Source organism: Brachyistius frenatus, unplaced genomic scaffold, assembly GCF_029030835.1.
Source record: "Brachyistius frenatus isolate BFR_SWC_R1_liver_20210118 unplaced genomic scaffold, ASM2903083v1 Contig_33, whole genome shotgun sequence".
Taxonomy (NCBI): Eukaryota; Metazoa; Chordata; class Actinopteri; family Embiotocidae; genus Brachyistius; species Brachyistius frenatus.
In genome coordinates, this window is record NW_027210632.1 from 585,350 (window position 1) to 728,519 (window position 143,170).

The 143,170-nt window shown below is 44.4% G+C and overlaps 5 protein-coding genes across 13 annotated transcripts; 3 read left to right on the forward strand and 2 right to left on the reverse strand.

The window, feature by feature from the left end:
- The first annotated feature begins 18,129 nt into the window (after positions 1 to 18,129).
- On the forward strand, positions 18,130 to 21,943 carry pim3 (Pim-3 proto-oncogene, serine/threonine kinase). Its single transcript, XM_069700257.1, has 6 exons — positions 18,130 to 18,661; positions 18,953 to 19,062; positions 19,188 to 19,238; positions 19,430 to 19,793; positions 20,608 to 20,784; positions 21,245 to 21,943. Exons 1-6 carry the CDS (start codon positions 18,565 to 18,567, stop codon positions 21,445 to 21,447), a joined length of 1,002 nt encoding a protein of 333 aa, XP_069556358.1. The 5' UTR covers positions 18,130 to 18,564; the 3' UTR covers positions 21,448 to 21,943.
- A 30,925-nt stretch (positions 21,944 to 52,868) lies between these two features.
- On the reverse strand, positions 52,869 to 57,949 carry creld2 (cysteine-rich with EGF-like domains 2). 3 transcript variants are annotated; one of them, XM_069700278.1, is made up of 10 exons: positions 57,527 to 57,945; positions 57,184 to 57,266; positions 56,793 to 56,903; positions 55,972 to 56,063; positions 55,604 to 55,780; positions 55,364 to 55,462; positions 55,161 to 55,244; positions 54,642 to 54,737; positions 53,541 to 53,681; positions 52,869 to 53,254 (listed from the first exon to the last, which is right to left on the reverse strand). In XM_069700278.1, exons 1-10 carry the CDS (start codon positions 57,677 to 57,679, stop codon positions 53,196 to 53,198), a joined length of 1,095 nt encoding a protein of 364 aa, XP_069556379.1. In that variant the 5' UTR covers positions 57,680 to 57,945; the 3' UTR covers positions 52,869 to 53,195. The 3 variants fall into 3 exon arrangements, with proteins under 3 accessions (XP_069556379.1, XP_069556378.1, XP_069556380.1); XM_069700277.1 differs by having other exon boundaries at positions 55,364 to 55,780; positions 57,527 to 57,949; XM_069700279.1 differs by lacking the exon at positions 55,161 to 55,244.
- A 269-nt stretch (positions 57,950 to 58,218) lies between these two features.
- alg12 (ALG12 alpha-1,6-mannosyltransferase) lies at positions 58,219 to 61,995 on the forward strand. Its single transcript, XM_069700281.1, has 9 exons — positions 58,219 to 58,415; positions 59,209 to 59,341; positions 59,519 to 59,692; positions 59,828 to 60,022; positions 60,163 to 60,268; positions 60,409 to 60,630; positions 60,910 to 61,079; positions 61,329 to 61,404; positions 61,501 to 61,995. Exons 1-9 carry the CDS (start codon positions 58,257 to 58,259, stop codon positions 61,733 to 61,735), a joined length of 1,470 nt encoding a protein of 489 aa, XP_069556382.1. The 5' UTR covers positions 58,219 to 58,256; the 3' UTR covers positions 61,736 to 61,995.
- Positions 61,996 to 62,328: 333 nt separating this feature from the next.
- Positions 62,329 to 70,534, reverse strand: zbed4 (zinc finger, BED-type containing 4). Of its 3 annotated transcripts, none has more exons than XM_069700267.1 (2): positions 70,459 to 70,534; positions 62,329 to 66,975 (listed from the first exon to the last, which is right to left on the reverse strand). In XM_069700267.1, the coding sequence occupies exon 2, from the start codon at positions 66,780 to 66,782 to the stop codon at positions 63,009 to 63,011; it is 3,774 nt and encodes a 1,257-aa protein (XP_069556368.1). In that variant the 5' UTR covers positions 66,783 to 66,975; positions 70,459 to 70,534; the 3' UTR covers positions 62,329 to 63,008. The 3 variants fall into 3 exon arrangements, with proteins under 3 accessions (XP_069556368.1, XP_069556366.1, XP_069556367.1); XM_069700265.1 differs by lacking the exon at positions 70,459 to 70,534 and adding an exon at positions 68,865 to 69,213; XM_069700266.1 differs by lacking the exon at positions 70,459 to 70,534 and adding an exon at positions 68,716 to 68,834.
- A 324-nt stretch (positions 70,535 to 70,858) lies between these two features.
- Positions 70,859 to 86,681, forward strand: brd1a (bromodomain containing 1a). Of its 5 annotated transcripts, none has more exons than XM_069700259.1 (13): positions 70,859 to 70,947; positions 72,334 to 73,735; positions 74,074 to 74,242; positions 74,625 to 74,756; positions 74,895 to 75,023; positions 76,507 to 76,819; positions 76,921 to 77,235; positions 79,265 to 79,885; positions 80,414 to 80,555; positions 80,818 to 80,951; positions 82,379 to 82,488; positions 82,914 to 83,068; positions 84,598 to 86,681. In XM_069700259.1, the coding sequence occupies exons 2-13, from the start codon at positions 72,345 to 72,347 to the stop codon at positions 84,779 to 84,781; spliced, it is 3,795 nt and encodes a 1,264-aa protein (XP_069556360.1). In that variant the 5' UTR covers positions 70,859 to 70,947; positions 72,334 to 72,344; the 3' UTR covers positions 84,782 to 86,681. The 5 variants fall into 5 exon arrangements, with proteins under 5 accessions (XP_069556360.1, XP_069556362.1, XP_069556364.1 ...); XM_069700261.1 differs by having other exon boundaries at positions 74,074 to 74,230; XM_069700263.1 differs by lacking the exon at positions 82,379 to 82,488 and having other exon boundaries at positions 84,598 to 84,708.
- The last annotated feature ends 56,489 nt before the right edge of the window (positions 86,682 to 143,170 follow it).

Consider the following 143,170-nt stretch of genomic DNA (forward strand, 5'->3'; position numbering starts at 1 on the left):
TTTAGCAAGCTAAAAGGTGGGTAACGTAATGCAGGAAATGCAAAAGCATGGAGGGAAAAGATGAGGCCACTGGGAAGATCAACATTTTCCTCAGACGTAGGCTTTTATCTAAATTATGAAGAGAAGCTCTACTATTAAAATTACAATATATTAGTTTAATATTAAATTAACTTCCATGGCCTCTGTAACCTCCATAAACGTGAGCAAACACGTCACAACTCGTGAACTCTGGGCTTATAGAAAATCTCGAGTTCTGACGTTGTGAATACAACATGAGGGTTAGGGTTAGGGTTAGGTTAGGTTCATATAAACTCTTCTTGTGTACACGGTAAATATGATCCCATTTGAATGCAGCAGGAGAATTCGGTTTCCCTGAAATGTAGTCATCTTTGTTCAAGGCAAGTCATGAAACCTATACAACAAAACTGCAATGTTACAGTTATACATTTAGATAGTTACATTAAGACATATTTTTACGTGTATCTAATTATCAACCTGTCAATGAAACAATTATGTTCTATATTATCCTCTGCAAAGTGTGAAAAAATATTGTCTCATCATTTCACTGTCAATCATTTCAAAACGACTCTCTACATATACCTAATTAGTTTTGTGTTCGCTTACATGCGTGAGACATCTGTTTGAATAAAAAAAAAAAAAACAGATAAAAGAAAGGTCATTTGATCACTTTCCTGTCATCTAAAGAAAAGCATTTTGCTCATGTCTCTCCATCATTACATCATCACATTATCAGCTGTCAGAAATACCCAAAAGAGATGTGATTTATATGAAGGAAGAAGTGGGTCTTTATATTATTAAAATGCTTCGCTCCGGTTATATGACATTGATGTATTCAGTCAGTAATTTCGGTGAACATTAATTGAATCACGATGAGGAATGAAGGCGCAGTGGAACAGAACAAAGCATATGAATAATATTTCAAGAGCTAATTATGTTCGAGGGGTATTATCTAACTGGACTTTCCAGTTGCCATTCAACCAAGTCAAATGGATTCTGCATGCAAATATGATTCTTTCTAATCAAGAGTTCAAAACATATATCATAAATGAGCTAGTCAACTCGTTGGCTCTTCACTTTCTTCATCTAGTTTTCATTTCAGGTTGCATTGGCCTCAGATTGATGTTTGAGAGCCTTCCTTCGGAAAGGGAATATCCTTTATGCATGAGAAAATTCAGTACAGGTGTCCTTGTTTGATTTTTTTATTTGTCTGCACACAATTTTCATCCCAAGTCAGCAGTAACTAATACCTACCGCGTTTCAATCGCGCAAGTGGTCATGCAATGTGTCTGGATGGTGAAATATGATACCTTGCCACTGATGTGGCAACAAAAAGTGCAACAGTGTAATATGTTACACTATCCGAACTTTACATTCTTTCAGCTTAATGCGCGAGAAGTGGCTTTAAACGGCAGTTTTCGTTGTGACGATGCTGAATTTCAGCTGCTGTGTTTAACGACTGCTGATGTAGCATTTTCTCTTTGAGCTGAAAGCTAAAAAAAAAAAATTCAGGAGGTGTTCAATATTGCTTTACATAATTTTATTTTGGACCAGATCAAATTTAAAAAGATAGTTTTGCAACACATTGTGAAGATGGCAACTGTCTAAATTGGGAAAAAAAAAAAAAAAAAAAAAAGGAACTCTATGTATTAGTTTGACATTTTCGCAGTTGTGAAACGTCCCTGTTTAGATTAGCACAAACAGGGACATGCTAGCCTGGCTCTCTCCATTTTTCATGTCATTTTTATGCTTCTATTTTGAAATGCACAGAACAAACAAGATATTGTGAGCTTTAGAAGTGCTGATAGACAGAATTCACGTCAGGCTAGCTGTTTTGCTAAAACTAAGCTAAATAGCTGCCGGCTCTAACTTCATAGTTGAGCCAAGCATTAATCTTCTCATCTAATTAAATGGATTTCCCAAAATATCAAACTATTACTTACAGTATATGTTTACTTTGTCTTAAAGAAATTATTTTACAATGGTTGTAAAATAAATCACAATTTCCCTTTTTTGAAGCTGCCTCCGTGGATTTGAGAGTCATGGAGTCTACGTCCTCCATTCTCAATATGTCATTTTCTTGACTCTATGTCGTTATGTATGTGCGAGAGGAAGGTGCTCATTCCTTTTGCTTATGCAATGAACATTTTCATGAGTTGAGAACTTGTGACGTTTGAGAAACTCTTGCTCACATGTATTCTGTCTTTCTGCCCATACAGGTTTTCTGTTGGAGGATTTGAACTCCCTGGCCTTACTAATGTAATGTACGAATGTACTTTCCCCTTAAAGTTTCTTTGTGGGTGATATTGTTTGCTGATCTCGTATTGTTGTTATTAGTCATTTCCAGAGAGGGGAATATTTACTTGAGTGACATTTTCAAATTTTGATTGTGCCTCTTTAGTAGGTAAATTTAATTAATATTCTTGTAAAAGTGCAACAGAGTACCACACAACACTGGATTGCGACAGACGGATTCCACCTGTGTCTGAGTGGCACTAATTCCAGAGAACCTCCCTGATTGGCTGCAGACAGGAAGTGACGGGATATAAAAGTATTTTGTTTTTTTGGTTGTGTATGAAAATGCAAGTGCATCCCATTATGTGCTTTGTTTGTTTGTTTGTTTGTTGGCTGTTCTAAATAAATGTAATGTATTTTTATTTGGGGGAAGGGGATCACAGCCTGCATGCTGGTCCATTGTTCCCACTCACATAATCAACCATCACACCACCATGGGATAATTAATGAATGCATGAATTAATGAAGTCAAGGACAGACAATGGGGTTGCAGTGTATGTCGTTCTTTGACCTGTAAAACTAACATTGTCATGAAGGAAGGGTGTGTTTCTCGAAAACTGAAAGTGACATAAGAGATATTCAAAGTATAAGTAGGCCCGTTAAGCCTGTTTTACACACTTTGTTCAGTTTCAGTTTACTTTCAGCTTGACTGCAAATGTGTCACAACTGTGCAGAATTTTTTTTTTTTTTTAATGTTTTCTGTGTAGCTTTAAATTACCGAGACTGCCATGACGGCAGTAGACTTCCAGGGTCTTGCTAGGGTCTGTCCCTCCCCTTCCCACCAGTCTGGTGAAGGGAGGGGTTGGCCTGGCCTTTATGAAACTGAATGGATGAAGAAATCAAAACCTCAACAGGCCCTATTGTGCCACAGCATCAAAAGGAGCAGTGGCACGGCAGGGGCTTTGATCATGAGGCTAACACAGGAGGGGAAAGGGGGCTGGTTTTGGGAGCAGGGTGGGAGGACACCCCTGGTCATGAACTCATAAAACAGCACTAACACACAGGCGCAAGGACACGCAGCATAAATGTGTGGACATAACCGTGCACACACAGCCATGTCAGCATTGTCACATGAAGAACATGCACCGCTGTTCTCTTTGATGCCCATCTGTGTTTGTACCTGAGGCAAAGTCACACGGTTACTCTGCATTCTGGTCGCAGTGTAATGTTTCACCTTGAATGCCTCTGAAGGCTGAATGGGATTTATCACGGCTGGTTTTTCGTAGAATTTGACACTGCGTTTGCCAAATTGAGCACCACTCCCAATCGTGAAGTCCCTCTGAAAGTGCACCTGAGCAATCCAGGTTCTCACCAGACACTACCAAAACAGTGACTTGTTCATTGTGATACACACTGCAAGTTTTATGTTTAGCTGTAAAAATGTAGATGTCTCAGTTGATTTTTTTTATTTTTATTTTTTTTTAATTAAAAAATCTGTAAACTATGCTCAATAAGGACAAGCCTTAGCCCTAACATTGAAAGGAGGCTAAATCCATGTCTACAGATGCAGTGTAAGCAGCAGGCTAGTTGTAGTATTTGGTTAGGTCACCTGTTTTGGAAGCAGTACAATGCACAATCAAATTAGTTACACAAAACACTGGAAATAGACATGAGGGTAAAAAGTCAGGGCATTAAGCATAAGAAATATGCATGGCAATATGGCGCCTGTTTTGACAGCTGGATTAGTTATTAAGTGTCATTCTCCCATGACCTGTCAGATGGAAGATGGAAATGTAGCCAGAGTGGTGTTTTGAGATAAACATTAGCGTGCTCCCATTGGTGAAACCTACTGATGAATGGCTGGTATAATATCAGCCTGTCCAGGATAACATGTTAGCATGTTAACAGCACAAAATGCAAAAGGGGTTGATGAAGTCATTATTTTGACGTATTTAACCAACAAGTATTGGACATGGTGGAACTACAGGACAAGTCGAGAGGCCAAAGTCCTGAGAGATGATCCTCTGAGATATAAAGATGTGCCTTAATCCATACTGTACATTGAAATTTACTGTATAAGCAATGTTGAATTGTAAAAGAGTGATGTTACCTGTTTAAAAAAAATAAAAAAAATTGCATTATAAAATTATTGCCCTTGTTCAAAGAGACCTCACACAGCCCTCGTCTAGCGATGGGCAATTTCTTGATGTTTCAGTCGGCCAGCAGCTCTGAGCTGCAGCTTATTTCAAACCACTTTGATTTCAATTACTTTCTGATGCATGAAACCTTGTCAATCAGTTGCCTGCACAAATCCAGCCTCTCCTGCCCTTTTTCATCTGTGACCAGATATAGGCCAGCACTGTTGTTAGTCTGTACCAAGTTACTGGGCTGAAGCGTTTGACGAGCACAGCGACACACATTTCCAGGTCTCGTTTCAGGGTGTGTGCAAATACTCAGCAAGAGATCAAGATAGTTTTCTCTGTAGTTTTCCACAGACTTTAAGAATGGAGAAAAAAAAATCCAAGAACTTCCTGAAACTCACCAGGTGACCCAGGATCAAAGGAATTATTCTGTTAATGATTTCACCTCTGAAACAAAGGACACAATAACGAGACGTTCTGTACTGCCGAGAGACTGTGACCTGGTTCAGTTTGAGGTTAAGTACTTTTCAGCGAGTGTCCTGTTCTGCCGTTACTTCTCCTGCCCAGGTCGCATGTGGCGGAGTTCCCAATGGAAAAAGAAAAAGATCAGAGGGGGAGTTCGACGTCCATCGACAAGCTGGTGGCCATCTTACAACAGGGTGGTCAAACAGCGGAAAGTCACAGCCTGTCTAAATCGGGGTTCATTCTGTGCACTGATAAGAGATTCAGTAAACCTGCAGTACAAAAAACACTGTGACAAACCACTACCACTTTGTCCGTTAGGATTATTTGACCGAAAGAAACCTCACTGTAATCAAAATTGCAAATTCGTTGACCTGTGGAGAGAGACTTGTGTTTTGCAATCTTTATTTTTTCCTTTTAGAAAAAAACCTTCCACCAAAAATCTCAAATTAAAAACGCAAAGAAATCTAGTTGGTGAATCCCTCTTTAAACATTTGATAAAGTAAAAAAACAAAGATGCAATTTACCAATGTTTTAGCAGAAATTAGAAATTGATCATCCTGTCATGTCAAATCAGATTTAAATAAATAAATAGTTTATATGTACGAGATTGTTTCTTTTTTAGTATTACTGATCCAGTCTTTCATTTAAATACCACAAAGTTACATCTGTTTATCTATTACAGTTTTAACTCCTGGATGAAAAAAATACAAAGAAACAGCAGCCTGTCTTGACATTACTGTGTTTTTCCATATATATCAAAGGCGAGGACCAGACTCACTGTCTCTGCTCCAGTTCATGGTAGTGGGTGGACTGTTTTTCTGTTGCATATCTGAAATGGAAAATTCAACAGGAAAATATTGAGTTGGGGACTATTTGAAGACCAACACACATCTGATGAAGGACAAACACAGCTCAGGAAAATCAAGGTGTTTCTCCCCGTCGTGGAAAGTTTACGATAACCTTAATCATAGTTTCCTAATCAGCTGAGAGGCCCCTGGAAATAGTCGGCCCCGGTCAGTGTGGTCACACACCCCTATTGGTTGTTTGCGTGAGTGTGTGTCTGTGTGTGTGTGTCTATGTTCATGTTTGCGTGCGAATGTGGATGTGTGCAGGCATGTGTGTGTGTGTGTAGAGGGTCTTGGACAAACAAAGGCAGGGGTCCAAAGGCGGGGGTGACGAACCAATTAAAAAGCAGGAAGAATGGGGGAGGACACACCGACCCAGCATGCTTTGACCATCACTCAAATTAGAGATGGCAAGTGGAGTAACTCCAGAGAAAATCTTTTAACTTGGAAAAACACTTCCTTCTAGTGCTGCAACTGAAGGTGTTTGTAGCACTTTTTTTGATGCTTAAATGCTTGTTTTTGTTCCATTAAAAAGTCTTTCAAAGTTCTTTTTATTGATTTAGAAACTTGTCAGTCTTCAAATTGGACCTAATGAAAGCTATGTCTCTCAGTCAATCTGATCTTTTCACGTCAAATGTTTGTGGATTCCTTCAGGATGTATCAACTTAAAGACTTGTTTACCCGTTCTGACCAGCCCTGTAACCGATTGTCAATTTGGCCCTTTTAACCTTTGACCTTTCTATCAGTGTCAGCACTACAATTCATTCATACATAATAGTGCACAAGCTGTACTACTTTCTAATCCAGTCATTGCATGCAGGAAATGGAAGGGGCTGTTAAAAACTGGTTGGTTTGTTGTTGAAACTCTTTTTGGATTTTCCAAAACATCTCTGAACAACATGAATGGGGAATTAAGGGTACTTCCAGAAGGGCAGCTGCAAAACCATGTGTGCATGAATTCTATCTGTACAAACCCCCCAAAAACAGTATTGCTGTTATAGGAGTAATACCTTCAACATAACAGCTTCATCCCCATTGCAGGGACTTTCCCAGGAACCCTGGAGCCTTCTTAGCCACATAGATGAATCACCTGCATTTCAGAAACAAGAACTCATTTTAGTTTGTGATCTGCCTACTGGTGAAGTGCTAAACTTGTGTGGCAATTATTCTTTTAGCAACCAAGCAGTGATTTTCAAAGATGCCAACGTTACGACAATAACAGGTCCAATGCTTGATAAGCGTCATTGATAATCAATTTACTTCCTTCTTGATGTTTTTTCTGGAGATACTTATTTCTTTAATTTACTTCTTTTACTTCAACGGTGCCGCGCACCTTCTAAGTTTTGCGGCACTTGTGAAAAGATCACAAACAAAACAAGACTCACAGACACACGGAATAGAGTAAACAAAGGTTTAGAGGAAAGGAGAAGAGCAGGGGAGGGAAGGAAATATTTTAAAATACAGGGTGCGGTAGAAGAAGAAGAAGAAGAAGAAGAAGAAGAAGAAGAAAGAGCGAAATAAAAAAAAGAAGGAGGGAAGGGGGGGCTTCTACTCACAGGTGTTTTTTTCCTTTGAAGAGGGGATTCCTTCCTCACATTTAAGGATGAACATAATTAACACCTTCGCGGTTGCCATGCCAACACACAGTCTCTCACTCTGCTCTCAGCTGTGAGCATTCCTGGCCATAATTACCCACAGTTCAAGGGCCCTCCATAATTACCCACAATCCATCTGCACTTCCATCTGAGTAAAAGTGACTGAGGAATGAGAAACGGAGAGGCTCAGGTATTTCTCTGCATATTCTTTCTTGTAAGATGGCGCATGCCATTTGTTGCATGTATTCAAGAGCAGGTGTGGCGGACGCTCACCGAGAACCTTAACATAACATTTCTTGTGAGGAATACATACCTGTTACTTCACTCAAAGTCTTTATATCCCTCCCACCTCTTGCTTTCTCACCTGCCATTCAAAATTACACAAAACTTTTTCCCGTTTTAAATATGTTACCAATATATATACATACATATGGGAAACTTCTAGGGAGCAAACATGTCAATCATGTCCTGCTGTTTCCTGGATATTATAGAAAGAAACCAGCTATGTTTATTGGCAGCTGGTACTTATCTATATGCAGTATCATGATAAAGGCATTACTTTTTCATAGTAATCTATAGGAATTCCTGTGCCTTTGCATTCAGCACAAAAGGCAATGAGGACGAAACAGTAATTATTTCTCTCTGTAGATACGGAATGGGATTTGTTAATTAGCTCGTGCATTTGCAGGTGTAATTGGCATTCAACAAATATACATTTGGTAATTTTTCTTTAATCATCAAACAGTGCTGCCATATTGTTTTCACTAATCATCGAGAGTGATGAATATTTGAAGACTTTCCAGCAGCATCATCTGCCTCGCATAACAATGAAATTAAACATGCCAATATTGAAGCCTGCACATAACTGGACATGTTGTGTATAATTATTCAATAAGCGCATCATTTTCGATAGAAACAGCTCCGGTTTGGGAAGTTGTGATTACTACGCAAAAGCTGACCAATTACTGCAGAGCACGGGAGTCTTGTATTTCAAACTGCTGAGCGTGCCGATCCTATTGACATGTAATTAGTCGGACCATCGTTAGGAGGCATTTCATCGCTGACGCTTCTCGATTAATTCTCATTACCCCGCAATTTGTGTGTCTGTGTGTGTGGCTTGGAAAGAATAAGACAAAGTGGAGTGAGACTTTTCAATGCAGAAGGTCATTTATGCTAATCTGTATCATTACAGAAGGCCAAACAACCCAAATGGAGAATTTTCATGGCCAAAGACCTCCCTCTGCTCCTTCTGAGATTTCTCAGATGCTGTTTGTTCCTTAAAGAAACGCTAAACTGATTTTACACATGTAGATTCATTTTACACGTGAGTCTGTAAACATTTTTATAAAAATCCTCTTGCTTCTGATGGAAGGGTCCAATATTTTAATATATACTGATGAAGAGCCCTTGATCATGTCATCAGGTCCTTGTATTTCAATTCTTTAACAGGGGGTGCGTTTTACAAACTGGAGGTGTAGGTTTTCAGAGACGTTTAGACTTAGACTTGGACTTTATTAATCCCACAGTGGGGAAATTTAGTAAAAGGCCAGGGGGTTTTGCATTGTGGTAAATACAGGATTATGGAAAGAAAGGATAGTTTAAGCCATCGAAGAGTGCAAGATTTTGCCCTTTTTTAAAGTTTGTTTGTTGTAAATCCGTCAACAATATATCTATCGAGAATCCCTTTAAACCAAAGAAAAGAAAACAGAAATGACATTTTCATATAAAGAACCTGTAGGGAATACTCCTTTAAGATGCTAAACTGCTTCGTTTACCTCGGAAGGTAGTGGTGGTGATGAGCTGCCAATCACAAACCCACCTTTTAATTATCCTCATCATGTCAACCTAAGCAGAGCCAATTTGAGTTTGAAGACCTGATAATGCAGACTCCCGTCTCCATTCTCCACTCGCCATTTAGTTCATTTCAGAGTGATCGCCCAGGTGTGAAGGATTTGAGCGTCGGGGGCCGGCTTTTCATTGTGCTGGTGTTATAGGTGTCGTGGCGAGGGGGTCTGCAGCTGCTTTGCTTGTTATTGTCACTGTGTCATATCATCAGGACCTATGGATTAGAGCCTCTGAGGGTTCAATTTCTGCACAATGTGACAGAGCTCCGCAGTGACATGGGGCTTTTAGCCACGCTGGTGAATAAGTAATGATGTGACCACAGCAAAGATAGGAAATTAAACATAAACACACTGCGGCCTGTATGGCTGTATATAGCTTGTGTGTATGGATGAGCAGCTCAATTGTGTGTGGGCTCGTGTGTCTGTGTGTGTGTGTGTGTGTGTGTGTGTGTGTGTGTGTGTGTGTGTGTGTGTGTGTGTGTGTGTGTGTGTGTGTGTGTGTGTGTGTGTGTGTGTAGTGTGTCTATAAAGCCTTTTGCACATGCATCTTTGCACACACTTTCTTCTAACCACTGTGTGTTATTGTAAGTGTGTGTGTGTGTGTGTGTGTGTGTGTGTGTGTGTGTGTGTGTGTGTGTGTGTGTGCGTGTGTGTGTGTGTGTGGGTGGGCAGGCGGGCACAAACTGCTGATCAGGCAGCATATGCCAGAGCTCGGGCCCTCAAAGACACACAGTCAGCACAATGCCTGTCACGGCAACCAGCCAATCAGATCACTTGAAGCGTGGGCCAAAGGGCAGGCAGGAACCAATTGTCGTGACTGTGCACTGGTGTTAACTGATGGCTCAGATCAACACCTGCAAATAGCTCTTATTCATGCTGACGGCTTCTGATAGATAGTCAATGCTAGAAAATAAAAATCACTTTTCTTTCTCTTAAACATGTTTAACAACCATTAGGTTCTTTATCAATGCTCAAATTGCTGTAGTCGGACTTTAAAACATTTACTGTATAGCTGTAACCAGGATGTAGAAATACTGAGGTCTACTGGTGAAAATCAACTAATGTTCGAGAACTTAATTACATTTCCATGTCTCAAAACACAATTTTTTTTTCCATATAATCAATATCAAATCTTACTTCTTAAAACCTTACTAGAACATTTTGGAGCTGTAAAACAAAGCATAAACATTTTACTACCCTCCTCAAAGGTCTAAATGCTAATTCAAAGCCCTCTCCTCATTCTGCTATATGAATTGAATTCTTGATTAATTAATTGTTTTGGCCTCCAGCCTAAAAAATGTCAACCATGTTAGTAACAGCCCCACAAAATACATCTTTAGTGTCCCCATTGGTTACTGTGGACACAGTAGTGGTAAATTTCAAAAGGGAAATGCACATGTTTTCAACAGATCACAATCACAATAAACAGATTTCTCAAAGAAAATAACCCTTGTTTGTGTTTGAATTTCAGACAAAAAATACATACACAATTACTACAGTATGTCTTCCGCAGCCTGTAATATGGCTTTGGTACACAACATTCAGGTGTACTTCTACATGCAGTGATTGGAAAGTCTTCTTCCAAAGTACAAAATGTTCACTGTTCATAATATTGCATTCTTCTCTCGAATTTTGGTTCTGCAGTGACCTTGAGTATTTCCCTCATTGTCAGACAGGGGATGAACCTCCTCTTCGCTCTGTATCAAAATATTTTAAACTGAATGTACGAAAACATCAATATCAATGTGATTTTGAACTGCAGCACTTCTGCACAATGTGTGTTTCTCAAACCATAAAATAAATGCTCATCTGTTTCTTTTCATCCACATCCCCACTTTTGAAATTGGTACATATTTAAAATGAGAAATCAGTCATAGGATACCTGAATTCCTCTCATTAAAAATGAGAAACTAGCTATATTTAAAAAAAAAAAAAGGCAGGGTACAATTAGAGCTCTGTGGACCATCTCTAGCCCTGTGGCCTGCCCCTCCCAAGGTCATGGGCCTGGGGGATTTAAAGCTTTGGTCTCAGTATCCTCTTAAGACAGGGACGAGCAGTTAAATGGATCAAGTCACTGGAGGGAAGTGAAGTACTTAGCTAAAAACTTTCATATATACAGCGTGAGGACGGTATATGCACCGGCTCTGTAGCCAAGGATTAACTACCAACGCAGCTGCTCGGGGAGAGGATTTCTAAAACAGTTTGAGCAATAGACTTTGAATGTGATTATTGACTGGTAAATAACAATCGCTTAACAAGGATAAGAGGTGAAAACTCCATTTGGAATGTAAAGTGTTTATGTCAACTGTTAAGCAAAACTTGGGATTTCACTTTGATAGCTAAAATTGTGTCCATATGGTCGCCTAAGGAGACCCCATTAGAGGGAAAGCAGTGAAAACAAAGCACCTGTTTTGAATTTTGCCATCAAAAACTGTGCTAATCTTTCCTACTGCAAAATGTTTTACTGCCTTAGCTCCGACTTGGGCAGCGCGCCAGCCTTTTTACATGGTCTGCTCAGAGGCCAACCCGAACTCAAAACCTGAACTAACGCAATAAAAGCCTGTTCCTATCCAAAATGATCAAATGGGATTTGTTTTTATGAAATCTCCTACACAAGCCTGCGGCCTGTTCTGTCCCCTCCTGCAGTATGTCTGTAAACACACATACAGACCGACCATGTGCACACAAAAGATGGAGAGCTCAGATATGATGGAGCGAGGCTAACGTGGACGTTTTTTTATGATGAAAAGTGTCAGTGTAAAAGAGCTTCGCCAGTAGGAAAGAGTGTCCAGTCTTATTTGTGCATCTGTGTAGGTGTGTTTGTGTCTGTGTGTCCAGCAGCTTATTAACTACTCGTAGTTACTCTGAAGTCAGTGAGCCGGCACACATGTTGTCTATGTCACATTAAGAAGAATAAACACCGGAGCATGTTCAATTTATCGCTCATCAAAATAAAGTTATATAAAAATAAAAGAAATGCTAAAATAGCTGTAAACAAATGTTTCATAATGACAAATGAAGAAATATCACCTAATGCTATTTAAATCCAACCATGTTTCACTACTCTTTGCTTTGTCCTCCACTGACTTCCTTCCCGGCTACACTGGTTGAACACACAAATCCACACACGCATCCACACTTGCATACAAGTACGAGCCTGGGATATCAGTCCCTGTGTTAACAGCGGTCTGCATCTGGGAGCAATGTATCCTGTATACATGATCAGGTAAAAACATAAATATATTTCGGAATATACTGCACGAACAAGCGTGAGAGTGAAGGTGTAAAGGAATGTGTAGAAAGAGCTAATGAACAGTTATGCAATGTGGCTGCCAGATTACCAGGCTAACTAGGGACCTAACGTTGTTACATAATGCTGAGTCCAGACAGTAATCCATACGGTGACCTGGTGGACGAGTTGCACGCATATGACTACTAGCCTTAATCTGGCCATGACAGCGAGTGCTGTCACTCAGAGGACTATTAAAAACGTGTTTTGTATTTTGAGACATGTATTCTTACTGCCGAGAAAGTTCTGATCATATCAGCAGGACAGAGAAATTAATTAACCCTACTGTAGCAGCTCATAAAATACACGTCATTTAAAAGATTAGTGTTTGTTCTATCCACTCTTATCTCATAACTGTCTGTAAACCATTCCTCTTACATAGCCGTTTTATTGCACCAGAGGAGGGTGAAATAAAAGAGGATGGCGCAACACAATAAGCTATACTAGCTTTGTGATATAGTTCCAAAAATATTGCCATTTTAAATGTGACTGGGCCTTCAGAAGTAGTAAATGTAATTCTTGTATGAAATTCCTAAAGATCTAAGAGGTCTTTTATCACACAAAGGCAATTTTCCAGGCAGTCCACTCTTACATGTGGACACTGCTATGGTAAACATGCTTGCAGAGAGCATAATGCAAGTATATCCTGCACACATGTTAAGGAATCTAACCCCAGCACGAGGCGTGACAAATTCAGTCCCTCAGATTTCCCTGGCAGAGAGCATCAGCTCAACCAAGCAAGATCAATTTCAATCGGCGGCTTACCAAAACGATGCGGCTGCCACCGAGCTGGCGTGATGGGGCTAAAAATAACCTCGGCCGACCCCGGGGCTCTGATGTGGGCACGTACCCTCTGGTGTGTCTGTTTTTACTTGTCCCCAATGAAACCATCAAATTACAGATGCAAATGCAGCTGGACCCCTTATCAAAACTATTTCCCCGCGCTGACAGAGCATACGAAGGCAGAAATAAGAGCAATGGAAAATGGGAGGCATCCCAGGCATGCAGGGAACGAGAAGGGACGGCAAAAATGAAGAGAGGCGAGAGGAAAAGGAGGCGGAGGGTGGACAGCGTCGGCTCATCAGAAGGCCACCAGCCATTTTTTTTCTCTCTCTGCACCCCTCCCTTCTACGTGTTCTCCACATCCACAGACCAAATGATTGGTGAACATAAATACAAGCCCTGATGATGATTTCCCATGAGAGCTGGGAACAACTGCATAGCACGCGTTCATGTCAAGCTACAGCAAAACAGCTGTCTGTGCTACCGCTGTCAGCACGCCTGGTTGGCCAATTGCCTGACTGCTTCACTTGCTCCTCAACTGGTTCACACCGCCAGGTGTGATAAAAATGATTGCGGTCATGAATACTTCATAACAGAACCGGTCCTTCACCGAGGCACAGCGTGGACTTATCGATACAGCACGCTTTTGATAATAGGATTGAGGGATCCATACTGTGGGTTAAATGCATTAGGCTATTTGCCTGAGAGGGGCTTGTAAAGTGAAAAGAATTTAAAAAAACAAAAACAAAAAAAACAAAAACATATCTTTCTTCACATGTTGCCTGTTGAGCTTTATTTCAACACATAACCCAGAACTGTTCTGTTCCAATTAGACATAGTAAGGCCCTGAAAATACCCAGCCCAGTATCACACCAAAGCCTGTAATCCACCCGTCAGTTCACTTGAGGATACTGTGTCATAGTCGCATGTTGTGTCCCGGGGGTGTGAAAAAGTACCCGCACGTATGACCAGGGTTGAAAAAGAAGGTCGAGTACGGAGTCCAGAGAAAGAAGTGCAGAGAGTGGTGAAGCCTAATAAGGTAGGTAGGTCGGGGGAGGCTGGATGGATCAAACACAGGACTCTTACCCAAGAGACGAGGGTTCAGATCCGTGAGAAAGTGACATGGATTGCTTTAAAAAAAAAAAAAAAAAAATGTTTTAAAACGACTTCCAAACCGTGTGGTTGCTAAGCATAAGGCATCTAATTGAGACTGCTATAGGCGAGGCAAAACGCCACGGTTTCCTGTGGTGGACTGAAGGGTGTATTACAGGCTTTGACGTGATACCGGTTGAAATACCCCCTGACAGACGCATACATAGCAGATGAAGCGCCGGGGATACAAAGTTCTGTTCATGCTACTTTCTGCAGTAGAGGAGGCGTTCCACACACGTGCAGTAGATCGGTGCCTGTGGAAAGATGTATTCCCAATTTCCTTCCATGAGCTAAAACATTACAAAAACAGCACATCTGATTGTTTTTGTAACGTTTTAGCGTTAAATTCTAGAAATGGAGGTCGCCCCAGATTTGATTTAGTGCCCGTGTAGTGTAGTGTAGTGGCTGTGCTAACAAGTTTGAGGTACGTGGCGTCCGCACGGAGCTGACGCATGCAGAATTTACGACGACGAAGTTTTGGACCCGAGCGACGTTAAACATATGAAACTGGTGCAGCAGTTGCGCAGCTGTTTTGTGTAGCAGAATGTCATCAGCGACAGACGAAGTGAAAGAGGAGAGATGATGATGATTATTTTGTACGGGTTCATGATGTCTTTTTCGTACCTAGGATGGCGTGAGTGCCGGAGCCCGTCTCAGCGCACACTGGGCGCAGGGCAGTAGACACCTTGGACAGGACACCGATCCATCACAAGACTCGCGCTCAATTCCATTCCAGCTGCTGCACCTTTTGTCCGATTCCTTCCCTCTCCATTTGCACACTTGCACGGTGGTGATGCCATGTTGAGGCCATCGTTACTTTGGTCCACCTGTTTCAACGGCTTATGGAGGGAAATGGTACATACCGCTTTTCGTACCTTTCTCCTCCTCAGCTCTCCGAGCGACTGCACGTGTAACGACACTCCTACAATTGAGGACAGATCAGTTTAGAAACAACCACAGACAATAAAAACTCAGTTACGCTCATAACTGCAGATGATTTAATTGTTCCAAGTTCTCGTGTGCCGATCTGTTTGAACGGTTTGGGAACGTGCTTGTAAAACATGACATGTGCAAGATATTTTGAAAGACTTCAAGAGTAAAAGAAACAGTACAAGATCGACAGTGCTGAAAGCAAGTGCATGGGTCAGAGCTACTCTAAAAATATATCCATGACGATGGAAAAAATAATGAACTCATCATACTTGTCAAATATTGGTCTGTCTGTTGCACAACATGGTTCTATAGTCTCAGTTACAACGTCTCTGTGCCTTTATCTTGTGACCTACGACCTCACTCAGTACTATATACAAAATCAGATACACAGAGGAAGCGGGGGTGACTGTCAACTGTTTGTCACACCTGCACATAAGCTGAACTACGGAGGAGAGACTTCGAGCGACGCCGGACATCCTTTCTTTGAGTGTGCATGTATTTGCTCCTTCTTGCAAGAATAAATGTCCGATATGTTTGATTCTGAATTCAGCCTCTGAGTCATTTTTCTAACATATGACCACAGAGTGATCATGCAGGAGAAGTGGAAGGTGTTTCTGCAGGGAATTGCTAACACTGGTGCAGGGATGAGTGCATTTTCTTTGAAGTATAATCCAATGAACCATTGAACTCTTTTATGCAAATGTTTTATAAGATAAAAGCAAATCAACCCTTGGGGTTCTTCCATATGCCTGCACACAATCTGCATGTACATGGTAGTATGTCCTTTAAAATGCAAAAGCCCGTTTCGTTGATGTCGCCTCTTGACACGTTTTCTTTGGGGAAACACAAAGCTTGATTACTTTTTTTTTTTAGTGTATAGGCAACCTGTCCATCTACTGTAGAGTTGTTCTGCTGCACAGAAAACATACAAGTGGGCTCACGGCTTGCGTTTATGAGTTATTTCACATTAAGCGGTGTTCGATATCACATGTTGAATGAAGAGCATCACTGCAGGTTAGGCCGCAGGCGGTTACTCTGTCTCAGCTGTGTGCGTGTGTGTGTGTGTGTGTGTGTGTGTGTGTGTGTGTGTGTGTGTGTGTGTGTGTGTGTGTGTGTGTGTGTGTGTGTGTGTGTGTGTGTGTGTGCATTTACATAACTTTGCAGTTGGCGAGCCTAAAGCAAGATAACGTTCCCTGGAACTCTCTGATGCTTCTATTTGGCTAGTGGTCACACACACACACACACACACACACACACACACACACACACACACACACACACACACACACACACACACACACACACACACACACACACACACACACACACACACACGCATACACAGAAGGTATTAGAGGCAGCACGAGATAAAGTTCACTGAGAGCCAAGGTCAGGTCACGTTAGATGTGTGACAGTAGAATTGGAAAGTTTACCCTCTGAAATGGAACAAATGGCTCCACAAACCTTGACCATCTGATTATGTTTTCATGTGCTATTATCGTTGTTGTAATGTGATACTGTTTTGTTTTCATACTTATGTCAATGCATGACATGGCGTTCTCATGTATCATCCTTCAAAATACTTGCTGTGGATGCAAAGTGTCATCCGTGACACTCATTTTTTTAAAATTTTTTTTTTTAACAACTAATGCTTAATGTCTTACTTATGCTGCTTTGGCAATACTGTGTTTCGTTTTTATAAAATTGTAATGGTAATGTAATTTTATTGATTTAAACTGCCATTTCTTTGTAATGCTGATTTTGACTTATTATTTGTCTGACATTAATGATAATAATAAATTATATTTGTGTGGCACCTTTCACACATGAAATGCAGCTCAAAGGTTTTTACAGCCTGAAAATAGCACGCAGTGTTTCACATAAAAACGGATATAAATCAACAAAAACGTGTTGAAATGCAATTTAAAAATGCAACAAGAAATGAAATGTGAGAACAGATCAAATCAAACACAAGACAAGACATTAAAATAAAGTTAAATTATAGATCAGACATTGCTTAAATTGTTGTAAATGTTTGGAATCCTTCCAAACAAATGTTTTTTTTTAAAAAAATTTTTCTCAAGATTTAATAATATCTTTCTGGTTAAAGTAAGGTTAAACAAAAATAGAATTAGCCACACTAAAAGTTTTAGATCAATAAATCATTATTGGTCTCCACTATTACAATAACAAAAGTCAAACTATGCAGGGGTGTAAAAACAAAAGTAAACAAACAACACAACTGAGTTTTGGTAGTAGTCCCTACATAACAGCATGTAAGGGAGTAGTCAGTAGGCCGAGTTGTTGGATAACACTTTAAACTGAACTTTCGCCTCCAACCACAGTTTGTGCGCGTCTCTCGCTGCAGAGCCGCAGAAAGGAAAGGGAGGGGAGAGGGCCTATCAGGATTGCCGCCACGTGCGCTCAAATGCCTGCTTTATTATAATGACTTCGTCTGGATTGGTCCAAAAAGGAAACACGGTATTTATAGATGACATCTAATTGGTCGTCGCCTCCGAGTCGATAGTGAACACAGCGCAAAGCTCCCAGACAAGGGATTCTTGGGCGTCTCGTACTATGAGAAAATAGTGCCGCCGTGAAAACGATTATTTCACAGGTATTTTCGAATAAAATTCGGATGAAATCGCCGACGGGGTGCCTGTCGGTAACGTACAAACGCATACCTAGTCCAAAAAAAAAAAAAAACAGTTTTACGGTGTAATTAAACGAAAGAGTCGACTTTGTATTGGTGGCGGAGGGATACCATAATAGTACTGCGCGTCAAAATATTGGCTTGGGAAGACCGCGCCAAAGCTCAGACAGCGGCCACTCTTCAGGACAACAACACTGCAGAAGCCCTTTAAACGCACTCCTCTGTCGCTACTCTACACATCGGAGTGTTCGGCTCTTTTTTTTTTTTTTTTTAAATATATATATACATATACATATATATATATATATATATAACTTAAGAGGATTTTTTTTTTTTTTTTTTTTTTGGTCGGAAATACTCGAGTCAAGACACAGAAGTCAGATTTGATGCCGGTTTTTCGGGAAACGGTGGCCGACTTCGTGGTCGTGACACGACTCTGACGGGCGCGGTGCGGCGGAGTCGGTGCGCGCTACCGGACTGGATATATTTTACCGAGACGGTCCGCGCCGGGCATTTATAACACCGCGCTTTGAATCCGCTTCTCCTTTTCGCCGTATTTGTTTGTTCTGGCTCTCAGCGGTTGAACCGGGATCGTCTTACACGGGATTTTCATGTCGAATATGTTGCTGTCAAAGTTTGGTTCATTTTCGCATATTTGCAATCCCTCAAGTATGGACCACCTACCAGTGAAAATACAGCTCCAGCCGGGTAGGTCACCGCTACGTAACCTTTCTTTTTTTTTTTCTTTTTAACCTCCGTTAAGTTGGGTTTGTAATTTAACAACAAAGAAACGGGGGGGGAAACGCGTTTTACTCCGAGCTGGTTGAAGTGATAGTGAGCTGGCACGGCTCGTAAAGCTCGTAAACCACAAGCTGGAGGAAGTTGACCCCGCAACTAAGCGGCTGTTTGCTGTGTGAGGGTACAAAAAAAAACAACACAACCAACGCTTTACTACGCTTTTTAACATTTTTTTTTAATTTATTTCACTTTTGCTTGCAGTCAAAGTGGAGAAGGAGCCCTTCGAGAAGGTTTACCAGGTGGGCTCGGTGCTGGGCAGCGGCGGTTTCGGCACGGTCTACGCCGGCAGCCGGATCTCTGATGGCGCACCGGTGAGGATGTGGACGGAGAGATCGGAGCGGTCTCTTGTTTTGATCTTACCATGTGCCTCTGTAACGTCATCTACTATATTTCCTTACCGGGTTTTCTTTATTTTGTGTGTGTGTTTTTTAATCAGGTTGCTGTCAAACATGTTGCAAAGGAGAGGGTGACGGAGTGGGGCACAATTGTAAGTATGGGTTTGTTTTGGTCCCCCTCCCCTCCCCTCCTTCCCCTCCCTTCCCCCCCTCCAGCCTCCTCCACCACCACCACCACCACCACCACCTCGGCTGTTGCTATTAATTTGATACGGGCCGTTGTAGTTATTAAATCCCCCTTTCTTCTTCTTCTTCTTCTTTTTTTTTTTGTGGGGGGGTGCAGAACGGAGCTATGGTGCCTTTGGAGATCTTGCTGCTGAAGAAGGTCAGCTCGTCTTTTCGCGGAGTTATCAAATTGCTGGACTATTACGAGCGGGCGGACGGCTGGCTGATCGTCATGGAGAGGCCGGAGCTCGTCAAGGACCTGTTCGACTTCATCACCGAAAAGGGCGCCCTGGACGAGGACACGGCCCGGGGCTTTTTCCGCCAGGTTTTGGAGGCGGTCAGACACTGCTACAGCTGCGGTGTCGTGCACAGAGACATCAAAGATGAAAACCTGCTTGTGGACCTGCGCACCGGGGAGCTCAAGCTTATTGACTTTGGCTCAGGGGCGATTCTCAAGGACACGGTCTACACCGATTTTGATGGTAAGCAAGCCGACCCCCCACCCCACCCCACCCATCCACCCATCCTGTTAAATTAATCGCCATTACGCGATGTTAAGAGTGCTTGGATTTGCCATTTGTTTTTCGCGCATACGTCTTCCGTTTTTGTTATTTTTGCCCTTGATACTCCCCGCTGTGCTATATTCGGAGATGGAGGCGTTCACGGGCTGTGACGCAGCGGGTCTGTTTTTGGGTTGGAGGGTTTTCCCTCCGTGCCAAAGTCTCGCTGGCTCATCAATCGGGGCCGTAAAACCGATGCTTGCTAATTCACAGATATGACTCAGGAGCCGTATTAATCCGATCGGTGGTGTCCTCCCCGTGTTTCCCGGTGGTGTTTTTGTCGGTGCAGCCCTGAGTCACCAGTCGCAGTTTGTGGGTATTAGGTCAGTGCCACGTAACATCTGTTTGTTGTGAAACCTGAGTCGGCGCTTCACGTGATGGGCTCACGTTGCCTTTTTTTTTTTTTTTTTTTTTTTTTTTGGTATCCAAGTTCCTCCTTCCAGGAGGGAGGGGGGGGGGGAGGAAAAGGAGACAGGGAGGGAGGGAGGGAGGGAGGGAGGGGAAGGAGGTTACCCAGTTTGTGTTTTGTGGCTGGTGGAAGATGGAAAGCATTTCTACTATGACTCAGCTATTTCAGACAAGTTCTTCTGAATCTCTCCATTGTGTGCGGATGCTGTTCTCCACGTTGGTGTTGAATTAAACGCGACCCGCCCCACCACCCGGATCCTGCCCGTATCTCGCAGCTCGTCACTCACCTCCCACCTTTTCTCTCTCTCTCTCACTGTCTCTCTAACAGGTACGAGAGTCTACAGCCCACCGGAGTGGATCCGCTTCCACAGATACCACGGTCGCTCGGCGACGGTGTGGTCGCTAGGCGTGCTGCTGTACGACATGGTGTGCGGAGACATCCCGTTCGAGCAGGACGAGGAGATCCTCAGAGGGAGGCTGTATTTCAGGAGGAGGATCTCAGCCGGTGAGTCGACCACAGCCGCACACAAAACGCAGGAGTTGACTCTGTTGCCCTCTAGCCACCGCTACCGGTACAGCCCAAAGTCCACTGCCCCATTATGAATCGATTGACATTCGACCTCACAATCAGAACGGATGACCTGCTGAAATGGCTGTTAGACGGATTTGGTTTTTTTTTTTAATCTCGAATTAAGATTGAGATTTTTATTTTTTTTTTTTTTTTCTGTTTTGATTTCCCTCGATCAACGCGATAAAAGGACGTGTGCTCTCGCGCCGCGGGCTTCGTGCGTAGCTTACACATCGGGGGGAGGGGGGGGGAGGGGTGTCGTAGCGCCACACGAAACGGAGTCACGTGCGGCACCGTCAAAACCGGCGCGGCGATTTGTTTCCCGGGAGTTCGTCGCCTCTTATCTCCCGTCTTGCTCTTCTCTCTCCCTCCCTCCCTCCCTCCCTCCCGTGTCCAGAGTGCCAGCAGCTGATCAAATGGTGCCTGGCCCTACGGCCCTCGGACCGGCCCACCCTGGAGCAAATTTGCGACCACCCCTGGATTAGGGCGACGGCAGAATCCCCCAAGTCGCCGGAGGAGCCGGTGGCTGGTGAAATCCGCCTCAGGACCATCGACACAGACTCTTCGTCAAGCACGAGCTCGAGCAAGGAGAGCCTCTGAGCCGCGGCTCCGACGGACTGAACAGACTTTCTGAGGAAAGATGGGGGTGGGGACGGAGGGAGCGATATGGACTTAGGACCAGCAGCCTGTAGCCCAACTGGCCCGTCAGCGGCCGGGTGCTTTGACTCAGCTGGCCCGGCAAGAAAAAAAAAAGTCCTTTAATTTTCCTCTTTTGTAGGGAATTTCTAATTTATTACTATTTGTTCTTCTTTACCTTATTTCCCCCATCCCCTCGATTTCCTCTCTGTTGATTATACTTGTTTCCTAATGGGGAACACTTTGCTGTTTGGGCGGTCTTACCAGCGTTATTTATTCCCCCCTCCCCCTTTTTTCAACTTTATTTTACTTGTTTTGTTATTAGGCTGGTATACTCAGCTGGCAAGGCCCTCCTACTCAGACATGGCTGCTCTCATAGAGCTTGGAGAAAACCGTTTTATTTAAATGTTTTAATTTTGATTTTGGAGTGCCTTTTTTTTGGAAAGCTGCTTTTCGGGGGGGGGGGGGGGGGGGGGGGGCTTTCGTCAACAACTCTTTGTTTTTTTGGGGGGGGGGATTTGCCCGCGGCATGGAGGTTTAGGTTGTCTGTGCTGTGATGGAAGGGGAGTTTCGGCTTTAAAAAAAAAAAAAATATATTATTATTATTTTTTTTTATAACCTCTCTCTCTCTCTCCATCACAAGTCAACCAGCCACCAGCCAAGAGGCTGAGTTAGAGTTAGGTAGGAGAGAAGGAGGTGGGGGGGCTCTTCCTGACAACGAAATACTTGAAACACACTCGACTCGACTCTGTGTCGCGCTCTTTAACGCTGCTCACTCACTCTATAGCCTGAACAGGTGTTTGGAAACTGGATCCTGTCTTTTCTGAATGTCTACAAAATGTCAACACACACACACACACACACACACACACACACACACACACACACACACACACACACACACACACACACACACACACCCCTCTCTCTCCCCCACCCCACCACCTTGTTCTCCCTCTCCTCCCCCCTGATGCCTGTTGCAGGGTGTTTGGCCCTCTTCTTCTTTTTGTTTTTTTCTTTTTTTTTCTTTGTGCCTCCCGCCATCTCACTGCTTGACACTACATGGCCCCCACCCCCTGGCCTCCCTCAGGGTTTGGGGTGTGAAATGCACAATCAATGCAATATTCATGGACGCAATTATGTTTTTTTTTTTCCAACAAATATTGTACAGCATGTTTTTTTTTTCTCTCTCTTTTTGTGTGTAATTTTTTTTTTTTTCTCCCCCGTTTGCATTTAATTTATTCGTAAACATGTAGACATTCCACACTCTGTGGCTATTTATTTATTTATTGTCTATGCTTAAAATCTCCCAGAAAATTTTGCATATCCTACTTGGCCTTTGGTTTGCATTCCTATAACTTATTTTTACATTTCGACTTTTTTTTTTTTTTTTTTTTTTGAGATGTGGAGGATGCACTGAAGATCGATGTAAAGCAGAATAAAACGTTTACTTAAATTTGAAAAGAGCATTTGAATGTTATTTAACTACTTTAAAAAAAAAAAAAAAAAAAAGTCTGTCGGTAATGTTGAATGGCTAAGTATCAGAGACATCCATCTGTACTGTCGAGATTAATTTTAGTTCTATGGGAAGCTAAACAACAGGTGGAATGGCTGTCATAGTTGTCACATAGCCTCATATTGAAGACCTTTCAGTTTAGCTGCGTGACCTGTGAAGGATGGATATTGCTATTTTTTGATACAAAACATTTCAATTAAACACCAATTTTATGTACAGAAATAAGTCTGGTGTCTTGATCCTTTTCAAACTCAACGGTCACACAAGCACCCGCCGGGGGGAGGTGTGGGGGGCGGGGGGGGGAATGACACATTTACATCGTATTTAAGAGGTATTGTGTGATGCAGTACATCCCAGCATGAAATCCCTATAAACCAATACAGTTCATCTGCTGGACAGCAGTCCCTCGGGAGGTGAGGTGAGGCTAATACACATGTCCTGACAGAGCGCTGCCTATGGTAATAATAATAACAACAACACGGCTGACGCGCGGTGGGACTGTCGGACGTGGCTGAACACAAACATCACAGGAGCCACCGACTGGAGGACAACCAACCGGCCAGCGGTGGCTAATAAAGAGACAGATGTGCTTTCTAGAGCTTTAGGGGAGGGGAAGGAGTGACGCTGGCGTGACGGGGGAGAAGAGAGCGAGACTAGGGGTGACACGCGCATCGTCAACACGCGCGCACACACGCGGCCTCTAAAATGTAATGAATTGCTTTTCCATTTTCTGCCTCCCGCTCGCTCGTCTGCCGTACGAAAACGCCAAGTCATTCCGTTATTGGGCTCGGGGAGGCCGTGAGCAACACAGGCTTCTTGGCGTGCACGTGTATGCTGTGTTTTGTGTGTGAAGGGTTTCCAGGAGGCAGCAGTGAGTGGGGACGGGAGTTATTTTTATTTTTTTTATTATGTTGTTTTTTTCTTCTGGGGAGGTGCTGCCCCCTCTGGTGAGTCGGTGCCGTTGGGTTTCACCTGTAATCACACAACGCATTTGCTCCATCGTCTTGTCAAGCTTATGTCGTTATAATATGTTGATTTCTTCGGAAATAAAACGGTTTATACTACCGAGGTTGACAGAAAAACAAACATTTTACGCCCCCCCCCCAAAAAAAAAAAAAAAATCCTCTGCCTCTTACAACGACCTCGCACCTAAAATCGCCATCGCTGCTTTAAAAAGTCACCCGAAGCGCTCGCACGGACGCCTACACACGTCCAAGTTTTACTTGACTGGCTGCTTCCAATTCGACTGGAGTGGAGACATATGGGTACTTGAGGACTTCATAAGACAGCTGGTCCTTAAATCTTCTCGGGGATATAATTCATGATGCAGGGATTGATTTGTATGCTTGGGAAAAGGAGTAGGCTTTCGAGTTTTTTTTATTTTTTTAAATTACCACTTGGAGTATGCTTCTTGATATGTGCAGCGGATAAGTTGAAGAATTTAAAGCAGCCGTCCCTCATTTACAAAACCAGCATCTGTGGTCTTTTATTTGAGAGAAAACATGCACGTCAAAGAGTTCAAATGGATTGAACAAGCATATTTCTAGTCGTTATGCTGCACTAGGTTGCGTCGAGCTGCATGTCAACCACGCAAATATGAGAGTGATATTAATCTTCTAATCTAACCCTTGGCCAAACAATACATCATGTTAAAACAATTCCTTTAATGTTACTAATCGAGACGCAAAACTTGAACCAGGATCATGTTCAAGCTGGAGACGCCTTTTTTTAATCAGTCTGAAATGTCATTACGTATGAGCGCCCCTGACATAAAACACAACGGAGCCATAAACGCTCGCTGGTGTCAGACTCAATACGTTGACATCTGTGTTTCTGTATGAATCCCCGCCAGTCTTCTATTGTCTTTGTGTCGCTGGGCTTTTTAAAAAAAAAAAATTATATGCAAATGACCGGCAAATTGTCTTCATCAGAATCCCGTCTGCTCCGAATTGAAGGCTATAGCGAGGCCCTCATTGTCTCTCACCGTGAAATCCTCATTAAATGTAGCGGGGCATATGCCACACTGTTGTACTCCCTCAGTTGAAAGTCTGATCCCACAGGCTGGTTAATATCATCCGTCACTGCCACTTAGTCGTGGCAGCTAGGGAATATTTGAATAGTTTGTGTCCAAGATAAAAAAAAAAAAAAAAAAAAAATTTTTTTTTGTACCTGAAGATGTGTGTTGGGTCTGGTGTTGTCAGGGTATCAGAAGAAGAGCTATCAGTTGTTTTCACTTGGCAATTTTGCAGAACTTTCTTCTCTTTCACTTGATTGCATTAAACCATATGGCAGCGAGGATTTAGACGTGATTTCTTTCATCTTTGCTTTCGCTGTTTTCGATTTGCGTAGTTGCATTTTAAAACACAATTTACCTTAAGCACCAAAAATACTTTAATATCAGTGAAGAGCTCCTCAGGGTCTGTATGCTAAATGTGACCCTTCGTCTTGATGCGTTGTCAAGTAACCCAGGTCAAAATTCACAGAAAGTAGAATCAGTTCACCGGGACCCAAAGTTTACTGGGAGAAACGTTTCATGACTCATCCAAGTGATCTCGTAAGTCTCGGCTGACTGAAAGTACTCCCGATCTAGCAGACGGCACAGTTACATAACGACCGAAACCAACATGGTTGAATAGCCGGTTTCTTATGCAAATTGGTGACCATTGATTGCAATGGCCTCGTGTGCTATTCACAGAGGATTTGGGAATGGCTGCAATCGCATTGTAAGATATACATGAAGCTAGAGATAGCAAGCAATTAGCCTTGAGTAGGTGAGTTGGCAGCCTAGCTTTGTCCAAAGTTGAATCGCTGATTAACACACTATATGCTTCCTTTCATTAATGCCAAAAACAGAACTCCCGGAATTAGTTGTGTTTTTTGGGGGAATTATGTGCCGTGACTGTTTATTCGCTAAGAGCAGTGGCTTCCTGGAGTCTTCGCTGGTTGCTTGTCAACCTTAAAGGGAACAACCACTTCAAAAAGACGTACTGCCTTCAAATGGGCTAGAGGTCACCACATGGAAAGTCCCGTTCACTGTATACTTGGCGTTCAAGTGTTGGAAACACTATTGATAAGCGAGGACAACGTTGGCGGCGTCTAGAAGCCACAGAGGCTAACAAATTAGCAACCTAGCGTCCGGGTAACGTAATACAGGAAATGCAAAGACATAAAGATGGAGGGAAACGATTAAGCTGAAGAATTACGAAGAAAACCTTTTTTATGACTACATTTCCAATGTAAAAGCTCAACATCCAGCGAAAATGAACTTCCACGGCTTTCGCTGTCTCTGAACACGTCAGTAAACGCGTCACTACTCGTGAACTCTGAGCCCTCGATTAATTCTGAGGTCTGACATCGTGACTATACCACAAAAGAGGGTCGTTTCTATCGAATCGTGAACATGGTAAACATGACCGTATTTGAACGCAGCACTCGTTTGGAGACGTGACAGTAATATAAAACTTCTCAGCAAATAAGTGCACGTCCCAAAATGTTGAACAATTCCTTTGAACAAGTGTTTAATTATGCAACATTTTTAATCTGTGAAACAAGCATCAGTGGTGCTAGACAGTTATGGTGAGTTTAGAGAGTTGGAAGGGGAAACAAGAGGGCTCTTTGTGCAAAGTTTAAAAAGGAATAGCGTCGTACATATTTGCTGTTTAGAAACTTTTTTTTAAATTATTTTTTTACTTTTGCCTTTACTTTGATACTTTCAGAAACGTTTAAATCCATTTTGAAGCCTTAAAAAGTTGCGGTCCAGCATCCTAAAACTCAGCTCAGTTACGAAACCATTCTGTCTTTTTTTTTGTCCTTTTTTTTTTTGTGTGAACATATTTTTACTATATAAATTTGCATGGCACATAAACCCTCCAGTTTAAAGCTTAGGTCACCGTGTTTACAGCCTGTGCAGTTTGCGTTAAGTCTGCGGTCTCCGAACAAAAGTGCACATTGGCGGGCTAAAAGTCTGTCGGTGGTGGCCGGCGCAGGTGACAACTCGACAGACACGGAGGAAGATATGCCAGATGGACTCCGGGGCCCGAGGGGCCCCCGACGGGCACAGATGGGCGGGTGGGTGGCACCCACACAGGCAGCGCAAGGCGGCAGCGCCAGCAACCAAGACGGGGAGGAGAAAAGAGAGACATCGCACTGACGCCAGTGATACTACACTTCACCCTACTTTCTCTTTTAAGTGTCCTTGCGTGCGCGAATCTGACCCTCGGGGTGAGGACGCGGGGTCGTTTAGAAATCTTTAGAAATACATTTCAGCCTGTCTGCTGCTCCGCATCGGTGTCCAAGCAGACCAAAACATGAAACCTGTACATCCCCCCCCCGGCTTTGTCCCGAACTCACCTGGTCAGTCAACTGGACTTTTAAAGGCTCCGGCCCAGCTTATTTAACGGCGTGTTCCCGCTCACCGCGTTGGAGGTTCGACTTTCTCTTTTTCTACTTAAAAAGGGTGGCGGCTGAAAACACCGAGTAATCTCCGGTGTGAAGTAATGGAACCCTTTGCGTCTGTCAGTGTAGAAATAATATACACATATTCTCAGTCGAAACAGAAGTGCGCGGACCAAAGCAAAATTCAGCATATGGCTGGGCTGTGTATAAAACGCCGGAGGGCTTTTCATTTGAAATGAGCGCTCTTAACTGTGAACGGCTGGTGCAATATTGGATCACGAGCTGCAAGTAACTAGCGAGCTTTTGGATGGAGACTCAGACATTTGTGTCCGGAGGGCTGGTTCTACGGCAAAACATTACTAAAAGCAGAGTTCGCTGGCTTCTCATCGCCGCAAAAGAACGGTGCAGCGTATTTTAGTCCAGGTCCGGTCATGGCAGCCCCGTGTTGTGGACTCAGATGTTTTAGTAATTCTTTGAGCTGTATTTACAGTGGACATTTTTTAAAATTTTTTTTTTTACATCTGTCGTTCACGGTCGGCGGACAGCTGGAAATCTTGCACGCGGGAAAGTGTGTTTCGTTCGCGACTGCCGTTTTAGCTGTTTCACACCTTCTGTAATGTGGTGATTTCAAAATTTAAGGCTCACCTCTTCCATTTTGATAAGTTTCAAAATGTAACGTCAAACAGTTGTCGGGTGTGGCGAAATGGTCAAAAATGACGATATTGTTTTGCCCTGTGCTGAACGCGTCCTTTTACCCCGACGTGTTTGTGTACTTGTGTTGCGTGTACGTCTTTGTCGTCGGCCCTCGGGGCGGCAGGATGCCCCGACTGCCTTCTCTGGAGGCCTCTGTTACCCGGAGCCGAGCCTCCACAGGGACTTTCCACTGGTCTGGCTCAGCGTTCATTAAAAGCTGCGCCCCTGCCAGAGAGGAGAACCTGGCTGTAAGACTGGTGGGAACCTGCTGCCGTCACCGCACACCGTGAAGGAACACATTGTTCTGGGTCAACAGGACTCGCTATAAACACGAGGGTAGAGTGTTGTTTTTTTGGTTTTTTTTAGGGGAAAGAAACAGGGAGACCCATGCAGAGACTTACACGCGCACATGAAAACACACACCCATTTGTATCGGGACGTTCGAGCACATTAACAGATTCCTGAGATGAAACGGAGAGAGCTGCAAAGCAAAGGTTCTGTTGCCGAGCTCCCGAACAACAACAACAACAACAACAACAACAACAACAACAACAACAACAACTGTAGAGCTCAGCAGGTGAACCGAGGTGACTGCAACAGCTTAGAGTCAGAACAGTTTGTCCTCTGTGTAATTCTGAGCGCTGCCGGAGAAACAGAGAGGCGGTCGAGAAGGCGATAACGGGCACAAAAACTGAGAGGGAAAGCGGAAAGTAACAGGAAAGGAGGGATTAGAGGGCATGAAAGTGTGTGTGTGTGTGTGTGTGTGTGTGTGTGTAAAGAGAGGAAGAGATAGAGATCTTAATCGTTTCAGTCTTTTTACAAGCTTGTAATGTGATCAAAGGAATCGTTGACCTGGTGCTCATTTTGGCCGGCGGCTATCCGTTTCTGCAGCATGATGAGAAGAGTCTATTCTGCTGATGAAACGTGACACTGTCTTTGGAAATATTGGTACAAAAACAACATATCGTGTTGTTTCAGGTTGTACTGTAACAAGAATCAAGTCAACGCCCCCGGTAAATAGGAGCGTGTTTTAAGTTGGGGTAGGCAGGTTTTGAGTCATTGGGCAAAAAAAAAAAAAAAATAAATAAATTCTACACCTCTTCTTAGCTCTGTGTTTAGACTTAGGAAACTCTAAATCGTGACAGGTGGCCAATCTCTGGCTAGTTCAGGGAGAGGGCGTTCCCCGTTGGCTGTTCTGTACTTGCAGATGCGCGTTTGAAATATTTAGCTTCATTCAAACGGCGCGACGTCCCGAAGGAAAAACCGCTGTTCCAGCAGTCGCAGAATCTGTCGCCACTGCCAACGCAGTCCCGAAAAACAGAGGAAGACGGGACTCTCGACGGTCAACGCAATGAAACAACGCGTCAACATCAGCGTTAACATGAGCAGCGTGTCTGAAACGTGTCGTTTCAGAGCCGGCGAGAACTTTGCAATTGTATCTGGACTCAAAAGTCGGATTCCCGAGCTTTTCATTCTTCTCCCGGACGTATCTGGCAGGAGAAGTTTAGGGCGTCGGGGAGAGCTGCAGGAGAAGAGCTGTATTTTGAAATTTTTTTTTTGTGCCTTTTCCTGCTTTTACATGCAAAAAAAAATGCTGAGGTGGTGAACAGTGTGTTAACTTGATACTATTTAGTTGTAACCAATGAAGTGCTAATCATGCATTTAAGCAGCTGGGGGTTGGGAAGGTTCCCATTTGGGAACGTCTCATGCTCTAGTCGAGACCGTTCGCAAAAAGGTAACACAGCTTCCCCTAGAAAATCTGCCCCACCGTGCTTTATTTTTTCATTTTTATCGCACAAACGCGTTTTTTTTTTTTTTTTTTTTACAAATTTAGGAATGGGCAAGTTTGATTAACTAACACATACGCCTTAAACAGAAGCGAAACCATGAAATTCACTGGCGAGTCAGCGGTTAAGTCCTCGGCTTTGTCCCTTCTGTGAAAAGTTTTCAACCCCTCACTTGGTGCTCAGGTTTCTATCACACCATTCAAAGACATTCAGGTCAAGTGTAGCAGAATGAAGAGTGAGCCCCATGATGGACGGCGCCCGGAACGGCGTGTTTCCTTTTGGCACAATGCATGGTGGGAAAGGCCCCAGCACCCCTGCGGACCCACAATAAACAGGTGAGGAGAGTGAACGAGTGGTATTCTCATGGTTGAGCGTGCTGTAGGTCTTCACGTCACTCAGGTTTACAAAGTGACAGACAAAACATTGCCCCTGCAGCTGTCGAAAATGAATTGGAAAGAGCGACGACCTTGCACACAGGTGTAAAAAAATGATATTAATTCCTGCTCCTTTGTTGCCGGTGAAAGCTGCGCCCGCTTTCTCAGCCAAAAAGCTTCGATGAACTCAATAAATCCAGGTTTAAGTGTCCAAATCTTCTTAAATTCTTTTACTCACTATCTTGCCACTCCCACCTGCCCTGCAGTAACCCCAGCTTTCCCCACCATTCCCAGTCACCTGATTCCCCACACCTGTCTACTCACCTGTTCCCCATTCCCTCGTCAGCTCCTTCCCTCACTATTCATACCGACCCAGTTTCACTCATTCCCTTCCAGGCTGTTCATTGTGCTGTACCTGCTGAAGCTTTCCAGTCGGTCCAGCAGCTCAGTCTTTGCTTCCTTGTTGGTATTTTAGCCTTTAGTTTTTTTTTACTTCCCTTTTTACTCTTTGATTTCTGCCACCCAGTTGTCAAACCTAAGGTCAAACTTCTCCCCTTGCCTAGTCCACTTTGCTTGTTTGTTTGCCTGCAAGCTTCCAGTATAGGGGAATTGTTAAAACATTTTTTTAAGAGTCATGCATTTGAGTCTTGCCTGACATATCCGTAGAGCTGGTACCTTCCAAACTGACTCTGGGCACACCCAGGTCATTCAAATGTCCACTAAGGTCCATGACCAATTGAATCCAAAACAACTTTACACCTAGTGTCCTTTCTACATCTTTTTTTTTTTTTTTTTTTTTTTAAACTCCAAACTGTTCCAATAAAAGAAATGGCCGTCAAATCTTTCCAAATGTAAAAAAATGTTTGAGCTTTTGCAGAAATCCCAAGTCCATTTGTGTTCGTATTTGTACCCACTGATATGGAGTTCAATTGAGTAAAGGCTGAATGTGTCTGCCTACAAAAGTGGACCAGTTTCAAAACTTATCCCTATCAGTCCCTTTGACCCAAAATGATTGGAAAATATGGTCCTCGTTGAATAATACCCAAGTTTCACATTTTAGTGTAAAAATACACGGAAGAATTTGAACCTCCGCATTATGTACGCTCGACCTTAAGAAATGAGTAACTTGTCCTCATGGGTTGCAGTAAGAGAAGACTCATTGCTGCAGAGAAGTCCAGCGTGTGGAGACCTACATTTCAAGGAGTATTTTTGTTATGACTCACAGCTCCCTTGTATATAGCAATCAAGCTAAATTGATCACTTTGCAGGGTCACCAGCTTTCCGTTTTCTTCCTCGCACTGAATTCTAAAGCTTCGGCAAGACGCAACAGGCATTTTAGATCTCCAGTTCTTTCAGACTAATTTCAAGACCTTCATCTTTAATCCTCTTCTGGGCCCAGACTGTCTCTCTTCAAGAAAAACAAAGACCAAAGGATTACAACGCAGCAGTGAAAACAAATCTACTTCCCTCTTATTTCAACCGAGTAAATACTCCGACATGGTAGACGGGACGCGGTTTATACAAGCAGAGGCTTCGATAAAAAAAAAAAAAAAAAAATGTAAAAAAAAGCTGTGAGAATGGCGGGACGTTCATCCCCTTATTCGGTACTTGTCACAAAAGCTGGCGCGTCTCCTCGATGACTATGATTAAAGGGCACGTGTTCGCCACAGGTATGTAACAGCCACTTCTGGCTGTGCTTAGCGTCCCCTCACGCTACCAGGAATGTATGGGAGCTGCGCGGAGAGGGGAGAAAAGTACCACTGTGTGGGGAAACTGCTCCTTCATTTCTGCCCCTCCGGGCTTCGCGCTCAACCGCACGCAGTAGGTGCACCATCGGGCTGCACTTTCACCGCCCGCTCGGCCTGGAAGGACCCTGGGAATCGGTGGGAACAAGAGACGATAGAAACATGGGCGGCGTTTTGTTTTTGAAAAAGCAAACGTGCTGAGAAATGAAATGGAGAGCTTTTGATGACGCCCGCAATAACCAAGAACAGATTGTTGTAGTGGGTTTTGAAGAAACGGCCGCCATTTTAAGAAGGCGATTCCTTCAATGTGATTGATAGCGCGTACACGTTTTTTTTTTTTTTTTTTTTTAAAGAGGAACGCCACATTGAATCATTTTTCACGCAGATTTTTGTGGGAGTATCTTTCGAACGAGGATTCATCCAGCTTCAATGCCTTCGTATGACCCTTGGAGGTCTGTTATCTGCAAGCCACTAAACTGTTTTTACTTTACTTTGCCCCAATCCGCACGTGAAGTGGACTTGTTTTTTTTTTTTTTTTTTGGGGGGGGGGGTCATTATTAACCCTAAATCCTCCCAACGTGACCCACACTCAACATTCAGGACCAATAGATCGGTTGCCTTTTTTTAATTTATTTTAAAGCTCACTGGCCTGAAATGTTCAGCATGCGCGTAGTGAAGTAACTCGTGCGAATGTTCGTTGATAATAACGTCTTTACAGAAACCTGTTTTTGTAGCTTGAATGGCCACATTCTAGTCAATGCTCAGATTGAAAGCTGACCTTGAGAGAGCAGTTTAAATGTTGAAACTTTCTCACCTTCACACGTCTTGGCGAATCGTGGGTCTGAAGTGAGCGGGGCTGTCGGTTTTGGGAAAATGTGTCAGATGCAGCCTGCGCAATTAAAACACCACACCTGGAATTACCGCTTCATGGTTGTATGCCTCCACCAAACAGGCAAGACCAAAATGTGAAATATGGTCACAAAACAAAGAAAAGGAAAAGCGTTTTTGCAGAACACTGTGTCATGGTGTAGTTGACCTTTTCATATATATGAAATGTTGTCATCAAAATTGTTAAAAACATAATGGCTCCAGCCATGGCTTAAAGATATGGAGGTGTGGGGTGACACGGTGTACACGCAACCATACAAACTGGAACCTATTGGGGTTTGACCTTCTTGGTGAGGACTTGCCAAAAAGGGCCCCCCGGCTAGATTCAAATACATAAACGGGCAAGATGTACCGTATTGTGTCACAACGAAGTCACTCAATTCGGCTTCGATGGCCCGGCCAACAGCACACAAAGCCCATGGGGTTTAATGGCAAACTAACTCTTTACGTGGTTGCTTTCGCTAATATCTAGATGAGTGCAGCAAAATATGTATTTTGGATTAAAAAAAAAAAAATGGGAAGATCTTCAAAAATCACAAGCCGGAGGAGGAATAAGTCCGGAAAGGAGTACGGCAATAAAGTGTGTGTTTGTGTTAGATTGTGACCCATTTAGCCAAGGCCCATGTTTCCAGATGGTTGCGTCAATGCTGCACTACCGGCCTGTGCTTCGGAGAGCTCTGTCTCTGACCTTAAACAATATTGCTGACATAACGCGCTGTGATGCATTAACCTTAAACCTCAGACATCACTTAAACCTGTCTCGAGTTGTCTCTAATCTTTTTGACAGGGAAATATTTGTATCCGCTTCACGACTGCATGCGTTGCATGTAAAAAAAAAAAAACCCAACCGATCAAACTTGGGACAAATTATTAGTGTTTTAATCAGAACGCTTATAGAATCACGCGTATTTTAATTATTCAAAAAGCAGTTAATTAAATGAGTCAAATTTGGGATTCAGAAAAAAAAGGGCCATGTTGCGCGACATGTTCCTGTCGTCTCAGTTACAACGTCTCTGTGCCTTTTATCTTGTGACCTACGACCTCACTCAGTACTATATACAAAATCAGATACACAGAGGAAGCGGGGGTGACTGTCAACTGTTTGTCCACACCGCACATAAGCTGAACTACGGAGGAGAGACTTCGAGCGACGCCGGACATCCTTTCTTTGGGTGCGCGTGTATTTGCTCCTTCTTGCAAGAATAAATGTCCGATTATGTTTGATTCTGAATCCAGCCTCTCGAGTCATTTTTCTAACAAAGTGCGCACTCAAATTGCACGTTTCCAACCACAAGCAACAGCGTCTTCATATTTCAAAGCGTTGAATCAAATGCGTTTGTGCCGTCGTGCGGTAATTATTGAAAGGGCTGCGCTTAATCTCAGCCGCCGTCAACACGCCGTCGCGATCTGTCCCTTCCGCTCTGCTCAACGTCGACTGTGTTCACCTGAGCGTCGGAGGCTCCGAGCGTGACTCAGCGTTGCTGCGTGTCAACATCGGCCCCGCTTCCTCTCATTAAAAAACAAAAAAACAAACCAGTCCATCATGGAACAACTCTGGGACAGCGTGACCCTGATGCAGTGCCAGCGCGTCACAGATAAAAGCCCCAAGGAGCTGGATCAGTGACGAACACAGCTGCTTCCTCTGGCCCCTCACCAGGGTCCATTCATTCGCTTTGCCTCATTTTGAACTCAATTCAGCTTACTCTAAACTTGCTCCATGTCCTCTAAGGGTTAAAATAATAATAATAAAAAAAAAATACACTGAACACCGCACACAGAAACAAGAGAAATGCTTTTCGCGGTGCGATACCGACCGCGTGTGCTCGGTGCAGAAAAAAAAAAAAAAAAAAAAAAAGGGCTTAAGAGTGTTTCCAAATTCTTTTGTTGGAAAGAAATATGAGCGCGTTCTCGACCTCGGGTTATTTTATCAAAGCGATCAATTTTATTTTTTTTATTCTTTTTCCTTCAGAGGTTTCCCAGTAATGCCAGCCCCGGTTTACATAAGAGGGCTAGCCCTATCATGAGAACATTTCCACCCCAAACAACACATGGAACATGAGAGCCAACAGGTTTCGGGAGATGAAATTCATAAACAAAGGTTCTTTTCTTCTTTTCCCACCACTTTTCTTTTCTTTTTTTTTTTTTTTTTTGCTGTGCGGGGTGAAACAACGGTTCATTTAACGTGAAAAGTTTACCGCTCTTGGGTGACGGCTCGAACATTTACCCGCATTTATAGCTCGTTTACCCGACGCCTCTTATTTTCCTCATTTTGCGCGCACAGCTACCTTTTTCCTGCCTTATTTCCTTCCCTTCCTTTAACCCCCGTCCTCCTCTTCCTCACCACTACCTTGCTCTTCCCTCAACCCGGCCCCCCCCCCTCCACCTCCACCTCCACCTCCCTTCTCCTCCCCCTTGTTTACCTGTAACTCTGTAGCGACGGTGACGGCTACGGTTGTCGCGGTGATCGCGTTACAACTAGGACAGCGAGTTCGGAGAAAGGGGAAGCAAGGGATTCCCAATAATAAGCCTCTATTGTTCCCCGAAGGCCCTCTCAGTGCCACTCTACTCCCAAAACGCACACCCACGCACACACACACACACACACACACGGTTACACCGGGGAAAGGACATCAGACACACACTTTGAACGTGAAAGGCCCAAAGATGTGCACACAAATGCAAGAAAATGCACAAACAAACACAACAAAGAACGGTGGCGAAAGGTCAAATGGGTGGCAATCTGCTGGATTGTTTATTATTTATTATTGTTTTAATTTTTTTTTTTTTTTATTGTTTATTCACGATCCCTAACTTTTACCGTCGAGTTTTTGGACACTTTCGAGTTGCCACGGACGCCCCCCCCCCCCCTACAAACAAACAAACAAACACGCCGGAGTAACGCGCCGGAAAACTCTGGAAGACGACCAGAGAAAGATACAGACGCGGGCGTCACCGTGGACGACGAAAGGGCGATGATGCCGCCGAGGCCGCGGACACTTCCACACTTCTTCTTTTTACTTTTTTTTTTTTTGTACTTTTTTTTTAAAGAAATGGAGGAAGCAAACGGGCCGTAAACATTTTATAAACGTATTTAGAGGATCGGCTTCGGCGTCGCCGTTCGGAAGAGAATAGTTCAGCGAGTGTACATATTTATCCACTTTCATGGTCGTCATTACTGCGGTAAAACCGACCCGGAGGCCCGTCCCGATGTTTGTTTGAGCGACGCCGAAAACCTTTTTTTTTTTTTTCCCCCCGAACTTATCTCCCTTCCTTTTTGTGTGTGTGTCTATTCCATTTTTTTTAAGTCGGCGTTTTTGTCTGCGCGATCAACAGGAGGCTGCGAGCAAATTCAAAACGTCGACGTTTAGAGACACGGGTGAAACGTTTACCGCGACCGCGGGTGTCGTTTCAGATTTTTTTTTTTTGGGGGGGGACTCTAAAGTGGAAAAAGTGTTGTTGTTGTTGTTGTTGTGGCTAAAATAAAATAAATAAACACGCGCTCGGACGACCGAGTCTCGCTACCTCAAAACAGGCTTTTGGTCCCTTTTTTTTGGTTGTTTTTTTTTTGTTTTGATTTGCCTCGTGGTTCGGCTCCGAGCGGAGCGACGTCACCCGCCGGTCAACCGTCGGTGACTTTGGTATGCAAAAGACCCACCTGTCGGAGGCCGGGGTCACGCGGCGAGCTGGTGACGTCGCGGAGAGGCAAATTTTGTGTGCTGTGTGTTTCTAAGACGCCGGAGTGTGTCAACATTCCCTATCGCATTTCCCTAGATTCCCTTGTCGACCTCGAGCGCGCGCTCTCCCTCTTTTATTCAGACTCGTGTTTGATATTCCGCATGAACCCGCGGAAAAAAAAACAACAACCTCCGAAGCAGGAGTTTGATAAGACGCGATATGGCAGCATGGATCACGATGATTACTGAAGCACAGAGGATAAACGGGAGGCACAGTTGAATAGACACAAAAAAAAAAAAAAATGATGAAGAAATTGCACGATCAGCAACTTTTGTCACAGAGCTGGGACTTGATAAGAGATTTCTATATGTATAGAACATATATACATATATATATATGTATATATATCATCTCATGCTGGGATTCTTACCCAGCAGGCTTTTGGGGTTCAGCAGGAGGCGAGAGTTACACATGCAGGTCGCAAGAAGCTCGAAAGGAAAAGGATATCTACATGAACCATGTAAGCAAAAGTCCCACGTGGATGCATATCGTCCTCAGTGATTCATAGCCTGTTACGGTTTCACGCACCCCTCTGAACCTTACGCACCCGAGCAACCGTTTTTAGTTTTAGGTCGAGTTCAAACGGGTCTTAAAAGAGACAGACGACGCGACGACCGCCGCGAGCGGCCCGGCTTCCATTCAGGACATATCGTGTTACCGGTCGGTTTGTTGACTGGAGAGAGGCCTGCGAATCGTGACCTTTTGACCTCTGGCGGTTCACCGGATCTCAACCCGGAAGACTGTCGCCGGTGCTCCCCATCCGCTGTCATTGAAACATCGAGTGGGGGAGGGGGGGGTTGTCCAATAATGTAACAGAGATATGTAAGCGATCGTGGCTTTGTCTTTACCTGCGCGTTTTTGTGTTACCGAAACATACAAGAGGCTTTATTCGACCTCCTCCGTGTTTACCCCCCCGACTAATCGCAGCACCCTCGGCATAGCTGCCTCCGCGTACAGCAGACGGGGTGGGGAGGGGGGGGGGGGGGGCAGAAAATCAGGCGGAGGTCACTCGGGGCCGTTCACCGGCAGCGTCCGCGCAGCACGTTTGCCCCCCCCCCCCAGTCCCACCCACACACACCCACACACACAAACAAACGCGTGAACCCCCCTGAACCCTCTGCCATATAAACAGGCAGGCATGCAAGGAATGCCCACGTGCATTTACAGACATGTTTTGTGCCACCGGTGGCATTTGTTCGGTTAATCGGTCGGAGCAGGCAGCGGGGTCTTTTGTTATTGGGCGCGGGGCGGGGCCCGATGGCTGAAAGAACCTATGAGCATCAGCAACATCCTGCTTCTTTCATGGGGAGGGTGGAGGTAAGGGTGGGGGGGGGGGGGGATACAGGATTTATTCTTGTAACATGGAAGCATTGTCACCTGGTGTAATACCAGAGAGAGCGGGGAGGAGAAGGAGGTAGAGCCCTCATCTTTCCCTGTCACCGCTTCTCTCTTCCATCCGGGCCCCTGTAGTCCCAAAGCTGGGAGGGGAGGAGGGGAGAGGGGGGGGGGGACTCATTTGTTGTCTGAAAATAAATTTGGATTGGAGAAGGGACAATAGATTTCATATAACTGAAGAGTTTTCACACTCGCAACATTCGCAAAATCTGCACTTCAAAACCAATTCAGGTAAACATTTCAACATATTTTTTTTTTATTACAAATCACTTGATTTCAACTTTTTTTTTTTTGGTAGTTTTCTGACTGCTACACTGGTTTTTAACAGTGATTTTTCTTCGTTTCTCCATTTCCTTCCTCTTATTTCACCGATCTGTTGAATATAGTGCGGACGAAGGACCGAACGCTAAACTGATAAACAACAACGGTAATGGCCTGTACAACAGGATGTACAACTTAGGTGGAATTTGCTTCGTAAACTTTATCGGGGGACATAAATATGGAGACGGTGAAATTTGGCCTTTTGCTGCCACTTTTGCACAAAGTGACTCGGCTTTTCCGGTCTCACAAACCCTCACGTTACAATGCCTCTATTTCATCAGCATCTCTTCAATTCAGGACGAGAATAATTTAAAGAGCTCAAACGCAGCCGGACGGCAGTTTTGTCTCTGCCGTCTCTTCCACTTCGCTCTCCTCCTCTTCCTCCACCGACTGCGACGAAGTCCGAGGCATTTTGACCTCTGCGGGTCACCGACGCTTTGATGTCACATGAGAGTCATTGAGGTCAGATGTGAATTGTTTTGGGTCAGATGGCACTCATGTGAGAGTCATCGGAGTGGCAAAAACGTCTTCGCGGCCTAACAGAAAGTCCAGAGGCCTTGTGACTTATCTTTGTGACCTTTTATTTTATTTATTTATTTTTTTACTTCCTTACTGCAGGGGAGGAGACTTGAAATAACCTCACGATCAGGATGCCTTTAATTTAGTCCGGAGAGGCCAAATGTAACCCCCGTGATCTGCATGCAGGAGTTATATATATATCTAAAGGAACGATTGTTCAGATTGCAGTTTGCATCAGAGTCGATTGTAAAAAAAAACCGGGAGGGGGAGTGCAGAGAGAAATAGGGAGGAGGAAATGACAGCAAAAAGCCTAGTATCCCCCCCCCCCCCTCCCGAGCAATAGTGCCCGCACAACAAGGCTATTGTGTCGTCGCTTCTTGTCTGATGTGGCCGGGGGGGGGAGGTGAAGCGAGAGAGGGGAGACGGGGAGGGAAAATCCACTTCAAACAACACCTTACAATGTTATACCCTTGACAACGTGAACATTGTTCAACCCGCAGACAGGTGCTCGAGTGAAGGCGCGTTATACAGGACAGACGGAGAAAGAGGAGGCAAGACAAAGTAAGACAGAAGTAGCTTTTTAGAGACTCGCACGCGTCTCCCGGGTTGCGTTGCTGCTGCGCGAACGGGAGGGGGGGGGGGAGGGGAGTCACGTCGGCAGGGTGGCCGGCGTCCAGCGCAGTGGACGGGGGGCCAAGTTGACGCCAGTGGGTCCCCGTCCCCCCCCGACCCTGTTGTTTACAACCTGAGCACGAAGAGCGAGAGCAGGGAGGGAGAAGAGGGTGTACACGGGGGGGGGGGGGGGTAAAACGTGAAGCAGTGTAAGCGAAAAGGAGAGAGAGAGAGAGAGAGAGATGATCTTCACAACATGGCGTGAGGGGAGGACACGAGTGAAGGGAGAGCAGGATCAAGAGGCGTGAGCGCGAGTGCGTACGTGGCAGGAGTTACATCTGTTCCCAGTTACCCCGACTCCAACCCCCCCCCCCCCGCCTTTTCCTCCCCCAGCTTGTAAATGGTAGCGCTCTGCCAGCCATGTGGGGCTGTGAAGGGGACCTGGGGTGCGGGGGGAGCGGGGGGGGGGGGGTTTGCGCTGCTTGGCGGGAGATGAGGCGGGATGCACTTGATTAACAGTCAAATCTTGTTCCCCCCCGTAGCCTCCGGTTTGCGTCACCACCTCCTTGACGGGGTGAACGTCCCCGAACCATTACAAATCCCGTTTGTTACGTCGAGAACGAACACCAACAAAGTTTTTTTTTTTTTTTTTTTTTTTAAACAATGTGTTTATAACACCTCTCTTTTTTTTTTTTTTTTAAAGCTGCACTCTGTCCCTTTGCTGAGAAGATACAGGTACAGCAAGTTGGTGGATGGCGCGAAAAGAAATGGTTTCAATTATGATTGTTAACGATCATAACTAGTTTTAGTGCTCGGTTAAATGATAAGTATTTCAACTTGGGTCTTATATTTGTAATTCTGGTTTTGTAATTGTGGAACATCATTTTCCTCTGAAATATTTACCAACGTTCATTGGTAACTTCACGGCTAACTTCTGCAGGCCGACAACTAACTTTTCCACTTGCGTGAAGGCAATTTTTAAAGAAACACGTAGGACACGATTGTCCTTGATTTTTTTTTTTTTTAAACGGTAGCGGATTAAAACGAGTGAATCAATGAATATACTTGAAACGTCAATATGAAAACTTTGACCATTACATTTGTTGGGTTTTTTTTTCTGGCTCATTTGCGTGACATCATATTTTGTGATGATTGGATTTTAAAGTTCTTAAAAAAAAAAAATGGAAATAAATTTCAACCGGATATCGAGAACTGTAAACATTTTATTTCTTCATCCGGAGGAAAAGAAAACGGCGGGGCGTTAAAGCGCGACACTTATTGCTGCCTGCGCTGCTGCTGGGATGGAAACACACATTTTGGCCAGATTGTAATATTTTTTTACCCAAATCGATCGACCGGTGGGGCGAGGAAATGCCCGCTCTGGCACAGTGAGCCCAGCAAAACGTGGTGGGTTTGTTTACAACCCGTCTGACTGCTCATGCTTGACTTTGTCAGAGGTTGCTGTATTCATTTCAGTGCAAATACTTCGGAGCGTGCGGTGACAAAAACGGTTCCCAAAACGATTCAAACCAGACCCAAAATTTGAAACTGACCAAAATGAACCTTTAACCTCAGCCTTGACGCTTAAGCCGCAGTGCAGAGGTGATCATTTTTAAGCCGGGGGAGCTCATCGGCAGTGGATGGCACGAACGCGTCTTCGCGTGGAAGAGAGTCTTCTCGCTGCGCCTCACCGTTCAGAGTTTGAAGTTTGAAACATGCTTTTGTTATGTAATCCCTGCTCTGGTAGTAGTCCATCTGGGAGTACTGTATTGGCATGTACAAACGTGTGTGAGAGTGTGTCAGCGAGTGGGCGGGAGCAAGATGGAAAGAGTCATGTGAGTGAGTGTGTGTGTGTGTGCGTGTGTGTGCGGGGGGGTATCTAACGGCTTTTCATGCTTTTAATGCAATCAATTAAATCAAAATTCCTTTCACGATGTCATTTTTTCATTTCTAATTTCCCACCTGATGATCTGAATGACTGCATCAGAGCCATCCTCGTTACCAATACAACGTTCCCCTGTTGTGTGTGTGTGTGTGTGTGTGTGTGTGTGTGTGTGTGTGTGTGTGTGTGTGTGTGTGTGTGTGTGTGTCTGTGTGCGGGGGCAGCGGCAGGCTGGTGAGTGGGCTGATCACTGCCTCTCTCCACAACCAGAGACACTTCCACAGTGTTTTTTTTCTTGGTTTTTTTTTTGTTTTGCTACCAGAGCCATTCACAGCCATCACTACAGAGCCCCAGAAACAGGATGTAGGCCAAGCTGGAGCTGCGATCGCTTGGCCACGGGAACCTGACTGGGATCCAGCATGAAGTAAACCTGCCAGATCAAGCTGTGCAGTCATTTGGTCACGCGCTTAATTTGCAGTTTGAGCGGCGGAGCGAAACACCGGAAGCTCTTCTCCTCTTTTTTCTCCTCACAACTTCGGCGGCTTACGGCAGGCTGGAGAAAGGGTAAATACCTGGAAATGAAATGTCGCCGTCGTTTTATCGGTCGGCTATCGGACCGGAATAACCTGCCACAATGCTCCTGTGGCGTCAAGGACTGGGGGAGGGGAGGGGAGGGGGGGGGCACTCACTGACTTTACGGACCAATGTATCCCAGAAGGAGCTGCTAAAGGAGCAACGGTCATGTAGCTGCAGTCGTGGTAACATATAACATCCCGACAACCCCCCCGCCCCCCCACATGCACAATTTTTTTTTTTTTTTTTTTTATGCAAGCATCCATTTATGTTGAGGTCTGCATGATAAAAAAAATAAAATAAATAAAAAAAACGGATTCTGGATCAGGCCCCTTATGTGCGCCATTTGAGACAAACACAAACAAAGCTTATCTGACTCCGGATCGTCACCCGGAGGGCATGTTCTATAACAACAGAACGTAACAGGAAGTCACAGTGTTCTTTACGTAACTGCTGTGAGGATCAATGTCTTTCTACCGGTGCCCATCGTAAACCAAAAGATTCAGGCTCCTGAGGTAAAACAACAACAAAAAAGGCCCACGCAGGCACCAAGTCAGAACAGTAAAATAAGAGAGGCCCGCCTGAAGGAAAACGCTCTGCTGGATGATTCCTGTCTACAGCTGTGTCCAGCCTTTGAATTGCACGTGTGTCCAGATGTTTCTGCCAATTAAGTCGGTGTGTGTGTGTGTGTGTGGGGGGGGCAACAACAGTGGGACGGCTGACAGACTGCATCCCGCGCCACCAGGGTGCCACGTAGTGGTCGATGCTGGAAAGACAGGAGGATGGGGAGGAAGGCCTGCCAGTGGTCGGACCTTGGTCGGATGTTAAAGGAGCACTGATTTCTACCCATGAAGTTCCGTTTACACAAATACGATGATGTCTTCTAAGACTCTGAAGGCAGCTTTTCGACGCGAATATGGTTATTGCAAAACAAGCTGTAATACAAAAAGAAAACAGGGATACAAAAAAAAAATGCTTAACCTGCCTGTAACAGGAAGTGCGGAGTTTTGTTTAAGAGAGCATATACTGCAAATATGAATTGCTCACAATGCATTTCTTCTTCTTGAAAAATAGAAAAATTTAAAAGGAAGCTATAATGAAATGAAATTAAAAGTAAATATACTTTATTAAGTTAAAGTAACCACTTGATGACCGCTGATTTAAAGTTAATGGGATCGGGAGAATGACGGTCATGGCAATTAATGCAATTATTTAGTACTATCTTCTTAAGTCTGTCCTCTGTTGTTATTAATATTAATTTGTCCAATAAATGGCATATCCGTCTATACATGTTGCATACGGATGCCTTATTTAGAGGAGACATTAAAGAGATAGCAGAGTCCGCTCTGAATCATTTCCCTATTATTGTTCAATAGCAGCAATTCCATGGAAATGAACTAGAGGAAATGAACTACAGGTTGTTCTGGTGGCGGTTTTTATACCTTTTTTTTTTTGTATTATTTTGCGACTGTAAAAAGTTAATAGAGGGAGTTAGGAAGTAAGAGGCTTTAGCTGCACTGGCTGCAGTTGGGAATGAGTGGCATGTCGCCGGACCAGCAGCTCTGCATGCCAGATATATATGTCCAAAAGTGCTGAGCTGACAGGGGAGGTGACAGGCAAGGCTTAGCTGACCCAGCAGCGCTGCTCTCTCTCCCTCTCGCTCCGTCCGACTGCAGACTCATCAGCACAGCCTTCAATACAGAATGCACTCTTTCCCGGAAACCCCCGCTGTCCGAGCTCCACTTTGCAACGAAAGACCACCAAACCTCCAAATTAATGTCGTTGACTTTTTTTTTTTTTTTCACCAAAGCTGCGATCACAAAGGTAGGTTTTTTTGTTTTTGAGTTTGTTGAACTGAACCCGAATCGACCCCTCGCGCTGACCGAAAGTAGCCCTGTCGGTTGCGTAACGGCCATCGCCGGGGTGGTCAGCGTGGCTAAGCTTGCTGAGCCCTCCCCTGATCGCTGCTCTCTCTTTTCTAGGGTTCCCGTCCAGGAAAAAACGAAGCCATATGAACCGATAACAGCCAGGAAATGAGTTCCATACAAGAGCGACACAGAAGCCCGGGCCTGTTTCATATCCAGTCGATTATAATAAGGGGGGAAAAGGGAATTGATGTCTGTTGTTGTGGCTGCGATAGGCTTCTCATTGCTTTCATGTGGCCGTGTGGCTTTGAAGGGTTCATAAGAGACTCATGTCCTCTCTTATTACGCTGCAATGAAACACATCTACTAAACTACCCAATAAAACGCGGATCAGACTAACTCACGTTGAGGAAGCTGGACGGAGATGTGAGACCGTTTTGGTGACCCAGCAGTAGTAGGGTTGCAGTTTGACTGTGCGACTGACTGCCTTTTAAGAGCTAGACGATGCCGCAAATTGAGCACTTTTAAAACGACAAAAACAAATACTTGCAGAGTGAAGTTATATATACATATGCACTTATTTAGCAACCCATTCATCAGCCAAGAGCCAACCTTCTACTTCAGCCTCCACAACAGCATGCGAGTCTGTCACAGTCTGCAACTCAGAGACAAAGTTGTTGTCTCGCATGTATCCGATCTGTTCATGATTCAACACTGAGCACTTCTTCATGTACAGTACCTTCCATTTGGACCCATTTCATTATGTGGTCTAATTCCTGCTGCTAAAGGGCTATGTTGCCTCTTAATGTCACATCAGAGAAGTTAAGAGACCATACTGCATTTGTATTATTATTATTATTATTATTATTATTATGTACTTTAACATTTCTAGTACTTTCCTTTTTTCCCCCAAATTCGGATTGTCCCGTTCTTCTTTGCCATTTAGATTGTCAGCGTCCGCCTCTTACAGTGCAGATACAAGGACAAAAAGTCAAGTTAAAAGTATAAAAATCATCTGCAAACACACCAAAAATACAGAATTTTAAAACTAAACCTGCAAAATGGCGAAATATCTCTATTCAAATGAGTACATAGAGCGTGAAAAAGGTTGCTAATCGTGACAAACCCACAGCAGATTATTAGCTGACCCTGCACATTTTAGCACCTTTAAGCTCGTCCTTTTTTTTTTTTTTTTTTACTCCCCGCAACTTCAGTTTGATTTCAGTCTCACCGTTCCAACCGGCCTCTTTACCAGCTGCTGTTTTTTTTTTTTCCAGAAAAAAAATAGAACAAAAAAAGCTCCGATAGGCCCACTGAGCACTACCTGTTGTTAGCAATTAGTGAAGTAGCATACTGTTGCATTAAATAGCCCCCCCCAAAAAAACAACGATGATGTATCTCTCAGGTGTTCACAGAGACTAAAACGTAAATACAGCAAATATTTGGACTTTTGTCAGGAGGCCAGAAACATGGCTCCAAATGAACGCTAATGCTGCTATGTCTGCTGCATGTGTAAATAGGCAACCACTAACATAAAAACCTCATAAGGTGAATAATACTGGTTTTAGAGCTTGTTGCTTTTCCCCAACGGGCAAGAATGAATAAACATAGATTCAAATGGCCTGTTTATTAACTATTTTTGTGTGTGTGTGTGTGTGTGTGTGTGTGTGTGTGTGTGTGTGTGTGTGTGTGTGTGTGTGTGTGTGTGTGTGTGTTGAAAATAACAACATGGAAAATGTTGAGATTGCCTGGGTTCAGGCTCGGATTGCCCAAACGAAGCAACGGCGATATGGTCAAATTCTTCTTCTTCCGCCGTGAAATGATTGTCGTCTGATTGTTTGGGCAACTTCGCGAAAGCGTTTGGAAACCCCGAGTCTGTCCGTGCTCGAAATAATCAATCGTTCACATTATCAGCAAATGAAAATCAGTCACGCCGGTTAAGGAAATGCAGCGGACAAACAGGAGTCTTGTTTCTCTAAAGTGGCTAAAGAGTGTGGATTCAGCTTCTCACAGCGGGGGGGGGGGGGAAACACACACACACACACACACACACACACACACACACACACACACACACACACACACACACACACACACACACACAGAATCAAACCGGCGAACCTTCCAGTCTCACCGATCCGCCCCGCAGCCCAGACCCGTCGTCGTCTGCCGGAGCCTGTACGTGACCTGGTCGATTCCCCCACACACCGATGCCTTGTTCCTTCTCCTCCTGTTTACACCCTTCAGTGTCAACACCGCCCGAGCGCCATGGCAACACACGCGCACGCACACACACACACACACACACACACAGAGCGCTACGGGGAGAAACCAACTGGGGCCTCTCCGCCTCCTTCGGAGTTTTACTGCTGGTTTGAGAGAAAAGGTTTGGAAAATACTTTGAAGACGGGTCGAACAGTTCGAGAGAAGTATGCCTTTGATGTGGGAAGTGAGCTGGTGTTTTTATGTTACTGCAGGTGTTAAAATAGGTTAACAATACAACATACTGCCTATTCACGGCAAAAAGCTTTACCCCTCCAGAGTGAACTAGGATATACTATCACCTACATGATACACCTATTTTTAGAGTTTAGGTTTTAAAAGTTCGATTCATTTTTTTTTTTTTTTTTTTTTTTAACTTAGCATGAAAACCAAAGCAGGTGTTGAACATCTGCCTGGAACTCTCTACGACTTGACTTACGAAAGCTTTTTGTTTGGCTCCGGAGGTATCCAGAGACGAGTCCTCTGGATGTTCCAAATCTAAACTTTGATTGCCTGCAATTCATCTTTTGAGCTTGGATGTGTCAGATACAGATGATACTATCACTGAGAAAGAATAGGCTTGATCCCTATAGCCAAAACAAGTTTATACTGCTGGAAGTGTTTATTCCAGATTAGTTTGAATTTCGCATGTTCACAAAAGAAATACACTAAATGTATGGCAGCGGCCAGACACCGGTGGCGTGTGATTGGCTGCCTGTTGTGTATTTGTTTGTTTTTTTAATTGAAGGATATATTTAACATTATAAACCAATGTTATGGTCCATGTTAACAGCATACAGACTAAGAAAAAAGTAGCTAAACTTTCAACCAAACCGATCACGGAGGTGGCGCAAAGTCTGTGCGTCTCCGAAACGATGGTGCCGCAGGAGGGAGGGGGGGAGGGGGTGGGGGGGGGGCTGACGGCCCATCCAGGTCTGATGGCCGCATTGCTGCTTTGAACAAAAGACAGAAATGGAAATTAGAATCTAATCTGATTCTGCGTGCAACAGCCGTGGTTTATTTTTGTTTTTTACAAGGAGGCTTTCGCATGCGAGCGCACGATCTGAAAAAGCCATATAGAACCCCCCCCCCCCCCCCCCCCCCAAAAAAAACCCCCGCTATTTTACATGCGATTTAAACAAAGCGCCCTTTCTCTTTTGACTTCCAGTTTAGCATCTCAAAAAAACAACAAAAAACAAAAACAAAAGATCTGCAGATTTTGCAGAGGGAGGACTGCAGAGTCTCTTTAAAAAAATAAATAAAATAAATAAATAAATAAAAGAAAAAAAGAAAAGAAAAAAAAAAAGTCCCTGGGAGATCAAAGTGGCCTCTCTGTCTCCTCTCATTCCCGATGGGTGTACGAGATCAGAGGCCAGACGATGCAGTCGCACCGTGGTGCTGCACACGGAGCGCGCACAGGCCAAATCTCATCACGCTGTTATGCAGGCGCTGGCGCGCGCACGTGCAGACAAGAGACACACAGACATGGGCGCTGGCTTTAAGATCAAACAAAAGTGGGTAACATCAGTCCGTCCCACCTGTCTGTGAAACCTCTGAGCAGCCAGAGAGCGTGCCAGCTCGAACCACGCCACTCCCTGTCTCCTCCCTCCCCTCCCCCCTCCTCCTCCACCCCCATTCTCTCTCTCCATCTTCCTCTCAGGGGAAATACAACCTCTATTTGGTCGTTACATTATTCATCGGAGGCAGTGCAAAAGTGTACAGTATTAGGCCACTTAAGTGATACTGCCATCTTTTTTTTTATTATTATTATTATTATTATTATTAAAAAGAAAACAGCAAAAACAATCGTGTCACATTCGCTCCCATTTACAGCTCTTGCGGTATAAATACAGAGTACTTACACCGTTTGTCGCCCGGGTAAAGAAAAGCCGATGTTACTTTTTTTTTAGTTTTTTTTTAAGTGGAAGTAAAATGACTATTTTCTCTCCAACTTTTCATTCGCAGCACAATGAACCAGCAGGGCCACATAAGGTGCTGAATAATTAACAATGTTTGGATTGATTCATACTCTTATTGAAAACAGAATAGTCCCAGGTAGAATATCATTTTCACATGTGAAAGGAAAACACCGGTGTTATTGAATGTTTTGCTAATCTATTATTTCGCCTTTGCTTCAGGCCCCCGGTACATGTTGTTGTGAAAAAAAAAAAAAAAAAAAAATCTCATGACCTAAATAATTCAGATTTACATTATGTTTGTTTTCCCATCAGAAGTGAGCCGTATATACCACAAGGAAAGGTGTTCATCAATCTAAAACACGTTAAGGAAATGCAGCGTCGGCATTCTGGCCCACGGTGACAATCACAATTATGTTAGGTGTAAGTGATTGGGGACAAATTCTATTAAATTTGAATCGAACATGTAGCTTTCATAAAAAATAATAAAAAAATAAAATAGCCCGTGCTCGTAGACCGCACATAAAGGATCGAATCGGATCCGCAACTCGCTCCTCCTCCCCAGCTCGTCCAAACATGGTCACTTCCGGCTCCGAACCGCTCCGAGCAAGCAAGGCGGCGTCGGGCAAAATGGGAACGCTTCATCGTGGCCGTTCGCAAACCATGCGGCGATGTCACTGTCGGTTGGTGCTTTGGTGTAACACAAAACCATAAGTCCATATATATATATATATATATATATATATATATATATATATATATACCTATCACAATCGTGACAGGGTGTGAAGCAATGCTGAACAGACATCACAATCAGTTTCTCCAATAAAAGCCGTGACTTGAAAATCTGAAATCCTTCAGCTCAAGTTGCACCAGCCGTGGTGAATGTTGACCAGCGTAACCGTAGATATTAAAGGTTAGCCGCCAGCGGATGGCGCTGTTCTTGCACATGTTGTGGATGACACAAATAACAAAAAAAAAGAAAACAAAAAAGAAATCCAGCATTCAAGGGGTCACGCAAGACTGCAAGGCGCACAGCACACATTTTCAATTTCCCCTCCTTGACCTCGGGCGAGCAACGGGAGCTGCAGCCCCAGCCGCTCCCCTGTCCTCCATCTAACGCGTCGCGGAGCAAGAGCGTCAGTTGCTACACGGTGGGGGGTTGGAGGGGAGAGCGGGGGGGCTCTTTTCGCCTCTTTCAGAGCCCCCGACGGGGAAGGTTCGGGCCCGGCACCTTGAGTAGGTTCTGCAGATGAGCTCCAGCTGGGTCAGCCCGTCAAGAGTTCCCCCATTTGTCGGGCTCGGTCGTTGGCAGTCGAGCATCCAGCTGGGCGAAAGGAAGGCGAACCCAAACCGCATCAGAGAGGGCAGCGAGTTTAAGGAGTGCCTGACATCAGAGGCGGCGCAGACCACTGACAGACAACAAAAGCACATGGTGCCACATCTGGCTTCTGGTTTAGCGTGCAGTTATCCTCAGTGTACCTCGGCACTATGATTATCTCTGTCCCACTGCCTTACAATGGAACAATGAAGATTGTTGTCTAAGGATAGCTTTGGGGGAAAAAAAAAAAAAAAAAACCAGCCCTGAGATTTAACCGCTGATGAACGAGGAGGAGGCGAGTCAGCGCCGCAATTTCATGCCAAGGAACAGAGAGCCGGGGGTGTCCCAGCCAGCTAAAATATAAAGCGCCTCTGAATGGACGAGATTGTGGCGCTGTCGGCTCTCCGCGAGCGCGTTTTCCTTGCTCCGCTTGACGCTTAGGCGTTTCCCGGTAAACCCCCCCCCCCCTCCTCCTCCCGTCGGTGTCCTCGCAGTCACACACCCACCCTCCCCTCCCCCCCCGCGCTCCAGCTGGACCATGTGCTTCACAGCTGAGGTTTACCGGCAGAAGAAAAAAAAAAAAAAAAAAAAAAACACCGCAAAGTCGAGGGAAAAGAGCGGGGTGCCCCTCCGGCCGCGGAGCGCCCGCGCGCATCGCACGCGCGTTACGCACGAGTGCACGCGTTGTGGAATCGGACGAGGGATTCGCTGAGCTGCGCGAAGAGGCAGGCCCGCGTCCGGAATAAACAAAACTCTTCATTTCACGGCAGGCAAGCCCAGCGGTTAGAGCAGCTGTCGAAGACGGGGGTCACAAGTTCAAAACGGTGAAACTGAGAAGCAGGGTCTCGGAGACCTATCCCCCCCCCCCCCCCGCGCTCACTGTAAGACGTGGAACATCGTAACCCGATCGTGTGAAGAAAAGAAAAGAAAAAATTCAACTGTACGAACACCTCTCATTATGACATACGGTCGCTGATGTTATACCAAACTGATAAGAGATGCGAAGGGATTATTTCAGTTGTTCAAGGCAAAAGTCTCGTGTTTTTCGACACGGGTCTTACTTTGAACAGTCGAATCCACGGCCGGACGCGGTTGCTGCTGTAAACCTCGGGGGGGGGGGGGGGGGGGTGCAACTGCCCCTGCAGTAATGAGGGGGAACTCTCGACACTTAAACGTAACTGTAAAAAAAAAAAAAAAAAAAAAAAAAGCCATTTTGACTGATGGTATAAACCGCGTACCACCAGCAGGGGGTGCTGAAGCAGCGCCACCGTTATAATGGAAAGCGGTACGATACTACCGATCAGTGAACTTTAGTCTGAAGAAGGTTCATCCTTAACAGTTAGTTTTGTGACACGGTGCCAACAAAAGTGAAAGTGTCTCGGGCGTGTATCGCTGTGTACACAATCTGAATAAACCAATCAGTCTGAATAAACTAATCGTGTATTTCCTGTGCGCAGGTATACAATTTTCGAATTGTTTTTTTTTTTTGAATGTTTTTTTTTAATTTTTTATTCATAACTCTTTGCAATGCATTATTATTTAATATTTAATATGTTTAAGTAGACCTCGCCCTCGGCCTGAACTCGGCTGGGATAGGCTTCCGCCACCCCCGTGACGGTTCAGGATAACGCAGGCAGCCTCTAGATAATGGACGGATGGATGGAGGTTTCAGTAGCCTCTCTATCTCTGGATACTTGGAAGGAGGCAGGTATGCATAACAGGTATATCGGCGCAAACGGCACAACTTGCAGCGTTTGAATTGAGCTGCAGGGTTGCACAAACGGATTTGGGAAACATAAACTCCGACTGAACAAGTATATTCAGAAAAATTGTGTACATTTTCATTTAACATTCACCACGTGAAAAGTTTTCCCCAGAGTCTAACCAAAAGTAAAAAAAAACAAAACAACTAAATGGCCTTCCGGGTTTAGCTGCTATACCTCCACGTAAAGGATCCACTTCAAAGGGTGCTTGGGGGTTAAGTGCAAAGTCAGCGTGAACCATACAATGCTCATTAGAATAAGACCCAGCTTAAAAGATACTGGAATTTTCCTTTTATGTTTTGGTTCATTTGTAAGGGCCAAGAAATTCTGACACCAAGACGACAGCTGGCCAAACCGCGCACCTTTTGATAAATGAGCTGAAACCCTCTTTCGCAGACCCGCTTTGTGCTTCAGGCTGATAAGACAAGACACTGTAATTGAACTTATTCCTCCAGACTGAATCACAACATCTCCGCTGCTGCACTGCTTCGGCGTGTAGCGAGTAAACCCTGGGAGTAATAAAAAAAAAATAAAAAAAATAAAAGGCAGGTGAATCGACAGCGATTACTCACGGTGCCCAGTCTCTCAGCATCAGCTTGCTGCGACATGATCCCTAAACTCTCCCGCTTGAGCTGTTCTGCCACTGCGGTGGTGTGGACGTATCTTGTTTCCGAGGGATGAAACATCATAACAAATGTATATCCAGAAAGGGCTACGTTCACCTAAATGGGTGTTGCGGCATCAGCAGCAGGTACAGTGACTCGTGTGTTCGTCAGGATGCTGACTCATGCGCTCTCTTGGTTTCTCTGATTTGAGCCCTCATCTTGCCTAACCCCTCATAAAAAAAAACACGCTTTCTCCTTTGAGGTATTGATAAGACATCATTTTTTTTTTTTTTTTTGCTGCTTTGGCACTGCTTATCTCCCTCGTGGTCCTATTAAACTGTTGCTTTAATCATGCTAATAAAGATGTCTTAAAAAGTTTGATACTCTGAGAAAATTGAGAGATTTTGGGTATTCAGATTTATCAGTGTAGCCACGGCAGCCTTTAAAAAAAAAGACGTATACTGCAGTACATTTAAGAGCCTTCGCCCATCTTCCCCTGACAGACCCTTCACACATAGTGGAGTTAACGTCCGTGGGTGAAACGTGGAGGGGTTGGGTGAGTGTCTGTGTTGTTATTGCATCTTCACCGCCTCACTACCAGCTCAGGCAGGTATCAACTGGCGGCTCCTTCCACCTTCAGAAGGCCTGTCGAGTCAAAACAGCTGACATCATCCCACAGGAAGCCAGGAAGCTTTATTGCAAGGTGAGACCTGGTTTAGGAAAATATGCTTTGATCCACGCGGTGCCGGAGGAAGGGCCCCTTTCCAAGAAACACCTGAACACCAGAGTGGTGACGGGGCTGCAGACTTTTAAAAGAGTAAAAATGTCAGCGAAGGTCAGGCCTCGTAGTAAATTTATGGATTAATGTGCAACAGAATCCTTTTGACATTTAGGATGTTGAATGCTGGGGGATAAAGATATAGAATATCATTGTAATAATAAGCCACCACAACGTGGCTGTGCATCAAAAATGACTCGGAGTTATGAGGGTAGGTTGAATAAAAGCAGTGAGACACACCTTCTAGTCCCTCCTGGATCAATTTAAGTAATGCTCTCATCTTACAGACTCACTGTTGAGTGTCCACCACGTTTCATGAGGCTACAGTGCCACCTTGTGGCCATCGATGATCACTGAAACGCTACTCCACGTTTGCTGCTCGGGAAAAAAAAACACAAATGCTGAGAAAGAACAAGAAAATATCACATTTACCAGACCCCTTAATGATAAACTGAACATAATTCGCCTTTATTGAAACACTTCGAGTTTTAAAACCACACAACAAACAAAGACAAGTGGTAGTTTGAGCACACCAGAGGAACAACAAGCGGCAGCAACAGCGCACCGAGAGCATTAAATGTCTCTTTTTTTTTTTTTCCTGTCCGTTCATCCGTGAATAGCGGCTGGAAAAACTCCGTCCTGACGGCTGAGGTCCGTCCTGAGTGCAGCTGGGTCATTAAGTGCATGTAGCTGACAGTTTGTCACGAAGGCCTTCGGGTGGCACAAAATGTCAAGAGTTCCCTCCGAACTGGGCGCAAGATTTGATATCAAAGCTCGCGGTGTGGACTCGTGGTCGTCTCGGACGCTTCCGACTCCTCTTCTTCATCTAACGACAAAGGAAGTCATGTTTGAAAATGTTCACACGTGAACTCCTGTTCGTTTTTTTTTTTTTAACAACAATTACATTATTGGAAATTCCCCCGTACACAATGCCGTCAACTGGTTACGGTCAGACGGCCGAAGTTTACAATCCAAAAGGAAGAAATTTTGAAAAATGACATTCATTTGAACATGATATTTGCGGCTCCTTTGAGAACATCCCCGCCGAGACCTCCCGGAGGTTTTCAGATTGCGTAATGAGCCGGGTCCTCAAACCGAACGGCGATCCTCACCCTGCTGAGGTGTTTGGGCACACTCGCCGTCCCGCTCCTCGTAGCCACCGGGGCACGTGCACACGTAGCTGCCCGGCATGTTGACGCACTCCTGGCGCTCCTTCGTGCACACCGACTCGGCCTGAGAACACTCGTCCACATCTGGAAGACATACGACGGCAGCGCCGATCACGCCATTCAAAGTTAACACCCGAACGATTCAAGAACGGACGTATAGCGGCGCGAGGCGATCCTTTTAAATCGTGTAGCGCCCCCCCCCCCAAAAAAAAAGTACAAGGGATCAAAAGGAATTGGGACACTTTGGTCTTTTGTGTGTCCCTTTTAATGCGAGTTTCCGCACAAAAGAGTTCACGCGTGGCTCAGGAGTTGAGTTGAGATTTGCCCATTGAGATTTGAGTTGGGAGCCGTTGGCCGGTACGAGGGGTAAAGTGGCGGCCGCGGGACGCCGCGCTGCACCCGTCCGGGTCCGAAATGAAATCCTGTGCACCGATCAAACCGCCAAAATGATGAAAAATGTGGAGAAAACAACAACAACAACAAAATAAAAAGGAACCTCGTCTGCTGAACGTGCTGTGTGAATAGCTCTGGCATGTATACAACTGGCACTCTGGCATCTATTCATGACCTATTGGTTTCACTGCTGACAGAAGCAACGGGGTGAAAACAGATGAACTCCAGCAGCACTCCGTGTCCAGATTCGTCAGAAAACACTGGACGACGTTCAAAAAGGGACGACGGCCCTCCGCTGGGCACCGGGAAAAGGCAGAGAGACCTCGCAGCAAGTAAAGCCGGAGGTGACCGCAGGGGAGGTACGACGCGACTGCCGATGTCTGCGCGCTCGAAGGATTTTGCACAAAACGTGAAATCTAATTTTGTTTGACTTCATTAGACCGCGTATTACTTTTTAAACCCCCGACTTCGGGCACTCCGTCGTCAAACAGTTGCTCCCAGACCGACCGTTAAACCCGCTCAAATAAAAGCCGAGACTCGGCACTTTTAAAAGCAGCATTTGTCGTTTTATTTCAAACTGCTAAAGCCGAAACAAAACGTCTTCCGACCCCGTACGTCGTGGGCGCGAATGGCGAATTACTGACTTCGTACCTGTGCAGGTGCCCTCTGTGTTTTGGTAGCCGCCGGCGCAGGACCGGCACATGTCGGGACCGGCTCCGGTGCAGCCGGAGCACACTTCGTCACAGGCTTCCAGGGACGAACACACACACACACACACACACACACACACACACACACACACACACACACACACACACACACACACACACACACACACACACACACGCAGAGATAAATAGATATTAGATAAATATCACAGAAAACTCTTTCAATAAGCAGCGATCAGATGATTCCCCTGTTCGACAGCCGTCGGGGGGGGGAAGTAAAAACAAATATATAAACGACGCGTTTTACGACACCTCAATCGCCCTAACGGTCACGAGTTTTCAAAATCGTCGATTTATTATTACAAATGGCGTTGGGAAAAAAAAACAAAAAAACATGCACTGGTGCAACTTGGATATTTCTGAAACGTTCAGACTAAAAAAAAAAACGTTGCGCAAACAAGAGTGACGGAGTGACGCCCGAGGACGCTGCGTGTCCCCTCACCCTCGCAGGAGTAGGACCCCTCCATGTTGAGGCAGTATCGGTCGTCTTCACACGGAGAAGGTTCTCCGGAGCACTCGTTCACATCTGCAACACGTCAAAGACAGACCCGCAGTCACAGAGAGGCCGCCGTCCGCGCACAAAGTAACAAAGGGGGTGGAGGGGTGGGGGGGGGGTGGGGGGGGATGATTACCGGGCCCTCTTACCGACGCAGGCGTCCCGGCCACCCTCCTCCCAGCCTTCTTTGCACTCGTCGCAGTCCCGGTCGGTGGCTCCGGCGCAGGTTTTGCAAGAAGGGTGGCATTCTGCGGGAGGAAAGCGGAAGCTCGATCTCGGAATCACGGAAAGGAACGACGAGCCCGCCGCCCGCCGCCGCCCTCCCTCGCTCCTTCCGGGGAAGTTTTTGACGGCGGCGGCGGCGGCGGCGTCGTGGGATCGCGTCGTACCTGCGCACAGGGAGAAGGTGTCGTTCCTCTCTTCGCTGAAGTAGCCGTCGATGCAGTCGAGGCAGAGCTCCCCTCGGTAAGCGCGGTCGCAGCTGCACTCTCCGGTCCCTCCGCGAGTCCCGTCGCCGTCACACAGTCCATTCCCGTGACAGGGTCTCTCGGAGCCTCCGGCGCACGCTTGTAATAAGCGGGGAGACAAACTTAAGTCACGCTCCGCTTATTCTCGGGGTTCACCGTTTACAATACGTCGCGTGTTATTATTTTTTTTTATTTTTCTTTAGCTATATAATCTGCCAGAGACGGAACGAATGTGCAGGCTTTAAGTGACCCCGCCCCCACCCCGGTGTGTATTGAAGGATTTTCCTCACCATTGCAGTCGAGTCCAAATGTCCCCTTTGGACAGCACACTTCGAGGGCGTCCACGCAGAACCACCTGTGCAGATCGGGATGCTTTGTTTTCCTGGAGCGGAGCAGAACAGGGAGAGCGCAGGGTTACCGCACCTTGCCGAGCGGGGTGCGTCTTCTAACTGATATTTGTCCCGTTTCCCAATCGCCCGTTCGGCCTTTTCATTTGTGCGCCAAGTCGTGCCGTACCGTTACGAATCTTAAAAAAAAAAAAAAAAAAAGGCGCGACGTGCAAGGTCCCGTCTCGTAACGGCGCTTTCAAGAGGCGATAGCGAGTCTCTCGTTTTCAAGCAGTTTGGCCCAATCTTTGACGAAACCGTTCGATTGTAAAGCCACATGGCGTGGACCCAGTTAGTGGACGGACTGGTTGTAACCGCGTATCAACAAACAAAACAAAAAAAACCCCATAACATATTGACACAGTAAGGTGAGGTTACTTGTCTTTTATAAGCTATCGCTGCATAACGTTACCAGCTGTTTACTTTTCAGTCTAGAAGAAACTCTGCGAGTCCTTCATCAAACAATTCGCGCCGACGGTGTAACTCCTGTTTAGCTTCTATTTTGCTCGGAGTTTCAGCCCTTATTGCGTTTATTGTTCCATTTGTTTCTAACGGTGTCTTTTCTACAGTGACCGGTGACGTCACGCTGTGGGCCGGGTCCAGCTATTATAGCTGGTTACATCGCACCTCTTTTAAATCCAACCAAATTACCACCGGATCGCGATGACACTGACAGTTTTTTGTTGTTGTTTTTTGTCGTTGTTGTCGCATTAACCAACACCCACCTCTTGAACCACCAGGTCTCGAAAGTGTCCTCGTGCTCTTCCACCATTCGGTTGCACTCGAAGCTGCTGCTCTCGCACAGTCCCTCCACGATCTCCATCAGACGGATCTCACTGCGAACCACGACGGACACGCGAGAGGAGGAAGTTAAGAGGGAAGCGGAATAAATAAACTAACAGCAGTTGTCTGATAAAGAAGGAACAAACAAAAACAAACAAACAAAAAAGTAAGATGGTTTTGAGGTTGTGCCTGAACAATCTCTGCAGGTGTTGGTTTGGATTCACACACGAACTGTTTTATTTTGGTTTTTTATTTTGTTATATAAAAAAATAATATGTGTACCACAGGACCAGGCAAAACTTGCAGCTCTGGTGACCTGTAGTTTGCCCTCACCTGGTCTCGTATTTTGACAGTTTCCTCTCCTCCCAGGCTGTGTTGCCTCCTCCAAAGTTCTGCTTTGCTGTTCTCTCAAAGCCCTAAAAAAAAATACAAAAAAATACAAAAAAAATTACAAAAAATAACCAACAGTATAACAAGTACAACAAGAAACAGGGAAAAAAAAAAAAAATAATAAATAAAAGACACCGCATTAGACACTCGAGGCACCAGGAGCATTTAAAGTAGTTAAGGCAACGTAGTTATTCATGTCAATAAGATGAGGAGGGGAAAAAAATAATAACAACAACAACAACAAAGGAAAAGGTTTGAAAAAAAAAAGAAAAGGGGGCTCTCTGACCTTGTTGAAGTTGTCAGTGATTTGCTGGCAGGTTGAACAGGCGCTTTTTAAATCCTTCTTGGCGTCGGTGACTTGTAAAAGTACAAAGAGAGTGGCGCAAGACAACATCCGCAGCAGCCGCGGCTCCGGACCGGTGGACAGCATCTCGGCCATCAATTCACACCCGGTTTCATAACAAGGACGCACGCTTTCAGCCACTCGCAAAGCAAGCTTCCCCCCCCCCGCTGATATTAAAAGTGCAGCGCAGCTCGGACACGTCTATAATTGAACTATTCTTAACATTAAATCAGAGGTAGCCGTATCTATGCAAAGCGTAATAAACTGGTATTTACATGCCGGTGGTTGGAGGGAAGGAGAAAAAAAAAAAAAAAAAAAAAAAAGGAAAGAAACGATGCGGTTCTAGTTTTCCGCGTCAGCCTCTTGGTAGAATTGTGGCTTGTAATCATTGGCTGTGAGCGCCCGTCAATCAAATGCGAACCCAATGACAAGCCGCCACGCGCGGGACCAAAAAAATAAAAAATAAAAAAAAAAATCCAACCGCACGTGGAAAATTCAAGAAGCCTCGTAGTTATATCAAATTATTTTTGTTTTACCTTTTGGATGAAATATTTGTTTAGAATCAAAAACGAAATCTCAACCACACGACTTGTACAAGGATGTTGGTAATTTAGCGATACGGAAGCATTCACTTCCGGCGTCGACCGGACGTGAAATAAAGCTTTCAGCTGTCATGGCTGAAAAGGGGAATGTTTTGGGGCCGCCGCTGCTGCCTTTATTAATTTCCGTGGCTCTCTTGCATTTATTAATTTGTCCGCTTACTAAAGTTGAAGAGAGCTTCAATTTACAAGCGGCACATGACATTCTGTATCACAGACTTAACTTTGACAAGGTAAGCAGCCATTTCATATGCTACTTTAAGATAACTGGACACAGCACCAGAGAGAGCAAAACAAACATGTGGTAACAGATCCAGTGGTAAAAAAAACAACTAAAGGTTCAACCGTTTTAATAGTTTTATCATTTGTAGAGGAGACACGTTTTTAAATATTAAAATTACAGTCACTTAAAAAAAAACAAAAAAAACATAAAGAGGGTAAATGGATGTTAAACTTTGTAAAATTCAAATGCAATATTTTAAAAAATTTTTTTTTTATTTTACAGCTGAATGATGGCAGTCTGTTAAATAAAAGCTAAATGATTGCATTGCTGAAGAAATAAATACAAAAAATATATAACGTTCTTTCAAAAATGTATGCATAATAATGATCACCATGTTTGTTGAAAAAGGTCGATTTTGTTACTTCAAATCAAACTTTGAGCTGATTTCATTTGGACGGCTCCAAATCATACCAATTTATACTTTTGCACAACCGTCGATATTAAGTTCTACGTGTATATTGATGAATGCGCTGCTGCATCGTGCACATCGCGTTCGTTCTCTTGAAATACGCCGAAGTTTTCGTTATTTTTCACGATTTCGAAAGAACCGAGGAAACCGCCGACATCCCACGTTAAGATCCATTTTGCCGTCCTTTCGGCGCGTCCAGTCCCATCGCGCGATCTTCATCTGCAGATTGTTTTTTTTTTTTAATAAAAAACAACAACAAAAAAACAAAGTTCTCCGCGCGACGTTCTGGTTTGGTTGTGGAGAACCAACGAAGGTGCCTCTCCTGTCATTTCAGTACGACCACCTCGAGTTCCCCGGTGTGGTGCCGCGCACTTTCCTCGGGCCGCTGTTCCTCTCCGCGCTCTCCTCACCCGTTGTTTTTCTGTCCTCTCTGCTGGATGCCCCGAAGTTCTACGCTCAGCTTATAGGTACAAGCGATCCGAGAGATACCAACGTCTCGTTTGTATTTTATCCCCCCCCCACCCCTTCCCCCTCCTCCCCCCCCCCCCGCCCTCCCACCAAACCACAGACGTGTTAAAGTCGTTTGTGCTTCTTCTGTAAACCGTACAAACGGACCTTTTCAATGTGTTGTGTGCTCTCTGCAGTCCGAGCTTCCCTGGGAATGTGCGTGGTCGGTGCGCTGTGGCACATGCAGACGGAGGCGAGGAGGCAGTTTGGCTCCGCGGTTGCGGGCCTTTTCTGTCTGACTTGTGCTTCTCAGTTTCATCTCATGTTTTACAGCACCAGGACGCTCCCTAACGTATTTGCATTTCCAATAGGTGAGACGGTCATAACCGTTACCATCCAAAAACACTGGATTTAAAACGTTCTTTTTCCTAAATCTCTGTTGGGGGGGGGGGATGACGACAAAGTAAATCTTTTTTTTTTTTTTTTCTCTCCCCTCCCCTCTCCAGTTCTTGTAGCGTTCACATCCTGGATGGCTCAGAAATATGGCCGGTTCATCTGCCTCTCTGCTTTGGTCATTGTTGTGTTCCGGTCAGAGCTCTGCATCTTCTCGGGCCTCATGTTACTGATATCGCTGCTGAGCAGGAAGCTGGGACTGCTGCAACTTTTCCGCTACGCTGCTCCCGCTGGCATCTTGTCACTGGGTTAGTGGCGAACGTACAGCGTATATACTCTAAATAATACATGCCTAATATTAACCCCCCCCCAAAAAAAACAACAACAACAACAACACCTGAACTGACCTGTGCATCGAGATGGTTTTCATTTCCATTGTCTGCTGCAGCTCTGACGGTGGCCGTCGACACCTTCTTTTGGAGGAAGCTGCTGTGGCCCGAGGGTCGGGTGTTGTGGTACAACACTATTCTGAACAAAAGCTCCAACTGGGGAATATCCTTTTTATTTACTCGCGGTACGCTCCGCTCCCTCTTGCGTGGAGCCATTTGAGATCGCGTGCGCGTTGTTTATCCAAACCTTTCTTGTCCACCGATCCCACTCACCGAGTTCTCCTCAACTCTCCTGCCCAGTAAACCTCTCCCTTCCTCTGGTACTTTTACTCCGCCGTGCCTCGTGCTCTGGGCTGCACGCTGCTCTTTGTTCCCTTCGGACTCCTGGACAGGAGGATGAGGCCGCTGCTGCTGCCCGCCGTCGGCTTCATTCTCGTCTACTCGCTGCTGCCTCACAAGGAGATGCGTTTCATCATCTACACGTTCCCTGTGCTCAGTTTGGTGGCCGCGCGAGGATGCTCTTTCATGTAAGGTCAAACACAAATCCCAATATTTCCGCTTCGCAGACAAATACGACTTTTAGACGAAAGATAAGCACTACAAGACGAGCTGATTAACTTTAAAACTTTTCTTGCTTGAGTTGAGCATTAGGACCTATTATTATTTGTTTTTTTTTAAACGTATTAGTTTGTCCAGTTTGAACAATTTTAGAAAGTTGCAGTTCTTTTAATATGAACCACTTCATTGGCTCACGTTCCTAATCTTTTTTTAAATTTTTTTTTTATTTATATTCTTGTGTGCTTTAGTTTGTGCAACTACCAGAAGTCCTGGATGTATAAACTGGGCTCTGTAGTTGTGGTTGGCCAGCTGTTGATGAATGCAGCGTACTCCAGCATTTGTCTCTACGTTTCTCACCACAACTACCCGGGGGGTCGAGGGCTGCAGGAACTACACGAGCTGCTGCCGCCCACAACAGGTTAGAAGCATTTACGGCGCATTTGGATTCGCAGGGAGCTCCCCCCGGTCATAGAATCAGTTTCACTGCCATTGATACGTTCAACCGTGTTGAAAATGTGAGCCGTAATGTTCAGAGTATGTGATCATTTTCTTCTTTTAGTTTATCAATGTACACATTTTTAATGATACTGTTCTGTCATTGTCGTGGAAAACGTGCCGTACATGCGCAATGTCCTCCCATTGTTACTTTTTTTTTTTTCACTTTCAGATGTCTTTGTTCATATCGACACCTTTGCGGCTGAAACTGGAGTCTCGCGCTTCTTGGAACAAAACAGAAACTGGAGGTCGGTGTATTGTTTTTCAAAATTAGACTTAAAATGCACCCAATATTATTATTATTAAAGTTTTTGCAGCAGTTGGACTTAACTTTTTCCCCACAGATATGACAAGCGAGAGGACGTAAGCCCCACAAATCCCGAGATCAAAAGGTACTCCCACCTACTGATGGAGGCAAACGCCACCACGATACAGCTGCTCCGGGACACCCACCAGCCTCTGGCCTTCATCGAGGGTTACAGGAACATCGCCTTCAACGCGTTTCACTTCCCTCCAATCAGCGTGCGATTAGAGAGAAAAACTGTGCTGATGGTAAGAAAGACCAGAGGGAGACTTTAACAGGAATCTGTTGAAGGAATGGATTTTTTTTTTTTTGATTTTTTTTTTTTAGGTGACCACAAAAATATGGAAGTATCACATTCCACCACAAAACAACTGCTGGGGTTTGCTACGTCAGCAGAGCATTAGTGCCGTCGTGCTTCTTTTCCGCCAGGAGAAAACGTTCGTTATTCTTCACCTCGACGGGATTCGTATATTTTGTAAGATAAGATGGAAGAAACCCCGTGAGCGGTGGGAAATACATTTTAGAACTGAAAGCATCCGGAGTCTTGTATGTGTTCACTCCATGTTTTGGACAATAAAAAAAAAATCTATATTTGATAAGAAATAAAAAAAAAAAAAAAAATGCACAATTGTATAAGGAAAACCTTTATTTACAAATGACCACAACATTTGCATGTTTCCAGTCTCAATGATAAAACATTTATCAAATTAGGTTCAGAAGTCATTCAATATAAAAATCTACAGTACATTGTTTTTACTCAATAATAAACCCATAATTTAATCCCCTGGACATAAACTTAAAATTGTGCTTAAGAGACAAATTGTATATTCCAAACAAACGCCCCCTCCTCCCTCCCCCCCACCCCTTATTCTGAAAATACAGCAATATTATACACAATCTTTTTAAAAACATTTCAGCTAGTAAAAAAAAAAAAAAGAAGTCTATTTCTAAATGACAGTACCATGAGCCACAAAATTCACGATGAAAATTAAATAACATTAACTTAAAATATCTTTCAGTCACAGCATTTATTTTTGGGCCATGTTTTCATTCAGACAACAACAACAACAACTCTGCATCTAACTTTTAACCCATAATGATCCAAAAAGCATCCTGACATGATCTGCGCAAATGTTTTTTTTTTTTTTTTTTTTTTTAAACAATATTTACAGCATTTTTGACCTGAAGTAGTTTTGGATAAGGCACAAGGAGAGAGTAGACAGAAAACAAAAAGAAAAGGAAAAAAAAAAAAAAAAACATCGATTTACAAGCAAACACATTTTTCACCGACCCCTACAGCTAAAAAAAAAAAAAAACCCTCCCTCCCTGATACACTTCTGACTGAGACTTTTAATCACAACAGCTCCAAAGTGTTTTAAACAGTAGTACACAGAATACAATAAGAGCTCAATCTGGCCTTTGCATTGAGAATTAATCAGTGTATAAATTGCTATTTTACATTTTGCCCGACAGAAAACCCCCCCACTTCACAGCTATGAAACTTGGTCCTTGTTAAAGGGTTTTCAAGTGAATGCTCAATAACGAGAATCAGTACTGAAAATAAATCAAAGGGAGGTTGACTTTGAGGAACAGCAGACCCTCCATGTTGTCCAGCAGAGGCCTGGGTTGATTTAGGGCACAGTTGACGCTCGCTGTGCTGAACAGTGTTTCCGCTGGGACGATGCTGGGAGGGCAGCCCACGTAACGGGCGGCTACTTTGGCAAGATCGGGCCACAGAAACTTTTTCAGGTTCCAATAGTCGAGGGGGTCACAGCTTTGATCAAGTATGTCTTCCTCAAGGTACTCCAGCACCGCCAGCTCCAAGGACTTTGGCTTCTCCTCGTGTTTTATCTTTTGTCTGATGTCCGTCATTAAGGACCAGAGGTTGTCCTTGTTGGAGTGGGAGGTGTCGGATGAAACGGGGGCCTCGCTGCAGCCGTTGGGCAGAAGAGGAATTTCTTCTATTGAGGTAGAGGACAAGTCCAGCTCCTGGATCAGATCTTGTTTAAACTGCTCGGCTTCTTCCTCCGTGAACAGCGAGGTTTTGTATCGCGGGTCCAGCATGGTGGCCCAGGTGTACCGCGGGTCGGTCAGGGTTGCAGCCATCTTGCTCACCAGGGCTTCCTTCAGAGACTTGAGCATGTTGTCGATGCCCACGGTCTCGTCGAACAGCAGGTCTATCTTTCTGTTGAGGATATGGATGAGCGGTATCACTTGGCCCAGCGTGGCTGTGCGGTTGCTCATCTCCCTGCAGGCGACTTCGAAAGGTTTCAGTGCATTGCAGACGGACAGCATCACCTCCCACTGGTCGCAACTGATTATTTCCCTGAAATTGCACTCGATCGACATCTCGTCGATGGCGTTCTTCTGCTCCACCAGCCGATCCAGCATGAAAAAGGACGTCATCCATTTGGAAGGGACGTCCTGGATCAGCTGGTTCTCCGGCAGCAGGTGGACCCTCTGGAGCTCGGCCAGCTTCTCCTTGGCCTTCGCCGAGCGGTGCACGCGTTCACAGATCTTCCGTGCAATACTCAGAAGGTTCTGAACCATTCTCTGGCTCTTTATGGCTTCGCTTACGATGAGGTCGATAGTGTGTCCAAAACACTGCATGGTGACGTGGCCGTGGTCCTCCAGGGTGTTTCTGATGGTGTAGTTGTCCGTTACAGTGAACCCCCTTTTCAGTCCTGATGAGGTGATCCAAGAATCCCACAGGTACTCCAGCTGCTTTGGGATGTCATGCATATCTTGATCACAGTCTATCTGTGAGACACTTAGGAGAGCGGAACAGTGGAAGTCTTGACCTTGGGGTCTGACGCTCGACTCGTACGTTGCCCAGTGGGCAGTGAGGGTCAGGTATTCCCTCGTCTGGCTACTGACCCAAATACTTGTAGTGAAGTGGACCACACCGCCTTCGGCCTCTTTCAGGTGGGTCAGCACGACGTCCTTCACCCTTTCGTACATGTCTGGTATGGCAGTGCTGGTAAAGTAAGAAGAAGGTGGTAGAGAATACTGAGGCTGGAGGTACTCGAGCAGTCTGTTCAGTCCAGCATTCTCCACCACGGCTGATGGCTGAAGATCCAGTGCGAGCATTTCTGCGATGAGTTTGGTGATTTTTTTGGCAACCGGGTGGTGTTCATCAAACCGTTCGCGGTTCTGCTCTGCTTCATAAACGGCAGTGTCCATGAGCTCCTGTTTCACGTGAATTTCAGCAGACGGCACATCACCTGAGATAGTATTGTTACTTTCAAGAACATGTCCGTGGAACCTCTGCATGTGCCTGAAGAGGCAGCTCGTGCCGAGGTTTGTAGTCTTTTTGCCTCTGCTAATTGTGCGGCTACAGTGCAAACAAACTACCTTTGTGGGGTCGGTGGGTGAAATGGAGAAATGGTTCCACAGTTTTGACGTCTTTTTACTAAAAACAGGCAGGGTTTGTGTTTTTTTCTCGGTGGCGGGGCTCGCGGTTTCCTTGGCCGAAACCGCGTCCGCCGCCGCCGCGAGACCGGTGAAGGGGTGGGGGGAGGGTTCCTTGTCGTCTGTGCTTTTTTGGTTTTTGAGGACATCCGGGTGACGTCTCATAAGGTGCCTCATAAGGCAGCTCGTACCAAAGTCGCCCCGCTTCCCCCGACTTATGACACACGGACAGTAACGGCACAGTGCTTTTAGCTGGTCAACTGGCGACACTATGAAATGGTGCCACACTTCGGATTTCACCCGTTTCATGATCTTCTTGTTTTGCTGGAAAACTGAATGATCCTGACTGAGGCTGGGGCCTTCGGAGAGGTCGCGCGGTGAGGAAGTCAGGGGTACGTCCTCCCCCTGAGCTTTGAACAAGAAGTTGAGGGAGGACTCCTGACCCGAGAGTTGCATCAAGTCGTCAGGCTCCACCTTAATGTCCATGCTTTCCTCCATGCTTTGGGGCAGTTCACCCGATATGGTTTCTGGTGAGGATGGAGGAAGGGGGGACTCTTTTTTAACTTCCAGCGGATCCTGGAGCAGTGTGCGGGACAGCAGTGAGGGCGGGTTTGTATAGGGTGGGGGAATGTGATTTCCCAGCCCGTTTTCCTCAATTACAACCTCTTTGTGGGCCCTCCACATGTGACGAATAAGACAGCTCGTCCCTAGATCCTTTCCATTTTTACCCCTACTGAATTCATTCATGCAATGGATACATACTGCTTTGGAATTGTCAGCCGGCGACAGGTAGAAATGTTTCCATACGGCCGACCTGCGACGGGAACTGGAGCTTTTTGGGGTCCCCGGAAGGCGCTCGGGCCCTCCGTCTGACACGTCCTCGAGGATGTTTTCACTGGAATGTGAGGATGCCAGCGTGCTGCAGACAGCGTCAGCGTTGGCGTACGGTTCTAGTTTTGGTTCGACTTTGGGTAACACTTCTTTGGATGACAGGTCTGAGTTTTCAGCTGAAGAGGTGGACGGTGAAGTGTTCTTTGAGGCAGAAGTGATGACGCTATTTGTCAAGTCTCCGTTTTTTGGTGAGTTCGGGGAGGGAGGTATCAAGGATGAGGCAAAAGAGCTGGTCAGATTATTTGAGGACACGTCTGCTCCCTCTTGTAAGAGCACAGTCGGGTGAGCCCTTCGTACGTGCCTCATTAAACAACTTGTACTGAGGTCTTTTTCGTTCTTGCCCCGACTGAACTCTTTCATGCAGTATAAACAGATTGCTTTGGTACTGTCTCGCGGCGATATGCAGAAATGATTCCATGCTGGAGATTTTTTCCTCGGGTTGGTGTGACTCCTCATTGACGACAAAAGACTTTGAGTGACAGCGTCCATGGCAACATCATAAAGGGTGCTTGTGTAGCCACTTAGCAGATTACTATACTCATCACCATCTCTGGTTACAAAAGGGCCAATTGAGCTACCAAATGCGAGCCTTTCATCGTCCTGCATTTCCTCCTCCATCCCATTTGCATCCGTAGGCTCCTCTTTAACATGTTCACCAAATTCATTACCATTTTCATCCTCTATATTTCCCTCGGTATCAGTGTTTAGGCAGTTGTCTGAAAGAGTGGGGGAAGCTGGGTCGGTCTTACTTGCTTTGTCCGACTCCAGCTGTAGATCACCCTGAGAAGATAAATAGGAACAAGGGCCGAAGTCTTTATCCAGTGTTATCGAGGAACAGGCAGGTGAATTTGCATCCGCAGTCTCGTGAGGCTTAATGCTATAGGATTTGAAGACGTAGCCATCCTGCCCCTCGATTTTCAGGCAGGTCCCTTTCGCCTCTCTTTTTTTACTTTCTACGCAGCCATTTGGTTCACTTATCATATTCTCACTCATGTGAGAAACCTCTTCCTCCCCGTCCATGGCAGCAGCCCAAGAGTTTCAGTAGAATAGTCAGGTCTGCGTTGTCAATCGTAATCACTCCTGTCAGGTGTAGTCATTGATACGGCAGCTCTCAAGCAGGTGTGGTGATGTGCGTGTTGCTGTCAGGGACACACAGTGCCTGCTCGTTCCTCTCCATTTATGACTGAAGTAGTCCCACTTCCCTTCACACGACCTACGGAGAAGGAAAACAGATCAGACAAATGTGTTCTGAGAAAACGGGTAATAGTTGTTTTACTACAGCACAACGCATCCTGTAGATTTTTTTTACTCTCGTTTTTATTTTCTACTTTTTAAACAAGCATTTGTGCTGGAATTAAGTTACTGCACATACTGTAAAACTCAAGTTTCATGACACTCACTTTATCACCAGTACCTTTGTGGTGATACACATGGAAATGGTTGAATTTGTAAAAGGTGGGATCCGTGAGGCTACGCTTTCTCATTTAGAGGCTATACGCATGTGTGTGTGTGTATATACATGTCATAATATGAGGATTTTACTGGACACGATCATAAAACATCAGAATAATGATTTGTTATAATGCAAGTAAGACTACATGGATTCAGGCTGCGAAAAATAACGATTTTCTTCATTGCTTGGTTGATTATTACCTCGGTTAATTGATTAGCTACATCAGAAAATGTATATATATATAAAAAAAAAAAGTCAAAGTGTTTACCAAAGCCCAGGGTGCTGCCTAAAATGTCTTATTTTCAGTTTATTATCATTGAGGACTAAAGAAACCAGAAAATATTTATATTTAAGAAGCTAAAATCATGTCTCATTAGTGTGTGAATGGGAAAACCATGTTAAAGCGCTTTGAGACCATTTACTACTTTTCCCCCCTTTTGTATATTTTCGTTTTTCAGTAAATAAGAGTACCACAATAGACCAAAACCATCAAGATCTAACATGTTGTGCAAAATGTCGAAAATACCTAAAGGGCAAATACTGATATAAGATAGATAAGTTACTTTATTAATCCCACAAGGGGGAAATATAACCCTTCTTAACTATAAAGGTATTTATTTGAAATGCGTTGAGATCGCGTTAGACACACATCAGCCCATGTACACAACAAGTACGACTCCAATGCAAAGCAGTCCAACTTGTAGTAATCTCTAATAACCGGTCCAATAAACACAATAAAAAAAAAAAAAAATAATAATAATAATAATTCATCTTAATCCGCTGCCAACGTAAACAAACGTATAACCGAATAATAACGCATGATCTCGTTTCCATAATGAACAACAACAACAAACAAACAAAAACAGACAGAAAGAAGTAATGATTTCCTAAGTGAGCAGTGACGGACAGTTGTTCCGGGTTTGGCTCAAGTGTTATCCAGGAAGATGCGAGAGGACAGCAGAAAATAGCCACCGGTGGCTAACCTTCATCTACACACCGAGTTATATCCACACACCGGCTTACCCGGAATAAACAAAAACAAAAAAGACTAAACGCAGACCGTGACGTGTTTTTTTGTTTATCTAATAAATAAAATAAATTAAAAAAAAAAAAAAAAATCAACATCGCCGGCGGTTCAACGCTTCATCATCAGTAAAACAGCAACGGTGGCTATCTCGGTGCTAACTGTGTTAGCCACAAGGCTAATAAACACACGTTTAAAAAAAAAACAACAACAACAACAATTCTGTCACGTGGATGTGTCGGGTACGCGTATTCCTCGCGGTGTAATTCATAACGCAACTATCCCGTTAGGGTTACGACAGCCTCGAGAAACGCGTTAGGTAAAAGGAAAAGAAGAAGAAGAAAAAAAAAAAAAATGTCGGACCACACTACGCCTGCTAGCTGGTTAGCTGCCAGCTAGGCCACCCACACACACACACACACACACACACACACACACACACACACACACACACACACGGGACGGTAGCAGCTAACCTGGCGAGGCAGAACCGGCCGCGGCGACACGCGAACCACCGCGGGATCCGAGTCGAGACCCGCTTCTCTCAGACACACAAACACACGACGCCCCGGCCCCGCGCCGAGCCCCCTTCTTCGGTCGCCTACCGCGAGCCCGGCGTACTTACCGCGAGGTGGGTCGGCGTGATCAACCGGGAGGAAGGAGGTGGTGGGTGGAGGAGGGGGTGGGGGTGTGTGTTTCGGCTCCGAAACGGTTAAATATGACACATTTGATTGATCCGGAGGGGGGCTCGCTGCTGCTGCTGCTGCTTTTGTCTCCTGGTTTGCGGAGCGGCGGTTCGGCCGGAGCAGCTCCACACAGCGACGGACGGAAGGAACATGTTTTAATGATGTCACCGGGCACAGGGTCTCTCGTATAGGGTGGAGGGTGGGAGGTGGAGGGGTGGAAAAGGTTTTCAGTATTTAGTTACATAACACCGGGCTGTACTTTTATTTTTATTTTTTTTTATTTCATTTAAAAAAAAAAAAAAAAAAATTTGAATCGACGAATTAGTATTAAAATGATGCGTTCACGGACCTGTTACGAGCGTAATATTAATGGTTAACTTAGTGAACCCGTTTCGCCATAAACATCCAATTAAGCCTGTATTGTAATGATCGGTGGGATATAACTAAGTACATTTACTCAAGTACCGTATACACGTACGCGTTTGTGGTATTTGCATTTTGTATTTAATGCAACTTTTTTTTTTCCTTTTTTTTTTTCTAAACCAGTTTTACTGACTAGTTATTTTTAAGATGAGTTTTATTTTAATTTGGCGATTTTGAACTCGGAATTTTTTTTCTTAAACTATTTTAGGGGTGTTTCTATATAGGTATCAAATTTCTTCCTACTTTTTTTTTTTTAAGCTGAATAAACTATTTTTCAAACCCACTCGGATTCGCTGTAATATTCAATGTTTTTCTAAGTGTTTTTTTTTTTTTTTTAAGAGATACGTTGGTTTTACAGAACAGAAACAATACAAACATGATAATCTAATGAAATGTGATGCATTACTGCAGATTAAACTAACCGATATCAAACAAAGTACTTATAATAAGACCAACCTTGTATAACTACAGCAGCACAGTGCGCATTAATGCAACAGTAATATTAATGCATATGGTAGTTCCCTAATAATAACAACAACAATAATAATAATAACAACAAGACAAATAAATGTATAATAGCCCAACTAATTTGACTGGAAAGCACAACGCACACTTGTTACTAACAACATCATGAATCCGTGAAACGCGTGACTTCTGGCGTGTGTTGCGTTCACGGTCCGTAGCAACAGCTTGGAATTCAAACGCAAACATACAAAAATGAGATTTTTAAAAAAATATATATTTTTTAAATTATTAATCACGACACCGCTCTGAACCGAGGAGGTTTCCTGACCCGAAGGACACCGTCCGAGGCCGGCAACCGAGGGTGGGGCAGTAATAGTGCCTTATAACTGTCCTCCGTGACGGGAGAGGAAACGGCTTTCATCAAAAATAACCCGGGACATGACCGACAGACAGGTTGGAGACTCCACGTCCGGTCGCTCCGTCTCAGTTTGTTGTTGTTGTTGTTTTTTTTACTCACACCGATTCGTAGGCTTTGTTCGGGGTCGACAAAAGGCAAACGGGGTTTGATTGTGTGACAGATGTGCGTGTGTGTGTGTGTGAGGGGGGAGGAGGAGAGGAAGCTTTTGTGTGAAATCTCCGACTCACCACCAACATGACCTCCAGCGTCACCGCGCGTAAAGGAGTGCGCACGGGTGGGAGTTGTCTGGTGAACGCATTGTTGTGCTGCTGGGGGATGATGATCCGTCCGTAGCGCCGCCGCCGCCGCCGCCGCTATTCGCTTCTCCGGTCGGCTTGTTTTTGCAAAAGCTCAAGCGAGCGACTTCCAGCACCGCCGCATATGGCCCAGAAAAAAAGAGAAAAGAAACGACACCCGCGTGTCTTCTCTGTAGAAATTAATGCAGGAACTTCCACAAAAAAAAAAAAAAAAGGCACCAAATCAGGCCCCCCCTCCCCTTTTTTTTTTTTTATTTATTTTTTTTAATCAACATTAGAGGAGACCCCCACTTATCGCCCGCTGGATGAGAAACACCGTGCGCGGACTTAAGGAGCCACTTAGCGCGCAGGCCGTGTCGCCATTGCTACGGTCTTCTTCCAGCTAGCGAAAAACTGTTTTGGGTGAAGCCGAGGTACGTGCTTGTCTTTTTTTTTGGTGTGTTTTTTTTTTTTTTTTTGATGCCGTGTGCGTTGACGACGAAGAGACATTTAATGCATCCGCGAAAAGACGTGTTTTAATGTTCGCGACCTAACGAGGAGGAGGAGGAGGAGGGGAAGTAGCTAACGTTGTTTTTGTTTGACGCCATTGGCTCCGTTAGCGCTTCTCGCTTTTGCTTTGCTGGCCCAGCTAAATGTTATTGTTAGCAACCGCGGCTCCTCGGACCGTGTGAGTCCTCGGTGGAGGAGGAGGAGGAGGAAGAGGAAGGACACACACACAAAAAAAAAAAAAAAAAATTGCAAATGTTTGCACCGAATGGGCAAGTGCTAAAAGTCCTGCGCAGTCATACTCACAAATGCCCCCCTTTCGCGTGGCCGCCTCCCACCGCGTTTAAATGCCTCAGCTCATTGACAAAACTGGAAGGTAGAGAAGCCCGGCCACTACGTGACGGTCCACAACACGAGCCGGTCGGAGGCATCTCTTTAATCCCATGCAAGTTTAGTCGAATTAAAGTAGTGTATAATACATTCAATCCACTTAAGTGTTCACCTTTTCTTTCTCACCCCCCTCCTCCTCCTCCTCCTCCTCCTCCTTCCCCCACGTGTTGTGGTCCAGAGGACGTTTGCTTTTTGATTAGAAGTGCTGTTTTGTCCCTGTTGAACGGGAGTATTATCTGAGCAATGAGTCAGAATAGATGTTGTTATTTGCAACAACAACAAAAAAAAACCAACATGTTTTATTTCTTATATTATTTTTGATCATCTTCTCCCATGCTGTTTATGAAATGTATCCCTTTTGGATAAAAAAAAAAAAATGTAGGCTTGGTCACCGGCGTTGCAGTTTGAATGTTTGGTGCAGCAGAAAATAAAGAGTCTGTATCAACCGTAAATAAACGTGCATGATGTCACAGGATACTCTTAAAAAAAAAAAAAGTCCCACATTTTGTACTTTTCTGGCGTTATTTGCGGTCTTTATATCTATTCGAAGATATTGTTTTGTAGTTTTTAAAGCACCAGAAAAAAAATAGTCATTGATCTCTGGTGCTCCACAAAGAACAGGCCGTGTCTTTTTAAGGCATTTTGATATCGATGAGCCTTTCGTGATTTGCCGAGTCTTTTCCGATTGATACATACGCAGGCCAAACGCAGGTTGTTTTTTTTTTTTTTTTTTTATTAAGTCTTATAGTTTGCCAGGTGTGCAACAGAATGACCGCTCTGTGTTTTCTTCAGCTAAAAAGTTTGGACAGTGGGCAGTGCTGAAGGTGTAAGTAGGCTTGTGACTTCACACAATTGGATTAGTCTTCTATGCCCTTGGTTAAACTTACTTGTTTAACTGTTCCTCGCCACTGTCCTTGTCCACAGCAACACGGAGCATCAAGATGAAGAAGAAAGCGCGGCAGCATCGGGTTGCGGTGCCGCACAGGCCGCCGTCTCCTATCAAGCCCTCGCCCAACAAGCAGATCTTGACTTACGCCCAGGCGCAGCGCATGGTGGAGTTCGAGATCGATGGCCGCATCCACCGGCTCAGCATATATGACAAGCTGGACGTGATCTCGGACGATGACCCCATGGTACAGGAGATGATGGAGTGCACCAGCAATAAGGAGAACTCTGAGAAACCACAGCAGGTCCTCCTGAGGTCGGTCAGACTGAAAAACAACCAGGAGAAGAGGAATGCTGCTCTGGGGATCACCAGCCAGGGAGAGGGAGGTGCTCATCACGCTGGTGCCACTGCAGGCCCAAAGCTTCCTGAGCCCAAATTCCGCACTGTGGAGTATAACCTTCCAGCAGTTCCTAAGCGCGCAGCTGCCTTTTATAAATACACAGAGAAGACGGAGGAAGAGCTGGACGAGGAAACAGAATACGACATGGACGAGGAAGACTACGCCTGGCTGGATTTAGTCAATGAAAAACGGCGAAGCGAAGGCGTCAGTCAGGTGTCTCACAACGTCTTCGAGTTCCTCGTCGACCGCTTTGAGAAGGAGCTGTACCTGGAGAGTCTGGATCAGCGGAGTGAAAGGCACGCGCCCATCGACGAGGATGCCGTGTGCTGCATCTGCATGGACGGAGAGTGCCACAACGGCAACGCCATCCTGTTTTGCGACATGTGCAACGTGGCCGTGCACCAAGAATGTTACGGCGTGCCCTACATTCCAGAGGGTCAGTGGCATTGCAGACACTGCCTGCATTCGCCAATGCAGCCCGCGGACTGCATCCTTTGTCCGAACAAGGGTGGAGCAGTGAAAAAGACGGACGACGGCCGCTGGGGCCACGTGGTGTGCGCCCTCTGGGTCCCGGAGGTGGGCTTCTCCAACACCACCTTCATCGAGCCCATCGACGGCGTCAGCCACATCCCCCCGGCGCGCTGGAAGCTCACCTGCTACCTCTGCAAGGAGAAAGGCGTCGGGGCGTGCATCCAGTGCCACAAAGCCAACTGCTACACCGCCTTCCATGTCAGCTGCGCCCAAAAGGCCGGACTCTTCATGAAGATGGAGCCGATCAAAGAGGTAACAGACACAGGAGAGCCCACCTTCTCTGTGAAAAAGACAGCCTACTGTGGAGCTCACATGCCTAATGGTTGTGTAAGGAGGCCTCTGACCATCTATGATGCTGCCAAACCCAAAAATGGACTATGTAAGAAAGTGGAGAAGGGGAGAGAAGGGCAGTCAAAAGGAAAACAGAAAAAGAAGAGTAAAAGCAAGAAGCCTGAGCCTGAAGTTGAAAGCGAAGCTGCAGCTCCTACTACTGTGCCTACGTTTCCTTGCCACAGGTACACCTACTGGTTGTGTTATGCTGAGAAGTGCAGTATTTGGTTAGTTGGATAGCATATTAGGGTACACTTTTCAGGTAGATTTACGTTTTAGGCAGTGATGCGTTGTGAAGGAGAGGCGGTATTGGAAGGATTTGGCTAGTATTTTCCATCACCAGCGATATGCTGCCGTGCTGATTTAATTCTGTCTGTGGCTGATAAGTTGAATAATCCTCTTAAAACCCAGGCTGTTTTCTAAAACCAACTTCACTGGTGAAATTCTGTCTCCCGTCTCTTGACATTTAGGACGCTCTTTCGTTGACTCCTCTCTCGTAACACCTGTCCTCCCGCTTCTCCAGGTTGCAAACTATTCTGAACCAGGTGTCCGTGCAGAAGAAGAAAGCCTTTGTGGAGCTGGTGCTAAATTACTGGACACTGAAAAGGCAATCCAGGAACGGGCTGCCCCTCATCAGACGCCTTCAGACAAGCCTGCAGTCACAGAGGAATGCGCAACCGGTTTGTTCATCTGTCAGTCAACCACAGAAGACTTTTAGTCTTCCTTTTGCCTTTTACTGAAGTATTTGTAGTTTTACACCTTTTTAAATATGTATTACAATCATTTGTACATTCAGCGTTCTCACACTTCTGTAAAACCTTTTACATTTTCCCGCGTTTTTTTTGTGTGTTTTTTTTTCATTATTTATTTGAACACGCTCTCACCACTTGTGTTAACAACGTGCGTGTATACATGTAAATTAACTGCAAAATGTAGATCTGTGCACCGTTAAGGAATAGTAAAAATAATTTCTTAAGAAATAAGTACCGTCTGTGCAAGTTGATGATTTTCTATTCCATTCAGTTCTTCTATACATGTATTTTTTTTTTTTTTTTATTGAAATATCTTCCCCAGAGGCAGAGTGAGGAGGAAAGCAGGGCATTAAAGGAACAGCTGAAGGAATGGCACCGCCTCCGACACGACCTGGAGAGAGCCCGACTGCTGCTGGAACTAATTCGCAAGAGGGAAAAGCTCAAGAGGGAAGAGGTGAGGAGAGAAAGGACCGATGCATGGATGGACAGATTTCTGTCGATTTGAATATTCTGGCAGCAGCCAGAGAAACTGTCATTTGCTCACAAGTCTTTTTTTTTTTTTTTTTTTTTCTCTGTCGTGCTGTGTGTGCAGATTAAACTCCACGAGACCCTTTTAGAGATGCAGTTGACACCCTTCAGTATTTTGCTCCGAGCCCTCTTGGACCACCTCCAGGCGAAAGACCAGGCTCGGATCTTCACCCAGCCGGTCGACATCGATGAGGTGAGCAACAGCGGACGCTTGAACGCTCCCTGTCATTTTGCCGTCGCAGTTGTCCACACGGGATTTTTCTTGTATTGCCTTTAGATGTCACAGAGTCCTCCTTACATTTGCCTGTGAAAAGTAGCGTGACCTCAACACGTGGCATTTTCTGGTTCACAAATGTCGCACTTTGTAAGAGACGATTTAGTTTTTGTTGTTGTTGCTTTGTGGATGCACTTTTGTTTGGTCTGTTGTTCCGTTGTTTAATTTACCGCACGTAAAAGCTGAGAACTGCAGCACGGTTTCTGGCTCTAACTTGTTTGTGGCAAACTCGACGCAGTTCCATTCGCCTCATGAGACACGAGCCAGTGACAAAGCAGAACACTTCGCGGCGTGCGCCTTGCGCCATCGTGCTAATTGCTCTCGGACAATGTCGACCGGTCACGGCTCAAGACGGACAACTGCAATGAGCAGGGTTTGAAGGAAGTGCAAGTAGGAGGACTTAAACTGTCATCCGGTGACACACCGGTCGGTAAAGCTTCTTCAAACTGGACCAACTGGTTCAACACACCCCTTCGCACTTTGCCATTGTGCCGCTGTCAGGACGAAAGCCGACTAATGGCAGTAGCGTGGGCCCGTTTTACCCGTTGTGCTGCCTGATTGCCAGATAACTTCATCAGAAATGGTGAAATTTGCTGAAATTATGACGTGCGTGTTTTTGTGTACCTCATACAAGCATAAATTCAATTTATTCTCTTTCTGTATTTTAGCGAAGCAGATTGTACAACAGTATCCGGGGGAGGGGGGGGGGGGGTACAGAACATTTTGACACCGTTTGTGTCACCTTTCCGAATCCCCACAACAGCCCTGACACAAATAAAAGAGCTCAAAAACGACCACTTAAACGGGGCGAAGCTCCAGAGCCTTTCCTTCTCCCGGGTCGCCGCGCAACTGTTCAAAGTTTCTCTCCAACGCATTACAAAGAGTGCAGCTAGCTGATTACTGCTTTCTCCAGTCACACAGTCTGACCACGGTGACCCAGGTTATAAATCACAGCCCCTCCTTGTGTGGATGGTGCGAAGCAATGTGACTTCCTGGTAAGTGGAATGTGTAACTTGAGATAAAGTTTCTGTGGCAGTTGCTGGACCGTAGAAGGTGAGAGGTGTTAGCTTTAGCGTGCCTAGCTAGCTCGCCCCCCCCCCCTCCTTAAACAGACAACTGTCCCCCGGCTTTGGCGCAGTCGGTAGAGCACGAGACTCTTCATCAGGGATTGTGGGTTCAAATCCCACGTCGGGTGCGTCTTTCTACCCGGAGTCCATTATATTAGCAGTAGAGACTTTTGAGATCGTCTGAATTATTGTCTTTTATTGTCTGACGTTAGATGCGACATCTACGATAATCACACCTTGACAAGATTGTTGAGTTTATTATTTCATGAAATTTTCTTCATTTATTAGTTTTGAAGTCATTTGAAAAAAAAAAAATCAATGATATCTTCCCGCAGGTGCCCGACTACCTCGACCACATCAAGCACCCGATGGACTTCTCCACCATGAGGCAGCGCATCGACGCCCAGAGCTACAACAACTTCGATCAGTTTGAGGACGACTTCAACCTCATTGTCGATAACTGTATGAAATATAACTCGAAGGACACCTATTTCTACCGGGCAGCCATTCGACTCCGAGACCAGGGCGGGGCCTTGCTCAGAAAGGCCCGGCGAGATGTGGAGAAGATCGGCTTCGACGCGGAAAGCGGCACACATTTGGCCGAAGCTCCCGAAATCAAAGCGGCGACGTCGTTTTCGTGGGAGGACGGTGAGGCCGAGGCAGAAAACGCGTCACTGCGATGTGTTTGTGTCGTCAAGAGTCAGGGCAACTCTGTTTAAATCCCTTTCCTGTTTGAATTCTTTCCGCAGTGGACCGTTTACTCGTGCCAGCCAATCGGGAGAATCTGTCTCTGGACAAGCAGCTGCAGCAGCTTCTGGAGAAGTTCGATCTGACCTGCGCCATGAAGTCCAGTCCTTCTCGCAGCAAGCGCCTCAAGCTGCTCAAAAAGACCATCAACGACGTGCGCAACGAGATGAGCCTGAAGAGAGTCCTGCCCTCCCACCATCACTGTTCTTCCTCCACGTCTCCGTCAACGTCGTCTTCGTCGGCTCCCTGCCTCACACAGCTGGGTAGACCTAAAGAAGCCAGGCTGAAGCCCAACGGACACTTCCCAGAGGACGAGGGTATGTATGGATCTCTTTTAATACGCTGGAGCACGGGTCAGAGATCAGACTTTAGTTCCACTCCAACCACGCAGAGCAAATAAGTCACAGTGTGTGCCTTCTTCTTAATATCAGGCTACTATATTAGAAAACCTGCCCTGTTTGTATTGAGGTGAGCGTCTGTTGTGTTGTTTTGGGAAAATTTGACCTAAACATGTTTATTTTAGACTTTAAAGCTGCGAATAGAGCCTGACTGACGCAGATACCGATACCGGAAATAAAAAAAAACCTTTTGATATTGTTATATCGAAAGAATTTTGGTGATCAAACGCTCGTGCAAAAAGCTGCGTAATGGAAGGAGGATATTTTACAGTGTAACGATGAACTTTATTGTCCAAAAGGACATCAGTGCGAAACCTTTCTGGTTATGTGATAATTATGAATAACTATTTTTTTTTTTTTTTAAATACAACAATTTATGAATCAACCGAAAAATATTTTCTGCATTGTTTTCTGAAAAGTAAAAAAAGCTTTCCTATTGGACAACATATACGCCAATGTCTGTTTGCGATAAGCCAATATCGGCTGATAAAATCCTTCAGCTGAAAGATTGTTAGAGTTCTAGTTGTAAATATGAACTTTTATTACAAAACTAAAAGAGCGAAAACACTCTTCAGTTATGCCATTATTTGATATAAAATAATCACAGACAGTCAACTGGATTAGCTGTGACTTATCTTTCCAAAAGTAATTCATCCACATTTGGCACACTTTGAGAATATTTATAGCAGCAGTGTACAGCTTGACTTTTACACAATGGGTCCAGCAAACACTACGTGGGTCACAAAAAAAAAATCCAAAAAGGCTCATTGCAGATGGAACGTTCTGCAGTTTTGTTGTGTAATTCACTGAGTGAAAGTAAAGAAAACGGTCAAATATGTCAGCGTTGGAAAAAAAAAAAAAAAAATCTGCTTTAATTGGCTTTCTGATACACAAAACCTAGTGTGCAGTCTTTATTCCAACTCGCTGAAGCGGAGAGGAACAACTCGAGGTTTACCTGGAAGCGATAGCTGTGCTGGTAAATCCTAAAACTGTTCTCGCGTCTTCTTCCGGAACTGATCCCTGAATGGATCCAGGGAACCGCCATTATCCACGTCCACACAAAATAACCTACGGGCATCAATGCTAACATTTGTAAACATGGTTATGACAACTCGGTGCGACTGCGGCGTCCCACCGTGTCACTGCAGTCGCTGTCTTGAGCTTTAACTCACTCGGCACACTCGCCGAGTCACATGAAGTCTGGAAAAGATGGAATTCTAACGAGCTAGTATGCGGAAGGAAAACAAAAAACAAACAAACAAAGGAGAAAAAGTCATTTTGCTCTCATTTTTTATTTATAAAAGTGTCCCTGTGTGTACTAAACGGTACTTTGTTTTACTTATACGAGCCAAATGCTAATTAGCAGTGTCAGCATTTCTGCAGAGTGTGGGCATCGCAGCGCATTATTAGTAGCAATGGCTGTAGGTTGTATTTTGTGGTCTTTGTCGTGACTGGCCTTTTGTTTATACTTTCACAGTCTCAAATGGATTACATTTTACTTTTATCAAATTCAAACTAGTAACGATGAGGAAAGAGAAATGAACAATATTTATATGAATAATAGAATATTAATAAAACCGACAAATTGCATCCAGAAAACAACGAAATAACAGTGCTATAAAATAATAAAATATTTTGCGATAACTGCCATAATATTGACAATACACAGGATGTTGTGCTCATCAGTATGGCTGTACCCGACTCCGAACTTTTGTCAGTGAAATAAGATTTGGATTTTCAATTGATGTAACTATTTGTTCTTTTTTTTTGTTTTGTTTTTTGGTTTTGGTTTTGCACATCCACTTTCCTGCATTCAGATAATGCAGACGATTCCAGTCCTCCACTTCCAGTGGGCGGCCCTACTATTTTGTCACAGTTTAGTAAACGATGCCTGTTGGCCGTATCGTCTAAATTCCAACTATAAACTGTTTGTCTTTGTGCTTCACAGGAGACAAGTCTCTTCCTCCTAAACTGGAGCTTTCTGACGCCGTACCTCCCCTAATCCATTCAGACAGGGATCCCGAGCCCCCCACCCTGAAACCGATCGATGCCGCTCCAGACCGCGAAGACAGGACTCACAGCAAGCGAGTCAAGTTGGACAGGGAACTACCCGACCTGCTGTCCTCTGCTCCACGCCTCAACGGCCACTCCCACGGCAGCCTGCAGAATGCGTTGCTGGACGGCGACGTGAGCGTGGTGGCCACGTCGACCCTCGCCGAGCCCACGGGCACGGTCAACCGCCGGACCGCCGTCCTCTTCCGCAAGTCCAAGGCCGCCAGTCCACTCAAGGCCCCCAGGAGCGGGGACGGGGGGTCCGACGGAGCCGACAGGAAAGAGGGCGAGGAGGAGGAGGAGGAGGAAGAGGAGGAGGAGGAGGAGGAGGAGGAAGACGACGACGGCGCGCAGCTGGGCTCCAAATCCTTCCTGTCGGTGGTCATACCCAGGCTGGAGACGCTGCTTCACAGCAAGAAGAGGAAGCACAGCGGCAGCAGGGACAGCGAGGAGGAGGAGGAGGAGGGAGGAGAGCAGGAAGGCGAGGGCGAGTCTCCTGTTAAAAGACTTGATACGGGTGAGAAGAGAAAAACAAACCGAATAGAGCTGAGTTTTTGAATGAGCTGTGATTATTTACATCTGGCCAATTGAGCGCCATATAGGTTTTCATCACTTTACAGTCAGTCACTTGCAGACTTTCAAGGACCTTCATAATTTTCCGCATGGTTCTACGTTGCTTTTGTTTCCTGGTACATGAGAACGTGAAGGTTTTTTTTTTTTTTTTTTCTTCTTCCCAACGCTGTGATTAAATCACTCCAGTTGTATTTAGCTTCACTGCCAAACACTGAAGCTGGCAGTGTAAACATTGCAATTAGCTCTTGGACTGCTTACAACCCATCACAGTCAACTTCCAAAGAGCACAACCGTAAATAACAGCAGACGCTTGTTTATTCTATTTGCTTAAATTGGATTAGCGATTGGCCGAACAAGCCGTAGCTTCATCATCACTTGACAGGAGTGGCTCTGCTTCCGACCGCTGGCTTTCGGATCGCAGCATTATATGTATGTAATTGGTGCTGTGAATCTCTGCTCTGGCTTCTCTCAGGCCTGTCAAGTGGTTTTCTGGAGGTGGAAGAGGAGAAGGAGCTACAGGAAACCGGTAGAAGCAGTAGACCTGTGGAGGCGCGAAGACGCTGCGCCTCCGAGTCCTCCATCTCCTCATGTAGCAGTCTGCCGGGAAGCACCAGGTAATCCCCCCCATATGTATTAATCAATAATCCATACTTTTTACTTGTTTTTGGTGTTTTGTCACTGAGAATCTGCAGCTAAATATCAATGAAGAAGAAGTAAATGATGTCACTGCTGCCTACTGGAAGCAAAGCCGAAAGACTCGGTGCCAGTTGTTGGTGTTTCGTCAGCTGTTCGTCCACTGCACTTCTTTTAGACATCATGGCACCAGCTATTTAGATAATGAAGTTGACTTTGTTTATTCTTCTGTTTTGCTTTTAGCACCATTCTCAGTCTTCCAAAATGTGGTAAGGGGAAACCCGCCTTGGTTCGGAGAAACACTGTGGACGATAAGAGCGAATTAATCGCCTGCATCGAAACGGGGAACTTTGCAAAAGCTGCACGGATCGCTGCCGGTAACGACCACATTGTGAAAATAACTTGCATGTGTGGGTGTCAATCAACATTTTTAAATGAGATACTCATAATTCATTAATTTGGAATGTTGTCCTTCAGTAACTTCTGCTATGTTATATACTCCATTAATAACACACAGCTGTGCAAATGGTTTTCCATTTCTGTAAGCAGAGACTATGAAGTAGGACCTGAATGAAACTTGAGTTTAGAGGTGAACACTAAAATGTATCATTTTGAGTTAAAACCGTTTCTTTATAAAAATGTGCACCGAAAGCACATTTTGTATGTAGTCCTCCAATTTAGTAGCGTTGTGAGAAAGATGTACGCATTCAATATGGACATAACAGCAGATAGTGTATATATATATATATATATATCATAAAACACATTTGAAATTATATTATTCTGATAGTTTACTGATAGTCAGTGCACTGAAACAATAAGTTAATAACTCATAATCATATTTTTTTTTCTTTTTTAAACACAAACACATTTTTCCCAAGCATCTTTTTCTGCATTACGCTCTAAAAAAAAAAAAGAAAAGTTTTGATGTCGACACGTATCAAACAGCGTACACGCCACCAAACGACATATCGACAATAACGATGCATCTGTAATAGGCCGATATCGGCCGGCTGATGAATCGTTCAAGGCTCTAGTATGTACTGAGGCAAGTGATTTGAAGCCGAACAACAAATACGAAATTACAATACATTTAGGCCAGTAAAACTCGCATGGCAAGTTATTAGAAAATAGGGTCAAATATATTGTTAGTTCAAATATATACCGGCGATGGTGTGCCAGCATCAGTCGGTGAAAATAGGTTTACATTAACAAAATGTAAGGACATTTATTGTGGCTCGTGTCATTCAGTATGACTAGTGAGTAACAATGTAAGTAGTTGTGTATATTCCCAGATGTCTGCAGGTCCTGCGCATTTTTTTTTTTAAATGTCACAAATTATATTATTTCTCGCTATGAAAAGCATATCGTACTTCTACCTCTTCAATTGGTCTTCAAGGTTTAACTTTATGTAACTTGCGGACACCTGGTATTCATACATACATACATAAAAAGCAGGGTTGGAAATTAACAGCAGCTGCCAGTCAAGTTGTTGTGAGTTTTGACAGTGACCGACGAGTCTTTGTACTCCGCCATGCCACCGCGGCATGTAACCAGTCAGCATCTGGACTCTCTCCCCTCATCTAAAATTCACATCTGGCGAATTAAATGCCAAAAGTGCCGGGTAAATTTTGTAATCTGTCTATCACTGCAGCTCTCGAAGTTAATTTCCCACCCTGATCCGCTGTGTGCTCGTGCATTTTACGGCATGGCTTTTTTTTTATTTTTTTTTTTATTAAATGTGTGTTTCTGTGTGTGTTTAAACCCACACATGACTTGTTTGGTGTTGTTCCCGCTTCCATAGAGGTTGGCAACAGCAATATTTGGATGCCCGCTAGTGCTGCAACAGTTGCATTGGAACCCCTAAAGCTAGTTTGGGCCAAATGTAGTGGATACCCTTCCTACCCTGCCCTGGTGAGTGTTTGTGGGAGAGACGGCGTGACAGTCGCCGACTAAAGTCCCTTTTCTCTGAAGTTTTGTTGCCACCTTTTTGAGTTTGGGACACACGGAAACCTGATTACGACACTCTTGTCCCGCAGGATGAAGCAGTAGTTTCACTCCAGCTGTTTCTTTTTAGGTGGCAGATTGATAGATTGCCCTGCTCCTCGATGTGTTCGGTGTTTCCTCTAGGTGGCACTCTTTGACTGTAAACCAGTGATCTTTGCATGAAAGGACAGATGAGGAAAAAAGTATTGCCACGAGCTGGTAGTGTGCATGCGTGTGCGCGTGTGTAGACAGTACAGACGTGTTTTGTCGTATGCTTCACCGATTCCGCGTGTGACTGTCCCGATTTTGCCGACGCAAAAACTCCCCTGTCGCCTCTGCCCGCCCGCGTGTAGATCATCGACCCGCACATGCCGCGTGTGGGCTGCCAGCACAACGGGGTGTCCATCCCCATGCCCCCCATGGACGTGCTCCGCATCGGAGAGCAGATGCAGTACAAAGCCGAAGAGAAACTCTACCTCGTCCTCTTCTTCGACAACAAGCGCAGCTGGTGAGTGCCGCTCTCCGCAGGAGTGATTTAAGCTGACGCGGGGCTTCTTACAAGGGTAAAACCTGTCAACCTGCCTGCCAGCCAATCATTATTGTCCCGCGGCTGCATGACATCAATTGTCAAGAGACAACAAACGGCTCTCGGCTTGAGAGGCGCTGGAAAGTTTCACCTGGACTGCCTCACCGGGACGACATTTGTTTTTTTTTTTTTTTTTTTTTGGTCTTTATTCCACATCTTGAAATGAGCACGGTGGAGCCCGGGAGCTGACAAAATGTGGCAAAACAATGTCAGTCATAAAATGGGTAGTTAAATCATTAAAGTAAAGTATTAAAAAGAACAGTATAACTTTCAACGTTTCCTTCCCAACAATTTGCCTCACAATTTACTTTAGAGCCCAAACGATTCTGGATTTTTGGGGCCGATATTGATATTAGGCAGTAAATTAAAAATAAATCCAATATTTTGACCAAACTAAGATTTGTAATGGAGACAGGACATTTTACAGTTTGCAATGAAGTGCAGTGCACTAAAACAGTGACCTTCACTGGCAATGTAATGATTATAAATACCTGTAAATTGAAAAATTTCAATTTCAAGAATATGAAATATAAATATATGAAAAAAAATCATATTAGAAAATATATACTCCATTACTACGTTTCTGTGCTGGGCCGATATCTACAAACATGTCGGGCTCTAACTTTCCTTGCACAACTGTTCCCCTGTTTCCCTGCAGGAAACCTTTGATTTTGAACTTGCGTGTCTTATTTGCGCCTGTTGGTTCACGTACAAAACCAGACGGCTTCTCCAAAAAAACATTAAAACAATTAATCGATTAATTAAGTAGTCAACGGACAGGAAATCATCAACAGTCCTCATAATCATGTAATTACTAAAGCTGGTTACTGAGGAGAAATGTCAAACGTCTTCTGATTACAACATTTCAAATTTGAAGATTTGCTGCTTTTCACAGTTTTCATTATTATTGTAAATTGAAACTAGATTTTGAATGAATCAGTCAATTTGATGAAGTTCTCTGGGGAAATAAGAACTCGTAGTAATTGGTTTTCAGTCATTTTATACACTTACTGATGAATACATTATATAAAAAGTAATTGATTCATCAGTAATTAGAATAATTTTAAGTTAACAGCCCAAACCCGACTCCGTTAACATTAACTTGTGGCTAAATGTTTAAGTCAGATCTTAAAACACTGGTGTGACAGAAACATAACTGCATTAACCTTTCAGCTGCAGTAGTTTCATCCTGGTATTGTTCATGTTTAAATCTTGTGTGGAAAAAAAAAAAAGAAAGAAAAAGTTTAACATCTAACAAGATGGTAATGGTGAGACTCAGGATGACTGCGCTTTTTTTGTAAAAATTTTTTATTGCTTTAATTAAAGCATAAAGGGCAATTTTCTGATTAGATTATGGCACTAAGTCCCATTTTTTCTTTTTTTCTTTCCTGTGGAGAGTTATTTTCTACCACTGCAATGATGTAATACCAGTGTTGTTTTTGCCCCTTCAGGCAGTGGCTTCCTAGATCCAAGATGGTTCCTCTGGGGATGGACAAGACCATAGACAAGATCAAAATGATGGAGGGTCGCACATCCAGCATTCGCAAGGCCGTCCAGATCGCCTTCAGCCGTGCCATGAACCACCTGAGCATCGTGCAGGACGAGCCAGTCAGCGACCTCAGTGATGTGGACTGACGCTGACTCCTCCCCCCCCCCCACACACACACACACACACACACACACACACACACACACACACACACACACACACACACACACACACACACACACACACACACACAAAACACAGATTTGTACCTCTCCTGTACCAAATAGCTTCCCACCTCCCCACTCCCACTCCTCGTCCCCCTCTGTCTCTGCAGGAGACTCAAATGTTTACTGGGACAGCTGCTGGAACAGGCGGTGTCTCATCCTCATCCATTCCAGTTCGTACACACTCCTTACCATGTGCCGATGGAATATACGGCTGCTGCTCAAATGAATGTCTATCCTCTCCGCCTCCAGGCTCGTTACTGTGCTAAGAGACTGCTCTTTTTGGCACCACCACCACCACCACCACCACCACCGCCCCCCCCCCCTATTTTAATTTATCATTTCAAAGTAAAAGTGTTAGATTTCAAAACATTTCGGTAACTTTACCAAACCTGTCAGCGGTGTCAGGACTTGTAGTTACAACTAGAAACTAACCAACCGTTGAGTTTTTAAACATATCCGATATTTTGGCAGGTAGCCGATCATCATTTGTGCATTTAGTTGTTCAAAAGTAGCTCGTAAACAGCTGAAATCCTAAATGTCATGGCTATATGAAGATTTTTCCAGTTGTATCAAATTCATGGCCAAAGCCTGTGTTTTATTTCAAGGTCACATTTCTATTGTCAAATCAGCTCCATTTACAAACACCATCCTTTGTATTTAAACTGTAAATAATCTGTACAGTTGCCTGACACTAACTTATTTTGTAGTTTTGACAGAAATGGGAACTGTACAGGGGTTTTCTTAGTATTTATACTTGATGCATTCTTGGCACTAAGGTGTGAGTGCTGTTTTGCCAGATCTGTATGATCAAGAAGAATACAAAAAAAAAAAAGGTGCAAAAACCTGAGAATTAAAGGAGATTAGGGCTAAAATGTCATGTTTCTGAAAAGTATGAAAGTATTCCTTTTTTTAAGTTATTGAAGTTTATATTGTAAGCTTCCATTTGGCATTAATCCTTTTTGTATTAAAAAATAGTTTTAGTCTATTTTTGTTCCTATATATATTTATATGATTTGAATACATGGTATACAGTATGGAAGTCTCTGAAGTTCGTATAGACAGGCTGATGTTGTGGACACAGAGCTTATGTTGTTCTCAAGAAACCAAAAATGTTGCTACCCAGACGTTATTTTTGATTTTTTTTTTTTGATGTTTGATTATTTTTTTTTGTGTGACGTGTGAAGTTGTTGCCAAAAAAAAGAAGAAGAAAAGACAAAAACGTAAAGTGTATTTTTGAATGTGATGCATTTGACTGTTACTTGGTTTTGCTGTAGTCATAGGGGGACGTGCCTGCGTTAACTTATTGTAAAGTATTTGCATTACTTTATATTTGAGGAAAGATGTGCAAACTGATTGTGGTAAAGTGGCACATTTTGTGGTGGATACTTGCCTTCTTTTTAAGTAACTTTTTCTGACTTTGTTTTGTAGTCGTAGACTTCCAAACATTTCATTTTATACTGTTGCCTTTTGTTTCTGGGTAGCATTGGGTAGTTTTGGTATATTTCATTTTGTACTTAACTGTAGTAGTTTTTTTTTTTTTTTTTTTTTTTAATCAGGTCATACAAACTATTGCTGGGACTGTTTTTTTTTGTAGCAAAACAAAAAATAAAATACAAATATGAACATTTTTACCTATATTAATACACACACTGCAGGTGCACACTTCGAATGATTTTTACAGTCTATAACCCCCCCAAAAAAATCCTGCTTTCTAGTAAACATGTTTAATGAACTGTGTCACTGAAATGATTAGTTTCTTCTCCTAAATTGCCAGTAAAGTGTTTATCTCTTCTGGAATAAGAAACCTGTTGCTGTGAAAGGTCAGGTCCACCTGTGGTTCTTTGCTTAAGTAAAACTATCAGCGCAACAGTCTAAGACTACTTGAGTACAGGAACATATCTTGCATTGTGACACCCTACGCTCTTGATCAAACGTTTGAAACATGACGAGTGACACTTATAGAATACAATCATGCGAAGAAGTATTCAGATTCTTTAATAGAGTAAAAGTAACATTACAGAAATGTAAAACCAAAAGTGCTGCAGGAAAAAAAAAAATCCTGCATCAGTAAAAGAACAGCAGTAAAATGTACATCAAAATATTAAAGTACAAGTTCTGGTTTGGTCCTGTGACTGATATATGATTAAAGTACGTCACACCATTAGATTATTAATACTAAAGCATCAGTGCGTAAGCAACATGTTACTATTACTACAAAGTGAAACCATAAAATAAATTAAGAGCGAGAAGTCAGTGTTTGGTGGAGCTGTTAATAACGCAGACATCCAAAAAGGTTGGAAAAGGTTTCATCGTTAAGCAATATTTTGTATTTTAAAAGCTAGTTATAGTATCCATTGCACCAAATATTTATCTGAAAAGTAACAAAAGCTGGTATAAATAAATGTAGTGGAGGAATAAAGTGCAGTAATTCCCTCTGAAATGTGGAAGTATAAAGTAGCGTGACAGAAATACTCAAATAGGCCTGCAAGTATTTCAAAATGGTCTTTAAATAAATGTGCTTTGTGACTTTAAGCCACTGAAAACCTTGAAATGAAATGAAAAAAAAAAACACTAGTAAAGTAAAACAAATGGGGGGGGGGGGGGTACTATATCTGACTGAAATGTGGAGAAAAATCTGCTTAGCTGTCCAGAAAGAGGCGACCATTTTAAATCCGTCCACAGAGCGGCGCTGTGGCTCCACACTAAAACTCCCTCCATTTTCGCAGAGACGCCGCTGGAGTTTTTTTTTTTTATTTTTATTTTTTTTAACCTGAGAGTCTACCTGCCTCCAAGTCACTCCTCCTCACAGGTCAGCGTGCAGCACATAAAGCGTGTTTATCAGTGTTCAAATGGTGAATTAGAGAGCGTGTCGTGAAAGTGAGCTAACAGAGGTGGAGGGTTATGGAGATGGTGCGTGGGCTGCAGTTCAACCTGAACCTGTCACACTTGTGGAAGGCCGAACAAAAAAGAAAAAGAAAGAAGAAGCACGTGTTGGATGCAAATCTTCCAGGAAACTGTTGAAATATGCATTCTGCTTAAGTCAATACAGCCTTTTGTTATTTCAAGCTACTGGCATTCAGAAAAGGTAAAGCAGGTTTACGGGGATTAAATGAACCGGTAATGGCCCCCGTGATGCACGGAGCCACCTTCAAGCCACTGCTGAAAGACATCTCCCATCTTCATAAACAATTGGAGCTAATGCGGAGTCTGACTCCTGCCTCTCGTCTGTCTGTCTTCACCAGATACTAATTGTGTGGGGAGGTAAACACTCGCAGTCAAGTGGAGAGGACGCGCGGCGAGTCAAGCGTGAATATCAATCTCCCCGCATCGGTGTCATCCGATGACTTTGACTGGAGTTGAGGTGTGGGCTCATTAGAGTGGCGGAGCAGGAGGCCGCCGGTGGCACTAACATCCAGGTGGAGGGCTCTGATGTCATGGAAGCCTGTGGAGCTGTGTGTGTGTGTGTGTGTATATATATATATAGATATATGCAGATATATCTATATATATATATAATCCAACCCCCCTCCATTTGTACAGAGGTGTCACCAGGGTTCAGGGAGGAAATGTCACGTTCCCGCACAGGTAACACCCCTCCGCATGAGGCATGAGGACGCACACGGGTTTGCATGCATCTGATTATTATGAACTTGTACCATGTCAGCAGGTGACAGCGAGAACTGCCTTGTGTTGCACACGGGTGTCAAGACCTGGCAACTAATTCCTGATAACTTTTCCTGTGCCTCCTTCCGATTTTGGTGATAAGGGAAAAAAAACAACCAAAAAACCAACAACATGGGTCCCTGGTATTTTGGGGCTTTTCTCACCAGATTAAAACAGAATGATGTCAAGTCATGAGGCACATATTCATTTCACAGCTGAACCAGTGCCAGTTTTCTGACCACGAACTCCCCTCAAAGATGCCTGCTTGTATTATTGCCATTACTTCCAGATTTATTAATACAGTAAAGCCTTTTTTTTTTTTTTTTTTTATCACAATAAAGGCGAAACAAGTAGAGCTAAAATAAAATGATGAATCGTTTCTGTCAGTTCTTAATGTAACAATCATGTACAGTGGGTACGGAAAGTATTCAGACCCCTTTAAATTTTTCACTCTTTGTTTCATTGCAGCCATTTGCTAAAATCAAAAAAGTTCATTTTATTTCTCATTAATGTACACTCAGCACCCCATGTTGACAGAAAAAAACAGAAATGTAGAAATTTGTGCAAATTTATTAAAAAAGAAAAACTGAAATATCACATGGTCATAAGTATTCAGACCCTTTGCTCAGTATTGAGTAGAAGCACCCTTTTGAGCGAGTACAGCCATGAGTCTTCTTGGGAATGATGCAACAAGCTTTTCACACCTGGATTTGGGGATCCTCTGCCAATCTTCCTTGCAGATCCTCTCCAGTTCCGTCAGGTTGGATGGTGAACGTTGGTGGACAGCCATTTTCAAGTCTCTCCAGAGATGCTCAATTGGGTTTAGGTCAGGGCTCTGGCTGGGCCGGTCAAGAATGGTCACAGAGTTGTTCTGAAGCCACTCCTTTGTTATTTTAGCTGTGTGCTTAGGGTCATTGTCTTGTTGGAAGGTGAACCTTCGGCCCAGTCTGAGGTCCAGAGCACTCTGGAAGAGGTTTTCTTCCAGGATATCTCTGTACTTGGCCGCATTCATCTTTCCTTCAATTGCAACCAGTCGTCCTGTCCCTGCAGCTGAAAAACACCCCCATAGCATGATGCTGCCACCACCATGTTTCACTGTTGGGATTGTATTGGGCAGGTGATGAGCAGTGCCTGGTTTTCTCCACACATACCGCTTAGAATTAACGCCAAAAAGTTCAATCTTGGTCTCATCAGACCAGAGAATCTTATTTCTCATAGTCTGGGAGTCCTTCATGTGTTTTTTGTCAAACTCTATGCGGGCTTTCATATGTCTTGCACTGAGGAGAGGCTTCCGTCGGGCCACTCTGCCATAAAGCCCCGACTGGTGGAGGGCTGCAGTGATAGTTGACTTTGTGGAACTTTCTCCCATCTCCCTACTGCATCTCTGGAGCTCAGCCACAGTGATCTTTGGGTTCTTCTTTACCTCTCTCACCAAGGCTCTTCTCCCACGATTGCTCAGTTTGGCTGGACGGCCAGGTCTAGGAAGAGTTCTGGTCGTCCCAAACTTCTTCCATTTAAGGATTATGGAGGCCACTGTGCTCTTAGGAACCTTGAGTGCTGCAGAAATTATTTTGTAACCTTGGCCAGATCTGTGCCTTGCCACAATTCTGTCTCTGAGCTCCTTGGACAGTTCCTTCGACCTCATGATTCTCATTTGCTCTGACATGCACTGTGAGCTGTAAGGTCTTACATAGACAGGTGTGTGCCTTTCCTAATCAAGTCCAATCAGTTTAATTAAACACAGCTGGACTCCAATGAAGGAGTAGAACCATCTCAAGGAGGATCAGAAGAAATGGACAGCATGTGAGTTAAATATGAGTGTCACAGCAAAGGGTCTGAATACTTATGACTATGTGATATTTCTGTTTTTCTTTTTTAATAAATTTGCACAAATTTCTACATCTGGGGTGCTGAGTGCACATTAATGAGAAATAAAATGAACTTTTTTGATTTTAGCAAATGGCTGCAATGAAACAAAGAGTGAAAAATGTAAAGGGGTCTGAATACTTTCCGTACCCACTGTAGATCTCTTGTTTCTTCGTCTTCGGCACCTGGAGCGATAAGTGATAATTGCAGAATTTGGCATTCACTTTCCAAAGATCCAAACAGTTGGCAGATAAAGAGCAAGCCTGTCGCTTTAGCTCTGCCTACTCTCTCCAAGGGCCGGTTCAGACCGGTTCAGACCAAAAAAAATTGATTTGAAAGAGATGATTTGAAACTTGCCAATTTACACCAAAGTGACTAGATGAGCTGGTGTAACATCAGTGATAACCCAAGTGAGATAGTGCACACTCTCACCATGTTGCCAAGGCTTCGTCATGGCTGGTTTTTTTTTTCTGCGTAGGTGTATGAGCATAGCGTGCGTAATGTTAGTTAATGAGAGGTTTGGCAGATATTGAATCAATTGTCCCTTGCAGTGTTATTCTGCATTAATTTGGCATTTTGCGTGTTGTGAAACTCTCCACTGCAGTAACTCTCCGTACTTTTGTTTTAGCTACTGGATTTTCAGGCTTTTTTTTTTTTTTTTTTTTTTTTTTTGTGGCGGGATATCGTTTGTATCATCTTAAAGCGTGAACGAGGTCGGTGACGGTGTGAAACTTGCGACAGTTGCATTTTCAGTTGTCATGAAACGGTGAAATCATTCAGGTGGTACAACCGCAAATACGAGGACTTCCATCAGTGGGCCACGCACTCATTAGTGCGTCACTTCATTCAGTGATAGTTATTTGAGTCTAACTCTTCCAGATTATTACTTTAAGGAAAAAAAAATAGTAAAAACATGCGTCACATTTTGTTGTTTTATCTTCTACTGCAGAAAAGTAAAGTAATGTCATTATTTTTATGTTTCCATGACGTCAGCTTGGTCTTTGAGAAGTTGTGGCGGACACTTTTTTCCTGTTTTTTTTTCCCTCCACATTTTATAGAATGAAACATCAATTGATGAAGTAAAACAGAAAGCGAATTGAAAATAATTTGTACTTGGGCGTCATTCAAATTCCATTTTTCACCTCTCAGCGACTTTGCGGTCGGAGAAAATCGTTTTGTTTTGTCACCGACATGTATCGATATCTTTCAGCTTCGTCCAGCTCTTTGTAATTTATTCAAACCTACGGGTCCCTGTCATAAAAGTTATCCGGCTTTAAATAAAGACAGAATTCTCTTGGGTTTAAGAGGTTAGAAAGTGTTTCCGCCTTGAATTTAAGAGAGAAAAAAAAAAAGGTGTTTCCAACAAACAGAAAAAAAACCCCCTTTTTTTAGAAAATTCCTCACACTCGCACACTCGTGTGTGTGTGACTGGAAGTTCGGAGGTGTGTGAGGTGACTCGTAAAGGAAACGCACTCTGAACCGTGCCCCGATCCTCCTGCATTAAACATCTCAAAAACCATCCACTTTCCATTTTGGCGCACGCACACACACACACACACACACACACACACACACACACACACACACACACACACACACACACACACACACACACACACACACACACACACACACACACACCAATATTATCCTCCACCGCTCCCTTTCCAGTTCCCTTCGCTCCCTCTCTTTACCCCCGTCCACCACCCCACCCACCCCCCACCTTCCTCTCTTTCTGTCTCTCTCTCCGTGGGTCCCTGATAGGCCCAATCTCCAGTGGCCATGTTCAAAACACCGGGCCAGAATAGCACAGGCCCTAGGTAGATAAATATTTATGGGGTGCGTTTACTTCGTACCACAGAGGAGAAGTAGAAATAGTGTGTTTCCAAGGTGAGCAAAACAAACAACTTCAAAGGAATTTAAATGCAGTTCATGTAAATTTTTCACCCTACAGTCGCATGTTCCTGCAGAGATTATCGTTATATTGTTAATGAAGGATTGGCGCGCCAGATGACCTGATTATTGTCTGTTTGCAGAAGCAGGAGCCCCGAGGCACCGGTGGATGAAGTAGATGAAGTGACTGAAAACAGACGCGCACAAATACGAGCTGTTCATTCCCGGTCACGGGGCTCCGCCACGACGAGTCTTGGCTTTTTGGCCGGCAGCCGTCGAACCAGCAGCTCCAGTGGTCATTGAGCAGAGTGGACTGTGATCAGAAACGGCACCGCCAACGGATGAGATGAAAGAGCAGCACTGCAGGGATGAAGCCAAAGAAAGAAAGAAAGAAAGAAAGAAAGAAAAAAAAAAGTAATCAACGATCCCATGGGATGATATTTATTTACTGCTAATCTGTAAAATGCTACGCGGGCTTTCACCGCGGCTGCAGCTTAACACCTGAGATCTAATAGCTGCTGTTAAAATCTGGGTATAATATCTCTCCGGATTCTCGCTCTGTAACCGGAGTCGGCCGCGCTCGTCACACGTGCCTCCATTAAACACGGTGAGGCGACCGCCTAATTATCTGCTAATGTCATGATTCAGCTGGCTCTGGAAACCGTGGTGATGGCGGGGTGTGTGTCCGGGGCTTTGCTGGCTTCTTGGCTTGTGGGCCGGTCTGTTGGTGGGTGTGGGTGTGTGGGTGTGTGTGTGTGTGTGTGGCGGTGGGGTGGGGTGGGTGGGGGTGGGGGGGGAGGGGATCAGCAGGACTCAGAGCATGGCCCTTTGATGTGGAAGATAATTACTTGTGTAGTTAAGATAATTAGCACAAGTCCAGAATAAAAGTAAATAGGCTAACTGTCGCTTCCACTGAAGCCTGAGTGAACCCAAGCTGGGAGCCAAACAGCGTGTGATTTTCCTCTCTGCTGAAAGTGAAATTAGATCTCGGATGTGCATTTTGGGCTGCGCGCGGGGTGCGCTGTTTGCTTTTTGGAACGCGTGATTCGGTGCTGTCCAAGGGGGGTTCGTGTGAGGAAAAAAAGAATGCACAAACCTGATGTCGGACGCCAATTTCGGACGCCAAGGTAGATCAGACCGGTCGCGGCGGCGTCCGGAGCGAGCTCTCATCGGCGCGCCCCTTTCTGCGGGTGGGGGGCGGGGGAACGCGTCCCGCAGACTTCACTGACGGAGGAAGTCGAGACGCGCGAGGTTCCGCGCGCCTCCGCTACCCCGCCCTCCTCCCGCGGCGACTCGTGGACTTTCGGGGGAGGGGGGGGGGCGGGACAGCCCGCGCGCCGACGTTTGACCGACGTGGCCGAACAGACAGTTGACCGAACGAGAGCATTCGGTTCCAAAATCCGTATTTGTCTTTGCGTTAAAAGGCCGTCGGCGGGCGTCCGGAAACACAGTCTCCCCCCCCCCTCTTTAGAAACGTACGAGCGGTCCGTAATAACTATTTGGGTTAATGCCTATTTGTTTTATTATGTGTTGTCTCTCCACATGGTTGAAATGTGGCGTGAATCCTTTTCCACACCGCCGGAGGACGCGGGAATGGAAACACAGTGAGGTGTAAAGGTGCTTGAATTGCGACGCAGCTGCGTGGGCCGTCGTCCTCCCGCCGCACGTGCGTCTGCACTCGGGTGGAGCCGAGCGTGCGTCCCCCCCCCCCCACACACACACCCCTACGGGGTGACGGGAGTTCTTCGCATGTGCCCGCGCAGATTTAAGTGGGTTCATCCCGGCTCTTGTGGAAAAGAGACTCCCCTGCTGCTCTCATCACCATTCTGCCGCATTCCAAGGACACTGTTGTGATTGACGGGGCTTAATGTGTATCTTGCCAGAATTGGATTTGATCCTGGGGGCTCTGCCACGGGGGCCCCTATGTTAGATTTATACCCCCTCCCCCCACACACACACCTCCACCTCCATCTCCTCCTCCTCCTCCTCCTCCCTTTTTTTCTCTGTCGAACAAACAGAAACAGAATTACCTCCTCTGGAGCAGCAGCTCTATCCCGCTGCATTGTGGCGAGATCATGTGCGGATCTGTGTCACAGAGCGATTGTGCCGTTTTGTGTTTTCCCGAGAATGGCGGGCGGGGAGGGATTTGCGCACGTGGAAGACCAGAGTGAAAAGAGAGCAGGTGTGACACCGCGCCAGCTTTATTTTTGATGCACGCGTATGGATCTGATGTACAGGTGTGCGTTGCGGCATATGCGCCTCCCCCCCCCCCTCACGCACGCTTGCCTGCCTGTTTTGTGCGCACGGGGCGGGAGGGGTGTGGGTGGGCGGGTGGGTGGGTGGTGGTGGTGGTAGGGGGGGTTGTAGCTGCACCTGCTGCCGCAGAGCTGTAATTTCCCTTGCAGAATTTAGCTGAATGAGTCCCTCACGCTTCAAAGCACCGACGAGACGAAACGCAAAGATGATTTGTGGCGGGCTCGTCAGCAGCGCCCCCACCCCCACCCCCCACCCCACGCGCTCCATCTGGGGGCGGGGGAGGCGGCGTGGCAACCCCTGGTTGCGTAACGGGCAAAACTCCACCACCCCCCACCCCACCCCGCCCGGGGGCACGTCAAGGGCCCAATGACGTCCGTGAATGGCGGCGCGGCGCCCTGGGATAGAATGTGGGCCGGCGTCGGAGGCGTCGGAACGCTCTCCGCGGCGACGTCGGCTGTGGGGAGACCGCGTTACCATCGAGCCTGGGAGACGACCAGAATGAAGACACCTCGAGCTCGTCGTGACTGCGATACCATCCAGATCTCCAATTGGAGCATCAGTTCACCATCCCCCCCCCCCCCACCACCACCCACCCCCCCCCCACCACCCCCCGCCTCGTGAAGCTGCGTCTATACCAGCAGGGCCCCATCCCCCCGGCTTTTAGATAGCTGACTCTTGTCTCCCACAGATCTGTGGCGGTAACATCCTTATCGCCGGTAAAAAAAAAAAAAAAAAAAAAAAAAAAGCCTGCCATCCAGGTTTATCCATTTGGCTGAAGACTGACATTACTGCAATAGCGTCCCGTCCTTATCTCTTATCTGTTTCTGAGGCTGAAGAAGCGAATGCAGACCAAGACAGATTACTATTTCAGCTGAGAAGGGAAACAATGGCTTTCTATCTCGGTTTCATGTGGAGGCGCAGCTGAAGTGGCGTCCTTTCTCCACAGCAAACACAGTGCCATGTGCCGTTTTTAAAAAAAAAAATCTGTTTGTGCCCCGTCGGCTCCTCGTTGTCAGCCCGTATGTTATGAAACCGCTTAAATCATTCACTTTAGTTGACCACGTATTCGTGACAATCACGCAAACGCATAATTGTGACGCGTACACAACCAAAGTGGAGGGAGCCACCGTTGTGGCGTTTGCGAAACTGATTCCCAAACCAAAACCTGTATTTTTTTTTGCTTTATTTGATTCATTACTGACCATTAGTTCGCCAGCTCTGCACGGCTGCTCGCGACACACCACCTGCAAAGGTGCACACAAATGTCAGAGCGCATCATTTTCAGTTGAAAATGATCAAACCCGACTGTAACCTGAAGCTTTACGCGGAAAAACGGGACCGAAGTCGACCCCGGGCCTTGTGCTTTGTCGTGACATGTCGGCCTGGTAGCTTCTCGGCCTACGACTCTTTGGAGACGAGGCCGAATTGAAAAGTCACCTTCGCAAACAACCCTTTCATTTAAAAACAATGGAGACGATTTTTATTTTTATTTTTTTTTTCCTGCTGGTCCCACCAGGTTTTTGCCCTCCGGTTATGTGCAGCTTCAAAAGAGCTTCTTGATTTTTTTTTTTAAAGCTCATAAATTTTTTTAATAAAAAATAAAAAAAAGTGAGTCAACAGCACAGGTTAATAGCTACCAACAGATTTGCCGAAACCCAAAGAGACCCTAAAATATTACCACAATTTGTCAGAGTAGAACACCAAAAAAATAATTTTTTTTTTGAAAGGGAAAGTTCACAGATTGTTTTAAATGAAAAGCCACTGCAAGTTCAGCCACTTGGGGCCAAGATAATCAGGAAATGACTAGGCAGGCTGCTGGAGGGCCTGATGCATACTGTATGGATTTAGAGAGGGCTCCACAGTGAGTTGGGTTCATTTAACTTCCACTGGTGGTTGATGCTCCGGGTGCAGCTGCAGGGGAATGCACTGCTCAGGTTGGAGATTGTTTAAAAAAAAAAAAAATGAAGGATGGTCTGTTTAACAGGTTAGAAGAGGAACAGTAATGTGCTTTCCTGCTCTGCTTTTTTTTTTTAAATTTTATTTTATTTTTTTTATCACAAGATCTGGCACCGTTGTCCTGTCAAATAAACTCGCTAAGTTATCTCGCTACTAGATGGTAACAGTGAAGTCACCGCGGCTTCTTTCCCATACAGATTGCTGGATTAAGTCAAAGTGATGTTTTATCTCTTTCAAACTCTCTTCAGCTCTTTTACTGCGCCCCCTCCTCCAACCAATCCATTTGCGCGGTATCGTCCCTGCTTTTCCTGCGGGGACCTGTTAATGCTACGGGATATTTCCCTGTTGCACCTGACTACTTAAGTGTTTATGTTCCACTGTGTTCCCACCTGCCCGCACTCAGCCTGTTAAATGATTAATGCTGAACGTAAAGACCCACCAACTTTTCTTGGTCTGCCCCCCCCCCCCCCCCCTCCCCTCCTTCAAGCCTATTGATTGTAGAACAAAGGGGAGGGACTCGGGCTGACCCCCAGATTACAAACTGTGGAGTATAATTACCAGCAGTGCTCTCTCTCTCTCTCTCTCTGTCTCCACTCTCTCCTCCCATCCCCCCCCCCCCCCCCGCCGCCTCTCTCTTCCTGCTAAACAAAGACACAGCCGAGCCGATAAGGCAGTAAAAAAAAAAAAAGAGCTCAGCTAAATGAAACATGTCAGATTTTTAATGGAGTTTATTTACTTTGGTGTGTTTACCTATTAATGTCAGCTATGATTTCATCTGCATATTGGTGTGTGTGTGTGTGTGTGTGTGTGTGTGTGTGTGTGTGTGTGTGTGTGTGTGTGTGTGTGTGTGAGAGGGGGCAGGGGGGAGGCTCGGTATAATTAATTAAAGCTGAAAGTGAGGCTCTTGTCACTGAAGCTCACAGGAAACAGGGAACTATCCAGCTAGGAAATCTATGTTTGGGTATGAGGCAGGCTTCCCTGACAATATTCATCAGTAGATCCTTTTTCAACACGAAGGCAAGGCCATTGTGGACAAAGGTAAATGAAAAGTCCTCCGTGGAAGTATTGATTTCCTTAGAAGAAGAAGGTAGTAGCTTTGCATGTTCTAGCTCATTAAGTAGAATTACTTGCATATAATTAATTAAGGTTGATTAAACTACTGCAAGTACTTTGCAGAAAAAGGCATAAAAGCACTCTTGGCTCAGAGGTATCTTTTCTTAAGGATTTCTGCTGGTTTGTGTGGCTGTATCAGTTTGCTCGGCTGATCTTTTTTTTTTGAAGATGGCACAGAGGAGGATCTAGTTGGATTTCATTTGAATGTTCAGTTGCTCAGCGATTAAGGAAAAGGGTTTTTCTGAATTAATAAGAAAGTCATAATCATAGCCTGCAATTTTCATTTTTTCTTACCAAAGCATCCAAATTGATTCTCTGTGATTTCAGATATATGGGGCACATGAGGATTTCTGTTTGATTCCTGATAGATTTGCGCGATAAAACAAAGGTGTCTTCATAATCGCAATCCGTTTACTCTTGATAGCTGTATTAGAGGCACAAACAAAAAAAAAACAACAACAAAAAAAAAGAACCTTCTGATTCTGTAATGAAGTGATTCACTACCAGAGGTACTTGTGCTCCATGGGGGAGCCTCTGAAGGTACGTTGAAAGACTGAGCAGCAGCATAAAGCATAATGTAATTATGATTTATTCAGCAAACAAATCCACATATTTGTCACCAATCAAGAATGCAAGAATCAGAAGGTTCTTTTTTTTTCTTTTTTTTCCATATTTGGACCAACGGTTGTGATGGAGTGCATGAAAACTAAATTGCCACCAAGATGTAAATTGGTCAAATACAAATAAGGAATAAATGGTTTAAACTTACAAACACGGGCAATTCAGTTGCATAAAAATGAACGTAAGCGTTGAATCATCTCTACTTCTAATAAAATGTTTGGAACATGATGAGTGGTGTCACCGGATGAACCCGCTGTAACGTTCGCAGGTGTTCACGCTGGAGGTTCAAGATGTCGGGTCACCTTCGAGTTGTGATTTCTCTGACGATGATGTGACGTGGATATTCCGTCGTAGCTGCCAGCGTCGCATTCAGTCGAGAGAAGCTGTCGAGGTGAAACGCATCGCTGAAGTTTGCTCGGCGGTTTTTTTGTGTGTTTTTTTTGAGGCGATTCGTGGCGTTGAAAAAGAGAGCGTACGTCGTAAATGCGGACATAATGAACACGGAGGTCTGCGGTCGGGAGGGGTGGTGGTGGTGGGGGGGGGGGGCGGTGCGTCGCTCTTCTCCAAACGAAGTTCTCCAAACTATATACACGTCTCCCTCCTTTCTCCTTCAACATCAGGGCCCCGTCTTTTAGATTTGTCCCTCTTTCTCCGAGCTCTGTCCTTTCCTTGTCCTCCGTCACCTTGTCTCTTCTCAACTTTATCTCTTTCCACTTCATAACTTGATTTAAAAAAAAAAAATTAAAATAAAAAAAACAAGCAGATTTTTTTTCAGGAAGGGCCCAGCTTTGAAGAAATTATCACATCAGTGAGCTTTGTTTTACTCTGTGAATTTAAGGATGTATTCTTTGATCTTGTTTGGCGTGCCGAGTCCCGTTCACGACGTGGCGGTCTTTGCTGATTTAAAGAGAGACAGATTTGTGGCCGAAAAGGAGTTTGAAAGGAGTGAAATAGGATGTTCTCATGTAAGATTTACCTAAACTGAAAACAAGTGATTTTTAAATGTTTTTTTTTTTTTTTTTTTTATCTCATGTAGAGAAACACCAGTATACACATTCCTTTCTAAAAAAAAAAAAAAAATTTAAAAAAAAATGTCTGTCTTAAATATACAAGCATCTCAAGCGGGTGTTTTGCTCAAAGTAATGAAACGTAAAGACAGCTTGTAAAGAAGCCTTTTCAGTGTGAGAAAAAAAAAAAAGAAAAGAAATCCTATCTGGTTGACAGTGTCACTGCTGTGTATTGCTTTGCTTAAGAAATATGTAAATAATCCAAGTAGTTCGCATCCACCCACAAAACATTTTCAGTCAAGCTTCAGCTTTGCTGCGGAAGTCTCTCCTCCAGACGCACTCACCTCGACGGACAGAAGCTTCTGACGCTTTGAGGCCGTTCGTCACACGCCCGCAAGGTTAAACAGCGAAGGCGAGACTTCGGGCCTTTTTAGGCTAAAAGCAATAATATGGACATCTTGTGATATTTGCTTTTTTTTTTTTTTTTTTTTTGTAGTCTCTTGATTCCGAACAAAACTGCTGCAAACTGTTGCCAGTCTGCTTTCATATCCAATCCAACAAACACGCCTGCCGTGTCAAGCGCTTCTGAAAATCCACCGCTCACCACGTCTTGAAATGTGAAAAACCTGTGAAAGTCATCGCAGCCGGAGACAATTTTATTGTTCGGTTTGTAATTTTGTAACTGCCACTTGTAATATAAAAAAAAAAAAGAAGGGGAAAAACAATCCATTTACCAGGCTTTCCAAAGCAATCACAACAGAAATGTTTTCCCTCTCCCTTATCGGCGCTCCTCACAAACAACAGCCCGGGATTTAGTAGTTTGCACAATATAACGCCGCACATGTCACCGGTGATGAAATATATTTGGAAATACAATGAGAGCTACGTGATATTAAGACTACGTCCCTGTTATTGAGCTGCGTCGTCCAATTTCAGCAAATTATGTCCCGGTTGTCTCCTGAGCAAAAAAAAATAAAACAGTTTTTCTCCCTCCTGCTTCATACTTATGCATAAAGAGGTGAGAAAAACAAACAAACAGCTTTCGCATGGATCGTATTAGTCTGTTTATTTTGTGGAAAGATCAGGAGGCCTTAACAAGTTCCACTCTGTTAATTCCACATTGATTTCTGTCGTGCATTCCTCAAGAAGCCAACGATTTGAGACTCTCTGAGCTTCTCTAAATTGCATGCTGAAGTCCGTATATTCTTGAATTCATTCATGACTATTCATATATTATTAATTAATGGAAGACGCTGAGTATTATATAACAATTTGGATTTGGTGTTGTTTGAACCGCATAGCCTCGCTGTCGCTCCCAAATAGGCCAGTCCAGTAGAGCCCGGTCCAGACCGCACTGGGCCGGGGCAAGTGTGTGTGTGTGTGTGTGTGTGTGTGTGTGTGTGTGTGTGTGTGTGTGTGTGTGTGTCCGTGCAGTCACCGGGTCCATCCATCTGCCGTTTGACAGCGCCTGGCTCGCTCCCGACCCTTTAGCACAGCACCAGCCACCGAAGTGATGCCACAACGTTCGCCTTCCTCAAGACACCAGTTTTGTTTTTGTTTTTTTTACAAACCGCGGGGCGGGTTGGTGCAAGCGTGTGTCTGTGTGTGGGCGAGGGCGCGGGCCCAAGTGTAATAGGTTGATAAATCACCCACGAGCTGCAAATTAATGAACAGCATATGGGAGCGAGTGCAAATACGCCGCCAAACTGAAACAATTGCACCAGATTACTTTATCTTGCAAAACAAAAATCAATTAACGCCCTGATATACATCTGGTGTTGCAACAGCGCTCGTGTCGCAAAGGAAAACGGAGCGCCGGGGAAAGTGCGAAGCATGCGGTTTTCGAGTGGTCATTAGCATCAGAAAGCGAGAGGAGAGTAGAAAGAAAAAAAAAAAAGGTCTGCTGAAGGTCGGTGTAAATGGAGGAAGAAGAAAAAAAATAAATAATAAAAAAAAATCGTTCCTGCCCGTTTGCCCGCAGAACAAGTTAAATCAACAAGCTGGAGTTGATCGAAATTGGACAAAACCTTCAGAGCTGCCCCTCAAGCCTCTGAATTCCATATTCATTATGTCTGACCGTCGTCGTAATTTGGACCGCCCCTTCTTTAAAAAAAAAACCAAACAAACAAAAGAAGGCGCGTCAGTGTGACGTCAGCTCTCATTTTTCAACAGAGGACACCTTCGGCGTGACAAGACCCGTATAACTGCGGTGAGACGGGAAGGGGGACAGGCGGAGGGAGGAGGGGGGACGGCGACGGACGAAAAGACTTGGTTCGCCGGTCGAATCGCCACCTGTGATCTGCAGGAAAACTAAAACCCTCTCATTCCCCCGGTTGCCTCCTCCCTTCCCTCATCCTTTTTTTTTTTTTTTTTTTTTTTTAAGGTCCTCGGAGGACGTCGCCACCATCTTCTTTCAGCGGTAAAATGTCCCCCGGGCCGGAGCTATTTCAGATGCTCTACCGGTGGGCCCGTGGTGACGGGAAAAGGCGTAATTTGTTTTGACTTTGCCTCTCGCACAAACCAATCTCCCAGTGTTATTTAAGTCTCCGCTCTTCTCTCGCGCTCAGCAGCATGTGATGGCGAACAACAAATCTCAGGTTGCCATGGATCTCGGCTATTTATAGGCTGTTTTTTGTGTGTCTTTCTGTGGGTTTGTTGCTCAATGCACCTGCGTGTCTGCGTTTATGTGTGTGTGTGTGTGTGTGTGTGTGTGTGTGTGCGTGCGTGCGCGCGTTTAATTGTTTGTTTGTTTGCATGTAAAGACGCCCCCCCCTCTCCCCCTCCTCCCCCCTCCCCCCCCCCTCCTCCCGCCGCTCTCGTTTGATTCCATCACGCACTTGATATACTGTCATAGCCAAACTATCGCAGTGCGGATTCAGTCGCAACCCATTGTTGCTAAACAAGAGGAGAAAAAAACAACAACAACAAAAAAAAATAGAAAAAGCTTTGTAACTTTTGAATTAGACTTAAAAAAAAAAATTAAAAAAAGAAGAAAGTACTCATGCCAGATATTCCCAGTGCACTCATATCTGGGCTGGTTGTGATCCGACGGATACAGAGACGAAGCGGGAGAGCCTCGGCGCCAGCGACAAGAAGCCTGAAAAACACCTGATAGTCCCGAAATAGAGAGCTTCATTATGCCAGAGCCGTGGGGAAGAATCCAGCCCCCTCTGCCTGTTGATATCAATTCCCTCTGGTGACTTCTGAACCGCACTCTTCAGCCAGGATGCAGGGAAGCAGGAAAAAAAAACAAAAAAAAAAGAGAGAGGACGGCTCTCTAAACTTCTGCGAGCGAGCGAGCTGCGTTTCGCGGGCTGCCCGGCACAAACGGACGTCGCGCCGATGAGGCGTTTTAGTTAGCTTGCTCCTCTTTTCAACTGTACTCCAAGCGGCTGCGCGTTCGCTCGGCTCGGAGATGCCTTTTCTTCTCGGGAAGTAATTCGGCATTCCCCCCCCCCCCACCTCTAAAACAAGTAGAGAGAGACAGAGAGAGACGTTTGATTTGACGCCACTTCCCACACAACTGTCTCCCTTGTCACGCTCACTGTTTTCCAGCCAACACAAACGCCCTTCATCAGTTCACCGCTGCATCATGTAAAACAGTGGTTTCCCAACTCTTTCGTTTTTTTTGTTTTGTTATTTGTTTGTTTGCGTTTTGTTTTGTTCTTTTTTTTTTGTTATTGTTCTTTTTTTATGCGACGCGCCCCCACGGAGAAGCTCGAGTACGCCGCCACCAACGCCACCAACGCCACGCTTCAAATGTGTTAGACATGGAGACGTTCAGGCCCGCAGCGCCGGCTTTCTGTGTTGCGACTTGACGGCAGTTGGCGAGCGGCGTCTTATCGGTACGGACCTTTCGCGCAAAAAAAAATAAATAAATAAAATAAAAAAATACTATCCCATAATCTGCTCGGAGCTATTCGACCGTCATTCCAAGTCACCGCCAAACGCCCCAAAAAATTAGAAAGAGACACGGGGTCTCACCGCAGACTCGGAGAAAACGTCATCGCACATCAAACATCGTCGCCTTTGGCGAAGTTCACGACAAGCACGTCTTTAACTTTCATCTTTCAGGTGAGGAACGAGCGTTTGCTCGGCAGGTCGAACATCGAGCTTACTCGGCCTGCTGACAGATCCTGCCTCCGAGTGTCGATCGGTGGCTCGGCCTCCCGCTCGCCGCTTTGCTCTGGAATGACTGCGAGTCGCTGCGGTTGACTTCCTGTACGAGCTTTACCTGGCTGCGTTTGCACTTTATTTGTGTTGGTTTTTGTTTGTTTGTTTGCTCGTGTTTATGTTGTTCGTGCTGCGGTATCTAATCTCACAGCGGCACGCGTGTTTTTACCGGAGGCCGGGAATGTTTTCCTTCCTGTTGTTGTTTATTTGTTGTTGGTCAACAGCTTTTAGGTGCGTTTCTGCCACCCGCTGGCGGTGGTAACCTACCAGGCACTGATAAAAACAAGGAACTGTGTCTTATACACAGAAACTATTTGATTTCTGTATTTTGTAATGCCCGTTGGAAAAAACAAAAAAAAACTGTGCTGTCAGCGGATGGCTTACTACTTATTGTAAATACGTCAAATATCCCAAACGCAACAATTTGTGACCCTTATTGTGTGTATATTTTTGTCCTTCGCACTAATTTGTGGATCTATAATGAGAACACTGTTCCTCGTACCCTTTTCTAACTATAAAAAGTACCCCCTGCTGTTCAAGGCACCCCTGCTTGGGAATCCACACATTTTCACATTCCTGGCAGCTGCTGCTATTACCGTCCCGTCCCAACATGCATTCTGGGAAATGAGGTGCCGCAGAGAAGAAGGGAGGTGGTGCCGTACATGAAACCCATCACATAGCCAGGGCTCTAATTACTTCCATGCTCCTCCCCTGTGTCTTAGATGGATTCTCAGGAGCCAGAAGTGGAGGATCAGCACTTTTCTATCCCTCCTGCCTGCTCTATGTTCTTTTTCTCCTTTGTCACAGCAGGGCTTGTGTTATTAACCTTCTGTCTGCTCATGCAAATAGGACGCTATGGTCCTTTCTCTCTTGCTGCAAGCTCGTTTTAGACAGTTGAGCTCCCTTTTGAAAATGTCCACGTCTTGTTTCCTCTTATAGAAAATCCTGCAGCTTTCAGCCGGCGAACGGGGAAAAGGGACGGGAGAAAAGAGACAAGATTAACTGGACAGTGTGAGTCAGTTATTGCCACATTTCACTTGATAATAAGGGAGGAATGTGGAGAGGGGAAGAAGCCGAAGCGTTGAGGGAGCAACCCGAAAGAAATGGATTGCGATGAAGTGCAGGTTTGACACCCGAGTGTTTCTCTGCCGGCGCACGTGCACATGTTTGATTGCGAATGCTCCGCTGCAGAAGACGAAGGGGTCGGGGGTGTGCTTAGTTTTGATGGCGAGAGCCCTTCACCGCTGATTCCCTATCCTCTTATTGGGCCACTCGCTCGGCCTCGTCTTTAGAGCCGCTGAGCACCTCTCAAGGTGCTTATTGCACTTCTCATCAAGCGCAGCGTGCCGATCGGGGGCGGCGGCGGCGGCGGACCGAAGCCGGGCGGCGACCACAATAATCATTTAGATGTGAATCGCGCGTGAGGTGACATCTGCACGCTGGGCCCTGCCGGCTGATGAACGGGCAGCTCCAGCTCCACCACCAGCTCAAACCCCAGCCCTGCGATGACCGATGATGAGGGCTCGCGGTTGTTGCACATAAAAGGCGGCGCCTGCGCTCCGCTCTATAAGAGCACATAAAAATGACAGCTGCACTTTAAAGTGTTTCTGTGTGGCTTTTAATGGCCGACACAATGAGATACACGGTTGTTAAAGGCCGCTAATCTGGCAATTATGGGAATAGAAATGCTGCATAAGTAGCGCCTAAATGTGCCTGCTGATCCTGGGACCAAATATCATAGCCTTTTCCGTCCGTTTGTCTGTCTGCACGTCTGCCTCACACTGCATGTAAATTATTAAACAATGCGATTAGTTGGCAGTTTTTGCAGCGCGGCCTCTTCTCGTCGCTGTAGTTCCCTTTTGCTTTTAACGTGTTTGTAATTCTTACGCAGTATATTCAAATCACACCGGTGGTTTTGCATGTTTTGGCCCATTCGTTAGGAAATATACCCATTTCGGCTATTTTTTTTTTTTTTAGAAGATTAAATGATTTCCATCAGTGATGCCTGCTGCATGCTTGCTTGCATACATACCTGGATGATTACAAAGTGTGTCCACTCGGTGGCAGATTGCGACACTCAAGGAGGCTGCATTATTCCTGCATGTGCAGAAAAAAACAACAGCAGCGACATTATATCTGGGTTCTCAGCTGCGTGACCTCTACGTGTTTGAGCTCAAGGTGCACACGCGATCGGGTCATTAAAATCATCGGCAGATTTAGTGCGTTTTATGGCTCTGCAGACCGACCATCTTTTGTTTTTGGACTCTCACCGCGGGCTTTCGGAAATTACGCTGCACGTTTTATGACATCATTTCCACTGTAAGTAGTTCTTCAACGGAGAATCAATGAATAACAGCCAGAATAACAACCTCTTAGATTAACGTCATTAAAAGCAGCCAGCAGGATGCAGTGAAAGCTACTTGAAACCGTGATCCAAAAAATAATTTGAGCTTCTCGGGTCATAAGAACACAGGAAAAAATAGGGAGCGTATGTATTTATTTCCCCTTCGCGGCAGGAACTCTTTTCCCTCATCCGCAGGGCATTTGTGGCTGGTTTGATGAAGATGAAAACAAAACAAACTCCGTGCGGTGGCTATCTCGGTCACCAGACCGCCACTCATTTGAAAACAAGTTCACTGTTTTTTTGTCCAACCAGCGAAGCAAAAAAAAAAATAAAATAATGGAATTTCTCCCTAATCTCACCTTCGCTGTCCCATGCTCTGTCCATATTTCTCTGTCCACACAGGTGAGTCGAGCGCTTTTCACGGGAATCAACCAAATGTGTCACGTCCAATCAAGTTGCCCTTCACTAAGACACGGAAACCTTCTGCGCTCTTATCAGTCTGAGTAGCAGCGAAACAAAACACCGAATAGTGGATTTTATTTAAAAGAGCGGGACAATACCTCAGCCTCTAAAATACAAGTCGGCATTTTCATATCTGTACTAAGCAACAATGAAGTAGCTTTATAGATCCAACACTATTAGGGATGTCTGTCCTATTGATTTACAATTTTAGACATTTAAAAACTCAAGTATCCTTAAATCCAAACCCTCATTTTAGACATCCCCCTATCTAATCACATCAGTTTTTTTTTTGTTCATCAAAACTGAAATTGCTCTATTAGTTGTAAACGATAGAAGTCTATTTTTTATCAAACAGTCTTTTCAACCAGTGCTTTATTTTCTTATTACTGGTAAAAAAAAAAAAATAGTAAAAAAAAAGATTATATGACAGATCAACAAAATAAACTTCTGAGGGCTTATATTAAGACACTTGATATCGGTCGTGCATTTAATTTAGGTGCTACTTGCATCTGAAAATGAGCTGCTTGCTCTGTTGAACACGGGGCGCCTAACGTGTTGAGAAAAGACAATTCTGGCTCATTTCCTGTCGCTGTGCAAGTGACCGATTAATCTAAAGTCTGCCTAGCATGAAACCGAAAGCTATCAGAATAGATGCTGATGGCTCGAGCGGTGACCACAATAAAAACACGGTTTGTTCACATCCGATTTTTAGATTAATTGTGCAAAAGTTAGAGCAGACTTGAGAGTTTAGAGAATGAAGTATTGTTTTTCTTTTGAACTCCGTCTGGACTTTCACAAACTTCTGCGGGAGATGTGTCGCTTTTTTTTTTAGCCACTTCATGATCCACTTTTGTTTCCAAGCTGGCTGCCGCCTTCGTCTTTTTGCTAATTGGTGTTTGGCAGGTCATGCACAGTGCGGTTTATCAGTGTTTTGCGGAAAATAGCTCTCTGTTGGGTTTAGAAATTGAAATGCGAAGAAAAGCAGAACAAAACCAAAAATTAGCTGAAAGACTAAAACGAGTCGGACGATAATTGTTAGTACATAGTCGTTCAAATATGAATTACTGCAACTTTAAAGAAAACAACTGAAACAATTCAGAACAAACTCGGACATCATTTTAAAGGAGAAAAATACGTTTGGTGACGAAACGACGTGCTCAGATGAATGATTTAAGTTCAATTCGTCTTTTTGTCTTTCCCTCGTAGAGGAACTTCTGTGAAGCGGCTCGCACCTGTTCTGCTTTGCTGCAGACACGCAAGCTCTGTTTTTGTCTTGTACCGGAGAAAATGGGAAAACCTGAAGCTACCCAAATATGAAATGTCTAATTAATTGAACCCACCCTTGTAATCATACTTCTGTTGTTTCCCAGATGTTTTTTTTTTTTTTTTTTTTTTTTGGGGGGGGACAGACAACACCACTTAGAAGTATTTTTCTGGATGTGCATAAGGGAGACAGCCGAGTTCAGGTGGGCTTGAACATTTTCATGCAGACACTAACTGCGTCTTTTGTTTCCCTCTTCGCTAAAGCATTGTTGCTATGGTTTCAGTCCTGACTTGTGTTTTAAAATACACGCCGGTGAATATTGCAGCGAAGCACCTCTGCTCGCGATTAGCCGACACATCTCGGTCGTCGCTGGCTCCAGCTCGTGTGGACTGGATGTTCTTTTTCCTCACCGTCTCGTACTTCATTTTTTTTTTTTTTTTTTTTTTAACGAGATGTGCCGGTTAAAATCATCAAATTCAGGACACTGCAAAACGGGCGTACACATGTGCAGAGGCGAGCCGGCACGTGTGCGGTGCGCGCACACACACACACACGCACACACACACACACACACACACACACGCACACACACATTCCCACATAGTGGATTACGGCCGGCCCCGGGGGCTGAGTAAAAAGATGAATACACAAAACTGGAGCAAAGATACTGAGCTCTTCCTTTTGTCCTATCGCAGTACGGTACGGTGCAGTACAGAGCACGTTCGCTATAGAATCTTGTATAGTTCAAATCAATCTTTTCATTTAAACACCCTGCGGTGCTGTCAGCCCTGCTCCCAATGGGCGATTTGATGGGTTGTCATAGGAACATGCACTATTGAACGTCACAGTGGTGTTGGATGTAAAGTGTGTGTGTGTGTGTGTGTAAATGGATATAGCAGGAAAAATAGGCAGAGAGAAATGGAGAATGTTGACCACTCTATAGAGTAAGTGAGCCACTTCATGGTTAAATACAACTTTCTTTTTTTTTTTCTTCTCGCCCCTTCAACGCGATCAATATCCCATTTCTGGGTTTTAGGGCCTGCGTGTACCCCAGGCTTTAGTGCAGTCTCACACCGCCTCAATAAATTACCTTTGGTTTCTGTGTCCAATTGCTCTCTGAGCTTTGGTAAACCATAACGGAGGATTTATCTATTTCTTGCACTCAAACGCACCGACGCCGACTCAACGGCATCCTCTTGTTGAGGTTTAATGCAAACAACACTTTCTTTCAGTTGTAATACTCACTGCTGTATTTAGTGATGCACCCATTGACTGTGTATGAAAGTGGCCGTAGCCTCCAGGTCTGAAAAGTGAAGCTAACGCAGAAGTGCATTCAATTGTAATACCGCTGAGGGCCACTAGGGGGTCACTTCAATAGACTGCCAAAGAAGCATCAATCACTTTTTTTTTTGGTTTTTCTCCAAAAGTCATCATGGCGTCATTAGCTAAATTCACTCCTTCTGATCAGCGTTGTGGTTGTCCTTCTGAAAAAAAAAAAATCTATAATTAATTACACGTTATGTTGGACGTTTGGGGGGCATGCCTCGTTCGATTGACGCGCTCGGGTGCACTCGGGTTCCCAGTTCACAAACTAGTGGGTGAGTTTCCACCGTGTGCACCAGCTACTGCTCCCGTCTAAGAGCCTGTGTAACGCACAGCGCATGACAAAATTATGAGCCCGCATCAGCTTTTACAGCGTCAGCGTACTACAGCAACGGACAGGGCAGCTCACAGTCTAAAGAAATGACCAAGTCATTTTGGTACAATTTTAAAGCCGTGGCAGTGAATAAACTCACTTTTATGTTCCCCCCCCCAATCCCCCGGAGACGCTGGTGTACACCTATCAGACGGTAAATAATATCCCTCTCCGCGGCGCATAAAAGCACATCTAAGCATGCGGTAAATGGCGTCGGCGGGTGAAGCAAAAGCAGCAGAGTTGTCGCATCATGCAGCAGAAAGCGAGAGCGGATTGCACAGCGGTAGACTGAGTGGGCAACAAACAAACAGTGTGCTCTGTTGTGTGAGTGTGTGTGTGTGTGGGGGGGGAAGTGTGTGTGTCATTCGGTGGTTTTTATAGCGATCGCGCCGCAGAGTGGGCTAATGGACTGCAGCCAGCTGGAGTTTGCTGCGCGGACGTCAACCGGCTCACCGTAGATACGCGCAGCTACGCGAATGGCCGCGCGGCATTCTCGGCGGCGCGGCGTTTCGGCCGACAAACAAAGACTCCAGCGGCGTCTTCGTCTGTTCTGAGCTGCCTGATGCGTCAGCGGGAAGGGTTGGCCAAATAGGGCGCGCCGCTCCTTTTGACGTGTCTTTTGCGAGTGCCTTCAAAGACCGCGCAGCACACGTCTCGGCGGCAGCCGTCCAGATGTATCGGGTATCTTTTGGATGAGCCGGTGTATCAATTTCCGCCGCGACCATCGAGAACAACCCGCCCGCCTCCTCGGTACCAAACAAACGCCGGCCCTCCCTGCCAAGCGCACCCCCCGCCCCTGATTACCAGAAAGATGCAGCGTCGAGCCCGGCCTATTATTTCCAATTTCTCCTGGAGAAAGTTAATCTAATGAGCATTATCGGCAGCTAATGGGAATTATAATTAGTCAGATGCAGCAGATTATCTGCGCATAATTAGCTGTGTCTGTCAGCTCCAATTAGCGTGACGGGAATTAGGAGACTTTGGAGTTTGTAGCGGGAGGGAAGGAGGGAGGGAGGGAGGAGGGCAGGGAGACGGAGAGATAGAAAGAGGTGGCGGAGGGGAAGAGGGAGACGAGAACAGAGGGGGGAGGAGGAGGAGGAGGAGGAGGAAGAGGAGGTGTGGGTGGTTTGGAGAGGCAGGTTTTTGGCTGTGAGCTCAGCCGTGCGCTGACGAGAGGGGACGTGCATAGAAAGTGGGACGCGCGCAAATGATTTTTGGCGTGCACAAAGGGACGGCGTTGATGGGTGCGAGACAAAGAGGGGACCAACGGCAGAGGCGTGAAGCTCTTGCACACATGATAGGGCGTCCTGGTAGTTAAAGACCCGTCGGCGATCAGGACCATCACGTGTCCACCCCCGGTGCCTCAGAGCGACACACTTAAACCTCTTCTAAATCACCCGGGGCGACTATGACAGTTAAATGCTGCGAGTGTAAATGGTGAGGTAAAAAAAAAAAGCGCAAGCTTTTTTTTTTAACTTGGCGTGACTCACTCAACAAGAGCACTACTTTTTTTTTTCATGAAAAGAGCCGATGGTAGTCTCAGGTTTAGAACATAAAAAGCGTCAGATGCACATTGACACTGAGCAGAGTGCGATTCGGCACAAAAGCCGCTTATCTTTTCATTGAGTCCGGCCGAACGAATCGCACGCTGTTGGAAATCTTCACGGGGCCCCTTTTAAAGGACAGGATCGCACACCACACACGGAGTGACATGCAACTCCAGTGGAAGAGATGAGGGACACGCTTCATTTTCCAAATCGACTGTTTATCGTCCAAAGTTTTTGCCTTTTTAGTTCCTTTCTCTTGATTTTTTTTGTTTTTTCCCCGTTCGGAGCTGACAAAACGTCACCGACAGGCCTACGTTTGAAACCTAACTCGGACTTCTGCAGCCACCTACGGTATTATGACTACTAATAACCAAGGCTATGGGCTCCGTGATTACACCGAACACCTCCGACATGCATATTCTATGTAAGAATAATAGAAGTCAATATCTGTTCTTTCAACCCATCTGTTCGTTTTTTTTTTGGGCCTCTTGTGCAACAAACTATAAAGCCTGTGTGCAACATTCATATTTTATAACCTCTTCAATATGTTGTTAATAGGATGGCAAAAGTCCCGCGTTGACATTTTTAGCATTTATATTTGTAGTTTTGTTTCAGGTGGCCTGAGAAATGTACTTTTTAAATATCCCTTCTGTAAGCTCTGAATGGGTCTCGGCTGACTCCCGACACTGTAGCCGCTCAATGCTCCGCTACGTTCGCCTGCCCGTTGGTGCCTTTGTCTGCCGGGTTGGTAGCGCGCAGCGAGGTTGTGAGCGTCATCTGCTGCCGGAAACAAAACTGAGTTAAGACTGAACAGAAGAAACAAAAGACTTCCATTACACGTTCCCCGACAGGTGAATTCTGCTCATCTTTTTACCGTCGGTTTTCACTGTCGCTTTTGTTTCAGCTCTGTCATTTGAAAGAGCCGGCGTGCTTTAGCCAATTCAAAGATTAAGTGAAGTAAATCTAAAGCTCTGTAAAAGCTGAGGCGATCTGCAGAGTCGCCCGTGAACAACACTTTTCGCGTTACGCGTAGACGCCCGGACAATTATGGATACAGAACTATTGATTTGAGCAGCTTCGCTTCGCGTCTCTCTCTCTCTCTCTCTCTCTCTCTCTCTCTCTCTCTCTCTCTCTCTCTCTAACCCCCCCCCCCCATCCCTGAAAAGCCTTTATTCGCAGGTACATCTTCCATGTCTAACAACAAAAAAGACCAAGAAACGAGCTCCCGCCATCCTCGGGATTTCGCATTCATTGCAAATTAAAGGAACACAAGTTTGCCTGGCGTTCTCGCAGCTAAACGAACCACTTTGTGATGTTTTTAATCAGCCTCATATCGCCAAACCGGCTCCGCCGGTAGCCCTCCGGGAACTGTCTCAATGAACACGTACAGGAAGATACACAGGCGGCTAAACAGCTTTTGATTGAGAAAACACTGTGTTACATTTGCATAGATTATCTCTATCTATTTGACCAGGCTGTATGTGTCAGTAAAGGGCAGTCCGCAAATAGCTGCAGTCAACAGCGAGGGGCGAGCGAAAGCCTGGACCGTCCACAACCTCGCCCCAACACATGTTAAACAACGTAAACAGCGGCGCACACAAACACCGTTGAGCTAACGTGCCTCGCCTGCGCAGGAACACGCCTGCGCACGTTCCTCGCGCAGCCGTGCTGCGGAACAGGGCGGCGAGGGCGGCGGGGACGGTCGATTCCGACAGCGACGGCGTGAATGCGGCAAAGCCTTAAAACTTCTCTTTGCTCGAGGCCGTCGATCGGGCCCCGGCTCGTATGCACCGACGGACGTGCGGGCAAAAGGTCGCGCACCACGATCAGCCGGGCGCACCCCGCGCACACTCTCTGAACCACGTTGCGTCTCCAGTCCTCGCCCGAGGCTGCTTCGCCTCCCCGATCGACTTGCGTGCCATGTCGGTATGCTTCCCGTCGTCCCCGTCTGGCTCCGTTGATGTCTCGCTTCTTTGACAGGCGCACTGAAACTGACAGCGTGATTTGTACTGCAGCACAAACATGCCCGGCAACATCAATACCCACGGTACGACCGGGAAATTCCCCTCGGTCACAGGAATGTCGGTGACTCTGTGTGTGTGTGTGTGTGTGTGTGTGTGTGTGTGTGTGTGTGTGTGTGTGTGTGTGCGTGCGTGCGTGCGTGTGCGCGCGTTTTACATTTTTAGTTTGAACTGCAGAGCAACGCGCAGCTGGTGAGCTGCTACGAGTTCAACGCCTCCATCAACAGCACTTTGTTCAGGGTGTAAAATGATTGTCACGCAGTCCATTCCCAAAGACATGAAAAGCTTTCATGTCTTTTCTTTTCTGTATGTCGAGGTAACGTTTAGTCTCTGGTGTTTCGATGTGTTTTGGAGTAATGTGTTTCTGTGTGTGTGTGTGTGTGTGTGTACATATAATTCATCTTCACATGAGAATGATGGGTGAGCATCATTGTTTTATATTCTTACCAGTAATCACCGCAACAGATGCCTTCGCAAGAAGCAGTAGTAAACAGTAGTTTGTTACAGTGCTTGCCAACTGTTTTTGTCTGTCACACCCCTGTAAGCCTCGATGAGCTCGAGCGCCCCACATCAACGCCATCTGTAATGTTTATTTTAATATAGATGGTATTGAAGCCTAAAAGGGAGAAAGCGATACAAGCAATTTGGTTTCTTTATTACTTTCATTCCTTGTTTTTACTCGAAGCGCACTGTAACCTTGTTTTCAGAGGGACGATATAGTAAATGAAGTTATTATGATCACCATTACTTGTAGCTCACAATTTCAACCATTTATCCATTTCTTTTTTTTTTTTTCTATTTAAGCCATTTATCCAATCCTTTGATCAAATTATTTCAACCATTTATGCAATACGTTGATCTATTTGAAACATGTATCTATCACTTTTATCCGTTTCACTCTTGTATCTGTTATTTTGACCTTGCTTTTTAAACAACTTACTTTTAGCAAACAATTCAACCATTTATTCGTAACATTTTGCTATTTCAACCGTTATTTTTTTAATTTCTTAACAATTTATCCATTGCTGTAAACTATTTCACCATTTACCGATTAACTTTTAGCTTTCTATTTTCACTATTGAACCGTTCCTTTTAGCTGTGTTTCAGCAATAGACTGTATATAAAAGTTGATTTAACTTCCGGGTCTAAAAAAATGAGGCCAACTCAGACGTGCCATGAACCGCAATACGACGAAGGCCACTAGAGGTTGGCTCCAAAAAGCCTCTGGCTCCATAGACTCCTATTCAACTTCTCGAGTGAAATACGGAGACAATGATGTGTTTCCACAGGTTATTGTAGTGTTAGGTGGGGGGTTGTTTGATTGACAGGTCTGTGGTGCAGTCAGCTTACGGCTATTGGTGGGCAGGACGGACCTTCAGGTGTACCCCCCCTGGGCTACATGTTTTCCTGGTTGGGAGCTACTGGTTTACAAAGGCCTCTCGCAATAAACACACCTCAGGCAATCTTCTGGTAATACAAAGCAAGGAGAAAATTGTGGAGGGAATGCAAATAGGCCGCTAATGATTCGCCAGAGCCCCTCCGGTAATTATTATTATTGTTGTTTAATACATGCATAGATGAATTCCTCAATAATGAGCTCTTAGCATATGTAATACATCGATTTTCAGCTTGGTCAATTTTCCTGGATAAGAAAAATCTTTTTTCTTTTTTTAAATGAGACATCATGAGCTTAAAGTCTTTTGGCCTTAGTAACCGATTTTCAAAATGAGTCTCCAGATACTGTACGGGGGAAATTGACATCACCAGTCACAATGTTTGGGCATTTTGATTGGAAGGCGGGAGAGGGCTCGCAGCAAATCGATTCTTGCCTGCAAAGGTGGGCATGGTTCAAGCTGCACTGAGCCTCCCCGACTCGAGTGTGTGTCTTTTGGGCAAAATCTGTGGATTAAGGGAGGCCTGAACTTGAAACAGGAAAGGACAGAGCAGTCAATAACACACTGATTAATGATAATGGCATGCAAGCCAGGGGGATAATCTTTCTAAGCTCTTTTTTATCTAAGGACCGATTGACTGAAAACATGGAGGACAGAAAAAAAAAAATGCACCAATCCCCCAGCAAACCAGGATAAATGTTTGTTTATGTCTTCAGTTTTTATAAGAGTGACTTGAAATGCATCTGCCGTCACAGCAACTCACAGCTCTGAGTCCATTTAAGCACCAGTTGGGCTTTGTGCTCAAATTATTTGTGAATATTTTCAAAAAGAATACTTTTTCTTTGGGGGATATCAAAACAAAAACAATCTGTGAATTACCTCTCTTTTGTTGTCACATGTTCTCAGAGCTGGCTGGCGGGGAATAAATGCATTCATGCAGTGCTACTTCGGGTTACCGTCTATTTTGATAACCTCCAATATATTCTTCTGCCGACTGTCCATATCATTCCACAAACGCGTCTTCCATCTGTGCATCCATCAGTGCAATTTTCCGTCACCTTTCTACGAAATATGATCATAAAAGCCTCGCTCATTACAATAACAAATTCCCCCCTCCTGTTTTATCCGCCATTATCAAAAGCTTATTGACAGGGATGAAATGGAAATGATGGTTTATCCCGGCCTATTTCCATCAATCTGGCCCATTTGAGACTTGGAAGCTCCGCTCAGAAATTTTAGAGGCGCTGATCCTCGTGCTCGGGCCTCATCCACTTGCCTATGGATTTGCCACAACTGCCGGTTAATTTATGCAGCCTCATGGATGCAATTATTCTCTATGTCCACAGTCCTGAAGAGCCGCGGGGACACTGACAGTCACAAGACGGATTGGATGCCGCCTCTAGTGTTTATCTGAGGAGCTTGTCATCAGTGTGTGTGGATTGGAGATGGATGTTCTCCTCTCACCTTGGTGCGAGAGGCCTGCTGAGCTTTGTGAACCCCGGCCCTTGTGGGGAGAGGGGGTGGGGGGTGCACACCTTCCATCCCTTCATCTCTCATCAGACATTTCTTCATTTTCCAGTCTTTTGTGTGCCTTTTTTCTCTGATCTCGCCGAGAGCCGAGCCAGTTGGCTGCCCTCAACCTCTTCTCTTTGCCTCCCCACAGCCCTCCGTTTCATCTCTCCTCTCGCACCTCCATGCCTTCATTCCTTTCCTCTCTCATCCCTCCTTGCTCTCACACTCGAGGGCCTGAGCGCCGGCTCTCCTGGCCCCACGCTTCCCGTTCGATTGGCCCAATAGTTTATTCACTTCACCCAGACACAAAAGACATCAAGCTGACTGATCAGCGGGCAGGAGCCGGGGCACGGCTGATCAATGAGGCCTTGGGCAGAGAGGAGGTGGGGGGAAGGAGGGCGTGGGGGGTGGGGGGAGGGGGGTGGATGGAGGAGGGAGGCCGAGCGAGGAGGTGGCGAGGGAGGGCCGGACAGGTGGGCTGACAGACGCACAATCAGCCGGCCGATCGATGGCAACTTTTGCTGAGCTCAGATAAGAGGCTGCAACTCTTTCAGGACACACAACCAGATCCTCACTGACAGGAGCTTTTGTTTCCCATGCTCATGAGCTTTATGGTTCTCTAGGTGACACCACTGCAAAAATAAAAGAAAGAAAAAGGTTCAATACATGAAACGGGAAGATAGCATCGGATTCATTTATTTATTTAAGCACTGGCTCCTCCAGTCCTGTATTCCCTGAAACAGGTGTAGAAGATCTGCTAATGCGGTGCGATAAATGCCCTCCTCCGTAATGAAATTGTGTGTATGAGAGTGTCGGAAGGGAGGAACCATTGATCGGGCTCCATTCGTGCCTTTGTTTGTCTGTCCATCACGGTAATAGTGTAGACATTATTGATTTGATATATCGGAAAGCAATAGAGGCACCTGAGTGTTTGCCGCAGTCTTATTTTACTACTTTCAATTGTAAATTCACTCAAGGTAATCTTTCAAGTAATTCTGCCTTAGAATAAACATGACTTCATTGGTATCCGTATCAAGAGTGGGTATTAAAGCTAAATAGTTTAGGATTGGGAAATCAAATAATACCCAGGCCCACGCATCCATCACAGTGTCACTCAAAACAACGTAACTTTAACTCCGATTTGTTTAGTTGAAAATAGAAATTTTAAAGCTGCACTTATACATATTTTGACATTAACAATGCCTCAAATGACTACATATAATGTGAAGAGGGTCGATAATACTGCTAAAAAAGAGATAATCATCACCCAACTCGGCTATTACCCTGAGTTCAGGCAGGCAGACAGACAGACGTCCAATCAGGAGAGACGTGTCTGCAAACAGAAAGGGAAGAGGAGAACGTATTGCTGTGCTATCTTGCGAGCGTTGGACCTCACTCAATCCGAGGACACTACACCCGCCCACCTGTGGTGTAAATCTGACTGCACCACCGGTCTTTCAGTCGAACAGGCACGCCCCCAAATATGCTGCTTTTTGAGGCCTATTATCTAATTAAAGATGGGATTATTTTCAGAAAGACTAACGGGACCATTTGGCCTCACTTGTCAGACACCCAGAAGCTACGTCCACTTTTATACACAGTCTGTAGTTCAGACACACTACCATACATCCAAAAACTTTCTGGGAGCTGATGGAGTAATTGTGTTTGACAAATTTGAGAATATTTAGTTTATACAGTGGTTTCTTTTTGTTGCATTCAAAATGAGTCCTTCAAAGTAAAACATGCAAAGTAAGCCTTCGTTATGAATTCCTCTCACAATACTTTTTTTGTTTTTGTTTTAAACAAATTCAAGGATTTCTTTTAATGCGTGCGTGACATTATTCAAACTGACAAAACAAGCTCGCGCAGCTTTCGGTGTAAAGGCAGGTCAGAGTGGTTGAAAAGAACATCGGAGCCAAATTCGCTCCACGTACCGGCCCAGCCTACCTGGATGCTTTCCCAGGCAAGCTTGCTTGTCCACCTCCGCTGTGTGGTGAAATGTCCACACAACTTGGACAGAAAGTGGCTCCCAGCCCAATCGGCAGTGCGTCAAGAGGCCTGCGAGCTGATCGATAGCGAGCTAATTGGAAAATAGCGGCAGGAAATGTGATAATGTGGCTGTTCACTCTGGTCGTACTGTGGCTGCACTCCCCATCTTTCTTTCCCTGCTCTCGGGGTGTGTGTGTGTGTGTGTGTGTGTGTGTGTGTGTGTGTGTGTGTGTGTGTGTGTGTGTGTGTGTGTGTGTGTGTGTGTGTGTGTGTGTGTGTGTGTGTGTGTGTGTGTGTGTGTGTGTGTCGGGGCCGTGTCCTTCAATCTCCTGGTTTTCTAATGAGGCTGGAGCCACCGGTCGGCATGAACGGACGTCACATCCGCTCGAACCCGAGGGCGTGCATGTGACGCACGTGGGAGTGACGCGGCAATGCCTTTCAGTGCATTTGTTAGCACGTAACACACACACGAGATCAGAACACAGCCAGACGGACGGATCAAGCTGCGACCACCAACATGGCACGCAGACACGCAGCAGCAGCAGCAGCAGCGTACGAGCAGGAAAACAATCATACTGGCAGGTAGAAAGGTGAGGGAGACAAGTCAGGGAACCATGACGGAGGCCTCAGAAGCAGACAGACAATGTGGGAAGAAAGGGAAGCAAGGCAGAATCATTTCTGCTCTTTTTGGAATAGCTCAGAAATAATTGCTTTTTGTTTTATAGTTAATCCTTCCATTGGGAAAATATATTTTTTTCTTTTTCACCTATTTGCTGGTTGACTGCCCTTTGTCAAGGTGTTGTTAACGTTACCTCTAAAATTAATGGCAAAACACAAAGATCCATAGCACTTTAATACTGGCATTTAGGATTATCAATGACACGACGTTAAGCGAACATTCGAAGAAAAATCAAATACTTCGGAGCAAACTTCGAACACTAGTTTTGCTCCCCTCGATACCCTTCCTTAGTTTAAGGAGGGATCAGTCATGTTGTCGTGAAAGATTCAGTCAGCAGCTACAAACGGTTCACACTGAACACAGAGATATAATTTAGCAACCAGGCGATTGCAGACAAAGGGAGGAACTCTTTTCTATAAATAATGTAGATGTAGGCGCATCCATAGGTGTTGAAAATGTTGTTGTAGATATAATAACTGCACTTGTGAAAACTCAAAGACACCAGAAACGAAAGGAAACAAAACAACTAATTGGTGCGGCAGTCTTTTTTCTTACTCTCACAGTCAAAAATGTAGTTTTCCCATCACTAAATAACCAGCAAGTTTACATTCGATTCAACTTGCTTTGAAGTGTTTGTAAACTGTTGTATTGATTTCTTGGATTTTTTGTTTTTGTTTTATTCTTCAGCACAGTGAAGATGATTCGAAATTAGTCAATTCTGCTGATTTGTGTTCACCTAATTTCACCTTTTATGCGAATGCACAGAGGAAATTTGCTTCACTTGCACAGGCGGAACTGTTGATAATGGGGATTCTACAGAAATTACTTTATAATCCAAAATGCCCCCTTTTTTTTTAATTAATTTTTTTTTTTTTTAAACGTTAGAATGATGAAGTAATTTAGGACAAGAGACTGAATGAATTACGATGGAGGTGGGAGAACGATGAAATAGAAGGATTTTGGAAAACAGAAGAGGGTGACTGGAAGACTTGTGAAAGGGGGGGGGGGGGAAAGAGAGGGTCTCCTGTCCCAATTTAGACTCGGGGGATCTGTGCATGTCACCGGGATGCGTTGTACTGCCAGACATGAGTGACAGTGATGGGCACAGTGGGCCAGGGATCCAGCGTCTACCACTCCTCCCAATTCCCCCAGCCGGGCCTCTATTCCTGTGACAAGACGAGGAGACTTTGTGTCAGCTCAAGTGCTTCACTCGCTCACTCACTCACTCACTCACTCATTCACTCACTCTCTCTCTCTCTCTCTTTCTCTCTCACTTTGTTTTCAGGCTGTCCATCTGTCCGACATTCATCCGTCTGTCCCATTCTTGCAGTATCTCTAACATCTTAAGAGAATTTCATCAAATGTGGCACACATTTTCTCTCGGTCCTTGGGATGAACTGATTCGATTTTTGGGGGTTAAAGGTCACCTAAGGGGACCTAATGTCTGTCCCATCCCTCTTTCCCATTCTTCTAAAGGTGATATCTCTGGAACGCCTTAAGGGAATTTCTTCAACTCCGTCACAAATGTTCAGCTGGACCTGAGGATAAACCGACTGATTCCTGTAGTCTTTATATTGTATATTGTATGAGTCTTGTATGAGTCTTGACAGAAATGAGTCTTGACAGAAATGCATAGAAACTGCAACTTGACTTTTTGGTGGAGGCATACCAATTGTTGGGCGATAATTCTAGTTTCTCTCATTTGGTTTCATGTGTCTGCTTACTGATTAGCTCTGTGACGCCTCTCCTGTGTGTCATCCTTTCACTCTGTCCTTGCTCTTGTCCAGTGCTCTTTCTTTCACCCTTGGCGTGGCAGTTGTGAAGCAGTTGGCACAAAAAAAAAAAGTTGAGCAGGTGATCAACACCTGCCTGTTTTCCCGGATTATGGACAATCTCTTTGATAAGACACCATTTGTGTGCATCAAAGACACTGTTTCAGGACATTCTTCAGAGAAGCGCAGGGCGGCTCGGTGGAGCAGTGCTGTCACCTTTCCTTTTCACTGTCAACCATTTGGATTTCAGCATTAAGTCTGGGTCATGACAGCTCTACATGTTCTCAGGTGGCACCTTTTGTGTGTGTGTGTGTGTGTGTGTGTGTGTGTGTGTGTGTGCGTGGATTTGTGTGTTGAAGCAAAGAGCAGGGTTTTTTTATATTTTTTTTTAGAGCTGGTGGAGAGCTTACTCCGATGATGCGAGGAGATAAAAGCCACTTTGCATTCAGGAGGGATGTGAGGACATGTTATTCTGCTAGAGCCTGACAAAGTACATCTTTAACAATCTGGAGTGGTTGTGAAAACAGAGATGCTAAATAAGGAACAGCAGCCCGTTGACCTTTGCATACAACGGCGTTTTTCAAGATATTATATAAATAATCGTGGCGCGCACTGCACTTTACTGAGGAGGCAGCACCGGGTTTTTACTTTGGTCTAGTCTGTTGGCGTACACGTTCACACTAAAAAGCAGGGCAGAGAGCGTGTCACCGCAAGTCTCGTCGACACAGAAGGAGTAGCGTGAGCAGCACGCTTGCAGCAGCGGCCCTGGTGCCGTGTGCGTCTCTGCACGGGAGGCGTTCGGGCGCAGTTGCGGGTCATCCGCGTTTTGGAAGTGCTCATGCGTGAGACGCACACAAATGAACCGCTTTAAAATGTTGCCTCTCTGATCCCTCTTTCCGAGACCCCCCCCGTGTTTGGCGTGTCTCGGTAGATCGTACACAATGTAGTCGCACAAATGGGAATAAGGCAAGCACACCGTGGGGAAGTCTCTTGTCTAAGGCGATCACGGAGAGCCTCTTGGCGGTAGCCCGGTCCCTTTGACTGCGGCGCGCTGGCCTCTCCGTAGCTGGTCTCGTTGAAGTCTGTTTGGAGATTTCGTCACATTTGTGAATGCAACTCCTCCGCCATTACGCCATGAAAAAGGTGGGTGTGATGAAGAGGAGTTTTTTTTTTTAGACAGTTAGTTGATCTGAGAAGCACAGAGGCCTAAATTGTTTGTTTTTTTTTTTAAAAGCAGGGGAGGCATGCAGACTTGACTGGTGAGAAATGCAGCAGATGGAATGATGATGAATAAAATGAACTCCAAGCCAAACTGTGACCTCGTTCGTCTTTGGGTGAGCCGATGCCGCAACTTTGGTTTTCCTTCCAAAACTTCATCACGGCACCTCAAACGTGCCCTTAGAGCGAGGTATGTATTTTTGCATGAAGCACTGTTTATGTAAACTATGCTTCTGCCCTGAATGACCCTCATGAGTCATTTAGTACTGGTTTACATAGTTTCTCTAGCACAAATATTTGAGATCAGTGCTTAAGAAATGTCTGATCTGGTCAAAGAAAACCATTTAAGAAGTAAGCACTCTTTATCTACCACACTTTCTCCACACAAGTATTAACATGTTCAATTACCCGGCAAACACCTTAAGAAAGTTCTTGACAGTTTTCCATCAGTGAGAACTGCATTAAGCCCAGCGTTTCCCTTTCACCTTTTTATTTAATCACGGCGGAGCCCCTTATCAAGCCGGCCGGACCTGAAAGCAGTCGCTCCTTTTCTTCTTTGACTATCTCGGCCTCAACAACACCATTTATTTTGCTGTGAAGACAAGCCAATCTTGTTTTGTGTGTGTGTTCTCTTCTCTCAAAAGCGGCCTGGCTCACCTGTATCTCCAGCTTCATCAAGCTCCTGATGAAACCCATACTGGCCCCTTCTGCTGATAAGGTAAGCCAGGCAACGAGATATATCCATCATTCACCTACTTAACACGCACACAGAAGTACACGCATCCTTACGTGTGTGTGTGTGCCTTACGTGTGTGTGTGTGTGTGTGTGTGTGTGTGTGGGGGGTATAGTATAACAAGGTTAGGATTAGAAACATGAACGAAATCACACCCTCAGCTGCCACACTACTAATCGAACGGCCTCAAACAAAAGAGTAGTTCATTTAGTGCCACTTATTCTTACTTGGTGGCTTCACAGCATAGCAGTCCTCATTATTCTACTAACCCCCCCCCACACACACACACACACACACACACACACACACACACACACACACACACACACACACACACACACACACACACACACACACACACACACACACACACACACACACACACACACACACACACACACACACACACACACACGCGGAAATGCTCAGAACCTCATAAATTGTGTTGTGGGACTGCTGCCAAAGCAGAGCCTGGGTTCAGCTGGGTAGTTAATCATCTTCTATAGCATGTAATTCGTGTAAACAATGTTTGTTTGCGCACCCCGAGAGCACGGGCCACCCCGAGGCTTCAGTTAGTTGTGATGCGGTGCCGTACCTGGGAATAGCGGTTCACGTGCAAAGGGGGCCAAAGGTCGCGAGGTGTTCATAATTGACTCCTTATGCCAAGCAGGAGTGGAAGCATGGAAAATAAGTCGCCGGCGTGTAATCGGTTGTCATGACAGCGCTCCCGTAGGGTGGTGGAGTGGTGCGGAGCTTGAATATGACCAGAAAGATTAATTACGCTCAGGAGAAGAGGGTTGATGTTCGTGTGGGCAGGTGTGTGGGGAGTGTGTCATGCCTTTCTATGCGCGTTGCATTGGTCAATTTGTACTTACAAGCTGTGTAACGCGGCAGACCTTTTCGACCACGTGTGACGCGCTTCATCTCATTGCCACGGTAAACACGCCGAGACCTTTTGAGTGATGTAATTTCTTCTGCATCTCTTGGTTGGTTTCCACGGTCACTGTGTACACAAGGTCATTTTGTTTCTGATCAATAGCTTGTATCGAGCCTACACTCCCCATCGCCACCCCTCCTGTTTCTGAAATGGCCGTTAAATCGATGGGAACAAATGAAATTAAGCTCCTGGGCGGCTCGGAGGAGCAAATGATCTTCCTGTGATTAATAACACACTGTAAACGCATCTGTGCCGGGCATATCGCATCAGAGAGTATTTCCGAGCCTCGGCTTGTTTCCTCAGGGTAAGACTAAGAGAATAAAACTGTGATAATGGTGTTTATCTGGGGAAGCTCCGTTTGGTGCAACACCGAAACAAGAACAAATGGCTTTGTTTGAACAGACGTAAGTATGTTACTTTTAGAGACTGATTCAGAAATCAGAAGATTCTGTCAAATCAGAAGATTCGATTCACACACTTTAAAGATGTAAGACTTCTTTAGCTATATCTAATAAAGCTCGTGTCCTTTGAGAGGCTTTTATAATCTTAATTGTTGCATGAATGGTTTTAAAAATACAGAATTCCACAAAATTGATCAACTCATTGAAGATTTTAGGAGAAAAAAAAAATGACAACAATTCACAGGATTCCGTCCTTTGAGGTTGTACAAGGTTTGTCTCCAGGGGTTTTAGTTCAGACAATTCGTCATGCAAATTAAGATAAGCAATATTAAATGAGAGCGGTAAGAAATAATGGGGTGCTTTCATTTATAATTTAGTATATTTCTGCATAAGTACCACCTAAAGCTTCAAACGATTTTCACACAAATTTGAAAAGTAGATACAAATTTAACTAATCAACCAATTTAAAAATGGTACACTTTGTGATTTATTTATCGAAGAAAATGATCCAATATTACATGTCTGTAGGTGGTAAAAATATGTGAACCTCCAGGACCAACAATATTACGACATCCAAAATTTAAGATGATATTTATCATAATATGATATAAAAATGATATATTGCCCAGCCCTAATCTATGATGCACACTCGTATTTGGCTCCATCCTTACATGTCTATGGTTCAGATGTCTCAAAGTAGCTCAGAGATTTGAACCTTCGTATTGCGTATCGTATCGCAAGCAAGCTTGTCTAAATTTGCGGCATCCTCTTACAGGCCAAACAAAAATTGTAAAGGCCTGTATGTAGTTGGACAGACCTGGTAATAAATAAACAGAGGTACAGATGAAGACGCTTGGGACATGTTTTCCCGCAAGAGGATATGCGTTAGTTGGGTTTATTCCTTGTTTTGTTTTTTATTTTTATGAGATTTGTACTGAAAGAAACGTAGAAAATACGACCAGCCTTTAACTTCAGTATGTACCTTCGCTACTGATAATACTTTATTCTGCTCACTAGTTATTCCTTCACACAGGTCCAAGGCTTGCTGTGTCCTCAGCAGTTGGCGTGCAATGATAATACATCTTTGATGCCGAGCAGTATTTCTGCCAACCATAAGGAATCCCTGCCAAGGCTGAATCAGGCTGAGGCTAGTCAAACAAAGTTGTAGTACTCTTTAGGAAATTTGCCTGGCATGAGATTTATGGTTTTGAACTTGCCATCATAAACTTTACTCTTCTCTGCTTTTTAAAAAAATTATTTTTATTTATTTATTTTACCCTGCCTTTGGAGAAGAGTTTGAGGTGTTTGTCCTTAAAGCCCACTTGTGCTCTTACAAAGCCAATTTCAAAGGCCTCGGTTTTAAAAGGTGTGTGGAGAGCAAGAAAGTCTGATGTGCAGAAGAACCGCAGTAAACCTAATATCTGATATGTGGACGTCCACTGATGAAGGTATACTTGGCTGAGACCCGTCATTACACTACATAAAATTAAGCGCTTTGCACTCTTGGGAGAACGACCATTTGCTGAAGCTCATACAGCAGATAATGAAGTGAAAAAGCACCTGATGGGAGAGTGAGGCATGCAGATTAAAGGGGCGATGCCTCGTCACTGATGCAGCCTTTATAAAACTTCACCACTCGATGTCTCTCTCTCCCTGTCTCTCCCTCTTTTTTTCTTTTTATAAATGTCATCATCATTATCTCTTGATTAAATCAGAATAGTCTTTTTCTTGTATTTTCACAAGCAATTGATTCTGCCAACGGTTGCTGAGAGAAATGGCAACGTCTGTGGGTTTGGACTCGTGAGGATGGAGGGCCACAGCGGCACCGCGGTACCACTACCCCCTACTGCGTGTAGTTAGCTTTGTATTTTCTTTCAGACATACTATAGGACCTCTCTCTTTCTGCAGCTGCACAGATGGGTTGTGCTCTTTTATTCATAAGGGCTACACTAACTTTGATCTGGCTTTGCGTTTGCAGCATGTGTCAGATTGAGATGCAGGGGAGAGTGTGGCTGTGAGGGAACAGGCAGGGAGGTGGAAGTGGAGTGGGAGTTTGTCCAACTGGCCAGACACCCTGACTACTCCCTGCGCTTCTTTACTATGCTCCTCAGTTCCTCCGGGCTCTGCGTGCTCTCTATTATGAATGATTGTCGTAACTAGTACAGTCAATCTGCCGGCCACAGACACGGGGTGAACATCCTCACAGCTGTGTGACATGGGTTTGTTTGATGTACAAAAAGGAAACACAGCACCGACTTGTTTCGTTTGACTTTAGTGCCAAGTGGCAACTTCAAGCTGGGGAATTTGAATTGCTGAATGTTCATAATGGCCACGCTAAGCCCTGCTCCCCTTAGGTACAGTTGCCATGGTCAGTAAGCTCTCCATCCTGGCATTTTCGCAGTTAAATTGATAACGGTGGCAGATTTACAGCTTAAAGTCCATGGTCCACTTTTGAAACGATTGGTCTTTGACCTCAGACAGAGGTAGAAAAAAAGTAAGCTTCGCATTATTAGTTGGTAAACTTCAATTTTGCTGACTGAAAGGACATCCCTTGAGAGATGAAAAATGTGAAAAATCTCCATTCCCAGCAAATGTTTTTATGGTCTTCATCTGAGACCCCTTTATATGAGAGCTACTTACAGTAAAAGCGAGGTTTCATGTCAAAAGCAATTCAGCTATAAATGCTAAAGGAAAGAAATATAAACATGAGTGCAGCATTACGTTTGTGAAGCAGGGTAACACTAGTTTAGTCTGGCTCCGCACAACTACTGTCACAGCTTCAGTCTTGACCCTGATTTAAGTCTGGAAACCCTGCTCACATTAAGGTTTGCACAGCTGCAGTGGACCAATCAGCTTGTTGCATAATGTATGTCATACGGTGGTCAATGTCAATTGGTTAAAGACTGCTCCAATAGTTTCAAAATAATGGAAGGTCTTTGCCCATTAGGATGCATCGACTGGAAACAATTCTTAATGGAGAGTAGCCAGACGCAGATATTCAGGCAGTGAATTTGGGTCCGGCTAACACCAAACTAGAGCTAGTTCCCCCTAATTTTAGAATATTATATGAAAATATTTTACATTTATGCTTAATTGTCACACAATATTTCACTTCTGATGGATGGGATTGGACTAATGCAACTGACAAATTTAACTTCCCCAGTACAGAGTAGGACAAAGTTAGTAAGTTGTAAGATGATTAGCTAAAATTCTTTGGATAATGAGCACTAGAGCCTCAAAAATAGTAGAATTGAGGCATCGCTAATGTGGTTAGAGCCTGATACCGAAGTATCGGCCAGTTGATTTTATCGGCCGATATTGGCCTATCACACGTTAGTATCGGTGTATATGTTGTTCGAGATGTGCTTACTTTCTTACAGAACATAATGCAGAAAAAGGTGCTCAGGGTAAAATAGAAATTGTTCTATTTGTGTTCATATTTTTTTTTAAATGTATAATTATCTATAATTATTAAAGTCCAAATGGAGTTTATTGTTTCAGTGCACTGATGCCAGCCTAGACAAGCAAATGTAAAATATCCTGCCTCCATTACATATCTCTGTTACAGGTTTCAAAAGCGAGGGATCATTGCAAAAAATGTGACTAAAAAAATACTGGCCGATATATTTATATCAGAATTTAAAAAAAAAAAAAAAAAAAAATCTAATTTCTGTGAAAAAACGAAAAAAAAAAAAAAAAAAAAAAAAAAAGCATTAATGCGCTCAAAGTGTGTGATGTGTGATGTTGAACTTCAGTTTATAAATACTAATTATTACCCTGATCATTTCCAATACATTCTGTGTGCTTGCCCACCTGCACTGTGGTGGGGCCCGATGAGACAAATGGTTTTCTCCTCTGCTCCGAGCTCAGGCCCATTTGTTAAGGTGTGTTTATCATTCATAGTGACCTGGGTTAAGTGTCCTGAGAATTATATTTAAGGCTGCGGTCCCGGTTGGCAATTAAGTACAATTCATTACAGCAGGCACGCAGCCCTACAGGGGGAAAGGTAGGAGCCATGGCAAAACAGTGCAGCAAGCAGAACAAATGAGAGAGGGGGAGAGGAGGTGTGAGATTGATACAAAAAAAAGGTAAAAACAGGAGGGATATGTGTAGGAGGGGGAATGAGTGTGAGAAAAGTGGCAGATTGTTTGCGAAGAAGAGGTGTGCATCACGGAGAGGAACAGAATTTAAATAAAGGAAAAACAAGAGTGTTGATGGAAAGAGTTGGCTGAGAATTAGAAGTGGGGCTGTATTTACCAGTGATGCAGTCGGCTGCACCGTCACCTGATGTTGTGGTCTGTGAGTGTTGGCGCTCCTTCTCAGAGAATTTCATGCCTTTCATTCGTTGCATTTTGATGTCGAGCGTGTAAGATGTTCTGGTGTTTTCTTGCCCCGCAGAGCGGCGCCCCGGTGCTGGCACTCTTTTGAAGACGAAGCCCCCTGCTGGTAAGGGTGCGCCGGTCAAGAAGCTTTTCTGTTTATATTTGAAACGCACCGAAAGCACTTGAACTAACTCGATCGCTCATTCAGACTCTCACTCGTGTTTTTTGTTTTGTTTGCTGACGTAAACTCAAACAGATTTACTGAGCGTTTAGAACCTAATTTGTCCCACACTCGGCACATGGGATGTTTAGTGTTTGCAAGATTTTTTGGGGGGCTATGTAGTGTGAATATTTCATCAAATGCAGTGGTACTTGTTGTGTTCGAAATTATCACTGGTTTGCCAAGATCATGAGCCAAGATCAGGGCTGGGTATTGTTCAAAAATATTCAATACCAGCACAGTTACCTTGACTTCGATACCGGTTCCTGAATGATCGTTTTATTGATACCATTTTTTATAAAACATTAAAATAAATTTACGTCGCGTGTTATGGTACAACTATTTAGTTTTTGTGCTCTTTACAGGGAGAGAGCGTAATCTAGGCTATTTTCTGCAGCTACAATTAACAGATGTCCCCGAAACAAATTTTGTCATCCGTAAACGTAGAAATGAATTTTGCATTTTTAAAAACAAAAACACGTTAGTGTGGATGTAACCTATAGGAATAGCAATTTGGTCCTGAATGATGAAGCAATCTTCAATAACAAATAGCCATGATTTTTTAGAACTTTTCTCGTGAATGGGCACAGATCTGCAAATGGAGCGATTATATCAACCTCTCCCTTTTAAAAAAAAATTCACAAGAAGTTTTAAACAAATATTATTTTTAAAAAAGCTTGTCATTTCAGTCGAGGCTACATATTTCCACATTTGCTGGAACGAGCGCTCATATTTTGTTCACTGTTTCCATCTGCTGTGAAGTGTTTGACGGGTCAAGAGCTCTTATTAGGGCAAGAAAATGACTTTATCAAGTTGAAGAAATGCTCTTTTAAAAAATAAATAAAACCAGTAAAGACATCCCCAATCAACATTATCAAAGATACAAAAAAAAAAGGAATAATAAATTCTGCAAGACAAGGCGCCATATTTATTGACAATAATCACTTCCCTTGATTTATGTGCGGTGGCAGTAGTATATTCCCAGCTGCTGTTAAACTTAATGTTGCCGCCCGACGTTCTGTAGAAGTTGGCCTTGAAGTTAGACACCCAGGGACTGAGTGCTCTCACGCACTATTCCCAAATTCCCTGCCACATTGAACATAATGTGAACGGCACCATGGGCGTGAGGTGCTATTCATTTTACTCAGAGTGAAATCAATAAAATTGAGCTCCCTTTGGAAACTGAATTGCTTTGTATCTGGAGCCCCTTATTGCACCAGTTCTACCCAAAAGTAAACAAAACATTAAAATGAAGAAAAATCTCAATTCAATTGGAGCCTTGTTCATCTATTCGCTTCACAAAGTTTTTGTCAATTATTTCAACGCTCTATTGATCTCATTGTGAATAGGCGTCGGCGTATTCATTGAGTCTTCTTTGTGATAAAAAATTTTTAATTTCAGAAGTGTTGTTCTTGTAAAACTTACTGAGCTTCCTTCTTCTCAAATTCTCCAAAGGCCATTTTAGGTGAGTATGAAAGGGAAATGTACTAATTACTGCATGCATTACTGGGAGACAAAATCATATGGAAACATACAGTTCATGAATGCAGCCCTATTCATGAATGTCAAACTTGAAATAACTATTTTGCAAACCAACCACCTCTTCAACCTGCTCCCTTCTTTTCTCTTGCTGTGTCTCACCTTGTTTCTGGCTTCTCTTCGCCATAATTATTCATTCATTCAGCTTTCTCATTGCATGCGCATTGGCTAAGAGGAGTTCTAATCAATTTCTATAATTTTTTTTTTTTTTAATTATTTTTGATGGAACGCATTTATTCCTGTAATCCAACAGAGCGTATGCCAGGTCGCACTCTCGGTCTTTTCATACGGAGGCTGAAGAGGCTGTGCCTCTGGAGGCTTAGTATTCTTAATCTGAATGGCTTCTTTGCATTTTCTCATTTTCTACCTTCTCTGTCAACGCCGCATGCCCTCTCGACAAAATGCCACACAAAGCTGACACTGTTTGAGCTGCATTCCAGGACTTTTTTTTTTTATTTTTTATTTTTAAACTACAAGTGCAGAAGGTTTTCAAAGTGTTCTGCTGTTATTATAATATAGACTTTTCCACTCACTAATGATTCCACTAACAAGATTACGAGTGTGCAGCAGTGTTGGCGCCTCTGTGAGGCTGTAATTAACATGGCAGCGCTTTGAGCCTAATGTTAACGTGATCATGTGGACGTGCTCATAATGACAATCGCACCGATGTTAAGCAGGGAAACTATTGACTAAATTCACCATCTCAGATTATCATATTTTTGTGTTAGCATGCTAACATTGCTAATTAGCGTTCGAACACAAAGTACAGCTGAGGGGAATGTCATTTGTTTTGCACATATCATAAAACAATTTTGTTTTCAAAGTTTAATGACACACCACAGATTTCCCCCTTATTATGGAAACATTTCTGTTATATTCCATCACTCGAAATGAAGTGAACTTTGCCTTTTAATCTTTTGTTTTGCTTTTTCTCTGTTCAGCTAATGACTGTTTTTCCAAAACTCTGAGCTGACGTTGTTAGAATAAGCACCCAAATAAGTAATAAATGCTGTCTCCGCATATCACGCATATATCGGAGACTGCCATTGATGGCTCGCATGTTTCGTGCATAAACTGTCCAATTAATGCTGTAATCCTGCCACATATCTACTCGCTAAAGGCTGACGTAGCAGAGAAAACATGGCTGACAAGTGTGTTTTTTTTTTCCTTCCTGCTTTTTAAATGTGAACAAAATAGCTGGTACAACGTTAGCAATGTCTCCAGCTGTCAGAAAGGTCTTGTGTTTTTGTTGACCTATTTGCAACGTGAGGATAGTTATTATTAGTCGGCGTTTGTTAATGCTGCGCTTCTGTATTTTAGCTCTCCAGGCTCTTTCCTTGCTGCTCCGGCGGCTGCCGCACATCACTTCAGGAATCTGATGAACTGTACCGACCTCAGGTTAACCTCCAGCCCCGTCTCTCTTCTTCTGCAATCCCAGACCGTCACCGGAGGCGAGTCGGGCGCTCGCACGGGCCGCACATGGGAGCTGACGCGCGCACACACTCACATCTACCTCCACACACACATTGACAGGGTTATAGAGAGGTTTAAAATCCATCTGCCCTCGCCTGTCACACAGGCCCCGCTAAATCTGAAGTTTAATGGACTTGTGCAGACAGAGCACTCGCAACAGATATTCATGTGTAAGGTGTATTACTTCGCTCGCATAAAAAGAATCTGAAAGTTTTTATCTGCAAATACAGAAGAGAATATAAAAGTTTTTATTTGACTGTGAATTAAAGAAAGAGACTTTAAAATAACATTTTTAAAACCAAAATCGCGTCATCTGTGGGATTAATATTGAAAGACTGTATGGACATAGACTAAAACTTTTGTTTTGATAATCGGTGTCTTCCAAAATCATCAGCAGGGCAGATGTTTGCCTCAACCTGGGTCTTAAAACTGAAATTAGATTCTCTTTGTCTACCTTTGTTCAAGATTGTAAAAATTCCCCTGACTGGGTTTGACTTTGTATCCGTTCCTGCAAAGATTTTAATATAAATAAACAAAATCTGACCGAGTATAAATCTTTTAAAATGATCGAAAACATGGTTGGAACATTTGTTTTTAGTCACACCCCACATCTCCTGTGAGCATGAAGATTAGTGAAAAATTGCTGTTGGCAGAAGGGCCTTGTCTCGTGCCTTAGTTTGGGATTTTGGTATAAAATCATTATTAGGGGGAGTTTATCCTTTAAATGTGCTTCGTAATGAGCGGCGCAGCGCCTACCGAGGCTCGAAGTTCTGGCAGCAGGCTTAAGCTTTCAAGCAATCGCTTATCTTTTAGATTCTCCATTTATTTTGGACCAACATCAGTTTTTAGGAGTTCTTTAGCTGAGAGCGGCAGGAGAAGCAAATTAAATTGTTGCATGCCAATTCGGAGGCACTTTGGAAACAGTGTGGTGAATCAGATTGGATTATCACCTCGAGACCTTTGCTTCTCTTGTCTCAGTCACCGCAAGACGTGAGCTCCATTCTTTACGACCAAGTGCATTCACAGCCCCATACTTCAACAAATAAGTATGGATAAAAGCTGCAAGAGTTTGATATTGGTCCATATGTTTAGTCAGGGGTGTCTTTAAACAATATCATAATATTTTAGGGTATTTCTGTGATTCTATTGACTGTATGACTAAACACAGAAAATTCTTTAAGATACAGGAAATTGATCCTGTTTAGTCAATTCCTCTGGTATTTTTCCAGAGCAATTCCCTCATTTGGAGAGGTTGAGGTCCCTTCTAATATAAATCCCAGTTACATTTTATGACAGTTACCTGAGTGAACTGACTGTATATCGTTAAAATGCCATTTTTAAGGTCCCATTTGAAATTGGCAAGCAGCGCTGTCCCTGCCATCTTTTCATTGCAAGTGGCCGTTGTGCTGCTTTCATTTTATTATGCTGCACACATTAGCTGCACATATGCCACATGTCAGTGTGCACATCCTGCCACAAAGTGTGCTCTCTGTTTATGCAACACTTGAAAGGATCGAGGCCACGAATAGCTCAATACAGTCGATACTGATCAGTTAAAAGATGCCTTGATCAACCCCAATACTGGTCTTTGATATTGTCACGGGACTGCCCTTCTTTAAGAAAAAAGAAAAAGAAAGAAAACAAAAAATAAATGAATTAATTTTAGAAACAAAGTACCAAACAAGTGTTGCATGTTCCCTTTCAAAAGTTCCAGTTATTCACTTGGAATGTTGTACCAAAAGTAATATAGTTATAACCATTAAACTACACAACGGCCATTACAGCTAACAGTCTGTACTTGAAAATTCAGTCACTTTCACCATCATATAATGTGAAGTAATTGTATTAAATCAGGTAGAAAACGATCATTGAGTCAAACCTGAGTGCTAAAAGATCTTTCAGGTCTCACAAATAAAGTGTAAGAAGGGTACACTTTGATGACCTTGCATGAAATATTCTATTTATCCACTTTATTTCCTAATGTTCACCTTTGCGGTTTTTGTCTGAACCTTCAGTCAGCTCCTTTGTCTCAGTACAGTATTTGCAAGCCAACACTTGTGCTAAATGCTTAATAGGAGAGACAGTTTTTTGTGCAGGAAAAAAATAAATACTCACGCTTGGAGATGAGTAGATAACCTTCACACAACAAAGGTGATTTGGAATTGTCTTCATTTGAAACCTGTGCGCTGAGTGTTTGGTTTTAAACGTGAATCACGTGTTTTCAGGGGAGGAACTCGTGTGAATTTACATTTTGTTTATCGGAACCGCATTTTTGCTTTCTAGAGAAATGCAAAAGTAAACGCTAAAAACATTCGTCAAGGACACCTAGCATTTGCTAAACCTAGGCGTCGTGCATTAAGGCAAGACATGAAATGAGATTAGAAGTGCAGAATTGTCCCCCGCAATGAAATAAGGAGACACACCATGGATTGACTAGTCTGTCCATCCAAAATGTCACCTGCAATATCTTGGTTGCCGGTGATTAGATAGTTTGGTCGAAGGGGTGGGACTTGTCATCGCTTCATTGGGGCATTTTCCAAATTACAACAACGAACCGAAGTGGAGCAGTACAACAACTGCACGTTCAACCTGGTATCACTGCAAAGCGTGGAATACACACGCCTGTCCACCAAAGCAAAACGTGTTATACTCACACAAAGATAATGCCAGGCATAGCTTTGGCACATTTTGCTTTTGTCAATGGCAGTGCTTTATAGGAAAATGCAACCAAGTGTGTGGTTTCAACCATGCGCTTTGTAAGAAAACCCGTGTGGTTAGGGAAAATCGACATGATGAGGGTTATGGAAAGAGACAACCTTGGTGACGGTTTGGGACAGCGCCACGCGTATCATTTACACGTTGTGCTTTTGTGGACAGGCGTGTCTATTTCACACTTTGCTGTGATGCTGGGCTGTCAAGTTGGGGCAGCTGTGGCTCAGATGGCAGAGCGGGTCGCCTACTAACCGTAAGGTGTGCGTGCGCTTCAACCTCCCGGGCACATGCAGAAGTGTCGTTGGGCAAGACAGTGAATCCCAAGTTTTCTCCCGACGGCAGGCGAGCATTTTGCATGGCAGCTCTGCCACCATTGGTGTGTGAATGTGTGCGAGAGTGCGTGACTGGGAGGCAAACTGTAAATTGCTTTGAGACCGCTATATACGTACAGACCATTTACCATTTACAAGAAGTTCACCTGGACATAATGAGCAATATCTTTGATGGTGTGGAACAAGTTTCACAGGAGGTCATATTGAGATCGTACTTTCTTTCCGTTCTCAGTTTGGATGTGAACATGAGTTGAGGCTCCTGACCTGTACCTGCAGGATTTTATACACTGCACGGCAGCTGCGTGATTGACTGATTGGATAATTGCATGAATAAAGTGCCCGGTGAGTGTAAGTGAACCTAAATTTAGCTTCCTGCCGAGCTCTCTGAAGCTCCGGTGAGCCTCGGCTCTGAGTGAGCGATGACGCAGCTAATTGTTTTCAACCAGCCTCACGAGCCGCGTTGACCAGCTCACAGGAAGAGGCTGTGACCGCTCGCCGGTGTCCAGGCATGTGTTAAAAGCTTTCCCACAGTGCAACACGCCCTGGACTCATTTCACACCCTTTTTATTGTGAAGGAACCCAGCAGCGTGTGCGCGTGTACGTTGGAGTTTGATATTTTGTTGTTTATGTGTGATTCAGTGTGCTCACACTCATTTCTGTATCAGCGTCTGTGTTTGCACATATGTCCCCGTGTATGCCTTTTTGTGTGTGAATTTTTTGCCTGTGTTTAGGCTTGTCATTCCAGCACGGTGGCCAACAATGAAGGCAGCTATGCCTCTCAGCATGATTTGTGTCACCTAGAAGATTCCTCTTAGTGATGAACATTTTCCACACGCCTGCTTCTCTTTCCACACTCAGCGGGAGAACGTTTTACTAATCCAATTTAGAACTGGGAAAACAGATTTCTGTCATGCAGTGCCGCTGTGAAAATATAGTCTTTTGCTATAGCAGTCTGTAGGAATGCAGTGCTAGTGTGTATGTGTCTAGAAAAAAAAATACAACTTTCTTTTCAAAGTTTAATATCTATCTGCCAGACTTCCATTTTGAAAGTGGTGCGATTTTTCAACTTAATGTATTTTTTGTGCTTTACATGGGAGTAAAGGTTGACCAAGTCATTTGATAAACAGGGAAAAGGGGTCAGAGGTCATGCAGAATCATTGAGACGGAGTACAAATAACCTGCGGGGGGGGTCAAACCACCATCACTTAAGTGCTCGTTCAGCTGTCCTGGTCTTTAAAGGTGCTTGCGTGTAGGTGAACGTATGAGTCGAGGGTAAATGTCACCGTTACATCCTGTTAACCGCCTGCCCATTTCATTACAGAACAGTGGATCCATTAGTGATAGCATCGATATATGTGTGTGTGTGTGTGTGTGTGTGTGCGTGCGTGCGTGCGCGTGCGTGTGTTTCCGCGTGGTGCGTCTTATCTGTAAAATAAAGTAGTGTGTCACAGACTGGCTGCAGGCACAACGGAAAACAGTATCTCATTGGATGATATTGGTTTGCTTCCCCTCACATGAAAGATGGCTTTACAGGTTCAGCAGGCCAAAACAGTTATCGTACACGGGAGTATTCTTCTGGCATGTTGGCAGTAACACACAGAGGCGCTCATCCACTTAGATGCTGCTCCTGCGGGTGTATTTATACCAGAGCCTGCTTAGAGAGCTGTCTGAACACTAAAATAACATTTGTTTGAACACGTGCGAGTGTGTGTCTGGGTTCTCCAGTTATTGATCAATAATTTTAAGCAAGTTTAAGACAGGAAAACAAATCGACATACGACGTTAGTCCTCGGGCTAGTGGAAGCCGTGGAGTTGAAGAAATAAGGTTAAGATCTAGATAACTGAAATAAAGCAAGTCATGTATTTGGAAACCCCGCTAGATGTCTTGAAGGGTGCAAAACAAATTTGTATACAATTGATTTGCTTGCAAAAAAAAACGTCTTGTCATTCGGTTCCAAATTTCAACATCCATTCTAACCTTTTTTGGTTTAAACACTTAACTTTTACCTAATTTACGCACAAATAAATCTAAACAGTGTCATTGAGTCACAGTATTTATTATACTCAGCCTTTACATAGATAAAATCAGAGGTAAATTAATTTTAGATTAGGATGCCTTTTTGTTTTGTCTGTTTGCAAATTGTGTCCTATCTATCTGTAACTGGAGGCTTCTCTGTGCACAACCAGCTATCTAGCATTTTCTGATAGCATGTGAGGCTTTCAGGATAAATTGGTCAAATTAAATGTCTGTGAATGGCTTCTATGTGAGGCCTTTAGGGACATCTGTAAATTGTAGCTACAGAAAACAACACGAGCTACACTCTCCCCCTCTAAACTGCATGAAAACTAAAAATGTGTACATTAATGTGTTACAGTATGTCATTTTTTTCTTGCAGTAGAGTTTATAGAATTATAAAAAAAAAAAAAATCAGGAACCAGTCAATTATGGAATCACAATTTTTAACAATTTGCAGCTCTAAACATCTGCAGCCACCGCAGGACAGCACATCTGTGGAGATGTCAGCTTATGCACAGCACCTTATGAAAAACTATGATTGACAGTTGTATTTTAGTTGAAGTGAAAGCTCTCTCTGCCTACTTGGCTTTAACTGAAACTCACCCTACTGCCATCACCTGACATTTCCACTGTTGAGTACCTTAACCGTCTTAACTTGCTTCTTCATCTCATTTAATTTGAAATAGTCCACTTTTGCTTTACTCGTTTGACTGTGTGCAAGTAATGCAATGTGAAATTACTTTTAAAGGGTTATTTCCCAGCCTCATCCACTTTAGTCTGCACAAAATGGCCCATGTCTTTTCTCCTGCTGCAACAGAGTTTAATGAAAAAGGCACGGTTTGCTTAGGCTCAACATAAAACCCGCCTCCGGGGTCTCTCGTGTGTAGAATTCTCCTCACTCCCCAAATCCTGTGTGTATAGATGACAGTATGACTCTGATTTGACATCAGTATGCCTGTCTTATTAGAAGAAGGGGTTCTCCAGTTCTTTAATATTACATTTGACTTGTAAGAGGCAAATAAGGGAAGAATAGTCAAAGGTTGAGCTTAAAAAAATTCCTTTAATGCAACTCAATAACATTATCAGATCCTACATGCCTGTTAAATATGTCTCAAGTCCACTTCCAGTCCAGTTTATTAATTATCTCATAATTGAAGGATAATTCTGTTTTTTCTTTTTCAACCTGTCTTACTTAGTTTGCAGTCTCCACCTTTGTTGTAGAGATTCGGGGGAAATGAGGAGACGCACAAAGCCTTTTCCAAGTCTGGAATCAACTGATCCCAGTCTGAGCTTTCCTCCTCTGTCGTCAGCAGAGCAGTGAGGGGGGGGGGGGAGACGACACACCATCAGGATACTGAAGTATGTTTTTCTGCCTCTGCCTTCCATTAAGCTCCGTGTCTGTTAACTCCGATTCCAATAAACACGGCCGATCATCAAACTGAAATGACTCACGGCCGTCCTCATAACAGTCCACAGCATTATCCACCTCTGCATTTTGCTTTTTCGTTTCCAGAAAGTCATCCTCGCACATGCAAACAAACTGACGTGCACGTACAGTTCTAATAGAGGCCATTTGTGTCAGTTGGCAAGTATCCCCAGATGAAAATCCCGTTGGCCAAATATCCGTTCCAGGTGGACCATTTCTGTGTTTTCTATCGGTCTGGTTCAAAAACAAACTTTAAAAACATTGCAGGGAAAAATGTGTTGTTTTGGAAAGCTGCAAAAAGCTTGCACCAGTCACACCGACATGCTCTCTTCCCATACTGTTTTATGCGACTCCTTGTTTCCCCGCATTTCTACAGCAGAGACGGAGAGAGCCACAACAGCCACACTAATGGGAAATACACCAGGTTGAATTGAACAAAGACTTATTCTTTAAGAACAAACATGAGACATGATAAAGTGGTCCTTTCAAAATAAATGAGAAAAGCTGCAGTCAGCTGTAGTAAATGTAGTTTTATTTAACACAATATTGAGCTAATTAAACCAATTAAATCAGTGCAGTCAGGCGTAACAAATTATGACAAGTGGCTGAAATCTTTAAAAATGAATGAACATGCATTTTATTGAATTTCATGCATATGCTAATTGAATTGTTGAAATGTTTAGGAATTAGCAGTGAAAATTAACACGTGAGGGACAAATTATACCCGTGAATTATACATTTTCTTTTGTATCTATTTTTGTATTATTTTATATTCAACGATACATAAATAATGAATACATTAGACTTGAAGCAGTTTTGTCAAAACAAAACTGAACCCTGATGCTCATATTGTTTTTTGTTCTTCCTTTGAGAACTTCACATACTGCGTGTTATTTTGTCCTCGTGCTACACACGCTTGCAAGACTTGCATGTATAATCACAATAATTGAAAGGGAAAATGAGCTTCCTTGAGCTTGTCCTCCATGAGATAACATGATTTATACACGATGATAAAATGCTCATAAGTGGTAAAATATAGCGTGATAACACAACGGTTTGATAGCTTCCCCCCTTCACGGCCATTACTGATTTTGAAATCCCATATTTTGCCTGTAGTATCAGCAGAAGCTGCTGTGATTTTTTTTTTTTGGGGGGGGGGGTTTGAGACACTCAACCGGTAATAATTTATGCTCATTAGAAATGGCACAATAGTGGGACATATAAAGAGCCAATCTTTATTCATTCAAATAGAGGTCACCCACACTTGGTGTCTTTCTTCTATGGATTATAAATTGCACTTCTTTCTCTCTCTCCTTCCCTCCCTCTCTCTCTCTCAGCCTCTCATTCTCCACCTACCGTCTCTCAGCGTTTGAGAAAGTCGACTGAATTTAAATGGGATGAATCATAAATCTGATTAGGTGAATATTCTCTCTGATCTGGAGGGCAATATGGAAGAAAGGTGATGAATTGAAAATGATGAGGAGACTTCTTTCATTTTCATTTCTTTTTTTTTTTTTTTTTTTGTGTGTGTCTGTCTTCCGATCTACCCCCCATTAGGAGTTTAGTTGAATAATTTACTAGCAGGGCAATAATGTGAGGTACTTCATTAGATGGAAAAGCTCTCTGGTGTCAGCAGAGATGTCTCCTAATTGAGAAGCCTTTGATGATTCTCGATCAGAAATGCGACAATTTCAACAGTCTCAAGACATATTACAGTAACCTGCAATTTTGAACATTTGCCACAGAGGTTTTAATACTGATGCTCAAACAGTCATTAACTTGCTATTAACTGTGGCTCAAGGTGGATTGAAAGACACTTTCTCAACCTTAAATAAGATGTTGGTTTTTGAAAACGAATGATGCTCGGTGACAAGTGGCACTCTTCTTTCTTTAAAGAAGAGTGTTTTTATATCTGTCTGCTTTTATGTGCTTTTTAAATTTGTGGAGATGTTGGGAATTTGAAAAAAAAAAAAAAAGTCTAAATATCAGATTTAGTGCTTGGCTAAGGTGGAAAAATTTGTGTATGGGTGAAAGTAACATGTGACATGGTTAATCCATGTGGCAACCCACCGTTATGTCATCCACTGGTTTGTGTACTGTGTCAAAGCCTCGAGTCTGGCATTTTGCTTGTCATCATCTTGGTTTTTTTTTAGAGCCAAAAATTACCATTTTTGGATGAGGACTTGATGATACTATGCCCCGTCCACCTATACTGGCATGTCAATCAAACCAAGCACACCCCTAAACATACCTTTCTTTGAGGCCTTATATCTAATTAATTATGGACTTTTTTTTTTTAAGAAGGACCAACAAAACACTGATCAGAAGGAGTTAATTTTGCCAATGACTAAAGTATAGTGTACACATCCTTTTGTTTGACTATTACTCTTTGAATTACATCATCTTTTTGTGTCCTCCTCTTCTTACTTGGTGTAACCGTCCCAAATGGAGAGTGGGCACCACCAACAGTTTAACTTAATATACTCCTAATATCAGTGGGTGGACATGAATTTCTGTAAATTCTCTTCAAAGAAAGACTTTTGAGACCCTTTGGGAAAATAAACAGGCATCAGAAAAACAGACGGTGTCTTATGTTGATAAAGGTCAGTATTGTAAGAGGAGTCCTGAATGTGGTCAGGAGTTGTTGCCGTCTGACACCTCTGACACCACTTATGCTCCAGCAGCATCAGTACTTTTTCTTCCCCCCCGTGTGATAAAGCACACACTGCAGCTCCAGCGTACTTTCAAGAAAATAAAAGACTATTTAATCGCAGCAATCCTTTTCACGTTAGGCTGAAGATGCATCTCATTACAGGTTCTAAGGTCAGGAAGCAGCATCGACTCCTCAGCCAGATGACTTCACATTATTCAGTCGTAGACCATTAGCTGCAGAGATTATTAGCTCAAAGTTTTAGAGCCTTATCCGAGTTTGAGGCTAATGAAAAGGAATGACATCAAGTTATTACATGAAATGGGTTCTTTGTTGGCTCTGCAGCTCGAGATATTCTGGAAATAATCCTTAAAGAGTTTATAGGAACACAAAAAGCTTTTACCGACTGACAAATGAGTCCGTATGTTCCGGTACATACTGTGTTTGTATGCTTCGTAATGCTTGTCAGCACAGTTCATCTTACAAATAATGTATAGCCTACTGTTCATAACAGGAACAGGTGGAGTATGTTTGAGATCGAGAATTCATGAAAACCAGTTCGAAGGTGAACACAGGCTTTGTGGTATTGCCTTTGCCTTTCTCCTTGTCTATATGCTTATCTTTTACATTTTACAGTATTTGTAGCGGTCGGTAACCTTGAATTTATTGATAAAAAAAACCACATGTATATCTGTTTTTTTTTCCTTCTGTTTTTAAAAAAAATGATCTAACCTTAGTGACCTTCGTAGCCAGGCACATTAGATGTAACCCGGACTCCATAAGCATACAGAGTGAGGAATGTTTTATCATGCCGGAGACACTCCCGAGGAGAAGCCATTGATCTGTGAAACCACAGTGTCAAACCTCTGCTCTACTCCATGAACAATGTGTGTTGAGTGCAAGCCTGCAAGGAAATGGAAACGTTTTGATCTTAAAGGTTAAAATAATGCTTTTAAATTGTTTTGACTTTCTTCCAATATACTGTACTATGCACAGAAAAGGACTAGGTTACTGTCAACCGGAGGGTGTTTGAATATTTTCATGTGGAGCATGATGAAAATGTAATAAAGGGCCATCTTAGTGTTCAAACTAGTAAACAAGGTGCCGACTGGCTCTGTCATTCATCTTTGTATGAAATGATGTCTGGGCTGTTAATGCCTGTGTTGATAGTAGGGAAGTCACGATACCATACATTTAATAGTTGAACGAATATTATTGAAATTCTATAATTCTCGATACCAAGGCAGAAAATAATACAATAAATTGTATGAAAAACTGTTTTATGTTGGCATTACATTTTTAACTGCAGTGTCCACCTATGAAAAACCCCAGAAGGCTTCGGATATGGTTGTCTTTCTGTGTTTGTGCCCGTCTCTCCTGCTCAACAGCCTCTTCATGCTGATACAATGAAACGATAATTACAGGACTTCAGTTATGAGGTTAAGCACAAAGAGACCACAGACGCTGCTGCACTCAAGGTGTGCTAACGTACACATTCCCACCGATATACGCTGTCCACAGATCCGGATGTCTGTCTTTGAGCTGTTTAGGGAAGTTTGAGGTTCTCCTTTTGTTCCAAATGCTCTGTGAAGCTGTTTGCATTTTGGCTTTTCGTCGTTCTTAACTTCTTCCTGATCATCGACTCATACGTTTCATAGACAAATCTGTCTTCCTTTCCTTTTTCACATCCCAGCAGACCAGTTGCTGCAGCTGCACTTTCCACGGCCATACTGCATTTTGTTTTATCGTCCGGTATCTACAGTCGTATCGAATCAGAGCCACCTCTTGCTCAGTTCGTCCAAATATGGTCACTTTTGGCTCCAAAAGAACCCCAAGCTGTCGGCGGCTGAAATGCCGAACGTAAGGCCTCAAAATAACAGTTCACAAACCAATGTGTGACGTCGTAGTTGTTTGCCGCTTGGTTGCAACATAATTCCATAGAGTGAAGAGGGAAAGAGCAAATAGTTATGGCTGACCAGAATGAAAAATTTGATCCTTTAACATTTCAAACGGCTGTAATGAAAGGCAGCTTTTCACAAGGAGGTAATAAGCGAGACAATTTCAGTGTTGTCAGTCAGTTTTGGCACCTATAAGCTAAAGGACAAAGTGCAGTCTGTAGGCCAGGTGGGTCTCAAAACGTATTAGCGAAAATAGAGTAACATTTTCTGCACGCTGAGAGGACTGTAGAACTGTGTCTCTCCTTTTCCACCTCGAGAGAACCAACCTGAACGGGTTCAGGCTCACAGTAGTAAGGAGGCCTATTGGTCACCTCACACTAAAGGTGTGTAATGGGCTTGGCAACATGAAGGATCTCCAGGTTTGGACAAAAAAGCGAGCCAGAGGGATTATACCTGACATGTGGCCCGGGAACACCTGGGGTTCCCACAGCTGGTGGAAGTTTCCAGGCAGACGGATGTCTGCTCTGCCCTGTGACACTGAACACCACCAGCAGCTAGCAAATGGAGGTTAGGAGGAAATTGATACCTTGAGGTAACCCAGTGATTTTCCATCCATCCGTTTACTCCTGCATGTCACCCTGCACGTCCACAAACAAGCAACACACAAGTGGCAGACACACACAGCCACCATATCTCCCGCAGATATACATTAGTATTGCTGTGACTGGCACATTTGAGCCACAAACCCTTCTATTTCTCCATTTCTCACTCTAGCTATCCCCCCCATCACCAGCCGAGCGGGCCATCAGAATGCTATCACGCCCCAGGCAATCAGAGATACAGTCATATGTCACAAATAGGTGTCAGCTCTTATTACAGCGGGGAGGGGGTTGAAGGCAAGTGAAAACTCACTTATCAGAAAGGACATAGCTGTGACACATCCCCCCCCCCCCCCTCTGTCTTTCTCTCTTCTACTCCATTTGCCCGTGCTGGATATCACCTTTTTTCCTTCACAGGCCAGCAGTATTTGACCAATAACACAAATGTAATACCTCTCCCCTCCTCTCTCGGCCACCATCCCTGTTGATTTAATGGACCTGTAAGCTGCCAGTGTAGTTTATTCAATGCTTTTTAAAGGAGGGGAAGTGGGCCCGCAGGTATGGGAAGGACATACAGGGCTTCATCTCTACTGTCATACGGT

Coding starts and splice junctions, on each gene's coding strand:
- zbed4 (XM_069700267.1), bottom strand. CDS start 66,782: ATGGACGGGGAGGAAGAGGTTTCTCACATGAGTGAGAATATGATAAGT.
- creld2 (XM_069700277.1), bottom strand. CDS start 57,679: ATGGCCGAGATGCTGTCCACCGGTCCGGAGCCGCGGCTGCTGCGGATG. Junction 57,267..57,526: donor TCACTGACAACTTCAACAAG/GTCAGAGAGCCC, acceptor ATTTTTTTTTAG/GGCTTTGAGAGAACAGCAAA. Junction 53,255..53,540: donor TGCCCAAACACCTCAGCAGG/GTGAGGATCGCC, acceptor CTTTGTCGTTAG/ATGAAGAAGAGGAGTCGGAA.
- alg12 (XM_069700281.1), top strand. CDS start 58,257: ATGGCTGAAAAGGGGAATGTTTTGGGGCCGCCGCTGCTGCCTTTATTA. Junction 59,693..59,827: donor CGTATTTGCATTTCCAATAG/GTGAGACGGTCA, acceptor TCCCCTCTCCAG/TTCTTGTAGCGTTCACATCC. Junction 60,023..60,162: donor CGCTGGCATCTTGTCACTGG/GTTAGTGGCGAA, acceptor TGTCTGCTGCAG/CTCTGACGGTGGCCGTCGAC.
- brd1a (XM_069700259.1), top strand. CDS start 72,345: ATGAAGAAGAAAGCGCGGCAGCATCGGGTTGCGGTGCCGCACAGGCCG. Junction 74,243..74,624: donor CGCAACCGGTTTGTTCATCT/GTCAGTCAACCA, acceptor TATCTTCCCCAG/AGGCAGAGTGAGGAGGAAAG. Junction 79,886..80,413: donor TGTTAAAAGACTTGATACGG/GTGAGAAGAGAA, acceptor GGCTTCTCTCAG/GCCTGTCAAGTGGTTTTCTG.
- pim3 (XM_069700257.1), top strand. CDS start 18,565: ATGTCGAATATGTTGCTGTCAAAGTTTGGTTCATTTTCGCATATTTGC. Junction 18,662..18,952: donor GAAAATACAGCTCCAGCCGG/GTAGGTCACCGC, acceptor TTTTGCTTGCAG/TCAAAGTGGAGAAGGAGCCC. Junction 19,794..20,607: donor GGTCTACACCGATTTTGATG/GTAAGCAAGCCG, acceptor TCTCTCTAACAG/GTACGAGAGTCTACAGCCCA.